This window comes from Furipterus horrens, unplaced genomic scaffold (assembly GCF_987537825.1).
Source record: "Furipterus horrens unplaced genomic scaffold, mFurHor1.1.pri manual_scaffold_4, whole genome shotgun sequence".
In the NCBI taxonomy this organism is placed as follows: domain Eukaryota; kingdom Metazoa; phylum Chordata; class Mammalia; order Chiroptera; family Furipteridae; genus Furipterus; species Furipterus horrens.
Window position 1 is genome coordinate 62,449,103 of NW_028327174.1, and position 144,179 is coordinate 62,593,281.

Sequence of the window (144,179 nt, forward strand, 5' to 3'; positions counted from 1 at the left end):
TCAGTCCCCAATGGAAGCACCTATGCTACTGGCTGAAGCAATTGGAGACTTAGAAGATAAATATGGAAGCAGATCATTTAGCTGTTTGACAAAATAGAAAGACATTTGTGAGAACAAGGCTATAAATTTGACTCTAAAAGAAACTTATGGGCAGGTCCCAAAGACCAACCACTCCTCTCTGATTGCACACAACATCACATATTACAATGTGTACATGACTTAACTCACTGGAATGCTGACAAAATGGTTTTATGGGGGAGAGCAATACTACTGGAAGTCATTTCCATGGATAGCTTCCCAGGCAGAACAAAAATGCCAAATCTTCCCAAAGCAGAATCCTGGAAAGTCTATTTATACCTTTATTGGGCATTTTCCCTTGCCATTAGGACCCTTTAAGGTCTCGCAAATGGAATTTATTCAGTTGCCCCCTTCTCAAGGGTACACATATGTGTTAGTAATGACTTGTACATTTTCTCATTGGGTGGAAGCATTCTCATCCCACAGAGCCACAGCCTCAGCCATAAATTCCTATAAATTATCTTCCCCATTTGAGGAATCCCCTCAGAGCATCACAGTGACCAGGGAACTCATTTTCACAAGACAAATTACACAATCTGTTTGTAAGACCTGGCTGATTTTACATTTCTATTGTGTTTATCATCCCCAGTTCCCTGGTCTTGTAGAACAGACTAACGGAATCAAAATTCAGTTGGCAAAATTTAGTCTTTTAATGTGCTTTGGTCTATGGCTCTTCCCTTGATATCACTCAGCCTTTGGCAAGCATAGATTGTCTCCTTTTTAAATTATTACGTGGAGACCCATGAGATTACATTAAGGAATGTAACATGCACTGTTGAAATGTGACCTCCCATTTACTGTAAAGAACTTATGAGGGCCCTTTCAACTCACGCTCATAGAGCAATCTTTCATGGCTTGCTCCTGAAAGGCAAAGATCTACAAATCACGATCTCCAACCTGGAGATTATGTCTTTTGGAAATGTCAACTCCATAAAAATACCCTTCAGCCCCAGTGAAAAGGGCCATATAGGGTATTATTAATTAACCCTTGTGTTGCTAAACTTAAAAGTATTGACTCACAGATTTATGCTTCTCATTTAAAAAGGACACCCACACTTGAGTGGTCATCTCAGCCTTTTGAAGATCTTCAGCTGAAAATCTCTGAACAACCCAAGATCACCACAAGAATTTTTATTCCCAGATTGAAGCAGATGGCACCTGGTGTAAATGGCTCTCCCAAGACCTTGGGCCAGGCCAGTCAGTCATATACGATTCCACACAGCAACCCTTGCACTGTTCTTCCCTTTGAGCGCCTTTGCTTCATGTACTGATTGTGTTGCTATAATAAACTTTCTTTTTTTGCCTGAACAAAACTCTTGAGAAAACATTATTCCTTTTCCTAGACCTTTATCTTCAAGATGAGCATACTTATATTCTTATGTCTGCTTACTGTAATGACTACCCTAATTGTCCTTCAACACCCTTTTGCTCCTGCTATCCAATGATTATCCAACAGTACTAATTTAACTGACCATTGGATACACAACTGAGCTAAGAATACCCATGATGAACTAAAATTAGTGTCTTAACCCTTAAACCTTGAAAACTTACAAAACCTAATTAGACATAACTCTGGATTTAAAGTTCTTTCTAATCCTCAAACCTCAAAAAATGTTGATAGAATATATGACCTTCCTGTAGCCAGATCCATTCATAAGGTCCCTCAACCCACCAAGGAATACCCATAGATACAGACTGGATTCTTACTGATAACTTGCCTGTCTGTTTTAAAAATATAAATGGTTCAGGCATACTCTTGTGTTTTTGCCCCTTTAAAAGTGTAAAACTATACTCTCTTTTGTGATTCAAACAACTGTGAGTTCACGACTCAATGGGCTTTAGGCAATCACGGTACTACTCCTTATGGTGGCTCTCTAATATTGGAAAATTCAAGGAATAATGCCTGGAAAGCAAATGTCCTGCTCCCATATACCACTATCTGGTATTGCGTAAAACAGATAAAATGTCAGCCTGCAAACTTGCAACAATAGAACTCTTTCAATCCTGACTTAAATATATAGATACCTCAGGTCCTCTCTCTCTTTCTTTTTCCAGGTGCTCATTTAATCATTTTCACAATAACTCTAATATCTTCTGTGCTGACAACTATCCAGTATATATGAAGGATATGAAGTCCCTGCTTCAGAAACAGGACTTACTACTTCCCTTAATGTCTGGGTGGAAGGACTTAATTACATGGTGTCACTTGAAGGTACTTTGTTTCTTGTGTGTGATGCAAATATATATCACCTTGTAAACCCGATGGTGAGGCAGATGTGGTATTTTAATGTTAGTACCTGATCCTGTCACCAGAAAGGCTCTTCCTTCCTCTGCCATTATCCTCAATCCAGGATCTTTTACCTATAAACTTCAACCAAAACAGACCAAATGGAATTGGGATTTGGGGCATGGCCTTTTTGGTCCTTAGTTTTGGGTATGCCTTCACTAGAGCATTTTAATGGAATGGAGTAAGTAGCTGAATTAGAAAAGACTATCAGATATCTTTCTATTCTTGTAGCACAAATATTCAATGCACTACAACCATTCCTGAAGAACAACAAATAATAATTGACAGTCTGGCTGAAATAGTGCTACAAAACCACAGGGCTCTAGAAGTGTTAGCTGCCCAGCAAGGTGGTACTTATGCCCTATTGGAAGAAGAATGTTTTCTATGTTAACAAACTAGGTAAAGTGGTACAATAGCTTGAGGTTAATAAACAAAATATTAAAATTCTTGAACAGACAGAACATTGTTCTATAAGTTAGGATTGGACACTTATTTAGCTGGCTGCCTAAAGGAATAGGGTTTTATTCTACATTACAGGACTTATTTGTATTGGTTTTTGTGATTATACTGTTCACTGCCTCAGTTAGGTGTCTTAACAAGTGCATCAGACAACAACTAAAAGCCACTACCAGAATAATGGTAGCCCAATGCCTAGAGGCATTGCAATGAATAAATTTGATTGAGGCCATCTCTACAAAGGAACTTTTGATCTGAGGAGTGTGTGACTTAGCTCTGCTTCTGAAAACCTCCTTGTTGCTCAAATGTGGCCATAAACTCTCTTAATGTACACTCAGGAGGCTACTTTCTCTTCCACGTGGGATATGACATATGGCCACATTTCCTGGAAATGAGAAATCAATGTTGCTTTCCGATGACAGACCAATAATATTTCTCAATGGTTGATCATCAATGCTTTCTAAGGAAAGATCTCGATCAAAAGAGGGAGATGTGAAAGAAAAACAGCAAAATGGAGTTGATGTTTAGTGCAATCTAAAATAGAGCTGGGAGGTCTCTGGGAAGCTGAGCTAACTCACTTCCTTCCATGTAAAACTGAACTTTTGAACTAGGCTAAAGCAAATGGCTACATCCCAATACAGTTTCTGGAACTGGCTTTGCATCACTAAACTCTCTATTAAAAAATGTATTTTTTCACCTTGAAATGGACATAAACGATAAATCATGGACAGCATAGTGTACATTGGCTTGCCAGCCCCTATCACAGTTCTTTCAAAGCAATTTATGTAATCCTTTTGAAAGCCTCCCCTGTCTTTCCCCCTGCCTCAGAACACATTGGGTTTCTACCCAAATCTGTGACTTCTAGATTTGCAGTTCCTAAGACCCCCCATGTAAAACTTTTGTTTGCCTTGCAGTTCTTAGTCAAAACTGATTGACACTGGCAGAAGACATAATAAAATAAATCAGCAGATGATATAGTATGGTGGGCAGTGTTGAGTATTACAGAAAAAGAGAACAAGGAGGGGGACTAAGGGAGTACTGGGAGGAAATAAGGGAATACATGCGGGTATTTGGGGGAAGATCATTCCAATAAGTGCAAGGACCTTGAATTTGCTTTCCTTATTAGTTTTATTTTGCCAATTTCCTCTCCTTAGGTAATTTGATAATGACGGGGAATGGGACATAATTTTGAAATTCTGATTAATTTATTGTAGAAATGTTGACTGTCTATGACCTGCTGTTTTTCCTGGTCTTTTCACCATCTCCTTTAGCTCACTTTGAGTTTTTTTATCCATAGATCTTGATAGAGATGCCGTAGATGAGAACAGTGCCGAAGACTAGCAGTTACCACATCTCTTACTTGGTTGAGATAGAGAGAAAGGACTGGGAAGAAGTCACTAAGAAAAGAGACCCAATTTCAGTGTTTGCCTTTGTAAAAGTCCTGCTTGTTGCGAAGCTTGGCATATGAAGGAAGGCTCCCAGGACTCTATTCAATGCCAGAGACAATAGGGGAAAAAAAAAACTAAAAAAAAAAAAAAAAAAAACCCGACAGCAAAATAATAAATAATCCCATTCCTTTTATTTCATACACTTTAAAATTAAATGATACAGTTATACAATATTTCTAGTATAATTTTAAATTATGGATACCTAAGGGAAAAGTTCAAAAACTTCTACTTTCCTTACATTAACTCCAATTTCAAAAAGTGTCCTATTGTTCTTACTCTATGTTTGCATGTAGTATTGTGGTGGTGGTGCCATGGGACAATGGGACACCAGGCTTCTACCTGTAGGGTAAAGCTTTATTATAAAAGTGCCTTGAAAAGGAAGAAGTGTGCTGAACAAACATTGAGCACCACCATTGTTCACTAGGTGCATTGTTGCTTTTTTTCAGAAATATGGCAAGTATTTAACAGCATTAGGAGATAGACAAATATATATTCATCCATAATGAAAGCCAGACTTTGGCTTAAAGAATAATTCAGTTTATTCTTTGTAAAAGGGCAGTTATTTAAACTCTCTGTGCCTCAGTTGCCTCATCTGAAAAGTGAGGATAAAATAGTACTTACCTTTGTAACTATGCATAATGACAGATGTTAATTTATTGTGGTGATTATTTCAGAATATATACAAATATCGAATTATTATGTTGTACACCTGAAGCTAATAAAATGTAATATGTCAATTGTACCTCAATTAAAAAAAATAATACCTGCTTTATAGGGTTAAAGTGAGATGGTGCCCAGGGCTCCATTTAAAGAGAACAATGTGCCCGGGCTGGTGTGGCTCAGTGTACTGAGTACTGGCCTGAAAACCAAAGGGTCGCTGGTCTGATTCCCAGTCCCGGCTCATGCTTGGGTTGTGGGCCAGGTTTGGGGGCGCGCCAGAGGCAGCCACACTCATTAATGTTTCTCTCCCTTTTTCTTTTCCTTCTGTCTATAAATAAATAAAATATTTTAAAAAATAAAAAGAACAATGCCTGGCACAAAAACAGTCAAAAACCGACAATTACTAAATTTGCAAAAATATCTACAGTGGAGTTCTTCTTTTGAGGACGTTAGTAAATATACATCTCTAAGAATATCATGTAAACTTTTGAGTTTACTGTCATAATCAGCTACATCAATTTATTAGTTTGGTCATCTCATGGGCATTTATTAAACCCTCATTCACTCTCAGGTCTGGTGCCAGGAAATTCGTTGACCTTAATTCAGTACTTTATTTTCCACTGAAGGAAAAAGTTTACAGCATAATTAAATCTCAGGTAGATGCTAGGGGTTCAGGAAAGTTATTGTCAGAAACTGAACCAAGAACACCTTGAAGGGCGCCCCGATCTGGTGGGAAGGTGAGAAGGGCTGGGAATTGTGCCCCCAGGTAGTGAAGAACGGAACTCCTGGCCTCTGCCTATTGATTGGCGTTCCGCACACTGCCGGGCGTTATTTCTGGCTGGTGGCTGAATGGGATGCAGGAGTTTCTCTTGTTCTGAGTTAAGTCACGTGCTTAAAAGTGGAGGTGCTGGCTGCCAGAGCGCCCTTCCCCCTCCGGCCGAAGTCTGGCCTCACCTACTGTAGGTGACCCCAGGGAGTACGGCGGTGTGGCCACCCCGCACTCCGCCCGGCTCAGAGCCCAGGGGCGGTGACTCTCATGCCCGCCCCGGGGAGGTTAGATGCCTGCGGGGTCCGGAGCCCCCTGGCGTCGCGCCCTGCCGAGGGCACCCCGCACGGGAGAGGCCGCGCCTCCTCCCGGAACTTGCAGGCGCGGCGGGGCGGGAGCTTAGGGAGCGGGGCTGCAGCGCGCTCGGGGCTATGGAGGTCCTTCCCACAGGCGGAGGCCGGATCCGATGCCCCGAGCCCGAGGCGAGGCCGGAGGACGTCGCGGAGGAAGCGGTTCCTGAAGTGCCCTGGGCTCCGTCCCTGCGGGGGGCGCCCCTGGCGGGGCTGCCGCGGGGTTCCCGGGATTCCTGGGAGGGCGAGGAGGACTCGGAGACCGCCGAGCCGCGGGGCGGTCGGACGAGCCGCACGGCGTCCTTGGTGAGCGGGCTGCTCACCGAGCTGTACAGCTGCACCGAGGAAGAGGAGGCGGCCGGCGGGGGCCGAGGGCCGGTGGGCCGCCAGTGGAGCCGCGACAGCCTCGATAGCTCCACCGAGGCCTCCGGCTCCGACGTGGTCCTGGGCGGGCGCGGCGGCGCCGGAGGCTCCCCTGTGCTGCAGGAGCTGCAGGAGCGGCCGAGCCAGCGGCTCCAGAGGCAGTACCTGCGGCAGAAAGGTGAGCGCCCGCGAGGGGAATCCTGGAGGGGAGGGGGCATGCCGGAGCCGGCCCCCGCCCAGGCTGTCCCGGCTCCGGCGGCCACCTGTGCGCACCCGTACAGGTACACAGTTTGCGTGGTCTCCTTTGATCTGCTGCGGGTGTCCACAGGGTCACGGATATATGACTAGGCGTATTTCTTGCCTCCCCACCCCCACCCCCCTCGGACCATCGAGGGGAGCATCAGTTGTTGGAGTGGTAGCTGTGGGCCCGCACCCTACCCCACGTGTTTGTGGAGTTTCAGAGCGGAGGGAGAATCTTAATTTCTAATTTCTCCAGAACAGCTGTGAGGACAGGTTTGGAGTTTCCGATAAGTGCATGTGAAGACCTAGAGGATTCCGGGAGAACAGAGGTGCCTGGGGCTTAAAAAAAAAAAAAAAAAAAAAAATTCCGCCCCAGGGTCACACCACTTAGTGTTTAGTGAGGCAGAATAATTCGATAATGCGGTTTCTAAGCAGAACATGTGAATGCCATTTCTGCCAAATGTCTGGTTTCTAGAAGCTCACTAGCTGGGCTTTTTATTAGTGGACGGATCTAGAGTGTTGGCATTATCACAATTTAACTGCTGGCTGGTACCTTCAAGCGGGAAAGGTCATTTAAAAACGGCATTGATTTTTGGGGTGGGGGAGCTAATTTGGTGTTTTTTTGTTTTCAGACTCTGATGCTGTGTCCTAATTGAGATCCCCCCCCCCCCCAACTGATCATAAGTAGCTTGCCTTTCAGGCACTAACACAATTATTACAGTTGTCTTTTTTAAAATAGATACATCAAGACCTCAATTTACAAAATGAGGTGAGGTGTGGAAAACATGCCAAACCACCACAACATTGCTTGAATGTCCTCGTGCTAAATTGCCAGGGGAGGGGGAAAAGAGAGAATGCATACTGTAGAATGATATCCCATTTCTTCTAATTGAAAAATCAAACTAGCTGTTGGCAGAAAACAAAACAAAAAAACTAACCGGAAAAAGAATAATTCTGTCTGCTTTATCAAATCTATGTAAACAGCGTTCAGCTTCCTCTTCTGGCTTCCTAGTGAAGATTATTTTCTAGGTTGATTGTTACAAATGACTTCCACCTTCCTCCTCCTTCCTGGGACTTTGCTGGAGATGTGCCATTTCATTTCATACAATTATCTGGCTGTTCTCGAAATGTCTGTTTATGCCTCGAGTTCTGTAGGGCAATCGTTCTTCCAAAATCCAACAAAATCAACTCTGAAGAATTATGATTTGGCGTTCTGTTTTTACAAGGATGTTTACATTTAATTACTGAGAAAATTTGGAGGATTAGTAATTTCCTTTTGGAAGAGGAAATTTGACAAGCTAATGTTTAAGGAAGTAACAGTCCAGTTTTGCAAGTGGATTACAGATCGGTGACCACTCCAGTGATAGATCATAAGACCTATAAAAATTTGTTTTACTCAAGTCTCTGTCTTATTGCATGGCTAGTTGCCTGGTAATTTTTTCTTGCAGTCAGCCCTATTGGAACAAGATGCCATATTATAATAGCTGTCTGCTTAATTTTACAGCTTGTTAGGTTACCTGATATTTTTCAGGGTCAAAAAATCTCTCAGCATAATACCTTGTAGGAGTCTCATAATGCAGATAACTTGTTTATTAATTTGTTCTTCTTTCAACAGAAAGAGATTTTGCTGTAGCATCCGTGTAGCAGCTATTTTAACATATTTAGCATGTGTGGGTCCTTTATTTATTTGAGGCACCAAAATGGTTTCTCAGGAAATCTAAGCTTTCGTCTCAGTGTTTTCATTTAGGGATGAACTTCAGCGTCAAAATGCTTGAGTTGATATCCTGCCACTGTTCCCTACTGACTGTGTGAACTCAGGCAAGCTATGTAACCTCTCTGTATCCTTTTCCTCACTTAGAAGTAGGGATAATAATAATAAAAATACCTACCTCAGAGGGTTGTAGTGAGAATTATGTAAGTTAATGTGTGTGAAGTGCTCACATTCCTTAGGGAGGAAATTGTCTGCTGTTATTTGATGATCTCATTTTTCCTATTTATTTAACACTGTGTTAGGAGTTGTAGCTGATACTGTGGGGCATACAAATATAAATAAAGACTTTATGCCTGTCGTCAGGGTGCTTATACACCCGCACATGATACTGTAAATTTCCAAACTCAGTTCTGAAGATTTTTCCCTGTCTTGGACAATATGTGTAATTCAGAGACCCACAGAGCTGTAGGTACCTTAAGAGTCACTGAAAATGATTCTTGTGGAAGAAAGTATAATTTAAATGCAAGATGATGATATTCCTACCCTGAGAAGGACAATTTTTAAACATTCAAAGAAAGGACATTTGCTCTCTTTGAAGGAATCTAAGAATGAAGAGCCTTTGATCTCCTCTGGGAGCTTGTCATATTCAATCATCCTTAGAATCCCAATAGTTTCATCTAACCTACGTGAGCTCTTATTTCCCATTGTATCCCATCGTGTTGGACCTCAAGGTGAGAGAAGTAACTGGTCTTTATTCTCTTCTTCATGGACATTCCTTATTCTTATTTTAGTGCTTATTTATATTGCTGTTTATGACCATTAGCATTTGTTTCTCAGAATAATCTTGTATTCTAAGCATAATTCGAGACTTGGAGCATTAACTTGCCTAAGATCACACAGATGGGTGGTTGGTACTAAGGAAGTTCTTGTTGACTCAAGGTCAAACGGCATTTTCCAGATGATGTGGTCAGCTACGACAACAGCTAAAGCACCCAAATGCACTTACACAAGACCCAAGGAGCTCCCTTTCTTGACCTCTGAAGTATTTTTATTAGTTTTGAACATTTCTTTTGTTCTCTTCTGATCCTCTCTGGGTTCTCCAAATACTTTTCAACATGAGTAGATCTGAACTCCACACAGGATCTCTAATGAGGGCCTAGCCAATGCCAACCAAGGCAATCCTTCCACTTACTATGGTGACAAATGATAATATCAGGAGTGACAAAACTCCCAAATTGTAATGATTATTCATATAAAGTTTGTGGACATTTCTGATTCCCAAGTCTTTTTTTTCACTTGTAGAAAACAGCTGTTGAGAATATTAGCTTTATGAGTGCAGAATTATTTTAAATTTATCTGTTTAAAGGAAATTTGTATATATTTGAAACCATTATTTTCACATTTATTTGCCTTAGACAATGTGGTAGTATTCTTCACTCTTAACTGATTGTTTACAAACAAAGGTGAATACCTTTAAAAACATTTGCTATCCACTATTAGATTTGTCATTGGTGTAACAGACTCAAAAGATTCTTTTCTTGCAACTTAGCCTCCGAACACATTGATACAAAATATACATGCCAGTTTTCAAGCAATGAAAGGCAACTTTGCAACCAGAGCTAAATATGGTAAAAGTAAGAGTCTTGCTTACATGTTACAGGATAAAATTGATTTTACAGTATTTATCTCATGGACAGAGAGGAAATGGATGAGTTATGTATTTTATCAGAATATCTTCGTGGAATAGGTGCATGTAGTTCTGGCTGCAAGCTCAGAATTTCTTGGTTTAAGTAGATGTTCTAGATAATTTGTCTTACACAGTTAGTATCACGTTGGCGTTTGTATTCCTCTCAGGGTATTTATTGCTCTATTTAAAATTTCCTTTTCTAATAGACACTAATGAACTGAAGATGATCCTTCGAGAGCTTAAGTACAGAATTGGCATTCAGTCGGCGAAGTTACTTCGGCAGCTGAAGCAGAAAGATAGGCTTGTGCATAAAGTGCAGAAGAACTGCGATGTTCTGACTGCGTGTCTGCAGGCCGTGTCGCAGAAGAGAAGTAAGTGCGGGAGTGGGGTTAGCCCTCATGCCACATGCGACTGGAATGTTAGTCGTTGTGTTTCTGAATCTGTTGAAAAGTTTTAAATGGAAACTTATCCTCTCAGAACTCAGAACCATGAATAACTGCTACAGCTTCCGACTTTTTCAGTTAAAATGTATGTTCCATGTCTGACATTATAAACTTAATTTTATTATTATAGATTTGCAGTAGTACTTCATTATGACTGGTTATTTTTACATGGTGCTAAATAATAACTAAAATCTTCATTTTAAAAACAGCATCAAATAGATGCAGCATAAAAGGCATGTCTTTGTTTTCTTATTCTCTTTGTGGTAATAAGTGGATTAAAAATTTGAAAGGAGACTCTTGTAACAGGATATTACAACTTGCTCTGAAACCTGAAAAGGACAAAATATTTTAATAAAGTAAACTCATCTAGTAGGTAATCCATTTATAACTAAGAGATGCATGGTTTGATTGAGTTAAAAATAGTTAAATTACTAATGCATGTCAAATACCTGATATAAAACCTTGTGAATTAATTTTACAATTCTCCATGCAATAGTTTTATGTTTTATTCTGCTAACATTTTCCTTTTTTTGTTTTGTATTTATTAACACGCAGCATGGCAGAACAGTATGTTCAGGTATGGTAAATATAGGCACCAATGAAGTATTTTGCTAAAAAACACCTGTGGCAGCTTTCTAGGTGCATGTGAAAGTTGCCTTTTCTTGTTCCTTTACTCTGTCACATTTTATGTGTAAAGTGACACCTCCTAGAGTTACTCTCTTAAATTCTAGATTAAGATGTATTTCTATTCATAAAGCAATTCTCAGGGCTTGGTTAGTTTCAGATAACATTAATGGCTTAAATTCTATTCTTATGTTTATTATTAAAAGACAGTAGTATGTTTTCTTCCTTCTTTTTTATTATAACACTGTTATCCCCAAATTATTATTCTTGATATCTACTAAATAAAGTTTCAATATAATCTGTATTAAATACAATGCTGCTTGATTATTATAATGATATAATGGCCCACAAAGAAACAGGAATTTGATTAAGTAGACTGTTTTTGAATAGAGTTTTTCCCAGAACCAATTGTTTGAAGTAGCTATTGAACGAGGGTATAGATATAGCTATAGATGTGTATATATCTATTCATAAAAAATTGACATGCATTATAAGCATTTCATATTTTTTCATGGATTCTAATTGATTCACAAGTGCCCAGTAAAAATATTATTATTTTCCTCTTTTCAACTGTGTTTTTACCTACCCATTATAGTTGTTTGTACCAGAAGTTAAAAACACAAAGAGGTAAATGCATGGAGTTTGGTTGTGTGGGAAAGTGTAAGTGGGGGATAAAGCCAGTGTCAGGTGACAGAGAGAAATGTCAGGCTAGCACAGGTTCATGGGCTAATAATTACCAGGAATTGATAATCATTTAGAACTTGAACTTACTTGCCTGATGAAAGGACCAGCATTAATGTCTTTTTAGAAAAATATATTCACAAGCACCAATTTAAATTGTAAATTGGTAAATGCACACTTCCCATGTATTTTAGGGTTTGTCTCTTTAATTCTAGACAGGGTTTTGTATTTCAGACAATATGGGGTTAATGGCTCTTTTCCATGGGAGTTCAGTTCTCACCTTGGTAAGAAGACTCTATTAAATAAACAATGTTTTTTGTTAAGAAATGGTGGTACATCAAAATGATCATTTTCATCATATGATACTATTTTAGGATGTAGATAGACAGTGTTAGAAATTTGACTAGGTAGGTTTTTTTTTGTTGTTGTTTTTTTAACCCCTTATTGATCTCCAGAGGTTAGATGGTTAGTGACTATATGCCTGATTCCAGTAGTTGCACTTTTGCCTCTTTCCTCAAGGTCCATTGATAACAAATACATTTAATTAGAGTTCTAAAGAATTGAGATTTTACTGTCACACTGAACTTTCATTTTAGTAGTGATTGGCGGTGATGCTTTCAAATACAACATACACATGCAAAAATCCAGATAACCTTCATTTTTCCCACATGGATTCAATGTTAATAGATCTTTCCATAAGTGACTTCCCTTTTCATAACATACTATGGAATAAAACCATTTTAGCATTTTATTAAAATGGATTATTTCCTGTTGATACACCAAAGGAGATATAATAATTTTGAAATAAGAAATCATAAATTAGTGTGGATTATGAACCAAAATAACTACATCATTTTAATATCTAACACAGATGATGTAACTGTTTAGACTTTATGGTTTCCTAACCAAGCCTTATGGTAGAATCCCTTTATTTTAAAACTGGGGTAGTAATAAGAAGAGCAGGATCAATATTTGCTTATAGAAGAGCAGATTTTCCCCTCATATTTAACCATTTAATATTAATAGTAAAATCAATGATAATAAGAATGGCAGCAGCTTTAACTGTTCATTACGTACATCCTTTCTGCCAAAATGTTGGCTTTATCTCTCATAGCAATTCCTAAAAGGTATGTATCTTTAGGCATGATTTGTTAGGAAACTGAGATTTCAGAAAGTTCAGTTTGCTAAGGTCGCACAGATGATAAGTGGTTCAGATGGAATTTGAACACCATAAATTGTCTCTTCACCATAAATTGTGACGTAAGGGGGTTCTACTTTTCTTAGCAATTAGATTGATACTTCTGTAATATTATTGGAATATAGGTGAAACAATAAGAAATATGTAACATGCATTGGGCATAATACAGTTTCACGTTTATGTATTCTGAATATGAGTCTTTGTGAGATATATGTTCTGCAAATACTGGCTCCACTTTCTTTTTATGGCTTGCATTTTCACTCTCCTAAGAGTGACATTTAATAAATAATAGTTCTTAGTTTTTATGAGGGGGGACCCTACGCCCCCCCAAAAAAACCCTGGAATTATTTTTTGGAGAAAGGGCCCCTTGTAGTACAGGCTTCCTCTGCTATGTGAGTGTTCTAGGAAGCCATCTGTATCAGTGTACCAGCTGGCGTTGTTGTGTGAGGCCATGTTTGGCTTCAGTGAATTGTTTTGAAGACCCTTTCATTTCATGATGGATGATTTATGAGCGCACCTGCCCACACCACGATGAGTGGTCAGCAGTATTTGACCAAAAACAGCATGACCCCTGTCCTCCACCCTCCCTGTTCACCCCATCTTGCCTCAAGCAACTCTTTTTTGTTTTCCCGGACGAAAAAGTTCTCAAAGGGAAATGTATTGCCGATGTGGAAGCAGTGAAACGAAAAATGACAGATGCACTAAAAGGCATCAAAATCGATGAGTTCAAAAACTGTTTTGAGCAGTGGGAAAAAATGTTTCGATAGGTGTATTGCTTTGATCAAATGGAAAATATTTTGAAGGTGACTGAAGTTTAAACATGTAAGAATAAATGCATATTTAAAAAAATAAATATTGAATAAATTCTGTTTGTTTTTTTGGTCTTTCCTCCTACATAGTTCAATTTATTAGTCTTTTAGCTTTTTGCAGGACTGGCTTCATGGATGTATGGCTGCGTAGTCACATAGGGCCCCATGATCAGTAGGGCCCCACACTTGGTTTAATGCTCTGCTCTTGCTTTCTTAAAGTTCTTTGTAATTTTTGAAGAAGGGGTCCCACAAATTGTGCGGCCAGTCCTGCCTTTGTAGTTGGTACTACTTCTATCCTGTTTAAGAAATCTTTTTTAAATATCAGACTCATGAAGAATTTCTTCCACATTATTTTCTAGAAGCTTTATTATTTTGTTTTCATATCTAGATATATGTCTACCTGGGATTGATTCAGTATGTTTGTGTGATATGAGACCATCCTTGTACCACTCTTTGGTGGTGCCATTGTTGTAAAAAGTCAGGTGTCCAATGTGTGTGGGTCTCTTTTTAGGCTCTTACTTTCTTTTATTTGTCTGTCCTTGAGCCAATACAACACTGTCTTACTTATTTCACTTTCTAATAATTCTTAATATTTGATAGTGTAGGTTCTTACACTTTGTTCTTCTTCAAGGTTTTTGGGTTATTATTGACTCATTGGGGGAGAATTGACAACTTTACAATGTTGGATCTTCCAATCTGTACATATGGTCTTTTAAAATTTATTTGAATAATATTTTACAGGTAGGTTTCTATGTAGAGGTCTTGCATATATATTTTACTACATTTATTCTTATGTAGTTAAGGTTTCTTGATGCTGTTTTAAATTGGTATTTTTTTTAAAAAATTAATTTTCTCTTTGTTCCTAGTACATAAAAATATGGTAGTTCTTGCATATTGTTCTTATATCCAGTAATCTTTTTCTCTTTTTGATTCTAATAATTTATCTGTAAATTATTTTGCATGTTTCTAAGTATATAATCTTTAGCATTTGTGAATGCTGTCAGTTTTATGGATTTCTTTACCATTCTTTAATTTCTTTTTCTTGTCTGATGCACTGACTAGGATCTGTAATGGGATGAAAATTTTTGTTTTATGTTCAAAGTAAGAGGGAAAGATTTTTTTCATTGTCTCACCATTAAATACAATGCTTCTGAAATGTTTTCTGTAGAAATCCTTTATCAAATTAAATAATTTCTCTTCAATTTGCTAAGATCATGAATTTTTATCATATACTTATTGGTGTATTGAGATAATATGTTGAATTTTATATATTTTATTGAATGTTAAAACATCTTTGCATTTTGGAAAATTTCTAAACATATATGTCTATTTATATAATCTGCTAATATTTTGTTTAGGATTTTTATGGCTATGTGATGAGTGATATTAACCTGTAATTTTCCCTACTTGTAATGCTCTTGTCAGGATATGAGAGCCTCATAAAGGAAGTTACAGAGTGTGCCCTTCTTTTCCACTCTTTGGGAGAGATTGTGTAAGACTGGAATATTATTTCTTTCATGTTTGGTAGAATTCACTGGCGTAACACTTGGGTCTGATGCTTTCTTTGTAGGAAGGTTTTAAATTGTGGATTCAACTTTAAGCAAAAATAATTATAGGGTTAGTCGTGTTTTCTATTTCTTCTTGTATTAGCTTTGGTAACTTACATAGAATTTGCCTATTTCACATAGGCATAATATTTTGGGGGTTCCTTTAGTGTTTCAGGATAATAAAACAATTTAACTGATTTAAAGAGGAATTTACTTACTACTTAGTATAGAATGTATCACCATAAAGAAGAGTATTCTAATAAATCTATTAAATAATAATAAAGATCTGTGTGTGTGGATATCTGCGTATCAAGATTGAATAATAAATATCACTGTTATGTAAGAAGTCTGCATGCACCTCCCTGGTTGAAATCTCCTCTCTCTGCCACATTTATATTAATATTCCCTTGCTTTTCTCAGTAGTTTTTCCATCTCCTGGGTATATTCCAAAACAACATGTAGTTTTGAAAAACTGAGTAGCAAGCCCAACCCTAATTGTGTAGAGTAAGGGTAATGTTGTCTTGTTAAATAAAAGCTCTCAAAAGGTAAATAGTCTCTGGGTCACAGAGTCTGAGGTTGAGTTGCCCTGAGAATGCACAGGGACCTCCATCTGGGAGAGCCAGGGGCAAGGTTATGAATGAGTACTGTGGCATCTGCCAGTACTAGTAGCTGAAGGATCAGCTAGGTTGGGGGAGTGACCTGCTTTGTATTTTTTATTCAAAGCTCACCATGACCTTGCTTTTGCTCTCGGAAATAGGTCAAAGCAGAACACTTTTGTGGGCATGGAGAGGAAGGGAGAGCAGGCATTTCATTAGCATGCCATGAGATAAGCACAGATGGGTCTGTCCCAGCTCTCCTGGGCATTCAGTCCTCCTGTTAGAAACATGGCCCAATAGCAGGAGGCCTCTTTTGTTGACTACTATGGATACAAGTGTTGCTCCAGCCACAGTGCTCCAGTCTGGACTGTTTGTGCTGCTCAGGGAAGGGTCTTCTGACCTCCTGCCTGGACAGTGAAGGCTTGCGGGGGTAAGACCCAGGGTCTCAGACTGCAGTGTGCACTTGGTCACTGAATCCCTCTGTTTTAGGTAAGCTGGTTTTCCAGCAACTCTCTGTTTTAACCCTCTTAAAAAATGAGATCTTCAAACTTGCAGGGATAGGAGAGGCGTAAGTGATTGTCCAAACTCATGAAGTAGAGGAGAGGATCTAGGGAGCCAACTTTTTCCAGTTATCTCCGATTCTCCTTATTAAGCCTCCTTAAGAGCCACTGCCTGTCTCTGAGTTGCTTATTGACTGTGTGGTATAATAGAGGCGGGATTTTAGCTTTCCCATGACAATTTGGGACTTGGCTTTCTTAGGTCTGCAAAGTCAATTTCTTCTTGTCTATATGCTTCTTCAGCTTCAAAATTCTATTCCTGGTGTCTCTGCTTCTTTTTTCTGCCTGGTCTTTGTGCGTGATAAACAAAAATGGCTTTCCTGTATTTTTAGTGTGGTTTTGGTAGGGACCAAAATTAGATGAAATTTTTTTTTTCAATTTTACTTCTTAACCCAGATGTGCATATTCCTTATACACAAGTTCATTTATTTTGATAGATGAAAAGAAGTTAGCATTTTTTCCAGCCTTATTGCAATATACTTGACATACAAAGACGTTAGCGTTTAGATTAAAACAGAATTGCCTTAAACTTGGACCTTGGTTGCAGAATTGTGAATTTTGTCACAAATTAGTTAATATTGATAACAGATTTAGGTATGTTTTTGATATATAATTAGGAGCTTGGTGTGCCCTGAAGTAACTTACTTAGTAAGAATATGACTAAGTGAAAGAAACTTGATCATAATTGCTTATAATGTATTTTAGCAATAGTTTTCTCTCATTATCTTAAAACTAGTGTCTTGTAACTGAGTTACTTTTCCATTTTTGTCATACTCATTCTTATGTATACTGTACACTTGTGTATTATTTGAAAGTGCAGTAATAGTTTTTGAACCTCTAACTCCTGAGAGATTCTCGTGGCTCTGAGGAAAACATGTTTCTTGTCGCCTCATTACAAAGAAAACTGAGTTTTAGGGGAGAAATATGAATCTCAAAGTCATAATAATTTAAAACTAGAAGAGAACTTAAACCTAATTTCTGCTTACTCCCAACCAATGGGCGATCGGAGTACCAGCGTGGCTGAAACTCACTCAGCTGGTTGGTGACTCAGGCAAGACTTCCCCGCTTGGTGCTCTTGCTGTTATGACAAAAGAAAGTTCAGTCTGCATCCAGCAGGGGGAACTCTCTTTCTCTTTTAAGCTTTCCCAAGAACTGTTAAATTCACAGGGCGTGAATCTTGGTTCGGCCGGTTCTAGATGTGAGATTTCATGCAACTTCCTTAACGCCCCTGTGCTTCAGTTTTCTCATCAGTAAAAAAAGGGGGTGATGATGATAGTACCTACTTCATAGGGTCATTGTGAGAACCGAGTGAAATAAAGTACATATATAAAATGCTTAGAACGGTGTCTGGCTATAGTATTTACTCTTATTGCCACTCTTACTGTTGTGGGGAGGTTCAGAGGCTGCCTTTTCCACCAGCATTTGCTTAGTTCCCTTTTTAAGGCAACTGTGAAGGTTGCTGGGGCTCATCACATTAAAAAGAAATCAGTGGGCCCTGACTGGGTAGTTGAGTCAGTTAGTGTTGTCCCAATACTCCAAGGTTGCAGGTTTGACCCCTGGTCAGGGCACATACATGAAGCAACCAATGAATGCATAAATAAGTGGAACAAGACAGCAATGTTTCTCTTTCTCTGTCTCTTCCTCCCTGTTCTCTAAAAATATAAATAAATAAATTAATTAAAAGAAAAAAAAGTACTGGGATGGAATTATTTGAGGAGGAAATATTGAATAATCGCAATTAGGGATTTTATAATGTATAAACTCTTTGGGAAAGGGTAGCTTACTCTTCTTCAATAACATGCAAGGAGATTGCTGCTCCTCTCTGTTTCACTTGAGAAGATGATATGTAATCATGTTTTTTGGACACACATTATATGTCAAAGCAGGTAACTGTCTGTGTGTACAAAGGGCAGTAGGAGCAGAGAACCAGCAAAATCCTCCTTGAAGCAGGAAGCATTTCAAAGAAGAACTAGGATTAGAAGAATGACTGAAATGCTCGAATGATTGAAAGGAGTGAAGGAGGGCTGGGAAGACATTCCAGGCAGAGATAATGATGCAGACGCGGTGAGAGATCAGGTTTGGAGGACACTTCTAATTATCTAGTATTACCGGATGCAGCATTGGATGCGGGAGGGAAGTGGCAGGAGTTGAGGCTGAAACTTTTACATTGTATCCTTTAGCACCATCGCTGAGCACTAGAGTGGCACAGTTGGATTTGCCATGTTTCAGAGGTCATTTTGGCAGCAGGTTGGTGAGGGTGAGTGGATGTGAGGATTATCACGAGGAGGCTGATGGGGCAAACCTGTAGAATTACTGGGTTAAGGAGCTCTGGGAATGGAGAGAAGGTAATGAATGAGATAGGAGGGAGGTAAGATTGGATTGGATTGGAATGGATTGGATTGGATTGGGAGGGGTGTATGGGAAGAGGAGGAGTCTGAGGAGAGTTGAGGGCTTGGGGAAGGCATGGGAGGGGCTAGGAAGTGCTTACAGCTGAGCTCCTCCCTCAAGAGACCCACACAGGCCTGCTAGCGAGGAAAGAGCACTGGAAGATAGAGCCGCAAAGGAGAGTAGTGTTGAAGAAGCTGTGCAGGACAGAGAAGAGTTTCAAAGAGGTACGGATTTTGCTTCTATAGAACAATTCTCAAGAACTATAGAAAGCACATGCGCATGCATCTGTAATTACTGTAGAGAAGTCAAATAGGAAAAGAAAAGGGCATTGGATTTTTGCCGTTTTAAAATGATATGAGAGGAATTTCTGTTTCCATCAAGTGGTGGAGACAAGCCTCATTACATTTGGTTTATACAGCAAGGGTGTGATATTCTTTCCAAAGGTTTTTGGTGATGAGATGGGATGAGGACTAGGCTTGTTCTGCCTTCACTGTATAGAGGAATTGATGAATCTTTTCTCTCTCTGAGACCCACCATTTCCTATCCTGACTTCTGTAAGAACACCAATAATATTTTATTATATTTGTTTCCTTTTTTATTGTGGTAATTTGCCTCTTATACCATTAGACATAGATCTTCTGGGGAAAGGGCTGAATCGCTTATCTTTTTATTTTCAGTATCTATTACAGTAGATACTTGGCATTATAGTCAAGCTCATTGAATGTTGGCTGGCTGGCTGGACAGCTGGGCATGTAGGTGAATGGAGATCGGATTACAGTCACTGTGTGTGTGCACATGTGAGGCAGGTAGCTTGGAGATGGAAGTAAGAAAGACTGGCTAGAACAGACTCAGAGCTTGTGAACAACAGTACATATTTGGTATCATCACTTTGATAAATAGAAAAGGGATTGATTGGGAAGGAACGGCATCAGGACTTCTGAAATTGGAACTTTTTAGTTAGTACATGTGCAGGAATTTTGAGATATCTTAGAACTTTGGATCTAGAGGAAACCTCAGCATTAATCTAGCATAAACTGCCTGTTGAACACAGGATACCAGTGTATGTGAATTGCCTTCCTAGCTAGATCGAAAGCCATGTGAGAGTTTGGTTATTTGGCAAGTACACATTTATTTATCGATAGTGTTAATACAGTCTTACCTCTACATGAAGGTGTAGTGAGTAGAGAAAATTAGGTTGTATCATTCTTATTAGAAAGAAAATCTGAAAGATTATTGGGAAATGTATGTTTCAGGCAGCAGGAGAATAGCAAAGACAAATAATTCATCTGTGTTGTCTATAGAATACCTCCTTAACAGCATTGTGGAATTTTACTTACTCAATCCCAGATATGCATCTGACCCTATCTCCCTCCCTAAATCGCAGGAGGTTTTTTCCTACCAGCTCCTTGGCATTTTTGTCATAGTTTTTACTGTCAATGGATTATATGCCTTTGAGCAATAATGTAATGTCTTTTTTTTTTTTTTTTTGATGGCATGAACAAGTAGGTGTTTGTAATGAACTCTGTATAGAAATTATTTTGATATCTTTGTTGGAAAATAATAGTTTCTAATAAATGCTCATCATAGCTCATGCCTAGCCTTTTGGAAAAAGCTTTTTTTGGTTCTGTGCAATAGTGCCTTTTTTAAAAAAGGTTTTATTTACTTATTCTTAGGGGGAAGGGAGAGAGAAAGGGAGAGAAACAGTTACTGGGGGACTTGGCCACAACCCAGGCAGGTGCCCTGAGCCAGTATCAAACCAGCAACCTTTAGCATTGCCAGACGACACCCAACCAACTGAGCCACGCTGGTCAGGGCCAGTATTGCCTTTATAATACCATTTGCGGAAAGGTGCGTTCCAGGACATGGTCACTAAGGCAACATGGAAGTTTGTCACCGACCTGAAGTCTCTCCTAGAAGGGTTTTGACATGCATGAAAGTTATTATAGTTGGAGAGCTTGTTTTTTTTGCATATTTAGGTCCCCCAGCCGAAGGGAAGAGACAGAAAGGGTCTCCTTCGCACATTTGGCTGCCATTACTCAGGATGGCCAGCAGAGGGCAGGCTTGCTGCTTTCTCTGATTTGAGCCTTGGAATGACTTCTTCCTGCCTGTCTGCCCCTGATGTCCAGCAGTTTTCTGATTTGTCAGATGACACAGTTTCTAAAATCAGTTATGTAATATATTTAAAAACTAGTGGAAAAGAGCTGCAAGGTAATTTCCTTGTTTTCTCCATACATATTGACTCTTTGGGGGCAAATCTCTTTTAGCTCACATAGATTGCCCTCTTTGAGCTTTTTCTGCCCTAATTCTAAGATCACCCACAAAGAAGGTATAAGGTGACTCAATTCTTAACCCTAGTAAAGTGGGGAGGTTCGTGGTCTTCAGGTGATGGGTGATGATTTTTGAAATATACCGTATTTTTCACACTATAAGATGAACCTGACCATAAGATGCACCTAGGTTTAGAGGAGGAAAACAAGAAAAAAAAATATTCTGAACCAAATGGTGTACTAAAATATTTAATAAAATATAACAATTATATTTCAACCATGTAAAGTGAACCGCAGTCAACAGCGGTATTAAGAACCATCATCACTGTCATTAACAAATGAGGAGAGACTTTAAGGTTCAAGTACTCTTCTAGTTTTCTGGGAACTCCAAGAACTCATAATCGCTAGTGTTAGAATTTATGAAGCTCAGTTGCTCACAATCACTCATATCACTTTCTGTCCTATCTTCATACTGACCAGGTGCCTTGAGATTCAGCAATAAAGTGGAACATTTGAGCATCCCCAGGCGTTTCGCTTGGGCCCACTGCTCCCTCTTCTAACAGCTGTTGCTACAGCTGACAGGTCAGGTAATATACATCATGGTCTGTGACGCAATATTCACTCCATAAGATACATAGACATTTCCCCCCCACTTTTGGGGGGATAAAAAGTGCGTCTTATGGGGCAAAAGATTATGGTAATTAACATACAATATTAGTTTTAGGTGATGTTTGTATGTATTGCAAAATGATCACCGCAGTAAATCTAGTTAATATGCATCACCACACATAATTACAGATGATTCTTAGACGAACATTAAAGAGGCTTCTTATGTTTGATTCCCACATCAAGATCCACAGTGCTGTAGCACTCCTACAGAAGACATGGACTTTGGTGTAGCTGAACTGTCTTTACATATCCACATTAATAGACTTTTGTTGTTGTTCTTGGAAAGATTTGACAATAATAATCCTCCCTTTTAGAGGAGGAGCTGCATTTGCAAACAGTGTTGGGCTGTGAGTTCAGGAGTCCTGGATTCAGTTTTTAATACTATCGGTTTTTCTGCAAATCATCCTGTTTGCCTTTGTTTTCCCGTTTGTGAGCACAGTATTCTTCCCAGGGACTTACTGGTGACACTTCTTCAGGGTGTTTCATTGAGAAAAATGTTTCCTTTTTCAAAGTTTTAGTCACTTTTTGAGTGGGAGGATTCATCTAATCAGAAAACATAACATTTCCTCGGAAATGACCACTGAGCTCTGCCATCCCAGCCTGACCATGTTTTTATTTTGTTGCAATTTTATCCTTTTATGTGAGTGGAAGTTGAACAATGAGCAGGTGTCTCTGTTATAGTCATTGCTAACAACCAGCCCCTCCTGTGGGGGGTGGTTTAAATTGTAAAATTCGTTTCACCCGTGTGGACCAGCCAGCTCCAGTATCCAGTGGTATCCATGTCCTCTACATGGACGGCTGGAATTGGGCTCTCTGAAACTTCCCCGTTAAGTTAATGCTCCTTGCACTTGAATTTCAGTCTGTATTTTCTTTGAAACCATATCTAGAGTATGTGGCAGTGCTGTGAATATAGTTAGGGAATGCGAGCCTCAGAGTGATTAAATGACTTGACTGATTTTTCCAGTAAATCAACCTAATTCTCCTCTCAATTCATAGAACGATGAAATTTGAGATTCTTGGGGATCATCTAGTCCAGGGCACTCATTTTACAGATGAGGAAGTTGAAGGCTCAGAAGGGTTAAATAAAATGTTTACAACCCCCAGACACCCATTAGGGTGGCTCCTATCAAAAACAAAACAAAACAAAATAAAATAAAAAGTGTTGGCCAGAATGTGGAAAAGATCCTTGCACGCTGTTGGTGGGAAACTAAAATAATGCTGCTGCTAAGGAAAATGGTATTGCAGTTTCTCAGAAATAAAAAGTAGAATTACCACACGATCTAGCAATTCTATTTCTAGGTGTATACACCAGGGAATTCAAAGCAGGGTCTTGAAAAGATATTTGTACACTGATGTTAATAGCAACATTATTCACAGTAGCCAAAGGGTATAAGCAACCCAAGTGTCCCTTACGGCTGAATGGATCAATAAAGTGTGGTATATTCCCACAGTGGAATATTATTCAGCCCTAAAAAGGCAGGAAATTCTGACACATCCTACAACATGGATGAACCTAGAGGACGTTATGCTAAGTGAAATAGTCCAGTCACAAAAAGACAAATACTATATGACATACTTAGAGTGGTCAAATTCATAGAGGCAGTAGGAAGAATGGCAGTTGTCAGGGATTGGGGGAGGGAGGAGTAGGGATTTTTTCTTTAATGGGCAGAGAGTTTTTGTTTGGTGAGAGAAAAAGAATTCTGGAGATGATTGCACAACAGTTTGAATGTACTTAAACTGTTAATATTGTAGATTTTGTTATGTGTATTTTAATACACACACACACACATGATGTTTATGGTCACATGGGTACTTTGTGCTGCATTTCCTCTCAACTCCCTATTCTGTGCTTGTGTTCATATGCTATTCATGGCATTCTTTCAAAAAAATTAATCATAGATCAAAAGCTATAGCATCCTTCCCCAATGGGTTTGTCATCATCCAGAAAAATAATTTTCATAGCTGATGCTCTTCTGGAAAGTACTTTTGGCCACTTCGTCTGAATTAGGTGCTCACTTTCTTCAGGGTCATCCTGGCTATGTGGAATTGTTATATTCTGCTTCCTGGTTTGCAGCTTGCCCTGGACTGTGCCTGGCTGGTCTCCATAGTCCCACTGTCTGTCTAGCTCATTGCTTGTACGGAATAGGTGCTCGAAAATGTTTGCCGAAAGATGAACTAGATCTTGGAAGACACTGCTATAAGAGAGACATTCAAAACCGACACCAGTTGCTGATCTGTAAAGCTCTGGCTTTTTTTAAAAAAGAATATCTCTTATTTTTTATTGTAGTAAAATACACATAAACTTTGCCATTGTAATCGTTTTTAAGTGTATAGTTTAGTGGTATTAAGTACATTCATGTTGTGCGACCTTTAGAGCTCTTTTCATCTTGTAAAACTGAAACTCTGCGCCCATTAAACAATGACTCCCCATTCTTCTCTCTCCCCAGCCCCTGGCAACCACCATTCATTCAGTGTTTGTTCTTTTGTGATGGCTTATTTTGCTCAACATAATGTTCAAGGTTCATTCACGTTGTCAGAATGTGTCCGAATGTTTTTCCTTTTTAAGGCTGAATAATATCCCACTGTGTGTGTGTACCATATTTTGTTTATCCATTTACTGGTCAATGGATAGTTGGGTTGCTCCCGCCCATTGGCTGTTGTGAATAATGCTGCTGTGAACGTGGGGTGGCTCTGACTTTTAAACAAGGCAGGGATGTCCTGTGCCTTCCATCCAGCGCCACCAAAAACACCCCCCAAAAACATAACTTTAATACCCTGAATTCTTCATAGTCTTCGTCTTGCATTAGTTTTCTCCATCCATATATTTTTATCTTATTCCAGTCTCTGCAGCTTTGATCTTATGACTTGTTTTCCTCATTCCAACCTGCTTCTAAGGCTTCCCTCTGCTTCTGAGATGCATACCTGCCCCCTTGTGTGTGCTTTTGGATCAATAATGCTACAGGCCCAGTCTGAAGACTTGCTTCTGTACCTCATAGTGTTTGGGATCTTGCGATAGAACATCTTCCCTTCCCTTTTCCTTCTTCATTTTCTTCTCCCTCCCAGTCTTTAACTTGCACTTTTCCAGCTATTCCCATCAGAGAAAGGAAGATTCACTGGCAGCAGTCCTCCCATCATTAAGCCCCTCCCTGTCCTTCGCTCCCTGCCCCATCCATCTCCCATGATCACAAGGCCTTGGAGAAGTGAGAAGTGACCTCCTAGACAACCAACAGCACAATGTATCCCCCACTCCCAACAGCCCTTGTTCGTAGATCTGGGTGGGGGAAGGGGTGAGGGTGGACTGTGCAGTCAGTTGTCACAAGCTCTCTTTTTCTTACTCCTTCCTTCACTTCACAATAAATTCGTTCCTTCTCTGTTGTTCTTCGAAGTATCACTGGCATCAGACTGGTTTCAGCGTAACGTGGAGGAAAGCTGCAGCCTGGAAGGAAACAAGAAATGACTGATGATTGAATTGAGTCTTAGACAATATTGTTTTAAAATGTTATTTGGCTTTTCTTTCCCTTGGAATTTCTCCTTGACAATCTTTTCCTTTAGGCTCTAGTGACCTATTTTAGAACTCAACTATCCTTACTGTTAAGAAGCCAGAGGCTTAGGAGCTAGAAGGTTAACCTGCATCCCTGCCCTACCCCAATTTTTCCCTCACAGAAGACTCAGTTATGGGTAAGTTTGCTGCCTGCAGCACCCCTCCCTGTAGTTCCACCTCACCAGGATGAGGCCAGGCAGGAGGGTGGAAGCATTCACAACATTTCTTTTTGACTAAAGTTTGTTTCCAATCAAACTGTACACCAAATTTTGAAATGCGAGGATTGGCCGTACAGCAAGGGAGCATCTGTAGCGCTGAGTCATTGCACCAACGCTGCCACGTCAGGAAGTCGTTAATGAGATTTTTTCCACTGTGTGTGATATTGTGTAAGAGTTTGCAAACATGTTTTTAAAAGTCTGAGCAATTTTTTTTTTTTTTTTTTTTTTTTTTAGCTGTGAGCATTCTAACATTTATTCTTAATTGAGACACGACCTATCCAAAAGAAATTATGTGGGTATTCTCAAACGAGGTTTCTTCTTTTTCTGTATTTTAATTAATCTTTTCATCATCCTTTTATTCTTCTTAACACATTCAGGGCATAACATATGACCTTCTAGGTCTGAGGATGGGAAAGTGCAGGCCGGTAACAGGAGGAGAGAGATCACCCTGTTGGGAGTGTCAGGCACCCAGGCCTGACTGGCATGGAACTGCAGACGAACCCACCCCTCTTTGTCCGCCAGGAGAGGTCTGCCATAAACCACACACCACCTGACATAAGATATTTGCAGCCGAGAGTTCTCAGCAGAAATAGGAATGGAACATGAATTCACAACCTTAGATTGCGTGGCTCTTGCAGTAATTCTTGACCATGGTGCCAACATGGCCTCCTGAGCTGAAGTTATCACTTCAACTGTATTGGTCCCTTTCTCTCTCGTACTCACCTTACAACTTCTGTCACTCCTTGTTCTCTTGGTCACCATCTTGCGTTTCATCGGACATGGCTGCATTGTGGCCTCCTGTGTGTTTCAGCAATACTCTATGCTGTTTCCATATTGCTCACTCGCTTGTTTTTCTTTAAATGAAGCATGTTCCTCAACCTCATATAAATCTCTTATTTTCTTGCCTTCGGTACTCAAACTAATTTGTTGGCACCAATTCCACAAAGTGTCACGATGCACTTTATTAATTGAAGGCAAAATGGTTGGCAAGGGAAGAATTGGTTTGGGGCAAACTTTGAATTGTTTATTCACTTGAGGAAGATAAACTGTATTGTTTGTCCTAGGCATTTTCAGGTTGGCTCCTGAGATTGAAGAAATGCTTGGTTCCATTTGATGTTCTTCATTACGTTTCTCATTACCTGGAACCAATGGGAGAATCACACTTTCTTCATTTAATTTATCTTCAAAGAAATCCTTTTCGTTGCTATCCAAACTTGAGTTTGGCATTTCTAGGAACCTCAGAGGACGGCAGAGCCAGTGGTGTTGAGGATACTTGCAGTTTACTCCTTTTAGCCTCATCTGGGCAATTGGGTTTTAGTCATCTCAGATGTTATCCTAACCCTGAGACGTTGATTATGACAGCTGCTCTCTGCACAAGAGGGTACACAACAATGGCAGAGAGATTATTCAGAACTGATTATCCCCTGTGTTCGTTTCATTCAACATTTTCTCTCTACGGAGAGGGTCTTTGGTTTGCTGGTTTCTCAGCTAATTAACCAGCTTCCTGTTTCCCATTTTACATTTGGCAAATTATGTTTAGAGGCAAATCATAGCTGTAGTTTCGTGGGGAACTTCAAGGTGGCCAGATTTTTTCCTGGATGCATTGTAGGGTGGGTTGATGCAGAAGGACATGCCCCATGAAGTCTGCAGCAAGCCCATCTCTCTGTGAGCCCTAATGAACTGCATGCCCTGCCACGTATCATAGAAGACAGTAGCTGGTCTTCTGTAGTCCTCGCTTAAGAACGTCACTCATTTGCTCTGGCATCATGGAACTTTTTTGTTAACTGGCTGTGCTGAGCCGACCTGGTTGAAGTCATTTATTATCTCTACCATTATCTTGTTTATTTCAATAGGTATGTAATATAAGGGGAGAAATATATACAATTTGAGGAAATGACGGACATTTTATTTACTTGGTAACATAAATGGGGCTGTGACCAAGTCTCCATTCCAAGTTTCTAAAATGTTTTTGATCCTACTCAGATAAAAAACACCTGGTTATATTTTATTGACTTAGTAGATAGAGTGTGGCTTTAGAGTGAGACACCTGGGTTCAAATCCCAACTCCATTGCTTATTAGTTGTATGATGTTGGGGAAGTTACTTAACCTTTTGGTTTGTTTGCTCATTCATTCATTCATTCCTTGTTTCCTTCCTTCATGAATTAAAAAATCAGAGAAGTACAAGGAAAAATACAATAAATTCCCATATTCCCACGACTCAAGGTTAGCTATTTGTATTTGACTGGATTTTCTCTTAGACATTTTTCCCTACGCCTAGTTAAAAACAACTCCAATAATATATGTGTACACTCTTCCTTTATTCCCCATTGCTTGGAAACAATATTTACCTTGTTGGGTTAAAACGAGATAAGATAATTAAAGCACCTGGCCCAGAGACTAATCCACAGTAGACAGTTGGTTGCATGGTCATTGCTGCTACTAGCTATTCTCCTCTTGTGCTTGCTTCTTTAATTGTACATCTCCATGAGAAAATATAATCCCGGCAAATTGATGAATGCATAAAAATGATTTTTTTTTGACAAGCTGTTTCTCCTTCTCGGAAGTATTTGCACCCCCCAACTTAAGGAATTGGTGTTACTACATGGAGGAGTATAGAATACACCGTAAAACTTATTTATATTGCAAATAATGAAAATGTATTGAAAGACCAGAACTTTCTAATAAAGGATGGGCTACATTTGGAAAACTCTTTAAAGTAAAGTGATTGAACCCAATTTAAGAATATTTTATGCATTATTTAAAAAGCTATAATGTTGGAGAAATAGAAAGATTGAGAATAAAATTGCTTACTTAAACTCTGCTGTGAAAGATTGATTTCATGCTTGTGGTGATCTTGCAGAGCAAGCTTCTGTCAGATAATTAATGCTGGGGTTTTATTAATTTATGAAGAGCAGGGAAGGACTAGTTTGTCTTTATTGAAGCAAGTTCTCTCCATGTATCATGTTAAAAAAAATCAAGATGATGAAAAATGTGAACAACTTGTCAATTTAAATGAATGTTCCTCTTTATAGGCTTCTTAAACTGGTTTTGCACTAAAATCTCTATGCCATAATGAGTGGTAGCATAATTAAAGGGCATCAAAGCTAGCGTGACCAGGTAGCATTGTTTGTAATCTGTGACAATGTTGATATGTCTTCTGCCCTTTAAAACGTAGTCTAAGTGAATTTAATACTATAAATGATATAATAGGTATGACCTATACAAGTATGCCTCAGTGACATTATAGGTTGGGGTCCAGACCACCACAATGGGCAAACTGTACTCTTTTTGCTTGTAAAGGGTCTTGTCTTCAATTTGTAAAAAAAAAAATGCAACATCTGGGAAACACAGTAAAGTGAAGCCCAGTAAAATGAGGTGTGCCTGTAGAGAGGGTACTGGGCCAGATAGTGCAGTAAGTGCATCACCTGTGTCATTCCATCCTTAGAATAATCCCTCTGAAGTAGGTACTTTGAGCACCTCATTTATGAACGAGGAAACTGAGACAATTAACTTACCCGAGTTAAAATAGCTAACCTGGTGGAGCCAGGTTTCAAATCCTGCAGCTGATTCTAGACTCGGTGATTTTTAGCTACTCCACTATGTTGACTGCCATTGTAGCTAGAATTTCAAGAGTATCTCTTACCTGATAAGTAGAGCAAATATGTGATATTTTGATCCTCATATATTTTGGAAACTTGCCAGGAAAACTAAGCTAGTATTGATTTTTTTTTTTTGTACATTGCACAAACGTCTGTCAAAATAACTTCATAAACACATTTGCTCACTTCTCTTGTAGTTGAATAAAAAGCCCCTTTTTGGAGAATGGGAAGTGTGGCTCTCTTCTTGACAGAATGAGGTTATGATATTTATTTTTAATGTCCATGTGCTGAGTGTCTAATGTGTATGGAGCTCCATATTAGCTGCAGGCAGCGGTGGGGAAAGATATAATAAATAAGCCTTAATACCTGTGCTCAGAGGAGTTTATGATCTATTGAGAGGAAAGGTTGGCCTGTAAATAATTCAAGGGCATGGGTGAATCAGGTATGGGAGTGGGAAGAGGGTGGCCCATGCAATACAGGTGTTAAGGCAGGTACCGTTTTTAAATGTTCAGTCAACAGGATCCCAATTTGATATTCTTTGTGTGTCATAGATGCAATTAAAAAACACATTTACTGAGTGCCTACTGTATACCAGACCCTGTGCTAGAACATTATTTTGAATTTTCCTAAAATATGCTGTGGGACTTAATTTTTTTTTTTTAACTTGGAATGCTCAAAGATTTATCGCAGTATTATTTAAAATAGTAAAACTAAACAAAACCCAAACCATTAAACCATTTTTTAATTAAAAAAATTATTTTTAAATGATATTTTATTGATTATGCTATTACATTTTTCCTAATTATTTCCTCTTGCCCACCTCTGCCCAGCACCGCCCACTCCCTCAGGCAATCCCCACACCTTTGTTCATGTCCATGGGTCATGTGTATAAGTGCTGTGGCTACTCCATTTCCTATACAGTAGTCCCTCTCTGTACGTATCGCGGTTCACTTATCGCGGCCTCACTGTATCGAGGGATTTTTAAAAATATTATATTTAATTATTTATCGTGGATTTTTCACTATATCGCGGGATTTTGCGGTACTGTATAGGTATGTTGTTAAAGTTACGTAGGTTTAAGAGTGTAGAGTATGTTTAAGAACATAAGTAGTGTTTATAAAAGTGTGGAAAAGGTTAATAAGGGAGTGGGAAAGGTTAATATGGGACAGGGAATGGTTTATAAGTGTGCGGGAAGGGTTTATAAAGCCTTAAAATATATATAAATACTAAAATAAATGTAAGTTTCTACCTCATGGATTTTCACCTATCATGGGGGGGTTGTCTAGAATGTAATACCCGCGATAAGTGAGGGAATACTTTACTGTACTTTACCTCCCCATGGCTCTTCTGTGACTGTCTGTTTGTGCTTCTTAATCCCCTCACCTCTTCACCCATTCCCCGACACCCCCTCCCATCATAGATACATGCTCTCTGTATCTATGATTCTGTCTCTCTGTTCTTCATTTTGTTTAGTTTGTTTTTTAGATTTAATTGTTGATAAATTTCTATTTATTACCATTTTATTCATAGTTTTGATCTTCTTTTTCTTAAATAAGTCCCTTTAACATTCATACAATAATGGTGTGGTGATAATGAACTCCTTTTAATTTTTTCTTGTCTGGGAAGCTCTTTATCTGCCCTTCAATTCTAAATGATAGTTTTGCTGGGTGGTCACAGCCAGTCCTTACAGCTAACTGGCCTGGGTTAGTCCCTCCCATTGACCTGCTAACAACAATCAAGGTTCAATGACAAGAGGAGGGTGTACTCAGCCCACATGAAGATCCCTGCTTTTCATAACTTTAGATATTTCCTGCTAATCCCTTTTAGCCTGAAAAGTTTTTTTGAGAAATCAGCTGACAGTCTTATGGGTAACTTGCCTGAATGTAACGAACTTCTTTCCTGTTGCTGCTTTTAAGATTCTCTCTTTATCTTTAACCTTTTGCATTTTAATTGTGATGTGTCTTTGTGTGGCCCTCTTTGCTCCATCTTGTTTGGAACTCTTTGTGCTTCTTGGACTTGCATATCTATTTCCTTCACCAAATTAGGGAAGCTTTCTTATTTTTTCAAATAGATTTCCAACTTCTTGCTCTTTCTCTTCTCCTTCTTGCAGCCCTATGATGCAATTTTGTAACACTTGAAGTTGTCCCAGAGGCTGCTTATACTGACCTCATTATTTTGTATTTTTTCTTCTTCTTGTTCTGATCGGTTGTTTTTGCTTTCTTATGTTCCAAATCATTGATTTGAGTCCTCAGCTTCATCCACTCTACTGTTGTTTTTCTGTAAATCGTTCTTTATTTCAGCTATTGTATCCTTCATTTCTGATTGGATCTTTTTTGTGCTGTTGAGGTCCTCACTAAGTTCCTTGAGCATCCTTATTACCAGTATTTTGAACTCTGCACCTGACAGATTGCTTATCTCCATCTGGATTAGCTTGTTTTCTGGACTTTATATCTGTTCTTTCATTTGGACCATATTTCCTTGTCTCCATGGTTTGGCAGCCTCCCTGTGTTTGTTTCTGTGTATTAGGTAGAGCTGCTTTGACTCTGTGTCTTGGTAGTATGGCCAAATGTAGTACGTGTCCTATAGGGTCCAGTGGCACAGCCTCCCCTATCACTCAAGCTGGGTACTTGAGGTGTGCCCTTCATGTGGGCTGAGTACACCCTCCTATTGTTGTCGAACCTTGATTGCTGTTAGCAGGTCAATGGAAGGGATTAACCCAGGCCAGTTAGCTGCAAGGACTGGCTGTGACCACTGACCATCACCCTTTGCACTCTGTGGAGGATCAGCTGTACAGGGGCAGGGTGGTGGTGCTCTGACATGGTCTGTAGCTGCCCCCTGGGTGCTCAGGCTCTGGGGTTTCCTGGGTGGTGCAGTCCAAGGGCCACCCTGCCTGAGCTACAAAGTAATCTGAGATGGCTGCTACTTGTGCTGGGTTTATAGATTCCCAGGGAAAGCCAAGCTGTGAATCTAGGCTGGTTGCTGCTAGTGCTGTGCCTGAGGCTCACTGAGGCCAGCTGTTGCTTGTTTGAAATGATTTAGGGAGTTGTGAAGCATGAGCCAAGACCAACCATTTATATGGAAAAGCAGTTTGGGTGGGCCCATAAATTGGGTGGAGTGGAGTCTCTGGGGATCTCCAAGGTGGAACAGACAGTGTTAGCCAGGTTGATAGAGTCTCAGTTATGGCATTAGCTTGCTGGCTCTGAGGGGGGAGGGTTCAGAAAAGGGACAATGGCCTCTGCCCCCCTTGATGCCAGACACTTCAGTTTCTCCTTCTATGCCACTGGTGCCTTTCAAGCTGCAGCTCAGAGGGAGTGAGTCTGAGTAGGTGAGTCCGTGTGTGGGTTCTTTAAGATGAACTGCTTGGGTTTCCAAAAGTTTCTTCCATTCACTCAATACCCACAGGGTTTTGCAGCCAGAAGTTGTGGCTACTTATCTTCTTGGCACTGGAACCCTGGGCTGAGGAGCCTGGTGTGCGGCTGGGACTCCTTGCTCCTGAGATATCCTTCCTGAATTTTTATCCACTACACATGGATGTGGGGCCAGCTCATTCTGCATCCTTGCGCCTCATAGCAGTCTGAATGGTTGTTGTTCCTTTAATTCTATAGTTGTCAGACTTCCAATCAACTCGATTTCTGACAGTCTGAGCGATGGTTGTTCTAGATTTTAGTTATAATTTCGATGTGCTTGTGCAAAGAGGTGAGCCATGTCTGCCTATGCTGCTATCTTGACTGGAAATTGGGACTTAATTTTTAAGTTAATAAACCGGAGGTAAGTTTTTAAAGACATAATTATTCCCTCCTAAGGAGCTGGCATAGCTGATTGATACTGGAATTAGGCCAGGTTGATGTACTGCCAGTGAAATTCTCGTAAGCTGGGACTAAAGACAGTGGTAATTAAAGGTGCCAGCATTGCTGTACTAAGTATATGAGAATACTAGGCCACACTTATATTGCTTCTAGAGGAGAAGGAACACATAGAAAATGTACTTATTAAGAGCTTTCTGCCTCTTTAGGAGTCTATTACCAAAACTTTAGGTGGACTGTCAGAAACTAGAACACACATATGACCATTCCCAAGGACATATGGTGGACTCTTGTATCTTTACATAGGTAAAGATAAAAGTGAATATAATTCACCAGAGATGCTACTCTTTAAAATGTTGAAACCTGTATTGCCTAACATATTATAAAATTTCTCTTATTCCAAGTATCTTTCACCCATATAATTCAGAAGACATGAGTTCCTTTTAATGTACAGTAGTTTCTAACATGATTCGAAATTCCTTTCTGTTTCCTGTGTTGGAGTCTTACACAGTGAGAATAATGATGTAAAGATAATGCAAGATTCTTTTTAAAAATTTTATTTATTTGAGAGAGGGGAAGGGATGGAGAGAGAGAGGGAGAGTAACATCAGTGAGAGGGAGAAGCATCAGTTGGTTGCCTCTTGTTCATGCCCCAACTGGGGAATGAACCCGCAACCTAGGCATGCGTCCTGACCAGGAGTCAAGCTGGCAACTTTTCATTTTGCGGGACAATGCCCAACTAACTGAGCCACACCATCCCGGGCTAACATTCTTCTTTTTTAAAAAATTTCTATTTATTAATTTTTAGGAACAGAGAAACATTGATTTGTTCTGTTTACTGATGTATTCATTGGTTGCTTCCTGTATGTGACCTGACCAGGGTTTGAACATGCAATTTTGGTGTGTCGGGATGACACTCTTATCAACTGAGCCACCTGGCCAGGGCCCCCATCCCTTTTTAAAAAAATGTTTCTTACTGCTTTGTGGGTGCTGGCCTTTATTATTATATCCTATTTGGTGACCCACTTCACTATGTTTTTATTTTATTTTTTTAAAGACTTTATTCATTTACTTTTTTAGAGAGAGAGGAAGGGAGGGGAGAAAGAGGCGAGAAACATCAATGTGTGAAAAATACATGGTTGCCTCTAACATGCTCCCAACTGAGGACGCGGCCCGCAACCCAGGCACGTGCCCTGACTGGGAACTGAATCGGTGACTCTTCATTTTGTAGGCTGGTGCTCAATCCACTGAGCCACACCAACCAGGGCTAAGATAAAAATTCATTTTGTTCAGAATATTCTTCTAATGTCAACAAATTATACATTAAAAAGTTCTTAAGAATTAAGAATTCTTTTTTGCTTACCTTCAGTTTGCCTGAAAATATAACAACCCAATGTATTCTCCAAGCATTACAGTTAGTCAACATGTTTATTGGAGTAAGGAATTTTTCTAGAGTAATAGAGTCTGAATATCAAATTAAATTGATCTCAGAGAATTAGTGTTGGAAGCATTTTACTGGTGTTGGTAGTTCAACGTCACTTCATCTCATTTCAAATATCCTTTCACAGCACTCCTGACTGTGGGGCTTGCAGCCTTCGCCTGAGAGTCCAAAGAACAGGACATTTAAGATCTAAGGCTATATGTTTTATTGCTGTTAGCACATTCTTAAGTTTTGCTGCTATCTACCTCTCTGTGACTCCTATTCAGCAGTTCTGATTTAGCCCTTCGGAGTAAACATGAAGCTAGTCTCAATATTCCTTCCAGGGTAAGAAAGTAAAAGAGGAGTGTCTGGTGAGGACCTCAGGGGGTTGTTCTGGCCAGTCTGACTCTCCCTGTGCGTCAGGTCCTGGGTCCTCTGCTGGGCAGATTTCCGGGTAGACTGCTACAGGGCCATCTTAACCTTTATCTTTTACAGTAACAACAAACACTAAGAAAAGGAGGACTCTCAAATATAAATGTGTTGAGTCCCTGTTAATTTCTCACAATAACTCAGAAAAATATTGTTCATTCTCAAGAAGAGGAATCTGAAACCCAGAAATTGAGTAACTTGCCCAAGGAGATAGATAGAGTAATAAGTATGGTTGCTACAGTTCTAACCTTGGGGCCTGCCTCTGTAGCCAGCACCTTTTTGTCATACCACATTGCCCGCTGGAGGGCCTTATGAGGTGCAGTGACTGCATATTTTCCCACACTCCCTCATCAGTCCATATGTTCTGTCTCTCTTCTGAAGGAACCCAGCTGGGAAATCTCAGGCTCCCAGTCCACCCAGGCCAATATTAATGTGGATTGTAATTTCTCTCCTCTTCCTGATACCTCTTTTTCTCACCATCAAAATTAGGCAGGATCATCCTTCTTCTCCAGGAACTGAGGTCTGTCCAGAAAGTATCCAGCCATGTAATATGAAAAATGGAAGACATTTACTGAAGAAGACACAAGATACATTGTACACAGGACAATGACACTTCAGTTCCCTGCAAAGTAGGCACCTTGGAACCTCCCACAGTTCTCCCAATTGCCATCAGCTGCCCCGTTGTATTTTCCTGAATCTCATTGATGGTCTGAAATCTCTTCCCTTTCAAAGATGATTTTGGTTTTGGGAAAAGCCAGAAGTCACAGGTGCCAAATCTGGGCTGTAGAGGGGCTGAGTCACCTGAGTGATTTGATATGTCACCAATAAACTGCATGAGATGTGATGCGTGAGCGGGTGTGCTGTGATAAAGTTGCCAGTCACCAGTTGCCCATAGCTGCGGCCCTCTGAATCATCCAAAGAGTTTCTGTGGAGGAATTTTTCAAGCTTAATGCAAAAATTGATGCAAATTTGTTTTTCTACTTGCTCAGTTATCTTGAGTGTGCTGGCCACACAGTACACGTGCTCATTCAAAGGTGTCTACGACCCCCACTGACTAGTACAGTGAAGTTGTCATTGTTCACGCATGCGCATTCTAGTCCACTCTCCTAGGCTGCCACGTTATATGGATGTCATGAAACAGCTTTTGTTATATTAACAATGGCTGGACTTTTCCTGGACAGACCTTTTATATTTCTAAGCCAAACTAATCTGCATCAATAGTTATGAGAAACCTGTCCTTTCATATTCCTCAACAGGGTAAAAAAAAATCTTAGAATGGCTTGGTGTAAAAGGTTGGGAAATCTAAGCTAAATAGTTAATCATGACCAGGTTAAATAATGATTTCATCTTTAAGTGATGGGTCTTCCAGTTACACTCACTCCTGATGTGGAAAGAAAGTGTAATTGTGAATACCATAATTAAAAGGAGCACACAGATTAGATTTGTCCTTGTCCTGCTTTCAGGTGAAATTTAATAGTTCAATGAGATAAAGCTCAGGGCAAGCATTGGGATATACAATACTCAGGTGGAGGTAGAGATAATGGTATCCCTCCAAGTACTCACATAGTATGTAAATGAACCTCTCACACTGTCCTGTCACTACTATTTGCCTCTCCCTCAATAAATTGTAAGCTTCTTGAGGGTTGAGAATGTACTGAATTCATACTTTTATTTGGCCATACATAGCAGAAGGCCTTTTCTGCAGCACTTGATCAATGAATGAATAAATAAAAGAAATAAAAAGATGTCTGTGTGTGGTCAACATGAACCTGCCTCAAGTGATATTGAATCAATTTCACTTTTTTTGAGGCAAGGAAATACTTTGCAGAAAATCACAAGCCTTGCAGACTAATACGATGATTTCTAAAATCTTGAGTTATCTCCGAGTTTCAGGTTACGTGCACTTGGCTGCAGGGCTCTAAGTACGTTTCTGATATAGAACTCTAAAATGGGACTTTCACTCCAGCTGTGAATTAATTTATTACATAAGTTTTTAACCTTAAAGATTTCTGGTTTGTAAATGAAACTGGTTATTCTTAAAATACTTCACCCAAAATATTTGAGTGTGTTTTGGGGGGGATTTTAGGGGTGGTTTTCTTTTTGAAAATATCTGATTAAAGGGGATGGTTCTGAGAGAACATGCACAGTGACTGTCAGAAGGTAGGAGATGGTGCTGAGCAGGATTTGGTGTTTGAATTTCTAAGCCTCTGTGTTCCATGCTTGACAGAACGCTTTCTCTGAAATAAACAAAATACAAAAGGTACACCTGATTGTCTTCAAGGAGGCCTATATTTAAATAGAGAAATAGATTTTTATGACTAAGAAGAAAAAACCATACAATGAGAAAAGAAAATGTCCCATGTACGTAATGTGATGTGTCAGATAATTGTAAGGTTTTTTTTCTTCCCCCTCAATTTCTTTCTGCTGCCCTGACTCTCTGTCTCTTTCATGAGGGGAAAATGGTTATGATGTTTGTCACCATGAGCTCATAATGTGTGGGCTCCATCCTAATGAGTTGGAAGAACTGCTTATTAAGGTCCTACTTTTAGGTCTGAGGAGAATGTTAACTTCTTACGGCGCTGGCCACAGTTTCAGTTGCTTTCAGTAGTTGCTCACAGATCTTCAGGTATTGTGGGGAGAGCAGAGAGAATAGTGGTTTTTATGTCACCAAACCACCCCCCCCTTTCTGTTAGCAGGTGCTCAAAGATGTACCAATCCCCTGACCAGTGAGAGACAGACAGAACTCAACCTGATATCTGGTCAGATCCCTCCGACCCTGAGACTCAGAGATGGTGAACAGCTGACTGTCAGGGAGCTGCAGCAAAAGGATGCGTTCCAGGCCCACTCTCCGGAGCAGGCCTGCTCCCTGCGCTTTCTCTCTGCTCACAGCAGGCTTTCAGGGCCTTTTCTCTGGGTAATTGTCACCACCAGTTCTGCTCTGTCCCTGAAGATAAACACGTAGGCCCTTTTAAAGATTTTACTGTTAAACGAAAATAGCAGCATTAGGAAATCACAAAAGTCCCAGACCTAATTCCCTTCTGGAAGCCCTTGGGACACAGCTATTATTTCTTATGTGGGACTTTCTTTTTCTTCTGGCTTCTCCCCTCTTTTCCCATGCAAGGAATAGTTGGCTCTCAAGGAAGCCTCACTCCCAGCACGTAGGACTGAAGATCCCCGTTTCCTTGTTTCTGCCTGGGAGTTTGCGGATGTTCCATGGGCATTAGACTCTTGAGACATTCAGGGCATTTTCTCTTATCACTCCTTCTTAGCAATCCAAGCAGCAGACTCACATCCAATGTGAAGTTTTCATTGAGCCTCCTTTTCCTCAAATTCAGCTTAAAACATAATTGTTTGGGACCTGCCAAGGTACGATTTGCCCAAACGTGAACTGACTGATATCATCTGTTGAGTAAAAATCACTTGATTAGTAAAAAGTGATGGTAAGTTGGCTTGGTTGGAAACCTCACCAGCAGTGATCCTCAAGCCAAGTCCATGCCGGCATTGTTTCCTCTGCAAGCTGACTTTAGATGACATCTTTTGCTTTTTGAAAAACAATATTCCAGACATGAATAAGAAACCATGAGTCATACAATTAATAAATATAATAGTAGGTTTGTGCCACGACTGCTTTTAGAGCATTGTATTTTAATGCTCATTTAATTATCTGTTTGCTATAAAAGTTGGCAGTCTTAGTTTTCCTCTCTAATGTAAACAAAATAATATTATTTAATTCCCTGGCTAGCTATTGCTATAATAGTAGAAACTTTTTTTTTCTTTCCTTTTTTTTTTTTTTTTTAAATACGTAAGAGATTATATAGAAAGTCACAGAGGTAGGAAAAGTGAGCCAGCTGGGCATGGGCTCAGGAAACAAGTTAGAGAGGCAAAGAAGGGCCCTTGGAGCTTAGGAGGGAGGAAGGTAAAGGTAACACGCCTCAGGGGATGCAGAGGGGGAGGGGAGAGGTACAGGCATGCTCCTGGGATGGAGAGCTGCTGGTGGAAACTTTTTTTGTTTTATTTTAAACACATTTTTAAAAAGACTTTAATTTATTTTTTTAGAGAGAGGGAAAGGGAGGGAGAAAAAGAGGGAGAGAAACATCGATGCGTGAAAGAAACACTGATTAGTTACTTCTTATATGCCCCTAATAAGTGGCAACCAGGCTCACAACCCAGGCATGTGCCCTGACTGGGAATCAAACCAGCAACCTTTCAGTTCGCAGGAAGGTGCTCAGCCCACTGAGCCACACCAGTCAGAGTGCTAGTAGAAAGTTGTAAAAAAAAATTTTTCTTTTTTTGCTGGTTTCAACTTCCACGTAGTTTAGAATGGGAAATTTTTAAGGAAGCTTTTATTTATTTTTTAAAAAAGAAAACCAGTCAATTTTCCCTTATAATAAATCTGAGGTGAAATAGAATATCCATCTGGAAAGTAAATAAGCCTTGTCACTAGTAGTAAAACATGTATGTGAAGAAGAATTTCAGAGACACTATGTTATCAGTCATGTCACGTCTGATTGTCAAGGTCTAAGACTTCAGCTTGGACTGTCCAGGAATTTGATTTTTTCAGCTCACTGAGAGTTGAGTGAACTCGGGGGTATTGACTGCTGTTAACTGGTTAGTATGATCTTTCCTCTGTGGCAAAGTCTCTATGGGAATTGAGATGATCGAAAGTTTGCATGATGAGCATGGAGTCAGAGCCAGAGGGACCAGATGGTCTGAATGGCATATGTTAGCAAGTCCTGGCAGCTGGCCGTCCTTCTCTGCACTCCAGAGGCAGGACTGTAGAGCAGAGGGCATTTCTCCTCCTCTTGGCTGGCAAGGCTGTCTTTCCTGCTGGCCCAGTGCTGGCAACTGAGTGTGAATAGACTCTCTTGTTAAAATAGAACACAAAACCCTCTAAGGTTTGAGCACATGAGAGCTAGGGAAGACAAGACTGTACATGCAGTTACCAGCTTGTTCTTCTGGAGTTCCTCTCTCCTCCTAGTTTCCTCCCTTTGATTCTGGGTGTTCATCACCCTCTTCTCTCCAGGGACCCTCAAAAAAATTGGCCAAAGAAAAACATCAGACGTCTTTCTCTTATTGTTCTCAGCATAGGTGAGATGGGCTAGAAGAGTGAATGGCCATCTTCTTAAAATTAAGAGAAAGCTAAAGGAAAACAAACATGTACCGAAACTATAAAATCATCAGGTTGATGAAGGATAGATTTCTCTTTGTGAGCGTGGTGTGAAACCTAAGCCAAACAGTTAAACATGACCAAGTGAAACAATGACTTCATCTTCTAAAGTGATGAGGCAGAGTCCTGCCTTTTACAAAGCATCTTTACCTCAGGCAGGCATAACAGACTAGTTTACGTATCCTTTTTCTGCCTGGATTATTTTTGCAGATGACTAATCTCACTTTAACAGATTCTTATATATGAAATATATTTCATGCTTAGAGTTGTACCAGTTCTGACATTGTTTTCGAATTCTGGGGACACGTCACAAAGCCCAGAAGGTATTGATTACAAACTAAGTGTGCCAAAGTCATAAGAATGACTTCTTTTTTCAGCTCTCTCAGAATGTCATTAGGAGTACATTTTTTTAAACATTCAACACCTTTCAATCAATAATAGCTATTATTTTTGATGCTCAAATTGTTCTGTCTTTGGCTAAGAGAAGCCAGTTCCTGTGGCTCTTGTGCACTTTTGAGATGACTCCATTAGTTTTGGAGCACTACCTTCTTCTCGAGCTCATCAAGATATATCAGGCTCATCTTGTACTTTTTCTGGCCTAGATCTGGGATCAGTCACACCTCAAAGGAGCCCTGGCTTCCCTTTAGTGGAGAATTGTTTTTAGAGACCACAACCTGGGTGCTAGCAGTGTTCATAGCTGCTGGGTTGTCCTTCTAAATATAGTCCGTGGATATATATGTATTTCTGAAAAAAGAAGAGTTCATGCTTGTATTTCCAACTTAAATATACTATTGCAGGATTTAAGAAAGGTTTTTTTTGGGGGGGGGATGCTTGTATTTTCTGTTACACTGAAAACATCTTGGTTCCTTTTGACATTACCATAATTATTTATTTGCTTTACCTATAGTATATATAAGAATTTAAAAAAATGATACCAATATTACTAATGACAGTAACGCTACTGAATAAAATGTAAGATTTTGATGCAGCTCTATTTGGATTGGAATCCCCATTTGTATTTGGTCATAATACTGTATTCTAAAGTAACTTATTTATTTTTTCTGAGTTCTTATTCCATCAAAGACATATTCCATTAAGTTCAATTGTTACCATTCATTTCCAATTTTTAGGGTTTTATTTAATTTATTAATATTATTAATATAACCTGAATCGAAAGTGTATAATGCACATTTAGAGAAGCCTTAGTTTTCCATTCCTTTCTTTTCCACACTGTTCTCTCCCACATACATATTTTTTTGTTAAATTTTATTTTTCAGTTATAGTTTACATTCAAAATTATTTTGTGTTAGTTTCAGGTGTGCAGTATAATGGTTAATCATATACTTTACAAAGTGGTTCCCTGATATTTCAAGTACCCACGTGGTGCCGTACATAGTTATTATAATATTATTGACTATATTCCTTATGCTGTACTTTACATCCATTTAACTATTTTGTAATTACTAATCTGTATTTCTTAATCCCTTCACCTTTTTTACTCAGTTTCCCAACCTCCCTCCCCTCTGGTCATCATCAGTCCATTCTCTGTATCTGTCTGTTTTATTAATACTTTGTTCATTTATTTTGTTCTTTAATTCCAAATATAAGTGAAATCATATGGTATTTGTTTTGCTCTGTCTGACTTGACTTAGCATTATATCCTCTAGGTCCATTCATAATGTTGCAAATGATAAGATTTCATTATTTTTTATAGCTGAGTAGTATTCCATTGCATACATGTACCACAGCTTTTTTATCCACTCGTCTGTTGATGGTTACTGGGGTTGCCTCCATATCTTGGCTATTGTAAACAATGCTGCAGTGAACACAGGGGTGTATATATTCTTTCAAATTAATGTTTTGGCTTTCTCTGTATATATACTAAGAAGTGGAATCCTTGAGTCATAAGGCAGTTCCATTTTTAACTTTTTAAGGAACCTCCATACTGTTCTTCAGTGTGCTGCACCAATCTGCATTCCCACCAACAGTGCATGAGGGTTCCCTTTTCTCCACATCCTTATCAGCACTTGTTTGCTGATTCGTTAATGATGGTCATTCTGACAGGTATGAGGAGATATCACATTGTGGTTTTAATTTGCATCTGTCTAATGATTAGTGATGTTGAGCATCTTTTCATATGTCTCTTAGCCATTTGTACATTTATATGTCCTCTTTGGGAGTATCTATTAGGTCCTCTGCCCATTTATAAATTGCATTGTTTTTTGTTTTGTTTTGGTGTTGAGTTGTATGAGTTCTCTATAAATTTTGGACATGAACTCTTTTTATCAGATGTATCCCACATAAATAGGCTTTAAATTAGTTTTTGTTTTATCTATCTAGTGTCCTTTTACTAAATGTTAGTAAATACAAATGTCTTTGTATCCCCCACCACAGCCTTTCCTTCCTCATTATTCATTCATTTTTATGATTACTATTCCATTGGTGAAAGAGAGTTTAGGAATGATTTTTTTTTAAAACAGTAATGATAGCTAATAGTTCTGAACTACTGAATCAGACCTCTAGCTGGAGATGAGGAAACACTTTTAAAAAAAATTGCTTTCATTTGGGAATACTTTTTTTCTTGAAGTCCATACTTCCAAGGTAAACAACCATTATTATTATTGTTTTATGTGCCTGCCATGCCTCTCTTAAGCCGCCAGGAAAGAGTTCAACATAATTTGGGGTGGAGCTTGGGCTTCCCCAGGTACTTGTCCCTGGCTGACCGCCCCTTCCGAAGTGCTGCGCAGAGGAAGTGGGCTTTTACGTCTCACTGGTGTTGCGCCCCTGAGACTTGCTGCCTTTGGTGTCCTCTCCATCCCCTCCCAGACCTTGTGAGAAGCGCAGAAATCTCCGCAGCTGCTTCTGGTTCCTGAGCGCAGTTGCTCACCTGCCTGCTCCAGGTTTGCGGAGTCTGCAGCTCTGCCGCTCCGGGGCCCAAGTGCTGGGAGTGGGTTGGCGCTTGGGAGCTAAGGCTGCCCCGCCTTCGCGCGGTGACGCCAGGATTGGGGGCGGGAGCGCTGCTTTCGTCTCGCCGCACTCTCGCTCGCTCCCGCCCTCCTCTCCGCCCCAAGCCCTCTCCAGCCTCAGCTTTGCAGCTCCGCAGTGCAGATACCCGCTGGCCGCCCTGCGCTCGGCGGCTCCAGCTCCTGCGGGGATTCGCAGGTCCCCTCGACCTCCGAGCGCTGGCCGCACTCTCGTTCTTCCCAAGCGACCCTCGACTGAGCCGATTCCCAGAGCCCCCCAGCGAAGCCTCTACGCCGGTGGTACAGGGGGTACCTAGGTGGACGGTGGCTGCACCGGAGCCCGGGCGCTCCCGGATGCGGCAGGAGAAACTGACCGGCTCCCTGAGGCGCGGAGGCAGATGCCTGAAGCGGCAGGGTGGCGGTGCCGGTGGTGGCGGCAGCGGCGGCAGCGGAGGCGGCGTTGGCACCATCCTGAGCAATGTGCTCAAGAAGCGCAGCTGCATTTCTCGGACCGCGCCCCGGCTGCTCTGCACTCTGGAGCCGGGTGAGGACCCAGGGCTGCAGATGGGGCGCTGGAAAGTAGCGCGGCGCTGCTGGAGTGGTGCTGCTCCCGCCTCTGCCTCAGCTGGACTCCACGTAGGCGGGGGAGCGCCAAGCGGGCCGCCGGGGTGCGGGTTATAGAGGCTTGGCGCGGGCGGGGCTGGGTCCGCATGGGGAGGGCAGATCACAGACCATGGCCTGGGCGGAGGCAGGGGCCTCCCCAGAGAACGGAGGAACCGCGGCTCACCCATCCTCCCGCAGGTCTCCACCCTCGCGGCCTGTGCGTGGTCTAGCCCTGCTTGTGCCTGGAGCTGGGAAAGTGCTGGCGCCTGCCCGGGCTATCAGCGGCTGCGAAACCAATGTGCGCCAGGTTCACAAGAAGCCAGACCTTGAAAGAGCTGTGTGAGGTGGAGAAAGGCACAGGTTTAATACTTTGAGTCTGAGGGTAAGGCAGCAGCTGCAAAGGAAAATTCGGGTGCGTTTTGCTGAAGGTCCTCTTTCGTAAGTGGCGGGTCAGCTCGCCTGGAACCTCTAATGTGTGTGTGCGGGTGCGGAGCAGGCAGGAAACAGTTCTGCAGCCTAGAGATCCTTTCTTATAGGTAAAATCTGGGGGCGCACCTGGCCGTGCTAGGCTAGGCCCTTTTTGCTGTCACCCTGTGTTTACACATCCCTGCTTCTCTAGGCTACATAACTCTGCGTCCGCTCCACCATTGGGCTTCCCTCCTTGGGGTTTTATGAGCCCGGCCCTGGCGTGGTAACCTGGGAGCAGAGGCAGCCAGCTATACCTGCACCAGTGCTTAGCGCTCACCTGTCCATGGCGTGGCACCAACTGGGTTCCCCACGGGTTTGACCCCCTCCCGCACTCCCCCTCCTCCCAGCGCCTTCGGGGACCTGCTATCCTGAGGCTGCAGGAGCGAATCTGCCAAGGCACTGATCGCCAAAGGGTAGAACGCGTGGCTGCATTTACGAACCTCGTGGTTCCTTTGTTTTTCTCCCCAAGGAAGTGTCTAGTTAAAGAGACTGTAGTATTTGTTCACCGTCTTACTTTACCCTTAAATCTCCTTTCCACATTAAAAATGTTTTGTGTTTCTGAACTCGGAACAGCCGTGATTTTTTTTTTTTTTATCAGATGAAACAAAACGGCTCCCCTCCCTTATTCAGTTAGAAGAAGGGGTGAAAATGACCTGATTTCAGCGTTTGCATACAGGCGGCGAATGATCAATTCTAGTTCAATCCTGTGACTCATTTCTGATCATGAGAAAATAGTTGTGGTTTTGACTAACCCAGATGGGTTTCAGCGCGGCAAGGCAATGGGCTGGACGCCCGGCAGGTGCTCTGGAAATATCACGGGAGCACATTTGGTAATACATACAGGGATTCGGGGCTTTTAGGTCGGTAGAAATAATTCAGTGCGGGGCCGTATTTCCTGGCCTTTGTTATAATAGAGCAAACGTCACGACTATAAGCTCCTCCGTTCAGCACCCTGGGTCTGGACAGCAACCTCACAGCCTGGTTTGTTTCATTGCACCGTAAATCCTGCGCTCCAGCTGGAGGCACTCTTGTGGCCATTGTATCCCGGCTCAAACACTGAGGCCCGGGCTTCATTTAAACCGACTCAGAGAGATGAGAATCCGTGGGGACACTTAATATATATTCGAGAGGAAAACGTTACCTATCTAGGCAGAGTAGTATATGGTTTTGAACCTGAAGCTTTGAAAATAAATATCTTGGGCTTCTCTACCACAGCTTGTCCTTAGAACGGTAGGACCAACTCATGTATTCACAGTGCTCTTCCACGCCTCTGCATACTCTCATGGGCTTGAGCAAATCAGACACCTCTCTTTCCAGCTTCTTGACTCTGTATATATGTTTTTATAAAGACAAGTTCACTTTATTATTATAATTCTGCAAATTCTGAAGATTGTGCCTATCCATACACCAGCCCTAAGTAGTTATGAAGAGGTTTTCAGTATGCCTAATATGCAGTCAATATCTTAGAAGCAAAAACTTCATCATAAATGACAACCATAAATTGTAAAACTGAGTGCTGTTGCTAATGTTTGGTATATCTTAATCCTTAAACTTTTAAGTAATACATCTTTTAAAAATGACTTAAAATATTATTCATTGATTTTGTAATAGGAAAAGAATATGTAGCATTTTTAGATTTGATTATATTATTTTAAAACTAGAATTTAAATGGGAATAAAATTATCATGTAATAATTTTATAGTAAAAACATTATATACTTCTAATATGGAATTCTGAATAGAAGTCCAATATAAATATTAAGCATATAGTATTTATGTAGTCTTCTGTTTATTTACTTCTAATATATAAATTTGGGATATGAAACAAATTAGTTTATACTGGTAGATAATTTAGCATTATAGTTCAGTTATATTTTTAGCTTGTAGTCTGTATTTAAACATAAACTTTTATCTCCAATAACTAAGTCCATCAAGACAGAATTTAAAAACATATGAAAATCTCCAAATAGGATTATTAAGGATTTCATAAATGTAAAGGCAATGACATTACTTTTATAACTTTTGATATTTCACTGAAATTTCCCTTATAGACTTAATCCACTCAAGTTTCTTAGAAAATAAGTTCTGAAAGTAGAGAATTCTCTTCCTTTCATAAATATTAATTATACCATGCTAGGTGATTTACACTTAAATCACCACAACGATCTACTGAGATAGATTTTATTATGCTAATTTTAGAGATAAAATGACTTCAAGCCTGTGATGAATTTTTTTTGGTTTGGCACCACTCCAGATAGCTGTGGAAACTACCATCTTGTGTGAAAAGCTCCATTCTGTTGCCATAGGATATTCTTCTATTTTAATAACCAGTATTCTTTTTTCTTTAATAAAATTGACTAAAAATTATAAAAGTAAATGTTTTAAGATTTTCATTATGATTCAGTAGAATCAGGTTAACTTTTATTTTTATTTCTGAAATAACTTTTCTCCCAAATAACAGTTATGTGCTTTTATTTTAGGAGTTGACACAAAGTTGAAGTTCACTCTTGAGCCATCTTTAGGTCAAAATGGTTTTCAGCAGGTAACTTTATTTTTGGTTTTGATAATATTCTTATTTTGGACTATCTACAGGATATATACTGAGTATATTCTCAAAGTGGAAAAACTTTGATAAGCATAAGAAGACAAGTCAGTTTTAAAATATTGATAAAATAACTTATAAAGCTACAAGTGGCTTGGGTTTATGTTTGCTATGAAAAATTTTGTACTTTCTATTAATGGTACAAGTATGAAAAAAAATTTCCAGAACCAAACATCCATTTTTCTGAATCCATAATACATGTTTTGGTTTCTGAACCAATGCTTCCCAATTATTGTGTGTATTGCATATGGATCACAGGTGTGTTAAGGGTGGCCAAGGTGGGGCTTGGGGCAATCCTAGACCTCAGACCAGGCATATCTGGCTGAAAGAAGCTTTGACTCTTACCCCAGTGTGCTGTACAAATTTTATACTCTACAGATGTCAGGATGGTAAAAAGGTTGGAAAGTATTTATCCAGGTCAATATTATCACTTTACAATATTTCTTTTTTGTTCTTAGTGGTATGATGCTCTCAAGGCAGTTGCCAGACTATCAACAGGAATACCAAAGGAATGGAGGAGAAAGGTAAGGAGGATTTGTAGGGCTAAAATAAAAGGACCATCACTTTGTCCCTCTTTAAAGTCTCTGTAATGTCAAAACTGATATTCTAGATTTGGTAATTTGAAACATGTCTCTTTTCATTATTCATTCATTCAATAAGTATTTATTGATTATCTATTCTGTGCCAGGTACTGTCTTAGGTACCAGGGATAAAGCAGTGAGGAGAAAAAAAAACGTTTGTCCTTATGGAGCTTACAATGAATAAAATATCGAGTATGTCAGATGGTGATACGTACCATGTATAAAAATAAAGCAGAGAAACAAATGAAAGTGTGGGGAAATGGGGATAAGGAGGTGGAATTTTAAATAGCAAAGTGACATTTCAATAGGGCCTTGCAGGAAGTGAGCTGGGCCATGCAGCTACCCTGGGGGAAAGATACTCCAGGGAATACTCAAGTGGGAGCATCTCAGGAGTATATAAACATAAGCAAGAGGACAGGGTGGCTGAAGCACAGTGAGAAGGGGGAAAGTAATAGGAGAGCGGGTCATAGAGATAATGCGATGGGGGGGAGGATGGCCGGTCATGTAGGCCCTTGTAGGTCATAGTAGGACTTTGCCTGGTGTGAGATAGGAAGCATTGGGTAGTTTCGAGCAAGGGAGTTAAGGATACAACTTATATTTTAAATGGATTACTCTGGCTACTAACTTGAGAATATGAGGGGCAAGGACAGAAGTGGGTGACCAGTTGAAGGCTTGCAATAATTTAGGCAAGAAATGGTCAGGGTTGTGGTAGTGGAGATGGAGAGAAGGGGTCATATTCCAGATATATTTTGAAGGCTGAGTTGACATGAATTCCTATTGGATTGAATATGAGGTAATGGGGATGTCAACAACGACTTCACGATTTTGACCTGAGATGCTGGAAGGGGAGAGTTACTGTTTACTCAGATGGGAGGAGCAGATGTTTATGCTTGTATGTATGTATGTATAGTTGAGGTGGTGGTGGTGGATTAGATGACTGGCTTTGGATCTGTTAAGGTTGAGATGCCTATTATATATCTAAGTTGAAGGTGTCAAGTGGGCATTTGGATGTATGATTCTGATGCTTAGGAGAGAAGTCTGACTGGAGATGTGGATCGGTGATATTCCTGCTAACTTAGGTTCAAATACCAAAACATGAAGTGCTCTCTTATTATATCAATTCATAAACCTAGTCTAATACTCCTAGAATTTGAACATTGGGGGTTCCTCAAAATATACATTAAAAATGGCATTATGAAATACATCTTGAAGAAACAGCTTTTTAGGATAAGATAATGAAAGGAGTAAAAATATCCAGTGACTCTTTAAAATGTTATTCACTATGGGAGCTCATCTGTCATTTGTGTGTGTGTGAGAGAGAGGGATGTTACCACTTCATGGTGAGAAAAGGCCCATTCTCCATGAATGACCAGGTCGCTATTGCCCAGACAGAGAGAGCAATTCAGAGCCAAGTATAACATGCTCATAACATAATACAGCTAATTCAATGAACTGAAATAAAATTTGAAAAAAATTATTTTAACAGTATTCCTAATATCAGGATCATTTCTTGGTGTGCTTAGTGGGAACTCAATAACTATTAATTGAAAGAATACATGAAAAACCCTAAATGGTTGAATTCAGTATAGTACACACTTCAATGTGGCTCTTCAGGATTTCTACATGTAGGCTAGGAACAGTTCCCATTTTCTTATTGGATGCAATAACTAGTTCTAATAAAGGTTAAACTATGTATTTTACTTTACCATTCTTCTTGATCACTATTTTAGGTTTGGTTGACCTTGGCGGATCATTATTTGCACAGTATAGCCATTGATTGGGACAAAACAATGCGCTTCACTTTCAATGAAAGGAGTAATCCTGATGATGACTCAATGGGAATTCAGATAGTCAAGGTAATACCCCTGAGCTTGGCCTATTGTCCTAATTTAGAAGGAAGATTCTAAGAACCAAAGTTTCCTGGAAAGAGGGTCAAGTCTTATGATCTAAATGTCTGTATATTTTTTGCTTCCTCATTTCATTAGTAATAGCTTTTGAATGGGGGAACTTTTACTATACCGTGTCTTTAGAAATTTGTATGTTGCCAGTAAGAATAAAATGTTTCCATTCATATTCAGCTTATTGATCTTGCTCATATGATAGGAGATTGAAATTCCTTTTTCTGTTTTGTTTTTAGTATTGGTCAGTGCTACTAACTGGATTTTTACATAAAAGTCACTGAGAAACTTAAAATTGAGGATATTCCATATTATAACAATTGGGTATTTGATAATATCTTAACCATTAATTTGTGAATATAATTAGATTGACTGGCAAGTTTTTAAACCAGATGCTCAAGGATTCAAGCCAGCTGTGGAGGCAGCTGTGGTTTGCCTACCTGGATTAGTACAGTTGTTTAGAACCTGGTGCCGAAAGCCAAGGCTGCTGATTCCATTTGATCTCACTATTATTCTCTTCCATAAGCCTCTAGCACATGGTTTTTATTTCCTGAGGACATTACAGTGACACTAAGCAGAAGTTTTAAAAGCAGAGTTGTTTCATCCAAATTTTGGCCATCACAAGTTGGCTAATGTTTTGAAGATTTTTTTTTTTTTCCAAAGGAAGAAGCGTCTTTCTGCTCTAACTTGGTCTGTTTCAGCCAAATGATTTTTTTAAAAAAGGAATTTTATAATGTATGTTTGAAAAGCCTTGGCATTTTCATATTTCAGCTGTTTATTTGGAATTTCAGAATGTTTCTCAGAGATGAAATACTATATATTTGAAATACTTTCTGTTTAAATTGTAAATTAAGACAACACACATTTTATAACAACCATGTTACTAAAAGAATCTTTTATTTTATCATTGAAGTAAATACTATGTCAGTAAAATATTTTCAGCACCTGAAAATTGTAGTCTCTGCTAAGTAATAAAATTATAGATATTGCCCTGACTAAATATTAATTTTTTTGTCTGTTTTACACAAATTTATAAAACAGTTTGGAGAGAATAACTTTTCTGTTTTGGACGGAATGACTTTTCTGTCTTTCTACAATACAGGTTGCATTTTTTGCTATTTTGATTTTGTTCCTTAATACTATTGGGAGTTTTGATAGCTAAGTAAACATTATACCAATTTTTGTAGAAGTATTGTTGGCATCTATCATACATGTGTTAAAATGACTTGTGTTATCTGAGACATTATTAAAATAAACTGTCAATTTACATGGAATTATAATGTAGTTTTTGTTAATTCTGAGTCCCTGTTTATTAATTCTGGAAATACTGTAAGTAGAAAATTTGCTTGGCTGTAATTCAACTTGAAAATGTCTTAGCATATTAGAAAACATTAGGAAAACGAAAATGGAAAAATTGTTTTTTTTGACCCATGTGTATAAGTTGCATATACATTAAAAAAAAAAACTATACTCCATATTGATAATCTCAAGGCTAAGACAAAGAAATTAGTGGGTTTTTTTTGTTTGTTTTTTTTAGAGAAAGAGAGACTATAAGGAGTCATATTAAAAAATATTGTTTCCCTCTCATTTTAGGATCTTCACCGCACAGGCTGCAGTTCTTACTGCGGCCAGGAGGCCGAGCAGGACAGGGTTGTGTTGAAGCGTGTTCTGCTGGCCTATGCCCGGTGGAACAAGAATGTTGGATACTGCCAAGGCTTTAACATCCTGGCTGCACTAATTCTGGAAGTGGTGGAGGGCAATGAAGGGGATGCTCTGAAAGTGAGTATCAGGCTCTGAAGAAGGCAACTGAAATTTTTTAGAGAGTGAAGTATTGGAACTACAATTTCTCTTCCCTGATGTCCACTTCCTTCCAAGGTGTTTGTCACACCTTGGTAATTACCCATGGTACTGTTTCCCCCAGATTAAAGCCAGGTCAAGTTACAGACTCAAGTAGCTTCCAAATGTGAAGAAAATAATTGATTATGTTTTTCATTTCACTTATAAGACATTATATATTTTTAAAGCAAGTTAAACATTAATTGTATTAATTATTTATTGTTGCATAACAAATTAGCTGCTTAAAACAGAAAACATGTATTACCTCATAGTTATTTTGAGTCAGGAATCTGGGCATAGCTTAGCTGGCTCAGAGTCACATTATTGTGGCATTGGAACTATTGGCTGGGCTGTGGACTCATCTGAAGGCTTGACTGAGTGAGAGCATTCACTTCTAGGTTCATTCATATGGTTGTTGGCACAATTTAATTCCACAGGTCCTTGGACTGAGGGCCTCAGTTCTTTGCTGGCTGTTGGTCAGAGGCCTTTTTAGTTCCTTGCCATGTGGGGCTCTCCATGATACAACATTGTGGTTGGTATCCCTCAGTGAGCAAGAGAGTAAACGAGAGTGAGCAAGGCAGGAGAGATTAAGTTACAGATTTGTAGCCTAACTTCAGAAGACACATTTCATCATTTTTTACATACTCTATTTATTAGGAGCCGGGAGCCAGAAACTAGGCCCAGTGCACACTCAAGGGGAGGAGCTTATACAAGGGTGTGACTATCAGAAGATGGGGGTCACTGGGGCCATGTTAGAAACTGCCTGCTCCGCCAGTTATGCTTAATTCTGGTTGGATCTCATTAGGCTGCTTTCTTCTCTCATACCTGGGGTGAGATATGGAGAAGGTAGGCTGAGGGTGAATGTCTGATGGAAGCTGTTTGCTTGGAGAAAGGTTATAGAAGTGAATTATATTTATTATCTTTTAATATTTGATGCCTAGGGCCTTTATGAGTAAGAAAAAATTCTGGAAACACTTTGAGATGGGACACTAGCAGTTTAAGCATATAGGTCTAAATGTGACTCAGTGAGTCACCAGAAACAAGTCTGTAGGAGGAACGCAGCATTTCACAGGTGGAGGATGGCCACTGCCTTATTTGCTTGGGGCAATGTGGGGTTGCTCATTCATGTTTGAATCTTCAAACTGCTGTTGATTGCAATGCTTTGTGATGGATGGGATGGATTACTTAGTCTTTGTTTTCAGGAGTGCCTCATCCCTCCCCCAATTCTTTTTTTACTGTGCTGAACATCCTAGTGATATTCTCAATCATTGACTAATGTGATATGGAAAAATAAGCACATTATGGTGGAATTAATTATAAATCCAACCTGACATGATCTACACCTGCATTCAGCCTCTCACTTTTTCCATTCCTGTATTTAAGGAAACAGCTTCAAAGCTACCTGTTCATCAGACAGGCAGGGGTTGAGGGTGAAGGCAATGACAAATCAAATACATGACGTTAAAACATTTTTTAATCAAGAGGCAATTTTGTTTCCTTAGTCTATCTTATTTATAGTCATTTTTTTCAGATATAATTTGTGTGACTATAAAATGGGGACTGTTCTGTTGAAAAGCTGGAATAAGTAATTTCAGGTTAGGGGTTGGGGTGGAAGGGTTTGGGGAAGTGGATATAATGCCAATCAAATCATGAAAGGATTCAGTGATACTTGAAACACTAAAAAGTCCAAAAAGATGGATTAGATAAAACTCAAAAACTGAATATTTATATTTCTGCCTGTAAGCAAGTGAACTTTGTGGAATGAAATGACATCATCATCATTTAGGAATCTGGTTAGGCATTTAATATGCAGAGGATGGTTGGGGTTATGAAGAAACACCTCTGATGAAAAGGAAAATATTGAAATATATGTTTTATTAAATGTGGGTAAACCATTTTCTTGCCTTTTTGCACTTACGTTTTTGCTTAGTAACTCTTTTACTTAGGTAATTATGAATTACTTAGATAATTATGCCACCTGCTTTTTCCCCAGAGTGAATATGGGCCTTGAAAATCTAGAGCATTTGGTACGGATGCATTTAAAGGATAGAGTGCTTTGGCTAACTACATTTTATCCATTTGAATATGTTTTTTCTATTTAGGATATGTTAGCATGCCAAATTTTATGAAGCAGTCTTCTTCATCTTTTTCTTCAGATTATGATTTACCTTATAGATAAGGTTCTTCCTGAAAGCTATTTTGTCAATAATCTCTGGGCATTGTCTGTGGATATGGCTGTCTTCAGAGACCTCTTGAGACTGAAGCTCCCTGAATTATCTCAGCACCTGGATACTCTTCAGAGAACTGCTAACAAGGAGAGTGGAGGTAGTGATGATTCAATGCTATTATACCTTCAAAAATATTTTACTTCTCTGATTTCACTGTACATGTGAGCCTAAACCTTGAATGGAAACACATCTTTTCAGGTATTTCTGTTGCTGAGAGTTTGAGTCAATGATATAGAGTTTCAGAGAACAGAAACAAAACTTAAATAAGCAAAAACAAAAACAACCCACAGCATCGGGCCACGTGTTGAACCTTTGAATGGTCACAGTTAGGAAGTTGATCGAGAACCTAATATTTCACCAGAACCAGATCAACAACTAAAATGATATACTGTTTTAGATGGAGAATGGTGTACATGCTTACTATCTGATTAAACTTCTCTAAGCTGGCACCAAACCAGGCATTCTTTAAAACTGAGCTACAGGTATAATTTAGTCCAAACGGTGGTTTTTCCTGAAGCACTGAGGTTATGAGAGAGTGGAATATGTATTTTCATTAAGTTGTAGGAGATGATTTGGATTGAAATGTTTAATGTTCCTTTTCTTGATTCATGCTAAGGGCATATAGATTTACTTGAGAGGAATGGGCCAGTTCTTGCTGGAGAAGGTTCTTCTGGGCCTCTAGGGAGAATTTAAACCCTGAAGGAAAGCACTGGGTTGAGTAGGGCAGCGACGGAGATAGCTCTGCAACAGCTCTGAGAGTCACTGCTGTCTAGCAGGCCTTACCCACCTTTCCAAACTACCGGAACTGGTGCTGGAATTATCCCACTGCTTGCACTTCCTTGGCTGTGCTCAGGATACCATAAAGAAAAGTCACAAACTTGTTGTGTTTCCTGTAAATGGTTGACAGTTAATGACCACACATTTAAATCCAGGAAAATCTTAAATGATTTTGAGGACCTAATCTGTGATTAAAATACACTAGGAATTTTAGTGGCGCCTGGGTGTCTCTTAGCATTTCCTTTTAAATCATTTGAGTAATCGTCTTTAATTTGGCTGTGCTGTATAATTATGCACCTGTGTGGATTTCATAAGGCTTCCAAATAGACCAACCTTGCCCATCCTGTAGTCAGATACAATTTACTGGGGTCCATGTTTTTCTCCTGTATGCTCTTCATTTGCCTACAAGGGGTGACCGCAGATTCTAGTCTCTGAAAAAAAAAATACTCCCTTTGTTCAGAGGTAAGAAGGAAGGAAATGAATGCAGGAGAACAGATCCCTTCTTGCTTATACTTGGATAAATGCACATTCTGATTATAATTTGGAGGGAGGATAAGTCCAAATATCTAAATTTTGTTTCATTAAAATACATAATTATGCCATTCCAGGAAATGAAAGGGAGCACTGTGTTTCTTAGTGAATTCAGAAACTTCAAAGTGAGCTGGACCCCAGATATTTAAAACTGTGTATAGTTTAGTTCAACATACTTTAAAATTTCATGTTGTTTAATCTCTAGGTATTTGGGGTTTTCCTAGCTATATTTCTGCAATTAATTTCTAGTTTAATTCCATTGTGGCCTGAGAACTATGTATAATTTAACTAGACAAGTAATTCCTAGTGAGCAATTTTATTTTTATGAGTAGCATTTGAATAATTTAGAATATTTTGAAAATCGGCATTTGCTTTTAAGAGGCTTTCTCTTTATCCCATTTTTGGTGAGGAAAACCTTCTTAATTTTGACCATCCCATAATAGGTAGAACCAAATTAAGTTTTAGAGTAAGATTTCTGAAATATTGTAAAGATTTTGTGAAGTTCTCATTTTATTGAGATTTTTATTAAACACACTTACGTTCTTCTAGAAAAAGGAAGTTTGAAAAATAAGGAAAGAACCAAGGAAAGAATTTAGTGATATAAACATATCAGTTAGGAAATGTAGCGTTTGGGTGGACATGGAAGACTTCTTGAAAGAGGGTATTTTTATATCTTGCAAACTGTCAATTCTGAAGAAATAGTGTATTTTGTTTTATTTCAGGTGGATATGAGCCGCCACTTACGAACGTCTTCACGATGCAGTGGTTTCTGACTCTCTTTGCCACGTGCCTCCCTAACCATACCGTTTTAAAGATTTGGGATTCCATCTTTTTTGAAGGCTCGGAAATCATCCTAAGGGTGTCGCTGGCTATCTGGGCAAAATTGGGAGAGTAAGTGATTTCCGCTTCTTCTGTTCTGAGGCATTGGGGGCCTTAGCAATGTTTGTGCTCTCACAGGCGCAGCATCAACATTTAGGTGAGGAAAAGGGAAAGCTGTGAAATTTATGCAGTTGCTTTAGCGTTCTGGGGTCTCAGCTGGCACATTCTTGATGGATAGGGGGGCAGATGGAATCTTTTAGAGAAGAGGGCAGGTTTTTTCAGGCCTGGAATTCTCCTCCTCCTCCTCAGTGCTTGTCCTGTCTGGTTTACACTTTGTCAGCATCTCTGGAAGAGAGAGACTTAGGTGCAAGAGGAACTGTGAGGGAAAGGAGTAAGTGGATTTGTTGGTTAATACCACAATTTGGATTATGTTTGAATCTTTACTATTTATTTTGTTTGGCCTTTCAGGGCTGTGATAAAATTAAAGGAGATAATATATTTAAGGTGTCTAGTATGGTGCTTGGTACATAGTCAATATAACATATGAAACTTCTTTTATGAAGCAATAACTCTATGTGGGAATCTATTACTATTAAATAAATTTTACTTACATTCTTTCCTAGTAGCAGAGCTGAAAAAAACTAGGGTAGTTTCATTCATCTTGAATATATTATGACTGTTACATTAAAATACTACCTTTCAAGTAATGGAAGAAATATTAGGATGAAATTGTTATAGTTGACTCAAAGTACAGAGGTTTTTAATGTTCTTTCTTAGAGCTATAAATGACTTGAGTGAGTACCCATAGTAGATAACATGCCAGAAAACTAATAAATTACTGCCAGCATTTTGTTTCAAAAAACCTTTTAATGAGCCTTCTTGTTTATAAGTTGTTTCCTCAGAAACTTGCAGCATTTTTTTTTGTAAGAAATATCCACCAACTATCAATTCAGGGATTTTAAAAAAACCATGAGTGTGTGTAAGTATTTTTTAAACATCACATAGCCCCCGCGCCTCTGTTTTACTGTATGTTGCTTTTCAGTAGACAGATAAATTCATTGGTGGGGAATTTGGTGTGCTATTTACTTATCTTTTTCATTTTCTCTCAATATCTACCTCTTTCTGCAGTCATGTATTTCCAACCTACTCTACACCTTGTAAGTTCTTTGAGCTTTGATAGTTTTTCTGGGTGTGATTGTCCAGTTACTGAATAATTAGCTCATATGATTAAAATAGTAAAGCATCTTACTGTATGCTGACTCAGTTATAGTCACCTTGTGTTAGTTCTTAATTATGTGGCAGGAGGAAAAAAGGTGATTCTGGTTTTATTCTCATCTATTCATTATCTGTAGGATCAGAATCATTTTTTAGTTCTCAACTGAAGAAAATTTATTTTCATTGCTTTTAGAGAGAGATGAAGGGAGAGAGAAAGGGAGGGAGATTAACATCGATGTGAGAGAGAAGCATCTGTTGGTTGCCTCCTATATGTGCCTGGACCAGGGATAGCATGTGCCCGGAATGGGGATAAAGCCCGCAACCTAGGTATGTGCCCTGACTGGGGAGTTGAACCTGCAACCTTTTGGCTATGGACGATGCTCCAACCAACTGAGCCACACTAGTCAGGGCTGTAGGATCAGAATTTATTCATATGCTCATCCCAGGGATGTCACATGGTTGAAATAATAATAGCTAAACTTTTAAATCCGGTATTCATTGAGTGCTTTCAATGGACAAGCATTGCTCTAAGCACTCTACATGTAAAATTAATTCATTTGGTACTCACCCTCATCCTATGAGTTAGGTCCTGTTATTATCCCCATTTTAAAGATACGGGAGCTGAGGTACAGTGAAGTTAATTGCCCAGAGTAACCCAGTTATAAGTGTAAGGGCCTGATTTTGAACCCAGGTATCTTGGCTCTGGAATCTGTGATTTTAATAATGTGAATATACTGATAATAAATGGATACTGTTTATGCAGTTTAGGGGATATATGAATTAGATTGGTGGAATTTTGAATGTTTCAGAGTCTTTGTTGATTATAATTCTACATATTTTGAGCATGTAGCTTGTTAAGGCAACCAACATACATCATCAAGTGCCTAAGTGCCATCATTATGTTAGGCAGTTTAAACACATTATTTCATTCACTGTGCCCATAACCCTGTAAAGTAGTTGGCACTTAATCCTGAAATTTTTGGACTCCGGTGCCTGTGATTGTCCTCACAAACTTTCCCTTGGGAAAATCATAAACAGCACATAGGCAATCTCTAGTTATGTACACCTGAGTAACATGTGCCTTGTGTATGGTTTTCCATGGGAACTCTCCTTTCCCCTTGCTTCCGCAACGTGGCCGACTTCCTGTCACTCACACCAGGGGTACTTTTGTAAGTTTGGCTTACCTTCACATCTCCTTCGCGTGTCCTTTCTCCTCTGACCCTGCTGCTCTGGTTCGCTACCTTGTTACCTTGTGCCTGGCCTGTCTTGGTGCATCCTTTACCCATCACACCCACTTGCCATGCCACCTCCAGGCTGACCTTGCCACGGGCACATCTGTTCCCACACTCCCAATTAAGAGCCTTTCAGTGATTCTTGCCCTGAAGGGGTTCAGTTGGCAAGTGATGCTCTGCAGTCCTCTCTCTATAGCTCTCTACCCTCATCTCTCACTGGCTGCCTCTATTCCTGCAGGCTGTCCCCCCCCACCCTATGCTTACAGATCTCTGGGTAGGGCCTGCTGCCAGAGTCTCCTGCATCCATGTCTTTGGAATGCTTTTTCTTCCTTGTCAACCTGGAGAATATTTTTCTAAACCCATCTTAAGCATTATTTCTTTCCTCATTCCCCAGGGTAAACTTAACCACTCTGCATTTTTGTAATAACACTTCAGCAGTTTATCTCATTTATTTATTCACATGATTATGGCATTGAGATTTGAACAGCACTCCAGAGCCTGAAGCTTCTCCATCATCATATTTTGGGGGATGGCTCTATGAAAATCAGTCAATATTAGCATATGTCATAGTGTATCTCTTGTAGTTGGTGGGCAAATAGAGGCATCTTACTATATCAAGAACGTCACAGTAGATAAATACAGAGTGCTCTTTGCTTTGGACTACTCCTTTTTTTCTCTCCTCAAGAAGAAGGATTAAAGTTCATTCTGCCTCACAGGTTGCCAGGTAACAGATTCTTAATTTACATGTAGAACCAAATGCAAGAAACAGGGTGTAATCTCCAACTAGCAGCGGTGTCCTAAGAAGAACTGAAAAAATTCTGCCTGTGAAAATATCCTGCAGACTGATGAAATATGCAGATAAAGTTCTAGTATTTCTCATCATTTATTTCTACTAGGTTTGGTTTCAGTCTGTAAATGATACTACAGTTTATAGATTAGTAACAACAGATTTCCTACAGGGGATAATAGTTCTTCATACCTAATTTCATGGTTATGATTTCTCATCAGTGGTGGGTATTCTGATGTGTAAAATGAGTCACATGGAAGCAATAAAGTTGCTTCCGGTACAGCTCTGAGGCTGGGCAGCCATGTCGGAAAGATGGGAACTCATCCCATAATAAGGACCTCTAAGTTGCTTTTGATATTTTATATCTTTTCTCTGTATACAATAGGGTGTATTTTGAGTGTGTCCCAGGAGATTGATTTTTGTTGATTGTTAATGTGATTGATTTGATGGCAAGAGGTAACAACATATGATGAGGTCTGTCTGGAAAAAGTCCATCCATTGTTAATATAATGAGAACAGTTTTTGCAACATTGATGTAACCTGGCAGCTAAGGAGAGTGGATGGGAATGTCATGTGTGAACAATGATGACTTCACTGTACTAATCAGTGGGTGCGGTAGATGCCATTGAGTGAGTATGTGTACTGTGTGGCCATTGCATTCAAAATGACTTAAGTGAGTAGAGCAACAAATCTGCATCAAATTTTGCATTAAGCTTGAAAATTCCTCCATGGAAACTATTTGGATGATTCAGAGGGATGCATTTATGGGCAACTGGTGATGGGCAGCTTCATCACGACAATGCACGTGCTCATGCATCATGTCTTGTGCGAGTTTTTTGGTGAAACATCAAATCACTCAAGTGACTCAGCCCCCCTACAGCTCAGATTTGGCACCCTGTGACTTCTGGCTTTTCCCAAAACTAAAATCACCTTTGAAAGGGAAGAGATTTCAGACTGTTGATGAGATTCAGGAAAATACAACGGGGCAGCTGATGGCAATTGGGAGAACTGTGGGAGGTCCCAAGGTGCCTACTTTGAAAGGGACTGAGATGTCATTGTCCTGTGTACAGTGTTTCTTGTACCTTGTATCTTCTTCAATAAATGTCTCTATTTTTCATATTACATGGCTGGATACCTTTGGCACAGACCTTGTATCCTGTTGTAGCTGAAGCACGCAGCTCTTAGCATGGGTATTCCAAACAATTCCTTGTTATGTACTTTCTGCTTCTAGGCAGATAGAATGTTGTGAAACAGCAGATGAATTCTACAGCACCATGGGGCGCCTTACCCAGGAGATGCTAGAGAATGATCTTCTGGAAAGCCATGAACTCATGCAGGTGAGTGGGCAGCATGGTCCCGCCTTGGCTTGGGGAACCCCAGGTACCGTGGGAACAAGCAGTGTCAGAGCAGCTGTTTTGGGAAATGTATTTGACCAGCCCTCAGATTTAGTTTTTAAATTGACTAAGAGTCTATATGTAAGTTTGATAAGTATCTTTAACTGTGTCACCAGAGGAAGGAAGAAATGAATAATAGATATTTGTTGTAGCTTTCAGTTAAACTTGTTGCTTAAAAATCATGAGGTGAAATATAAAAATAAATTAAAAAACTGAAAACAAACAAAAAAACCCCCAAATCACCGGGTGTTTATTCTCAATCTGATTCTTAATTTTCTTAAGGAGAGTCTTGTAGGGTGAAGTAATTATTTTGGGGAAAGAATTATTGAGAATTAAAAGGAGATTATTATAGGATGTGAAGGCTGGCTGGCTGGGCGGGGTCCCTTTCGTCCCACACCAATCCATGTGCGTCCCTCCCAAAGCTGCGTGCTCGGTTGGTTGGTCGAAGAGGATGACCTTCCCAGTGAGAGGAGAGGATCGGTCTTCGGTCAAGGGTATATGAGTAGCTGCGCTCCCCTGCTAGAACCTCCAAACAAGGTATCAAGGTCCATTTGTAAGGAGAACGTACGATAGTCAAGCTTCCAAAACTCCAGACACATCCAAATGAAGTGCTGCACATGGCAGTCTGCCTTCCTTAAAAAAAAATTAAATTAAAAAATAAATAAATAAGGAGATTTTTATAATCAACTCGTTATATATGAATCATAAATTACAATATGAAAGACTTGAAGGGTTTTGTTATTTTCTGGCATGTTATTCTTTCTCAGTATAATATTTATCAAGTCATTCATATCAACAGTGCCCTGGCTGGTTTAGCTCAGTGGATTGAGCGTCGGCCTGCGAGCTAAGTGTCGCTGGTTCGATCTTCCAGTCAGGGTACATCAGAGAAGGAAAACTCTGACTCCAAAAAACCTCCGCTGCCTTGCGGCATACCTCTTCAGGGGAAAGGCTAAGGGAGTAAACCCTGACAGAAAATCCGGAGCCGGAGTCCCTAAGGCGGTTTGACGTAGTCAACACCGGCAACTCCTGCGGCGCACCTGAAGCCAAGCTGTATTGACTCCGTCTTTCCCTTGGACCCTTCAGCTGCGAAGAGAGGGGGGGTCTGCTGCATGGGCAACAGCAGACCCTCCATATCACCCTGCCCAGGCTCTGTAGCTTCAGCGTCATCGCAAGATGTCGATTCAACACGGGAGGAGACAGATACGATGTCACTCCCGAGTCGGACTGCACAGCCATTCTCGGCGGTGCAGATAGACTCTTAAGAAGCTACACCATCGTCTCTCGAGATGGACGGCTGCCGCCGCCGCGCCATATCAACAGTGAGAATAGAAAAAAGCAGATTTGTTAACACTCTCTCTTCCATTAGGTTTTATAACATGATTTTATCTTGACTCTCCTCTAGTGCTTCTGACCACTTTTCTTCCTGGTTCTTCCTCTTGCCCACTGACCAGCTGTAGGTATTTCCAAGGTTGTCCTTGGGCCTCAGTGTTTTCTCTCTGTGATTTCTCTCTCCTTTTTCTTGCTTTCAATGGTTTCTTTTTATGTTGGGTTCCATGCATGAGGTCATTTTGGGTGCTGGGGCCCAGTCAATAGGTTAGAAAACAAACACTCAATCCCTGATTTAGGACTTAACAAGAGTGGGGCTTTCATTCCTTTGTTCCTATCCTGGCACCTCAGCTCCTCCTTAGACTTCCTGCTGTTTAGCATACAGTTCCCTGATTTCTTGAGAATGTTGACTTATCTGAACATTTGTTATTTTTTAGTTCAACTTTTCTTTGCATTCTCTCTTTTCTTCCTTCCTGTCTATCTCAGAAGGAAGTGTTCTAACCCTGACATCTTTGCTTGATTTCAACTCTTCTCACATTGCCATTGCTTCTTCCCTCGTTCTCTCTCTCAGAGGTAAGTACCTTCTATTGAGCCTCACTCTGTACCCCAAGTCCATGCTTGGCATTTTCTTTTACATCCTACAGATTCATGTGCTCAGAGCAGGATTCTGAGATGTCATTCCTTATCCCTCACTCATAAAACTTAAGTGGCTAGCTACTCACTGCCTACAAAACGAAGCATGGGTTTCTCAGCTTATCATCCTGTGCTTTTGACTATCTGTCATTAAGCTTTCCTTTCAGCTATAGTTCCTATTCCTCCCTTTTGTAGCCTTGACCTATTCTAGTCAAGTCAAACTGTCTTCCATGCTCCCAGAGATTCCTGGGGATATGCCTCCTCTGTATCTTTTCTCTCTCTGCTTAGCCTTTCTCTTCTACCTTTACATGTTTAAAGGCCTGCCTTCTTGTGAAAGTTCCTGTTCAGATGCCATCTACTTAATTAAACATTCTCTGATAGTCTCAACTAAAATCATCTCCCTTTTCTTTGAATCACCGCAACATTTTCTTTATACCTTTCTTGTGAGCATCATCTCTGCCTTGATTTGAGACTATATCTTATTTCCTCAGTGGTAGTTTAAGTTCCTTGAGGACATGGACTGTGTGCTTTGCTAATAATATGTAGCACTTTGCCTTTTCCTAGAGGTGCTCAATTCATCTATACATTCATTAAGCAAACATCTATTGAAAGTCTGTGATCAATTTTCTGCCTTCTCTTTTTCAATAAATGTTTGCTGAATTAAACAACATTCATAGACGATGTTCCTCCTTCCAGATTCCCTCTGCTCTAATACAGTCAGCATTTTGCTACCAGAGTAGTAGCCTACACTTACTACTTTGGCCACTTCATTGTTATTTATAAAATGTTCAGTGCTCCCTTGTTATTAGCTATGGTAAATAAAATTCTTCAACCTTGTGTCCGGGGTTCTATATTAACTTCTGCAAATATTTATTGAACATCTCTCTCTGTCAGAAGTCTTCCTTGAGGAAACTAATGTCTGATTGAACCTTTGTAGACCAATAGCAGTTGGTCAGGTATATTTGTGTATGCATGTGTGCACATGCACAGGTGCATATACACGAGTGCACGTACATGCAAGTGTGTGTGTACATATTGGAAGTAGTGGTGCAGAGCAGAAAGGCAGTTCCTGGGTGAGGGGGCAGGGTGAGCAAAGGCACAGCAGTGGAAACCTTTATGGTGTATGAAGGAAACTACAAGGAATTTGATATCAGGGGTGGGTTATAGAAGACTATAACCCATGGTAAGGAGCTTGGCCTTGATCTTTTAGGTCAGTGGTTATGAAATATGCTTGCTGGAGTTCTAGAGCTTCTGTGGAGCCTTTGGAAAGCGAAAAGAAGAACTGTGGACCTGAAAGGTTTTAAGGAGAGGAGGGAAATGGTCTGAGTTGTTTCTCATGTCGACCACATGGGCAGCTCTGTGAAAGGTGGACTTGACAGGGTCAAGTTTGATAGCAGGAGGCCTGTGAAGAACAGTGAAGGGCAGGAAAAAAAGTGCACTAGAGACAATACTTAGAAAGTGAGCTTAACAGGACTTGGCCTCAGAAAATGGATATGGCATGGGAAGGAGGGTGTAGGTTTATTAGGGGAAGATGAGTTAGCTTTCATGCAGATTGCATTGGCAGTGCACTTCGGCTGCTCCATTACCCACCTGTTCACAGGCACTTCCCACCACTTCACAACCAGAACCAGTTACACTGGTCACAGCTCTGTCTCCCCCCACACCCAGCCCTCGTAGTCCATGCCCATTCCTGTGGGAGGGCTTGTGCTTCCCTCTGACACTGTGAAAATCCTGTCCACCCACCTGGATCCTACTCAGTCTCTTCTCCCCAAGCCCCGCACAGCCCTCATTAATGATGCCTCCTTCCCTTTCCTTCAGTATTTAAGATTTCCAACAATTGGTTTATTGCTGTTGTTTATTTGGTATTGTGTACTATATTTCAAATGTGTTAATCTTATCTCTCTAATGAAGTGGCAAGTTCCTTAATGATAGGGGCCGCATATTACTGTGTATCTCCATAATATCTAGTGTAGTTCTAAGAATACATGTAGTTGCTCAGTGAATATGCAGAATCATAGAACATTTGAACTTGAGGCAGGGGTTTTCAAACTTGACTGTGTGTAAGCAATATCTCAGGAGTGCATTAAAATTCAGGTATTTCCTCCATGGGTGGTTCTGATGCAGGTGGCTTTTAAAAAATACTTAGAGAAACTCTGGCTTAAAATAAGCTTAAAGATTAACCTACTTCTGCCACTTTACAGAGAGGAAACTAAGACTTGGAGAGCGAGTATCTTGCCAGTTTCTTAGGCTGTCTAGTGGCAGACCCAGGACTGGAACCCAAGACCCCAGCTCCTGGCCCAGTGATATATCCCCACCACCCTACATGCTACTTCTACCTTATTTAAAAAAAAATGTCTTTCTAAAAGTTGAAATTCTCTTTAGAAGGATGAGGCAAGATTTTACTTCATTTAAGGTTCAAACATTGCCAGAATGAATGGGGTGCATTGAGATACACCTGTACTCTTTGTCCTCTTGGAATTTCTAACCTGAGGTATTAGGAGAAAAGAGAACCACCTCATTGTCCTGCTTTAAGAGAATCCTAGAGGGAAAAAAGTAGGCTGTGGTGTGATTGATTAGATTCCCTTTTGGTAGCATTTTTCCTGCCAAAGAAAACATCTGGGTGATGATAAACTGAGCCTAATTTTGTAAAACTTATGTTTTTATGTTTATTGTACAAGCATGTCAATAATGCAAAAAGAAATACAACTTCTTTTCAGTGCTGCCTAAATATTGGTAGTTTGGATAGTAAATAGACTTGTTGGTTTTCCTTGGCATCATAGAGTAGTAGAGAAATGTTGAATGTTATTTCAGGTCACTTAAAGAAAAACACATTTATTTATTTTTAGAGAGAGGGGGAGGGGGAGGGAGGGAGAAAGAGAGTGAGAGAAACATCAATGTGTGGTTGCCTCTCGCGCGCCCCAACTGAGGACCTGGCCCACAACCCAGGCATGTGTCCTGACTGGGAATTGAACCAGCGACACTTGGCTCGCAGGCCGACGCTCAATCCACTGAGCCACACCAGCAAGGGCTCAAGCCACTCTTTTTCTGTATTAATTCTTAAAAAAAAAATAAAAAAATTAACAACGGCTGTGATCCGATTATGCGGGACCTTCAATCTGTCAGCAAACCTGAAATGGCTCCAGATGGAAAATGTGGACTGTGTGTAAGGACAGTGAATGAAAGGATGTTCCCTGTCTTCCCCATTTCTTTCAGTTTTAAGTGTCAGACAAAATAATCGGTATTAATCTTTTTTCTCCCGTATATTACATCACTCTTTTTTTTATTAGCAATGACTATTTCTTTTAAATTAAAAATTTATGTGCTTATTGGCTTTACAAATATCTTCTTTTGTGAAATGTATTCAAATCTTTTTACTCTTTTAAAAAATGCGTTGTTTGTCTTATTACTGAGATATATGAGTTCTTTTAATATTCTACATACAACTTAATTGTTAAATACAAATTATAAAAATTGCCCCCTGCCAAAAAAACTGATAGTGTTAGAAAAAGAGATTGGGGGGATGCCAGTGACATAGCTACATGGATTTCAGTGTGACTTTTTTTTCTAAACCTCACACTAAGATATGTTCATTGATTTTGGAAAGGGGGTAAAGGGAGGGAGGGAGAGAGAGAAAGAGAGAGCGAAAGAAAGAAACATTGATGTGAGAGAGAAACATGAATTGGTTGCCTCCTGTACATGCCCTGACCAGGGATCAAACCCACTAACTTTACATGTATGTGACGATGTTCCAACCAATGGAGTCACCCAGCCAGGGTTCAGTACAACTTTTAACAAATTCTCTCATGAATTTTTTGAGGAAAATAAAAAGAAAAGTTTGTTAGGCCCTGGCCAGTATGTCTCTGTTGGTTGGAGCATCATCCCGTAAACCGAAAGGTCTTGGGTTCAATTCCCGGTCAGGGCACATGCCTGTGTTGAGGGTTCAGTCCCCGGTTGGGTTTGTACAAGAGGCAACTGATCAATGTTTCTTTCTCAGATCAATGTTTCTCTCCCTCTCTCTCTCCTTCCCTTCCCCTCTCTCTAAACATTTTCTCGGGTAAGAAAAAGAAGAAGAAAAATTAGATCTAATCATTAGAAGGGTTCGCAGGTGCTTGGAAAAACCGAAGCCAAAGTGCTCATCAATTATTTATTGTTTCCTGGGGCAGCTCTCACGTGCCACAAAGTGAGGTCTGCCTTTGGACTGTTGACTATTTTCCATCAGTGATGGGCTGGAATTACAAGGATGTGGATGCATGTTCAGTAGAAAGATAATGTTTGATTAATTAGTGCTGTCAAAAGTTGAAACCGTCTGCCCTGAAAAACCATGCATACTGGAAGTGTTTAAATAGCGCTTTTATGACCATCTGTTGGAGATGCTTTGGGAACTCCTGCTTGGGAGGGAGATTGAACTAAACTAGGTTTAAATTCTTTCCTAACCCCAAGCTTCTATTAGTGTACCATACAAGTATTTTGGCTCTGTGATTATGAGTAAAGTTTTTTTTTCTTGGAATTGGTTGTAAATCTCTGACTTACAAAGTTGAAAACCTGGTGCTACTCAGGTACCCCAAGCACTGTGGTGTTGTGCCTGGGAAACTTACATTCATGTGATAAACATGTCTTATAGACACATGAGACCTTCAAGGAGGTAAGTGAATATATGCGAAAAAGTGCTATAACCTTTTTTCAGGCATGCTGATTTCATCTTTGAAGGACTCACCAAAAATTGAAAACAAAAGCTTAATGGGGCCAATTTTCTTTCGGTCGGATGGCTTTGGCTGAGTAGTCTTTGAAGAAGCTTGCTAAGAATCCAGGCCGTTTACTCTGAGGCAGGATGGATAAAGTAGGGGCAGACTGTGTTTTCCATTTCTTTCTTATAAATGTCCTTCATGAAACTGTACAAGGGAACTTTTTGATAAATGTTTCATAAAACCAGCCAAAATAAAACACAGTGAATCTTCAGCTAGTTACCCCACTAACTGTCTTCAGTGAGACATCTTAGTTCATTTGGAAGGAATTCTAAAATTTCTAGCATTAATGATTTCATCTTTTAAGCTTGAATCTGAATGGCATGGGTTCCTTAAATGTCTGAACCAAGTTTCCAAATCATTAAGGAAAAGGTCCTATGAGTGAGTGGCAGGCTGACTCTTGACCCAGCGGTGGGATCCCATTTGGTGTGTGGTGGTCAGAGGCTAGTGCTGCTCTACGGAGGCCCGAGTGGAGGTGGCGTGCTCTGGCCCTACACTCGGGCTGCTGAGGAGAGGACTTCACGTCTCTCCATTTCCCTCCAAAGGGTATGTGGAGTTAAGGCAGGTCATAAGAGCAAGAACAGAGTTCTGTATTGGCAGTAAGGCAGCTTCTTGGGTGTTGAGCAACCTTTGTGGGATCAAAGGATGTAAGAGTTCACTCTGACCATGCTATTAATGAAATTATATGAAGTATTTCAGGTATATTGAAATGTATTAAAAATAATACAACAAAACTCACATTTCCACCACCCAACTTAAGAAATAAAACATTAACAATACATTTGAACATCCTCATATGCTTCTCTCTCATCTCACCACCCACCCTCTGCTCCCTCCCTTCTCCTTTTCAAGGAAATCATAATCTCAATGTTCATACCCTTCATCTTTCAGGTGAGAAAAATGAGGCCCAGAGAGGTTGGGAACTGGCCAACCTCAGCCTAGTGAGAACCACAAAATACCTTCTGCTTCTTTCCATGGGGGGAGCAGTTAGTAAATTTGTACTGCTTCTTAGCCTTTTGGGTATAATCAAATATGTAGTGCATAAAATGGCTTAGAGATGACTTTTGCAGTCCCTATAAACTGTGTAGCTTTGCATAATAAGCAATGGAAGATCGAAGGGAAGGAATTTTAGCCAATACTTGTTCAGAATCTTGGGATGGTATAGTAAAATTTATAAGTGATTACCTTATATCTGTTTGGAGACAGTCACATGTACAGGCTATTTGGAATCAAAATTGCAGTGGGCTGTCACAGAGGCAGCTCTGAGCTATAAAGGAAAACAGCAGCACAATGAAGCTCCTTTCAGAACCCTCCTTTTCCTACCCACGCAAATATTAGATGTCTCCTCTAACCCTTCAGGAAAACTCTCCTGCTGAAATGAAAAAAATACTACTTAAAATGTCCCCCATATAGTTACCTGGCAGGGGAGATACCATGATCACAAAGGTGGTTTTCCCAGGGTGAGGCTTATCTATTGCTCTCCAGATGTGCTGACCCCTGAGATTTCCCCAAGTGTGGGAATCTCGACTGCATAATTTGTAGTAGTAGGGGACTGCATTCAGGCTCTCCCCTGCAAAACAAACAGACAAACAATAAACAAATAAATAACATATTCCCCTAGAAAATATCAGGATATCTGAAAAGCTTCCTGGAAGAAATGAAAGTTAGTGTGATAAACATACATTTTCTGGTGGTGAATAAGAACCTTAATGATTGAAGAAATAATATAATTAAAAATTTGGATTAATTAAATTTTAATAAAATTAAGAGAGCAAGTAAGATTAATTTCTTCCTGCCGATAGAATGACATATAGTTTTGAAATTCTGGAGGAAACACAGGTGTTTTTCCTTATTTTTATTTATAGATTTTGAAGTCTGTGCTTTAAACCATCACTTAAAAAAGAAAAAAAGGGCTAATGATTTTCACCTAGAATTCATTCTCAAGTATAGAATTCATTCTCAGATACTTGAAAAGGTGGAGTTTTTGGAGAAAATGTGCAGTTTGATCACAAAGTCATCCACTAGATTTAAAATCATCAAACAAAGCTTTGAAAAGCAAGCACTACATATGAAGAACATTGACGGGTTCTTTATTAAAGAAGTAAGGGAGCTGTGGGTTTCTGAACTCACCCATCCCTGAACTGAGCAGAAGGAAGTCAGACCGCCCCATTTGCTCCCCCATGCTCACCAGTTGAAATGCCCAGTTGCAACCTGGTTGATTTGAGAACTAATTATTGTGTTTATCAGTATTCCTTTGTCTTTTTCTAAAGCAGATATTGAAGTACAATCTTTCCATTCTCTGTGCAGGAAGCAGTATTTCCCATTTCATGCTCAAATCATAATGTCTTTCTAGGGTTGCTAAGAGTTATTTAAGGCCTGTATTTCAGGTTCAGCATTTTTGCTTTTGTTTTTCAGACGGTTTATTCTATGGCTCCGTTCCCTTTCCCGCAATTGGCAGAGCTGAGGGAGAAATACACCTACAACATCACACCATTCCCAGCCACAGTTAAACCCACCTCTGTTTCTGGGTAAGGTCTCTCTCTTTTTTTTCCCCTTCTTGTTTTCCTGATAGGAGACCTAATACCTTAATTGTTATTGTAACTTAGTAGTTGTTATGCCCTAGAAATATATTCAAAGCGGTTTGGTACTTAAAATCTGTATGTTTTTAAGATGTTGATTTAAACTCGAGATAGTGGTTTTTAAAAGTGTACTTTCCAAGGAAGATTAGAATGTACATTGAAGCACATTTAGCAACCCCACAACTTATTTAAAAATATCAAATAGTAAAAATCTCAATAATTAAAATAGTGTAGAACTGGTGCATGAAGAGAGAGATGAGCTAATTCAAAGTACTGTAAAGACCAGATATTGACAAATATACATACAGGAATTTAGTATGTGAAAAGTCGGCATATCAAATCAGTAGTGAAAAGATATATTATTTAGTAAATGGTGCTAATGAGACCTAATTTGTAAAGTTACAGTCTTCCTTCACATTATATATCAGAATATATTTTATATAGATGAAAGAATTAAATGGAAAAAAGTTGAATATATGAGGTTCCATGATGGTAGAGGAGTAAGTGGAAGCTACACTAACCTCTTTCCAGGACCAATCTAGACTTACAACTAAATTGTACAGAAAGCATCCAGAATAACCAACTGAACACTAGCTGGAGAGAAGCCTAATAACTAAGGACAGACAGAAGAAGAAACCACTTCATCATAACGAGACTGAGATGGAGGGTGGAAGGGATGCGAGAGGCCTGCCTGGGCTCCCATGGGTGGCAACTGAAGTTTCAGAGGGATATTTCAGTAACTGGGGTGGGGGTGGGGTTCCCTCTGAGAAGTGTGGGGTCTAAATCCTAAGTTGGGCTCCACAGGCTATAGCACCAGAACTGGAAAGGAAGGAAGATAACATGCAGCTGTGAAAAGCAGTGGGATTTCTGTCCACCAGAGCTCTGAGACAGCTGGAGACTCAGAGAGCCTCTTAAAGGGCCAATGCACAAAATTCCATTTATAGCCACTTAACCTGGGCTCTGGCAAATGGAGGGCAGAATGAACTAGAGACACTGGAGGAGAATTTGGGGTTGGTGGCTCTGGGGAGAGAACTGAAGGAAAAGCCACCAGGATCCCTGTGCTGAGTCACTCCCCATACTGCAGGAACTATCTTTATCAGAGAGAACACTCCCCTCCAAGTGGCGTCAGCCTGAGGGGAAGCAATAGCTCCACCAACAGGAATTACTCTACCCCACTCTATAGTGCTTGAGTTGATTACAGATTGATTAGTTTAACCAACTGATTGGTCTAACAACTAATTAGTTTAACAACTAAGTCAGAAAATGACAAAGAAACAGGCAAAATGGGAAAACAAAGAAACAGACCCCAAATGAAAGAACAGGAGGATTCTCCAGAAGAACTAGATGAAATGAATGCAAGTAATTTATCAGAGAGTTTAGAGTAATGATTATAATGATATTCAACAGCATGAAAAAAGACACAGAAACCATAAAAAAGGACCAATCAGAAATAAAGAATGCAATATCTGAAATAAATAATACACTGGAAAGAATAAGCAGTAGGAGAGGTGAAGCAGAGCATAGAGTCAGATATTTGGAAGACAAGGTAGGAAAAAGACCCTCAGGCGGAGCAACAAAGGAAAAAAGAATTTTAAAAAATGAGGAGAGCTTAAGAAACCTTTTGGACAACATGAAATGTAACACCATCAGCATCATGAAAATACCAGAAGGAGAAGAAAGAGTGAGAAAGGGATCAAGAACCTATTTCAGGAAATAATGACTGGAAGCTTCCCTAATCTGGTGAAGGAAGAAGACACACAAGTCCAGGAGGCTTTGAGAGTCCTAAACAAGTTGGACCCAAAACAAGCCTATAACAAGACACATCATAATTAAAATGACAGGGCTTAAAGACGAGGAGAGAATCCTAAAAGCCCCAAGAGAAAAGCAGGGGGTTGCTACAAGGGAGCACCAGTTTGACTGGCATCTGATTACTCAACAGAAACATTTCAGGTCCGAAGGGAGTGGTGTGAAATATTCAAGGTGGTGAAAAGCAAGGCTACTTTACCCACAAGGCTATCATTTAAAATTGAAAGAGAAATAAGGAGCTTCCCAGACAAGAAAAAGCTATAAAGAGTTTGCTAACAGCAAACCAGTACTGCAACAAATGTTAAAGGGCTTACTTTAAGAAGAAGAAAAAGAGAAAGGAAAAAAAAAACCAGGAAAACAGTCTAACAATAAAATGGCACTACATCCTTACCTATCAATAATCACCTTAAATGTAAAGGGCTTAAATGCTCCAATCAAAAGACACAGAGTAGCTGAATAGATAAGAAAACAAGACTATACAGGTAACCCTGTATTAACACGGTTGTTAGGTTCCTAACAAATGCCATGTTATGCGAATCTGTGTTATACGAAACAAAGAACTAGTACAAAAAGGGGGGTTAGTTTCCAAAAATTAAAAACACGTACTATTATATTTTTATAATTAAGAGAAATATCTTTATTAAAGCAATTTTCATCAAAAATATTACATATTAATATGAATTAAGTAGTGTTTTCTTTGTCATCAATACTAAGCTCCATTAACCAAATGCGTTTTCTTTTTGACAAGATATCCTCATCCTCTGAACTTCCTTCAGCACCATCTTGATTTCTATGCTCTACTTTTTGCAAAAAATCTGTTATTTTAGATCACTTGCTTTTAGCTGAGAGATCTTTATAAATGTCGTTATATGGTGCTAAGCACTTTTGAAGTTTCTCTCTTAAGCTTTGTGCTCCTTTCAGTGCAAAGATCTTCATTTAAGAAATATTACTCTAATTGTTTGGCTAAGTCTAGGCCTTTCTTGATGTTTTGTAGAGTAAATTGTTTAACTTCTTTGTTTTCATCAGTGCTATCGTCCCCTAAGTTATCTTGGCACATTCCAGATGTCATTTCCACCAAAATTACTTCATCGGTTTTTTCTTCTACCAGCAATTCTTGCATATCTTCTACAGTCATATGACATATGCGCTCAAATGAAAAATTTTAAATGACATAGGAAGCAAGCACATACAATGGGCTAAAAAGAGTTTATTCAATAAATGGTGTTGGGAAAATTGGACAGATAGACGAGAAAAATGAAACTAGACCACCTTCTTACACCACACACAAGAATAAACTCTAAGTGGATCAAAGACTTAAATGTTAGACCCAAACCATAAAAACCATAGAAGAAAACATAGCAAAATCTTGGGCATTGCTCATAGCAATTTTTTATCAAATATATCTCCCCAGGCAAGGGAAACAAAAGAAAAAATAAACAAACGAGACTACACCAAATTAAAAAGTTTTTGCACAGCAAAGGAAATCATCAACAACAAAAAAAGACAACCCACAGAATGGGAGAACATATTCGCTGATACATCTGACAAGGGGTTAATATCCAAAATTTGTAAAATATTTACAAAACTCAACACCAAAAACAACCCAATTAAAAAATGGGCAAAGGACTTGAACAGACACTTCTACAATGGCCAATAGACATATGAAAAGATGCTCAGTGTCACCAATCATCAGAAAAATGCAAATTAAAACCACAAGGAGGTATCATCTCACATAATGGCCATCATCAATAAATCAACAAACAAGTGCTGGTGAGGCTGTGGAGAAAGGGGAACCCTTTTGCACTGTTGGTGGGAATGCAAATTGGTGCAGCCACTGTGGAAAGCAGTATGGAGATACCTCAAAAAATTAAAAATGGATCTGCCTTTTGACCCAGCCATCTCACTTCTGGCAATATATATGAAGGAACCCAAAATACTAATTCAAAAGAACATAAGCACCGTTGTGTTCATTGCAGTGTTATTTACAATCACCAAGATAAGGAAGCAGTCCAAATGTCCATCAGTAGATGAGTGGATAAAACAAATATTGGACAGTTATACAATGGAATGCTACTCGGCTGTAAAAAAGAAGAAAATTTTACCCTTTGAGACAATGTGTATGGACCTGGAGAACACTGTGCTAAGTGAAATAAGCGAGTCAGAGAAGGACAAATACCATATGATTTCACTCATCTGTGGAATCTAATGAACAAACTGAACTAACAAGCAAAATAGAGACAGACTCATAGATGGAGAGCAGGCTGACAGCTAGTGGTGGGGGTTGGTTAGGGGGTGGAGGGGTTGACCAAGAAGGATAAAGAACTCATGGACATGGACAGCAATGTGGTGATTGTTGGAAGGGGAGTATAAGGGGACTAAATGGTAATGGAAAAAATGCAATAAAAATTTAAAAAGAAAATAATGAAATAAAATCAGAAGAAAATGTGGAAGATTGTCTTTAGTTCTTTGGAATTGGGAATGCTTTAATAATTGACTCAAAATAAATTAAATTTAAAAAAAAAGAAAAACTTAAATACTTTAAAAATAATTTTCTCTATGACTGAAAACAAAACAGAACAACATAGAATGCCCAAAGGAGATGCAAACATATTTGTAACTTATAGCTCTCAGATATAAAGTTCCACCCAACTGAAAAGTGATGAAAAGATGGGACTAGGTAATTTACATAAGAAGCAGCATCACTTGTACTAAGAGAAATTTAGCATATAACTCAATTGAGATTCTGTTATTCTATCTATCAGTTTAACAAAAATTCAAAAAGCTGATGTGCATTGTCTTGATAAGGTGATAGGGAGACAGACACATTGCTGGTGAGAGGTTAGTTACTTAGTTACTACGGGATATGTGGCAGGCAGTTTGTCAGTATTTGCCAAAATTAGTCATGCATATATTCTTTGACCCAGCAATTCTACCTTTATGAATTATTCCACAAATATATTTGTACACATGCAAAACACAGAATGTGTAGGTTACTTATTGCAGCATTGTTTATAATGGTGTAATATTGAAACCACTCAAGTGTGCATCGTGGATGTGTGGTGCCATGAAATGAGCCACATATGTATAGAACAGTGCAGCTGTAAAAAGAAAGGATGAGGAAGGTGTTTGTATGCATATGGAGAGATTTCTTAGGTGAATAAAAGAAAAGTGCAGAAGAGTATATACAGCATGCTAATAATATTTATACAAAAAGAGGAGAAAAATAAGACTATATAGTCATATTTCTTACCCATGCATAAAGAAAGTAAAGAATAAATAAGCTAGTAGTGTTCACCTGTGGGAATTAGGTGGGGCAGCTGGGAAGAAGTTGTCTAGAGATGAGAGACTTTATATATATATATATATATAAAATATATGTCATTTAAACCATGTGACTATATTACTTATTTTTTTAATGTCGCTTTTTTTTTTGACTATGTCTTTTTCTTTATGTTTTCCAAGGCGACACGGGAAGGTAAGAGACAGTGATGAAGAGAATGACCCAGACGATGAAGATGCGATTGCTAATGCAGTGGGGTGTCTTGGGCCTTTCAGTGGGCTCCTGGCACCTGAACTGCAGAAGTACCAAAAGCAAGTGAAAGGTAAAAAGGTGGCTCTCTATTTAGATGATCACAATGTGGTGATTTACCTTAGCAGGGATATTATTATTGTGTTCTATAAATGCCTGTTGTTTCCTGAACAGGTTACCTCTATGAAAGGTCTTTATTAAAAGCATCTTCTCTGTTACTCTCTCATTTAGTAGGATCTCTCCCTGTTATGTGTCACATGCATAATACATGTATTTTTTTTACAGTGACTTTGTCCCCCACTCGTCTGATTCAACATTGCTCAGTTCCTTAGCATAGAATCTAGAATATAACAAATGTTTACTAAATTCTATTTGAGTTTAATTCAATTCATTCTGGACTGGCTTCTTTTCCACTATAGAAATACCCTCTGAATCTAAAACATTGTGGTGGCCTCCACTTGAATTTAAGTGACAAGAAACTCATTACCTCATAAAATATTGTTACATTTCTCCACTTAGCCCATGGTCTCTAGCTGCAAAGAGATAACCTCCACCTACCAGTTCTATTAATAGTTTGTCTTTTTGAAACAAAACCGGAGTCTACTCCCTCTTCAACTGGATGGCTCTTCAGATCTTTGAGGACAGCCATCATGTCCCCAAAAGCTTTCTCCATGCCCAAGTTTAGAATTTCTTCAAGCATTTCTCATAAGATATGACTTTCAGAACTTTGAATATTCTATAAATTCCTAAATTGCCTTCAGATTGGTAGTGTCCCTTTTAAAGTGTGGTGCTGTGAGTTGAATGCCATGTGCTCTTTGTTTTTCCCTTGCACAGAATGGACTTCCTGTGGTCTAGACATTGTAGTAATGAACTCTTTTGGAGCAGTTTGTGGTTCTCTATTTTTCTTTTCCATCTTGAGTGGCAGCTCTTCCTTGGAATATTTATTCTAGGTCTTCAGTTTGAAGACTCTTCTCCTTGCTAAAAGGGGACAGAAACAAAATAGATATCAGACACCTTTGCATTCTCTGTCATCTGCGAACTTTCTTGCACTTTCTCAAAGTCATGGGGCTGATTTCTCATTTTCATTCTCAGAAGTTTTCTTCTTCATTTCTCTTTTTTCTTTTGTTTTCCTCCTCCTCCTCCTCTTTTGTCGTTGTCACTATTGCTGTCTCTTTCTTTGTCTTTTTCTGTCTTCACCTTCTTTTTCTTTGTTTTCCTCCTCCTTCTCCTCTTTTTCTTCACTCTCATTATTACTATCTTTTTGTTCATCTTTTTCTTTGTCTTCTTTATCTTCTGCCTCTTTTTGGCAGTGCTAGTTTTGAGTATTTTCCCTAAGCCTTAGCTTGTTTTGAGTTTTAACCTGTTTCATGGTTTGGGTTCACGCTCTTGTGTGTATGTCCTCGGTATGTACTTTCCTCTCATCTTTTTAAAAGGCTTTTAAAAATGTGAACTCAACAAGAGCTCGATTGATTTCCGAATGCCTTCAACCCTCTCTCTTGTTGCCTGGATTTCAGCTTTGGTTTCTAGCCATGGGATAAATGTGGATTTTAAATCTAAAATTTTTGAATCTGCATTTCTGAAATCTGGGTCTGTGCTCCATTTCCCTCTGTCTCACTTCCTGTGCAGTTCTGTCCTCCAGGATGACATCATCACTTTCTCCTAAGTGTTATCATTAGTCTTTTTGTGGGTTTTACTTAAGTTCAGATGTAGTGCTGGTTCCCTTTTAATTTTCGTTTTCTTGCACAAGTGTCTTCAGTAAAAAAAGGAAGCAAACTTATCAGATATTTAGCCTTTTGAATAACACTGTCAGCGGACATTAGGATAGTTGAAATCCCTATTCATCTTTTTCTTTCAGCTGGTCCTCAGGCCAGTTTAACAAGCTGTGCCCGGAGAAGCCTTGGCCGGTCCCCCTCGGCCTGTGCAGCCTGTGAGCGTCCATTCACACAGTTCTTGTTTCCCTCTCTTAGATGCAACCTCAATTTTATTTAAGTGACAGATCTGTTAGTTGTAGGTATCAAAGGGACAGAAACCACATCAGACATAACACACGTAGTATATGGTAGGGAAATGATTGTTAAATGAATAAAAACATTCACTTCTAGTGGTAGAATGTTTTGAAGTCTTGATAATTTCATAGACTGTGTTGCTATTTCTAACCTAAAATCACTTTTCATGACTGATTAAACTCTACTATCAATCCCTTATAAATCCTCATGCATTTATATTGAAATATGTACTATGACTTGACATCCGGAGTTATATTTTTTTAAGGGTGTTTAAGAAAAGAGCAATGATTTTTATCTGGAAACAATCTTATGTCTGTATAATGAAGAAAATGGTAATAAAATCAAACAATGAGCGCACACAGCTTATTTCAGACTCATAGTTAGGCTAGTAAGAAAAGGTAAAAATATTTTCAGGACTAAATTAAAACAAGCATTAGACAAATTCTAGTGTACATTTTTTTTGTGGTATAGAACTTTGGGTTGTAGTGTCATCAATTCCCCTTTAGTCCTGTTCTCCTCCACTGATGCTGTCTCCTGTTGCTCTTTCCTTGAGCACAGAACCAAATGAAGGGCAGAGTCTGAGATCTAATAACATTGCGGAGCTGAGTCCAGGAGCAATTAATTCCTGTCGAAGTGAATACCACGCAGCTTTTAACAGTATGATGATGGAACGCATGACCACAGATATCAATGCACTAAAGCGGCAGTATTCTCGGATTAAAAAGAGGCAGCAGCAGCAGGTTCATCAGGTGTATATCAGAGCAGGTAATGTGATTCTTTGAATCAATTTCAACTCGATATGTTCAGGCTGTGAAAGGAAGACCAAATATTCCTAGGATCTTAGAATTACTACTCCCTGTAGCTCAGCATCCACAAACACAGCTGGTGTGAGGTGATAGCAGATTCAGCATCTCACTTTTAATTTTATTTTATCAGGCTCTAAAGAAGAAAAAGACCATGGGTTCTTTTTAGGTCCCAAGGACCAGAAAATGGATGGTATTAAACACATCTTTACTATGTGTGCTTGTGGAAAGGGGTTTATAAATGATTAGAATGTTGTAAAGCCAAACAATCCTTGGACTTGAGATATTTGGGAGCTGTTGCCTTTGAAATTTCAGGCATTGGAAAGTAGAATTTAGTGATCTGTGCACTAGTAAATTAAGCGATCTATTAATCTTTTAGGAGGTAAAGAACAGATGTTGAGATCTGAGAAAAAGGGAAAAGCCATTACTACGCCTCACTGATGCGTGAGCAGTGTCTTGGGACTCTGCTGGGGAGAACACGATTGTAATGCAGTTGGAAATGCTCTTTTCCAAGGATTGTGAAGCTTCTTTTGTTCTTTTTGTTTTTAATTCCAAAAACCCCAGTGAACAATCTGTTCTGTTGTTTAATATGTGCTGATTTTGGAATGGGTTTGTCTTGTTCTAAGTGAAATTTTAATGAAAATGATACCTGTTCAGAATTAACCAAAATATAAATTTGACATGTTTTTAAGAGGCTTGTGAGCATGTGACTGATCTTTTACAAAAACTGAATTTACGTTCCACTTCTCAGGGGTGGTAGGCAACTTCCTGAAGATTCGTACTTTGTTTTGAATTATTAAGAGAGCAACCACAAATAAAAAATGAATAAAAAGGAAAAAAAAGAAATAAAAGAAAGCAACCACAAAAGAAACCGACAACTACAGCACTTCAATTTTCAAAGCATTGGCACATACTTGTTCTCATTTTCTCCTTAAAGCAAATCTCAGAGGAAGGCAAGGACAGATACTCTTAAATCCTTTTAAAAGATGAAGAAATGTTGATTTGGGAAGGCTTCACAATTGTCCAGGATTATATAGCTGTAGTGAGTGGTCAGGCCAGGGCTGGAATCCCTATTTTCTAATTCCTTGTTTAGTCCCTTTTCAACTGCACCGTATAAATCTTTGGGTGAGATAGTGAACAATCACTATTGGGTACTAAATCAGCCCAGTGCCTTGTCCTCTAGTCAGGAGTCAGCAGACTATGGTCTATAGGCCAAACCCTGCTTGCTGCCTGTTTTTGTAAATAAAGTTTTATTGGAATACAGGCATGACCATTGTTTACATATTATTTATGACATTTTACACTTCAGTGGCTAAAATATTTATGATCTGGTACTTTAGAGTAAAAGTTTGCCAACCCCCACTTTAGATCATGGTTTATTTGGTTCTTTTAAGGGACAGATTGTTCTAGAGCATTGCTTCTCAGACTTTCCCGTACGTAAGAATCACTTGGGGACCTGTTAAAATGAAGTCTGTTTCAGTAGGTTTAGAGTGGGCCTGAGGATATCCATCTTCATCAAGCTGCCAGGTGATGCCTCCTTCCTGGGTGGGAACCACACTCTGAGTGGGAAGGTTTCAAAGGAGATGATATAGGACAGGACTAGCAGCACAGGTGGAGACTGAACTTGAGCTAGAAGCGAAAGACCATAGCCTCTGAGACTTATAGAAGGGTGGTAAGGAAGTTGGTTGAGATACCTACCAGCTTCCTAGGTAACGGAGGGCAAGAAGTTGAGGTCTTTCAGACCTGATAGCTTCTGTTTCTGTGGAGAACTTGGAGCAAAAGTTGTTTTCTTGGGAGTAAGCTGGGGGTTGGGTGGGGGCTTAAAGAGAGTAATGAAGACTTGCATAGGCTGTTGAAAGGAAGGGGAGAGCGAAAGAAAAAGATGGTTTAGCAACATCAAGGACCTAACTAAATAGGAAGCTGATTCAAAGGGCTATCAGTCCACATGGCTGCATGATTTTTCTCTACCTATAGCCTTTAGCAGCTCCCTTTTGGAAAAGAGAATGTGGATTGTGGACTGGTTGGAGTTTTGCCAGGCATGTGTGACATGGAGAGGGGTGCCTGGAATGTATGGTTATTGGTGAAGCAGCTTCCAAGTCATCAGCCACACAGCCATCGGGGTAGGGGTGTCCGTGAGCCAAAGATAGATAAGTTATGAGAAGATCGAGGGATCAAGGAACTGAAGTCTCCAGCACAAAGTTGAGTTCAAATAGCCCAAGAGCTGGAAGAGGCAGAGAAAAGAATCTATATATATATATATTTTTAAATATGCTTTATTGTTTATGCTATTACAGTTGTCCCAATTTCTTTTCCCTTTGTTCCCCTCCACCAAGTGACTCCCTTCCCTCAAGTTGTCCCCCTCCTTAGTCCATGTCCATTGGTTGTGCATATAGTTCTCAACATCTTCCTGTCTACTCCACTCCCTCCTACTATGCTTCTTAATTCCTTCCCTTTCCCCTCTTCCCCCTCCACACTGACTTCCCCCCAACATGTTCCCCATACCTACAATTCTTTTCCCACTCTCGTTGCCTACTTAGTCTGCCTTTGTTTCAATTCCCTGGCTTCTGTTGTTGGTTGTTGTGATACAGTTTTCATTTTAATGTTCATAGTTTTGATCCTCCTTCTCCTAAACAAGTCCCTTTAACATTTCATATAACAGTGGTTTGGATCTGATGAACTCCTTCAGTTTTATTTTGTCCTGGAAGCACTTTCTCTGCCCTTCTATTCTGAATGACAGCTTCACTGGATAGAGTATTCGTGGTTGTAGGTTTTTGCTTTTCATTACTTTGAATATTTCTTGCCAGTCCCTTCTTGCCTGCAGAGTTTCTTTTGAGAAATCAGCTGACAGTCTTACTGGGACACGTTTGTATGTAATTCTCTTCTTCTCTCTTGCTGCTTTTAAGATTCTCTCTTTATCCTTAATTTTTGACATTTTGATTATAAGGTGTCTTGGTGTGGTTCTCCCTGGGTCCAGTTTTTTTGGAACTCTCTGTGCTTCCTGGATCTGTAAGTCTATTTCCTTCCCCAAGTTAGGGAAGTTCTGCTTCATTATCTTTTCACATAATTTTTCAATTTCTAGTTCTTCTTCACCTTCTGGCAGCCCTGTGATTCGGATATTGGCCCGCTTAAAGCTGTCTGATAAGTTTCTGAGCCTCTCCTCATTTTCCTCACTTTTCATTTCCTCTTTCTGCACTGGTTGACTGTTTGTTCCTTCCCTGTGTTCCGATTTGTTGATTTGATCCCTGCTTTTCTTGCCCTCACCACTAGTTTCATATGTGTTTTTGTTCATTTCAACAGGACTAGCCTTCATTCCTTCCCTGTCTTGTTTAAGACCTGCTGTTAGGTCTGTAGCATTTTTATAAGCAAAGCTCTAAACTGAGCCTCAGAAAGATTTCCTATCCAGTGCTTCATTAGATTAGATATTTGCTGGTTTGTCAGCTGTGTCACCAGGAGCTCTATCATGATCTGTGCCATCCTGACCGTTTTGTGTTTACCTTTGCTTCCTGGGCAGGGCTGTTACACCTCCTATGCTATAGGGGGCAAAGTTCCGTGCACTCATCACAGCCGGGTGACCCGTCTCACCACACTGTGGCGTTTTCTGCGGGGGTGGGGGTCCAAGATGGTTTCCTGTCGTTCACTCTCCACTGAGAGACTGGGACCCTCCTCCTCCGTCCCCACCCCCTCCGGGCCTCACAGTCTAAGACAATGGAGGTCTGCCTTCCGCGTCTTTGGAGTCGCAAGTTGAGGGGTCTGGTCTGCAGCCAGGGGTGCTCCCCAGGCGCTTCTTGCCTCCCCACTAAATATGGTGTCTGTGTTTACTGCTGTCCTGCCTCTGTCGCTGCTGCTGCCACGGACACCACAGCTTAAACTCTTCTCCCTGGCTTTGCCCCTCCTACCTGTCCGGACGAGGACCACTTCTTTATAACTTCATATGTTGGACTTCCATTTATTTTCTGGAACTTCTGGTTATTTCTGGTTTTGCGGGAGTTGTATTCCTTCTCAGTTGTGGAGGGAAACGGATCGTGTCAGTCTAGGCCTCCATCTTGGCTGGAAGTCTCCTGTGTTCGTTCGCTTCCGTGTCCCAGGGAGAGCTGTCGCTCCTACTACGTTGTGAGGGGCGGAACCTTAGGTATTCGTCTGTAACAGGCGACCTGTTTCACCATGTTGTGGCGCTGTATACGGGGGAGGGGTGTGAGAAGGAACAATGCCGCTTGCCCAGTACTCGCCCCTTTTCCAGGCACCTCTCCCTCTTCTGTATGGGGCTGGTGCCTCTCTAGCTGCCACCCCGGCTGCCGTCCCCAGAGTGGGTGGGTCTGCGGATGTTGTAGGTCTGTGGGGCCCTTTAAACAAGCTGACTCTGCTGAGAGACCGGCAGTTTCTGCCTCTGCCCCAACCTCCACTGGTTTGGACAGTCAGAAGCAACGAGGCTTGATTTTCTCCAGTGCTGGGACAGTGAGCTGCGTGGTCTGGTGAGGGTCTGGGAATGCTCCCCAGGTGTCCCTCCTGACTTTTTAAAACGTGTAACTGCGTTTTTCGCTGGCCTGCTGTTGTTGCCGCTGCTGCCACCACCACACTGAGTCCTCTCTGCCCCGGCTCTGCCCCTCCTACCTGTCTGGATGAGTATTTCTTCTTTATATCTTTGTTTGCTGGACTTCCATGTAGTTTAATTTTCTGGAACTTCTGGTTGTCTCTAGTTTTGAGGTAGTTGTAATCCTTCTTAGTTGTGGAGGGAGACTCAGCATGTCTGTCTATGCCTCCATCTTGGCCGGAAGTCCCAGAGAGAAGAATATTAGAGTTGAATACTTTCCATGTCTCATAGATCTAGGTGATAAGATTTAAGGATAGAACTGGGGAGGCTGTATACTGGGTCACTCAGACAGTAAAGTCAATGAAGGAGGTGGTAGGACATGGGGTGGAAAGGAGATAGTTGTCAGCCTTTTCACTGAGGATTGATGTGTGTCCAGAGGTAGAAGGCGACAGTGGAGAAGCAAAGAAGGAAGCTCAGCTGGGTGACATGATGTCAGAAGGAAGGTTGTTCACACAGAGCAGAACCTTCTCCCTACTCCTTCTGCCTGCTGCTGTTGTCTGGTGTCTCTGTGCCAAGTATGGCTGAGCTCCATGGAGTACTGGCCTGGCTGGTCATAGCCACGGGAGGAGGGCAACAATTCTATCAACAGCGCCCTCTAGAGGAACAAAGCTTTTAATGATTTCCAGTTTTCGAGTTGCCTTCATGTCAATAGAGGACACAGTGGTTTTTCATACCGAGTACCAGACAGATAGCTGTGATTCACTGCATTTTCACCAGCTTCTCACCACTTCTCTCATTCTGCTGTCTCTCACTTCATAATATGCAATGTGTTCTTTTCCTGCCTCTCAGAAGCCAGTTGCTGATAATCCATATGGTCATCGGGTTTGACGTATTATTTTTAAAAAATCTTCAAAATTTTCTGGATAGAAGCCCTCTGCGGTTGCTTCTCAGAGACAAAAGCTCCCCGTAAACATAATTGGGGCTCTAATGAATCATGAAGTATCAGAGTCCAGTTCCATTTTGCATCCTCAGCCCCTTGTCTCCACCTCTTTGAAGAGGAGGGAAGAGGTGCCCCAGGCTCTCAGGTTGAATTCAGTTTCTGCTGCCATCAGTCACATGACTCTGCCAGTATCTGGCGAATGTGCGGGAAGGGATGTGAGGACAATCTCTGTGATTCCTGATATGGGAGGGATATGTTTTGTTTCTCTGTTGTGGTACATTTCACACAACCTTTCAATGCTTCTTTCAGACAAAGGACCGGTGACCAGCATTCTCCCGTCTCAGGTAAACAACTCTCCAGTTATAAACCACCTTCTTTTAGGAAAGAAGATGAAAATGTCAAACAGAGCTGCCAGGAATGCTGTCATTCACATTCCTGGTCACACAGGAGGCAAACTATCTCCTGTGCCCTATGAAGACCTTAAGACGAAGCTCAACTCTCCATGGCGGACTCACATCCGAGTTCACAAAAAGAACATGACAAGGACCAAGAGTCAGCTGGGCTGCGGGGACACCATTGGGCTGATCGAAGAACAGAATGAGGGCTGCAAGGCTAATGGCCTGGGGGCAGCAGAGGCATTTTCTTCCAGTTGTGCAGGGACAACTGGAAAAGAAGGTGGGAGCATTGAAGGCAGCGCTGTGAGGACGGTTGAAGGGCAGTCTCCGGAGCCAATGTTTGGAGATGCCGATCTGTCTGATGTCCAGGTGAAGTTAGGAGCCTTGGAACTGACCCCAGGGGCTGCTGCTGCTGACACCGAGCCCAGGGGGCACCTGCCCTGCCCAAGGCACTTCCCGGAGCCGCCTGATGCCCCTGGAGAAAACAAAGCCACCAGCAAAGCGCCCCCAGGCAGCCACCTGAAAACTCCCATCTTCAGCCCCTTTCCCAGTGTCAAGCCACTGCGGAAGTCGGCCACTGCCAGAAATTTGGGGTTATATGGTCCCACAGAACGAACCCCAACCGTGCACTTCCCTCACATGAGCAGGAGCTTCAGCAAGCCTGGTGGTGGAAACAGTAGCACTAAGAAACGATGATTCCCAGACATTTTTAATTGAGATTCACCTTCTCTTGGTGGTATAAGGGTTCCAGCTAAATGGCTGCAAAAGAATTTCAGTTGTCCAGGGAAAATGAATAGTGAGGTTCAGAGATGAGCCACATCCAGAGAAGTGGAAATTGGGAGTTTTATAATGGGAGCTAGATTAGGGATGTTTTCCTATCCACTGATAACTGATACTGTGGATTCTTGTGGCAAAATAAACCTTGTAGTTTTAAAATGTGAAGTTTTCCAATTTTTCATTGTCAGCTGTTTAGAAAAGACTTTTGTATCTAGACTGTTAACCCTTCTCCCTTCTTTCTGTTCTGAGGGCCTTCAGGGTCCCCCAAATTAATATCCAAGCATGCACCACTAGCTTGCTAGAACAGAAACTGTGAAAAGAAACTAAGTTTCTTTGTGGCAAAAAACTTCCCAATTTTGGTCTTCATGCCCTGTTTGTATGTGTGTTTTCCTTCAGTAGTTTCTTTCAGCCAGTCTCAAATTGTTTTTTATCCTTATGCTAAAGTGCAGGAGAAAAATCTAGAGAGCCTTCCCCTCACTTTCTATTTCTACATGCAAAATGAAGAAAACCGTTTCCTGTTGAAATTTTGGTTGATCACTAACTTGAAGATCTTATGCGGAGAGCACAAATGGGATATGCACTCAGCAACTGCTCTAAACAGCTTGCTGATTCCACTAAGCTTTCCCCAAGGTTCATTTTCTCCTCTGAACAGTGTGTTGTTCCTCGGTGATGGGACGATGTGATGGGCTCTGTGTGCAGCTTGTCCTGCCTCCTCTACTGCGCAGCTCATCTCCCTCCCAGCTCCCCACCGCAGACGCAGCTGGGCCTCTGCTCAAGCTCCAGAACATAGCGCCAGGAACTCTGTTACTTGAATTTTGTGGTTTTTTTTAATTGGAATACCCTGAATACTTTGGTACTTGATCACTGCCTTTCTCTGGAGAAGGCCCCAGTGCTTTCTAGCCTTTTCTCACCCACTCCTCCCTGGGTCCCAGCAGGTCAGAGACAGACCTGTTAAAGCCACTATGCAGGTGGGAAATCAGCCACAGAGAGTTGAAGTAGCACTTCAGATACTCAAGGTAAATACTGCCGGTATTCACAACTTAGCCACATTTCCTCCAGGGCAATAGGCGGGTTTAATGCTCTTTGTACAGGTGCATTGGCTCCGTAGGTTCTACAAAGCAGGACTGGGAAGCCATTCACTGCATGCCCTCCTGACTGCAGGACTGTGCTTCAGATTTTGACAGTCCCGTGATGGCGTTTCACAAAACCAGCTCGACCCTTTTTACCCAAACAGTTCATTTTTAACATGCTACGTGAAGCTGTCATTTGGCTAAACAGAAGGCTCACCCCTCAATCCCCTCCATCCACCGTCACGAGAATAGGCTCAGCATCTTTATCCCATCTCTGGAAGGCCGTGGTCATGCTTGCAGGCACAGTGCTGTGCTGGTGCAGTCAGTGTTAATCTGAGCTCATTGGATGGCTAATTCTGAAACCAAAGCTACAGGTTTAGACAGGGCTTTGACTATGAGAGGTATACATTTTTATAATAGAGAATGTCATTACGTGGGCTTTTTGAAGAAGAGACACAAGATGACACAATGACAAAAAGTCATTTCATCCCTGTTGTGGTATTTTTACCACCAAAGGAACTGAAGCTGGAAAGCATGACTAATAAGATACTGCAGTTTGGGTCTTGCATTCTGTGCCACCTGAAGTTAGCATGCAGCTTCTTAAAGGCAGCCGGGCCCACAGCCTGTGCCTTGGGGAGGTGTAAGTGGAGAGTTGGGCTTATTTTGCATTCCACCCTGACGGAGGCCCACTGCGTTTGTCAGAGTTAAGCAAACCTGCCAAACCTGACAGATAAGAATGATTCCACCTCATATTCTTTTCTCCTCCCCCGTCCCAAATGAATCAGAATAGTCTTGTTCCCCTTGAGGGATGTCTAGCTTGCACAGAGAATTGTTCTTTCTTCTCTTGACTCAGCTCTCAGCTTCCTGGGGGTCTGGGACCAGGCAGGTGGTCATGGTGTGGAGCCATTGTGCCTGGAGGCTCTGGCCGTCGCTTCAGCCACCTGTCCCCATGTTAGCAGCACACGCCTACTCCTACTGCTGGTCTGAGAAAGGGATGGATGAGATGGGATGAGTATTCGTTGAATGAAGGAATAACTGAAAACATAATCATCATCTGAGGTAAAAATGACCTTGTTAGGATTTAAAAACCATACAGATTTCCTATTAAAGCACTCTCTGTACCAGTAATGTGCATGCCTTGTCCCATGTAATCACTTTCAATTATGAATTGGTCAACTTATTAGCCTTGCCTACTTTAGAAAATGAATCTGCAGTAGCCTCCATCACACAGCATGGACGAAGACCAGTATGAACTCATTATCTCCCCTGCGTATTGGACACTATGCAGGCACCAAAAATATTCACCCTGTAGTGCGTCCTGTCAGCACCTGGACCGGGAGCCGACTCCTTCTAATGCCTCTGCACCTCAAATCCTCTTACAGAAGCCTCCAGACGATCTAAACCTAGTTTGTAATGTCGACCTACGGCTGTTACTGTTGGGAATGTATCCTATTCCTTTTCTGTCTCTCTGCTGTTCTGAAGAACTGTGTTGATTACAAAGATATGTGCATAAAGATTCTCATTGTTGTAACTGTTGTGCCATTTTCTATCTGAGTGCGTGCATAGGACACTGTTGTGAGATTCCCCTTCCTCTTTGCTCTTCAGCTTTCCCCCACCTTGGTCATGGGAACCAGGGAAACAGCCCAATAAGCTCCATCTTCCCCAGTCTGATCTCTGGGCTGCATGGCAGCCTATGACCTACCAAGAACTAGGCAGAAGAGTGGGTTCCTGAGTATGAGTAAGCAAAGAGATCACTTAAGACTGTGTGTATGTGTGCGTATAAAATTAACCTTTAGGTTTTTCTTTGTTTTAATAAAACAGAGCAATAAGAATGCAACTTAGCTTTCTGGTCTGTGAATTCTAGATTCATAGCTCTTACCAAGTATACAGCTGCTGCCTTCACCCATCATGGGAGGAAGCATTTTAAATATATGTTTCCCAATCAGAAAAGGACACTTTTTAAGAGAATTAGGAAAACAGAGCACAAGAAATCATCCATATTCTGGTATGGGTCTTTCCAATATGTAATTATGTATGTGCGTGTGCGTGTGTGTACACCATTATCTATGAGCATACTAATTTAAGCTGTCTTTTCAGTAATTGCTCTTACGCAGCATCATTTTCCATGACTAGTATTCCATCATGTGTTCATGCCAGAATATCAGAATTGAGTACCTGTTTTCACACAGCTTGTTTCTGATTGTTTACCTTTTATTCTTTGCTGGCTAAGAGGTTTTGTTGTTTTTTAAATCAAGTATTGAACTTGCTCAGATGATCTCTTGTTGCATCCTTTGAGAAAGAAGTAGTACTTGAGACTTGGTATCTTGAACTTGAGAAAAAGAACTATTACCAGATTTTATCAAAGAATATTAAATATTTTAGAGTTGGAAGTGATGGCAGTGAAAGTTTTATGTGCAACTTTTCATTGCAGGATTAAATTTCCTGCTGGAAATTTGGAAACAATGTAGACCTCGTGAGAACAGGGGGAGTGATTGGGTGAATTAGGGTTCATCCACAGGATGGGAGTGCAGTGGCCCACGTGTGATCCACTGAACTCCCATTATCTGTCATTCATACGAGGCAGTTCAGATTAAAGTCAGTGAAGTCTAGAGTTACAGAGTTGCCAGATACAGCTATGGATGGGAGGCCCTCAGTGGATAGTAGCTGGAAAAAGAACTGTGCAGTGTGGTTCTTCCACCAAGCCAGCCTGTGCTCTATCAAGTGGGGACCAAATGAGGACCTGTAGACTTTCGGGGTTGGGTCAGCTCCCATAAGGTCCCTGCCCGCCATCTCCTGAAGCTGAGTCTACTTGTGTCCGGGTGCTCAGCTCAGGTCAAACCCTTTGACCTCTTGCAAAGTCATGCTCCATCCCATTCTCTTCATTCCACCCAGCACAGGCAAGCCTTTTCTGATCGCTTTACCCTGCGCCCCAATGGCCTCGAGAGTCTTTTCTTCCTAAAGTTAAAAAAACAAATTGGGCTGATTCTTAATATTTGCATTTCTGTTACAAAATTCTTGTTTTCCTCACTCAATGCTGATCCTTAAGAAAGAGGTGGATCAGCTTCCTTAAAGGGCAGCAGATTTCTGGGTGGGAACTAGCTGATACCTCAACCCAAGTGTCTTCCCACCTCTGGAGACTCCAGGAATCTATTAAAACAGAATAAAAGAATAACAAAACAACCTTCCCTTGAAATTTTGATACTGAACTAGATTTGGCAACCACTGGTCAACCGTACTATTTTAATGTTCTCTAAAGTAGCCCCCCTGCCCCCCACTCGCCCCATCTCTGTTGTGGCTACGCATTGTTTCCAGAATGATTCTTCTGAAATGAAAAATAGACCATTCCTCTAGTCAAAATCCTTCAATCATCCTCCATTTTCTGGAGGAGAAAAGCTAAACCCTTGACTTAGCTTGATCTGAGCCATGGTTATTTTTCCAGCTTATTTTCCCATCGTCTTTCCCATTCATGCCTTCTATCATCATTGGCACAGTAACACCAACATTTGTTGAGATCCTATGGGCTAGGCGCTGTGCTAGTAGTGCCTTTGTGTTACCTCGCTTATTCCTCCTAAGAACTCCATGAAGCATATTATCCCTGTATCAGAGATGAGAAAAGTGAGGTGAGCGGTTATGGCCTTGACCATGGTCACCTAGTGGGTAAATAGAGTTCTCATCCATCTGAACCAGAGCTTGCGTTCTTTGCTGCAGTGTCGAACAACTTTGCATATAACTTGAAATGCCCTGAAGGCTCCTTGTTCTCCCAACAGCCTCATGACTGTGCATTCATAAACTTCTGCTGAGAACACCCTCCTTGCCCCAGGCTGCCTGGGAAACACCCACCCATTTTTTCTTGTCTTGTCACCCACATTAATGGGTTCAAATCCAATCCTGCCACTTTCCAATAGTATGATTTTGTACAGTTAACATCCGGGACTTTAAATTTCCACATCTGTGCAATGAGAATAATAATTTCAACTTTCTAAAGTTTGTTGTGACACTGCCTAGAATTAGCCCTCTTCTTTTGGTAACAAATCCCTGATTTTGCTTGGGGAGCTGGCCCTCTTCACCTGTTTGCGGGCATCTGGAGAAGTCAGTGCCCCTGGAGCGCAAGGCTCGAGCTAAGCCCCTCAACCTTCTCCATCCTCCCAGTCATGGTGTCTGATCCATGGACAAGCACGTGGGCCAAGAAACTTAATGCCCGGGCTTTGTTTTGAACTCTTAGGGAAGACGACTTGCTCATTTCTACTGGATTTGAACTTGGAAGGAAAAAGCCCAGGAGTTGCTGCTGGCAGCCGTCTTGTAACCATGAGGGGAGAGCTTTTTGGAGAAGTCAGTCGACATTGAACAAGCAGAGCTGAGAAGCAGAGTCCAGGCCCTTTTTGTACCAGGTGACCCCTGGATCAGGCCATACCTGAAACTAAAGCATTTCTCTTCACCATTTGTTATATCAGCCAACATTCCAATTTTTGGTTTTCTCTAGTTTGGTCAGGGGTTCTATCATTTGTATTAAAAATCTGTTAATTGGAACAGGGATATTATGAGAATTACAGGTTATAAAGGCAAAACAGTGGATGTGTAGCCAGTGAAAAGTAGCTAATGTTTTTATTTTACGGTGATTTAGACCTCCTGAGCGCTCTCTACTATTTTTGACTTTGTCCTGTCCATCGTAATGATAGTGTAGAGAGTCAGGATGCATGGTTCTTGTTCTATTGCAGATGAGCCAGGTTAGCTATAGGAAAAATTCCGAGATATAAAATTACTTGTCAACAATGTACATTTTACATTTTGGCAAATGTTGTCAAATTACTCTGCACAGATGTTTTATAAATTTTTACTTTCATTGATGATGTATGAAAGTGCCCAATTCCTTCTACCCTCACATTACTCAGTATCTTACCAAACTTTTTGATCAGGTATTATACATTTTAAAAAATATGCATGAGGTTAACATTTATTTAGATGTCAGTTATAGGTTCTTTGTTCATAACCTTTATATTTGGTCTTTTTTTCCTTATTGATGCATGGTCTATGCATTAAGAAAAATGTCTGTAATATGAACTGCAATATTTTTCTCCTTTTGCCAATTACCTTTTGACTGTTTATACTAATTTGTTGACATGTATATATGATTTTAAAATGTTCTTATTTAGTCAAATTTATCAACCTTTTCCTTTATAACTTCCGGTTCTTGTGTAATACTTAGAAAGCCTTTTCTTACATCTTTATAATTATTTGAAAATTCTCTCATTTTTTTCTTCTACTTAAAAAAAAATTAGTACAGAGGTCTTTTATTTTTTTCACACTTCTCATGCCGTCAGTTCACAGGGAATGGGTTGCAGCAACTCAGGCTCCTTTCCGTTGGCTCTCACACTGTGCTGCTCTGGGGCAGAGCAGGCTGGCGCTTTGGTTGAACCCAAGTACCTTTCTCTTTGACTTCCTTCTTTTTCTGATCATTTACCTTCACGTGTTTCAGGAAGCTGTCTTGACTCTTAGAGGGCTTAATGTTCTCGATACCTACATTGATGGTCTCGGCAAGACTCTTCCAGTTTTGCCATGGGAACATCTGTGGGGCATTCCTTTTTGAACAGTGCCCACTCCATTTCTTGTAGATTCATGTGTATGTGGCTGAAGGAACAACTTCATGTTTTCTAAATGGTCTAGAGAACAGATAGCAGGTGCCTTTCGTCTTTTTGGCAAATTACTGGAAGATGGGATTCTGGCTGAAAAGCTTTTCCTTCTACTTTTATGGGCTTCATTTTTCATGTTTACATTTTTGATCCTTCTGGGACATACTTTTGTGTAAGATGTGCACTAACATTTCATCTTAACATTTTTTTTTGAATGGTTACCCAGTGGTTCAAACACCATTTATTAAATAATGCATCTTCCCTTACTGATCTGAAATGCCACTTTTATCCTGAGGTAAATCCCTGTATGTTTTAGGATGTATTTGTGGACTTTCAGATCCACAATAGAACCCTGTATTCAAACCAAATCCCCTGAGCAGTATCAAGAGCGTTCCCTATGTCGTTCACTCTCATGGCCTGAGGTCACCCCCGAACTGCTGTGGAGGCCTTGGGGTTCTGGTGACATAAAATGACATTCTGGTAACAACACCATGTGTCCCTTTCCTGCCTGTGTGCATGGAGCATACCATTGACACAGTAGCTGAGAGGGAGTCACAGGAAGCCAGCTAGGGAGCACCGAGCCCCAGTTATGGTACTAGTGTTCCTTCTTATGTTACAGGGGAGGAACCTGGGCTTGGAGGGGTGGGTAGCTTCCTCAGGATCATAGACTTTGACAGTGGCAGAGGGTGGAATTGAACACAGGGAGTGTGACTCCAGCATTTACACCAAAAACTGCTTTGTGGTAGCGCTTCTAGAGACCTGTGCCTCTGCCTGCCTTTGCATGGCCCCCTGCCTCAGTTAAAAATCTGATACGAAGAACAAGGCAGAACTGGGAGGCGACTGGAGATGTACTATGGACATTTACAAGATCTCTCATCGCTAAGTCAGGGTTGGTCTGGACCCAATGGCTGGCCTCTCATGGTGTGGCAGGCACCATATGGGCCACGAGTTCCCAAAATGCTGAAACTCACTCAGCTTCTCTTCCCTTAATTTAGTCTTGGAGTGGAATGGCCATGACTGTTAAAAAGTGAGACAACTATGATGGGAAAAAAAAGAAAAGAAAACATAAAAATAAGTGAAGGGAAGATTGTTTCACAAACGTCTTAAGGTTCTCACCCATTTAAATAAACAAGAACTGGGCAGTGTAGATGAGGTACAATGGCTTGACAATGCAACACCCTAGCCACAACTCCACAGATCCTCATTCTGGAAAGAAACCCTGGCTGTATATCAACAGTTGAATGAAAGCATAGTTAGATATATGGTTCGGTATACTCTGCATGCTTCGTTTTCATGGTTCACTGTTCAACTGACTTTCCTATTTCTTACCAACTTTCCATCAGGTCTAGTTGCATAAGAGGAAGACTGGGAAAGGATTGTGTTTTTACTGGTTTTTCTCACTGAAATTGAGCAGGGGGTGTGATCAACTTATGAAACCGCTAGATGTCACTGTAGCTTCATGCAAACCTCACCAGACACCTTGGTTCTAGCCACATACTGGCACTTTTACTTGAATATGTTCAGGGTGTTTGTGTGAGGAAGGGAGCAGGAAGGCTCCCATTGCTGAGCTCCCCCACCCCCAACCCCCACCCCACCATCCCAATACTCCTATCTTACATGTTTTTTAAAGTATGTCGAATTGACTGTTGGATAAGGAGCATTCAAGGATATAGATTTCCCAGCCAAAGCTCATTATTTCTTGAAGAATGGCTTCCAAAAGTTTCCTTTGAGAAGTAGAGTATAAAGCGTAGTCATGGAAAGCAAATGCTACGGCTGGTTTAGGCAGAGGCGCTACCCAGTCTCCAGTGCCGGTGACTCTGTTGCAGGGATGCAGGGAGATAGCCCACAGGGCGGCTGTTCTTGGCTGTGCACGGGGTCCAGTTGCAGCCTGTACCCCAACAGCTTCCTCACTTGAAGACCAGGGTGCACAGTAGGGCTCACGCTGCGAGGCGAGAGGGACCAGCCAAGCTCAGTCCTTCTCTAGCCTGGTCGTGGAGATGTGTCTGTGAGAGGGGAGCTGTGAGAGCTCTTGGACGCCCACTCAGTGCAGGTGATTCCTTGGCAACATCCCTGCTGGGTGAGCACTCACCTGCGGGAACACTCTCTGTGCCGATTCCTTTGTTGGGCACCCATTTTATTTTGTCGTGGGGCAGCTCTGTTAGAAAGTACATTCCAGGTTAAGCTAAAACACTCCTCCCTTCGACTTCCCTGAATCGTTTCTCCTATGATTTTCAGACTCTTCCATATCCTTCCTGTGTAATTTGGTACTTACTTAACGAACAGCTTTAGGTCCAAGGCCCTGTGCTAGCGGTCTGGGGCATCCTCTGGAGACAACTGAAATTGCAAATGTCTTGCTGTATCTTTCCTGGAATGAAATGTAACATTCCAGGTGAGGTCTAATTCATGCCAGGTATCCTGGCAGTTGCGACACTTGATCTGGAAGCTTCCACACAATAAGATTGTATCAACTTTTTTATATATTATAATAATGCTGGTTCATTTGAGTTTGAGCTGGAATTCAGTTCCTAAGTTTCTTTTGTTGGGATCTGTGTCAAGCCAGTTTTTTCCATACTATACTTTTTTAAATGGAAATTTTCACTGCAAACCCAGATCTTTATCTTTCTTCACATATTCATTCAATTAGTGTCATTGAGTACCTCACAGTCCTACATGTCACTTAGCTAGAAGATATGACAATTATTCTACCTTTTCTTTCAGTTAGTGTAACTGAACCTCTGATGGCTGTGTCATTCACAGATTCGAAACGTATGCCTGCTCTGACTTCATCCTAATTGCTAAAACATGACAGCTTGTGCTTGTTTATTCTATGGGAACATGAGAAGGATCTGACTAATTTTTACGGAATCTGATTCCACAGGATCATGAATGAAACTTAGCTTGGTTTTGGAATTTTATTCCTCATTGTGTTGTAAAAATTAGCATTTTAAAAAATGGTTACTTAATTTTACATTTTTTTAGTAAAATTTGATACATATAAATGCGCGATTATATTCAAGGAGTTGGCAGAACAATAGTGTATATGAGGAAAATCGGAAATTGACACTATGGAAGCATGTATTCTCGTACACAAGGGAAAAGCACTGCTGATATCTAGTTCTGAAACTCAATTATTGTTTGAAGGAAACATGACCCTGTTAGTATAATCACTATGAGCTTCTCAGTTAGAAGGGCAATCAGAGCAAAGACCCAGCTGCCTCAGCTTTATGGGGGAGTAAGTGTTTCTAAGAAGCCATCTGTTGTGAACTAGAAATACAGTAGGCACCTCTTTTTAAACCAAGACATAGACCTGAGTTTCAATTCTGGTCTTGTTTGTGCCTTGATACAGTAACCTGTGAATGCCACATTGGTCAGCCCAATACTCATCGGTATCACTGGAAGAAATAACCGAGTCAAGGGGTTCCAAGTACTCAGTAGGTATTAGGCTAAGCTCCTGAAATGAATTAATTGACATATTGCCTGAATAAATACTAGGTTTCTTATTAAATGTTAGCTATTTTGTTTCAAGTACTTAGTTATGATGAAGTTTAGAATTAGGAGCAGCTTTTTCCCTCCAGTTTTGGAACCTAGCTACTTACTTCAGTAAATGACAAGATTAATAATTAGGTAATGTTGTAATTATTGCAGTAGTCATACATGTTGATTTGGTATTTATGCATTCATGTGCCTTATTCATATAATACCTAAGCTCTCAGTTTATTTAATTAAACTGTGATACCATCATAAATAGGAAAACATATGGAAGTTAGATGGAGACAAGACACAGAACCCCAAGAACTATATGTGAAAAATTAAAGGACAATTAAGCACAGTGATGGAAGAAATACTTACATTGTATGCTGCATTTTAAAGTATATTTTATTGATTATGCTGTTACAGTTGTCCCAATTTTCTCCCCTTTGCCCCCTTCTGCCCAGTACCCCCCTTTCCTTCAGCAATCCCCCACCTTAGTTCATGTCCATGGGTTGTGCATACAAGTTCTTTGGCTTCTCCCTTTTCTATACTATTTTTAACATCCCCCTGTCTATTTTGTACCTATTAATTATGCTTAATCCCTGTACCATTTCCCCTATTCTCCTTCTTTCCTCTCCCCGCTGAGAACCCTCCAAGTGATCTCCATATCTATGATTCTGTTCCTGTTCTAGGCATTTGCTTAGTTTCTTTTCGTTTTTTAGATTCAGTTGTTAATAGTTGTGAATTTGTTGTCATTTTAATGTTCATAGTTTTGATCTTCGTAATGTTCATAGTTTTGATCTTCGTCTTTTTCTTAAATAAGTCCCTTTAACATTTCATGTAATGATGGCTTGGTGATAATGAATTCCTTTAGCTTTACCTTGTCTGGGAAGCACTTTATCTGCCCTTCCATTCTAATAATAGCTTTGCTGGATAGAGTAATCTAGGTCGTGGATCCTTGCTTGTCATCACTTTGAATACTTCTTGCCAGTCCCTTCTTGCCTGCAAAGTTTCTTTTGAGAAATCAGCTGATAGTCTTATGGGAACTCCTTTACAGGTAACTCTCTTTTTTTCTCTTGCTGCTTTTAAAATTCTGTTTTTCTCTTTAGCCTTTGGCATTTTAATTATGATGTATCTTGGTGTGATGCTCTTTGGGTCCAACTTGTTTGGGACTCTCTGTACTTCCTGGACTTGTATGTCTATTTCTTTTGCCAAATTTGGGAAGTTTTCCTTCATTATTTCTTCAAATACGTTTTCAATTTCTTGCTCTTCTTCTTCTCCTTCTGGCACCCCTATGATTCAGATATTGGTACAGTTAAAGTTGTCCCAGAGGTTCCTAAGCCTCTCCTCGTGTTTTTTTTTTTGTTTTTTTTTTTTTTGCATTTTTGTTACTTCTTTCTGTTCTGGTTGAATCTTTATGTCTTCCTTTTGTTTCAGATCATTGATTTGAATCCAGCTTCCTTCCCTTCACTGTTAGTTCCCTGTATATTTTTCTTAAAAAATTTTTTTTATTTATGTATTTTTTGAGAAAGGGGAAGGGAGGGAAGAAAAGGAGATAAACATCAATTTATGGTTGCTTCTCATGTGCCCCCAACTGGGGGCCTGGCTCACAACCCAGGCATGTGCCCTGACTGGGAATCGGACTGGTGACCCTTTGATTCACAGGCTGCTGCTCAATCCGCTGAGCCAAAGCAGCCAGGGCTTTTTCTTTATTTCACCTAGTGTAACCTTCATTTCTTCCTTTACTTTTTTGCTGTATTCTATGACTTCTCTGAGCGTCCTTATCACCAATGTTTTGAACTCTGCATATGACGTTGGCTATCTCTGTTTCATTTAGTTCTTTTTCTGGGGCTTTGTTATGTTCTTTCATTTGAGCCATATTTCTTTGCCTCCTCAATTTGGAAGCCTCCCTGTGTTTGTTTCTGTGTATTAGGTAGTGCTGCTTTTACTCCCTGTCTTAGTAGCATGGCCCGTGTAGCAAAGGCACCTGTAAATTGTGTGGGGTGGAGCCTTAGGTGATTGCCAGGACAGGGCCACCCACTTCACTGCTTTGTGGCTCTGCTTGTGGTGGGGGCTCAGAGAGGGAACAATGCTACTACCTGACTTCTGGCAATTTTCCCAACACTGGCCCCATTTCCAGTCACTTCACCCACTTCCCCTATGTGATTGGCGCCCTTTCAGTTGCTGCCCTGGGGGTTGTGTACATCCTAATACCGTGTGGGCAGTCTAAGTGGCAAAAATCTGGCAGTTTCTTCTGCTGCCCCAACCCCCACTGTTTTTACTGCCAGAGGTAATGGGGGTTTATCTTTCTGGTGCTAGAACCCTGGGCTGTGCAGTCTGGCCTGGGGATGGGATTGCTTGTTCCGAGGGTATCCCTCCCAATTTTTATACACCACATGTGAATGTAGGACCTTCTGTTATGTCGCTATTGCCACTTGTCCAATCCACACTGTCTCTCTGCCCATCTCTGTGACTCTAACCCTCCTATCCCTCTGGCTGAATGTGGTTTCTTTAAATCTTTGGTTGTCAGACTTCCATACAGCTCAGTTTTTCTGATGGTTCTGGTTGTTAGTTGTTTTTGAGATCTGGCTGTAATCCTTTCTATGGTAGCACAAGTAGGCGAAGCATGTCTACCTACACTTCCATCTTGACCAGAAGTCTGTATGCTCCATTTTGTTACTCAAGTAGAACACACACTTCCTAGAGAAGTTCCTAAGGTGAATCAAGGTTTAGAGAGAAACCTTTGATGCACATATTTTAGTTTATTGAAAGATTGTTTTTATTTAGCTTGTGGGTCACTACTGCTCTCGGTTCCCCTTCTGCCTGATGACTGCTTTTCCATGTCATTTGCTGGCTCCTCCTTTTCTTTCCACTCATGTAATTTTGGGGCTCTGTGGGCCTCAGTTCTTGGTCCTCTTTATCTATATCTACTCCCGTGGTGACCTGTTCTAGGCTCTGTATGCCAACAACTCCAAAATTTATACCTCCCAAATTGCTCTGCGTTCTGGCTTACAGACCCAGCTGCTACACAACATGAGGTAAGAACCTCCAAACATGAACTCCTAGTCATCCCTTCCAAACCCGCTCCCCAAGCTTTCTCATCTCCATTAATGATAACTGGGAGCTGCTGTTTCTAATATCAGAGAGGTAACAAGGGGCTAGATCACAGAAGGATTTGTAAGCACTTTGAGTTTCTTCTGAATAAGATGAGAAGTCACCGGAGGGTTTTGAACAAGGAGTGAAGTGATCAGACTTATATTTTAAAAGGCTCATTTTGGCTACTTTTCTTAGAACAGACAGTAGGGGCACAAGGATATAAGTTAGGAGGCTATTATTGCAATAACCCAGTGTGCGGTCATAGTGATTTGGATCAGGATAGTAGGGGAGATGAGAATAAGTGCTTAGATGCTGGATGTATTTTGAAGGTAGTGTTAATAGGATTTCTTGCAAGGTGAGGTGTTTTTTAAAAATAGAGAAATCAAGGGTGACTCTAAGACTTTTACTCCGAGCAACTGGAAGGAAGGAGTTACCTTCAATGAGATGTGGAAGACTACATATTGAGTTTGGGATATCTATTAAATATAGAAGTGAAATATTCGAATGGCAAATTGAATAGTCTAGTCTAGAATTCAGGAGGGAGGGCCAGACAGGACATATCAGTTTGGGAATCACTGGCGTATAGATTGTATTTAAATCCTAATGAGTGGAAATGATCACTGAAGTCCAAAATGTTTAAAGGAGAATTTCCTATAGACTTAGAGCAGTGGTTTTCAACCAGAGGTGATTCCCCACTCTACCCCACTCTACAGGGGATAGTTGGCAATGTCCGGAAACATTTTTTTTTGTCTCAACTTGGAGGAAGGGCTGCTACTGACATTTAATGGATAGAGGCCAAAGATGCTGCTATTTATCCTACAATGCATAGAATTATCTGTCCCTAAGTGTCAGTGACGCCAAAGTTGAGAAAGCATTGTATAGATGGAGAAGAGAAGACTCAGGATTGAGCCTGTGACACCCAATGGCATGTGAGACGTAAGGTAGACGAGGAGGAGGCAGCAAAGAAGATTGATTGAGAAGGAGCCATCAGGCAAGCAGTATGAAACCAAAGTTGTGGGTCCTGGAAGCCAAGTGAAGTAAGTTTATTAAGAAGGAGATATGTCAAATACTTCTGACTTATTAAATAAGACGAGAACTGAAAATTAATCATTGTGGTTAGCACATACAGATTTTTTGTGATCTTGACAAAAACAGTTTAAGTGTATGTGCTGTAAGGAAAGGTTTTGAGGACAGATAGTACTGAAAAGTATTTGGAGAGTTGTTGTAAAGGGAGCAAAGAAATGGGGCAGTAGCTGATCAGAGGTGTCAGCGCACTGGGCATGAGTTTTAGGTGCTGACTATAGGACCACAGCTAGGAAATGAGTCAAGGGCCCCAAACCAAGGACAAGTCAGATCCAGGTTGAAAAGATTCAGGACACAGGTCAAGAATGAGGTGAAGGTATAGCATGAATTATTTTTGGGTGTTGACTTCATGGGTCGGAGGCAGGCCTGATGACTTGGGCCGAGCTGGACAAGCAGTTTTAAGACATTCTATCCTTTAAATACTATCTTTCAAATAAAGGGCTGGAGTGGCTACATGAATTCTGCACAATTACTCAATACAAGACCCCCTGTTATCTCTAACTTCTATTATTTTGTGTGAATATGCAGGTAAATTTCAGGGCAATATATGTCTAGACTATTGCAGTAGCCACTTACCTGACTCTAGCTTGTTCCTCTACACTCCTCCTCTACTTCCAGAATGATCTTTCTTCTTCTTGTTATTATAATTTTTAATCCTCACCTGAGGATATATTTATTATTTGAGAGAGAAAGAGAGAGAGACAGAGAGAGGTGTCAATTTGTTGTTCCACTTATTTATGCATTCATTGGTTGACTCTTGTATGCACCCTGAGTGGGGATTGAGCCCGCAACCTTGGCTTATGGGGATGATGCCCTAACCAGCTGAGCTACCCCGCCAGGACTGCATTGGATATCTTGCTACCTGCTGCTGCACATGTGCTCTACGCAGTTTCACACCTCCACACCTGTGCTCACACTGTTTACCCTTCTGAAGCACCCTGTCTACTTTCTGTGCTTGGCCAACCACAGCTCATTGATCAAGAGACTTGTTTCCTTTAGGAAACTGTATAAATTAGAATTACATTTGGTTGTGATTAAAAATAACAGTGGCTATGTTGCTGTTCTGGAGTGGGCACACGAGGAAGACAGGGCAATTTAGAGGGTCTGTCAGATGTTTCCAAAATCTTTTCTTGGAACAACTATTGCCTAACTGGGACTGGCAAACCTCAGCCTCATTTTTCTTCGATTCTGAGGCTATGATATTGTTGCTGTCTGTTATCTGCTTTTAGCTCTGTAGGATCAGTCACACCTTTTTGTTTTGTTTTATTTCAATAATTGTCCTGAGCCTTGTTTTAGCTGAATTCATTAGTTCATTAATACATTCAGTGACTGTTTGATTCACGTTAGTTCCCCTAACTTGCCATATAAAAAGCCTGTTTCTTCTACATAATCATCTAGGTTGCAGAGGTTAGAATAGCAGACCACTCATCCCTCTGTAACATCTCACATTTTTTAGATGAATTACCCATAGCCTTAATTCTTCTCTGCTAATTCATGCAATTATTTGTTTAAAAAGGAAATCTTAAACACGTGTTGCTTGCCTGAGACAGTGCTTGCTTCTCAGAATACTGAATATTCCTTGTCTTGAAGGAACTGCAGGGTAATGTCAGGGTAGATGAGGAGGATGCCAGAGTGGAGTATGGTAAGTGCTTAGATCGAGGTATACCTGAAGTGTTATGAGAGTCCAGAAGAGGGGCATATGACCTAGACTAGTGTTTCAGGAAAGAATCTTAAGAGAAAGTGATGCTTGATATGAGTCATGAGAGACCTAGGAGTTAGTAGGAAGCTAACGTGGAGGTAAACAAGGGATGGATTGGTGGAAATAGAACTCCTCATAATTTTCATTAGTCCCAAATAAATATACAATCAAAGTAAAATCAATGGGCTTAGTGAGCAAACATTATTTTAATTTCCTAATCTCCAATACTCTCACACCAAGTTATCCCGAATAAAAGTTATAATACAAATTCCTCAATTTCAACTAGATCTCTACTAGGTATTACTGTGCCATATCCCTCACCCCACCCAACCCCTCAAACTCATTCTTATCAATGATACTTACAGGTCAGCATCATCACTGGGCTCAGCCAAAGAGAAGGAAGAGGGATGGGTGGAGTTGAAGGACTAGGCAAGGTGCAGGGATGGGATGAGTAAAGAGCAGGAATGGGGTGGGGATGACTACTGCATGTATTATATGGCATTATGTGGTATGTGTCCTTGGCCTTATACTGTCACAGAACTCTGTTTCTGTCTGGTGCTGTTGTAGAGGAGGAAGTGGAGAGGGTCTTACCCACTAGTCAGGGTGTTATGGAGATAGTCCACGTGCAGTATGATGAAGGGGGTCTCGCTAAGAGCTATAGTGAAGAAGAGACAAATTGAGAAATGTTATTTTTAAATGTATTCCTCTGATTGTAAAAGAAATACCCATACAAAATTTTGAATTATAGGAAATGAGAAAAAATAAAAATTACCAGAAATTTCAACATCTAGTGATAAGACCTATTAATAGTGTAGAATATTTTTCCAGTATATTTTCTATGCATATTCAAATGAATTACATATTTTATCTATCTATTTTATATAATTGGGATACAACTTTACATACAACTTTTCCTGGTACTTTTTTTATTATTGTGGTAAAATATACATTACATAGAACTTATCATTTTAACTACTTTTAAGTGTACAGTTAGTTCTGTGACATGAAGTACATTTACATTATTGCGATTCCTGGTTCTTCTTGAGCACATTCTACCTGTAAACATTGGTCCTTTTCTAATTCAGTAAAATTCTTTTCTAGCATATCTCGATTATTTCTGTGGTCTTTTTTTTTTTTTTTTTGTATGTGTTAACCAACACATCATCCTTTGAATCTACATTTGGAGGAGAGTGCAACAAGGTTTTGAGTGGTTTCTTTACTCTAATTACCCTCTTGGGCTGCTTCAGAATCTAGGTGTTTGCTTCGATAAGGATGAAGACTTTTATCTTGGAAAAAGGCGATCAAAATGCTGTGCAGATAAACCAAGGAGTTGGCATGAAGAGCCAGAGCCCCACGTGGTGTGAGTGAATGCCCGTGTGTAAGAATGTCCTTGCTTTCCCAGGTCACCTGCAGAGACAGAAGTGTCGCCTATCAACAGAGAATTGTTTGACGATGTGTGCATCCTGGCATCTGGAATTCAATGGACTGTTCTCTGTGTTCGAGCCAAGAGTCTGGAGAGTGGGTGGGGATGACAGATGTGATTCAGTCTTTCACAATGGCACTGAAGAGAACTCATCAACACTCAGTTCACAGGCAGCAGCTTAATGGGAATGATGATGAAGGCTGGACATATGTGAGGGCGTGAATGAGGAACAGGGCTGAGGCAGAGGATTTTAGGAGTTGACTTTGATAAACTGCCTAGCTCAGTGCTAGGCACACGTTGCTAACTTGGAGCTGGATGTTTCCTTATTGAGAGTCTGATTGAACCTGATTTTAAATGAACTGTTTGTTTTGGTTTTCTAATTTTCTTAGTTTTAATAGGTTATTAGCAAAATCAACAAAATGCTAGTCGTATGCATTGACTAACTGCTTCATTGATAATGAAAACACAAACATTAAATGCTTGTGTGCTCCAGAGAGCATGAGTTATTGTAACAATATTTACACTAAAGGGATAGTTCAAGACCAATACAATGTTGGGAAGCAAATATTTTTAAAAATTAAAACATAAATTTGATACTCAGGGGGCATCATGTTGTGAAGATATGGCTAAAGCCCCAGATTTGGACATTTTAGAATTATAAATCAGGGTTGAATTTGATACCTTAGAAGAGCCCTTCTTTCTCTCAAATTCTTGAACACCTCCCTTTCTTATTCTTATTTGGGTTGATGGAGTCACCATTCCTCCAGTTTCCATTCCACAGAGTGTGGCATCACCCTTCAGCCATCTCCCTTCCTCACCTCCCCTGGATGTGAGCAAGTATGGAGGACAGACAGGCCGGGGGAGAGAGAGCTGGCCTTCCCATAGACGTGAGCTCTGTGGTCTTCGTCACATAGCATATGTTTCCACATCTACTCATCTGTCAGAGAAAACAGAGTTAAAACCACTTGCCATGAAGGGTAGAGATGATGCATGGAAAACACAGAGCTCGGTACCAGGCACAGAATAGGTCCTCAGTGCACGTTAGCTATTATCAAATAAGAGCCCAAGCTTAATAATAGCTACACCCTAGCTCTTCCTAGTGCTAAGCACTTTGCTACCAGCACTTCACATATGTTTACTAATTTAATTTTTACAACACTCTTTTTAAGGTAGCTACTATTATTGCTCATGTATCTATTTCAGATGAGGAAACTAAGGCAGAGAGAGGTTTAGTAAGTTTCCCAAGGTCACACTGCCAGTAAGTGGTAGAACCAGGATTTGAACTTTGGACAGTCAGACTTCAAAGTCTGTGTTCAACTACCAAAGTATTTTGATTTTTGCTCTGAAACATGTCTTTTATTTTGGTCTTGTTACTGTCCATCCAATTCTCTAACTCAGGCTATTGTCATATTCTTCAGACTGGCCTTGTTTCCAGCCTATACCTTACTCCAGTCATTTCTCCTCTCTGCCTCAGATGCGTCCTTTCACCCCAACTTAAAAACTGATGGCTTCTATTTGCTTACGGGAAAAAGTGGCCAATCCTGGGTGTAGCGTGTAACGTTCTGTGGATGTGGCCCCTGCCTACATTTTTAGCCTTATTTTCTTCTGGCCATTTTTCCTGTACTGGCGACTCCAGCCAAATGAGAGCATGTGCTGCCTTCTGTGTGTTTGAGGGTGCTTTGGCTCATTCTATTCCCTGCGCTTGGAATTCTCCTCCCTGCTTTCACAGTCTCATTGAAATGTCAGCTCCTCCTGAAAGCCTCTCCCAGGCCTCCCAGGCCCCACTGTGGTTCATTCCTCAGTGTGGCCAGACTTTCGCAGGCCTGAATAGTATTGCACAGAGCTGCCCCTTTACCTGAGGCAGGGAAAGCCGCCCTCATTTATTTTAGAGCTCTCGTGTGTAGTAGAAACTCAGTAAACCCTGAGTAGGTTATAATCTCAACTGAAAAAGATAAAGGAAAAAGCTTTATTGTTTTGTTAATCTTACAAGTAGCCAGGCTCCTTGGATGGAATCAGACAATACAATCAAGAGTCAAATCACCTCTCAGCCCACTACAAAGAGGCAACCAGTATGAATATTTTAGGATATTTATCTGTAAACCTTTTGCTAGGTATATATGAACATATAGGTAGAGGTTTTTTCTAGATAAAAATGGGATCACACTATGACTCCTTTGTAAGATGTTCTTTCATCTCATTGTGCCATAGGCATCTTTCTGTGTGAACAAATATGGAGCTGGACACCATCACTTGTTTAAACAATCACCCTATTGGGATTTTAGGTTATTTCCAATTCTTCCCACTACTATAAATAATACTGGGCTAAATAGCCTTGTACATACATCTTTGTGCCTCCTTTCAGTTATATTTATCCAATTGCTTAAAAATATTTTTAGGTTATTTTCAATATTTCCCCACTACTATAAATAATACTTGGGTAAATATCCTTGTATACACATCTTTGTCTTTTTTTGAATTATTTTCTTAGGGTAACTTCTTAGAAGTAACCTCATCGGTTACCCATTGGTCAGAGGGCATGTACTCCTTAAAGATTTTGCATACACATTGCCAAATTACCCTACAGAAATATTGTGTCAGTTTGCACAAACATTACCAGTGTGTGAGGGTTCTCCTTTGACCCCTAATTTGCCCACATTAGGGTTAATGAATATTTTAAAACTTGGTTAACTATACTTTGTGGACTGGTGTCAGACTTTAGCCACAAAGAGCACGACTTCTTAGGAAAGTTTATCCTACCCAACTCACCCACTTAGAAACAGCCTTTTCCCACATGTAGGGGATTACCTGGGAAAAATAGCCTGACATCTGTCTTTAACACCCTTCATTAGAAAATGTACCAAGGCGTGAGGTAGGTCCCTCAAGTTGGCTTAAACATTGTGTACCAAAGGACCTCAAAGAAAAATAAATTTTCCTTTAAAGAAGTCTTGCAACATACAGCCTCATGACAACATTCTCATGCTGTTCTAGGGGATGATGATTATGCAATAATGGGGTAAACGGGTTACTATATTTTGAACTATACCAAGACCCTTTGAAATGATTCAGGACAGGAGATTAATTGGTGAGGTCCCTCCAAATATGGCTCTTAGTCCCACAAATTATATTTAGACACCCGGCAGTAGAAATATGTAGACAAATTGGAGAGAGTTCAGAGAAAAGCAATAAAAATGATTAAGGGAAAGGAGGGACTGATTTATGAGGAGAGATTAAAGAAACCAAAAACACAGAGCCAGGACCCAGAAATGACTTCAGGGAACATGATAACAGACAGCAAATATTTGAAAGGTGTAACCCACCAACGTGAGGACTTACTTAATCTTGATACCAAGAACACAAGCAATGGCCCAGAGCTGAAATGAAAGGGAAGAGTCGTACTCAGTGATTTTTTCAGGAGTTTCTCTGGAGAGAGGTTAGAAGTTCTCTGACTGAAAGCAGCAGACAGCGCTCAGCCTCCCCAAGCAGAAAATTCTAGACAGGAAAACAAGAAAATACAACCTCAGGTTAGATCATGCCAAAGTTTGGAGCCCTTCCACACTGTTACCTCATGGTGACCATATAAGTATGCTATCTGGGGTCCCAAAGGTAAAGTAATTTGGCTCATCTCTTTTTCATTTCCTGCCTTTAATGCCTGTTTAAGTTAGCAAGTTTAATCATGTCTGAACATATGCTTATTTAATCAAGGCTCTCCACATGGTGTCTTAGTTATAGAGGTGTGGTGCTGAAGCTATTGTTCTTGAAGACAATGGAGATATCCTGGGTGTCCTTCAGTGCCTGTTGCAAATTGGGAGGGGAAAGAGCCTGAATAGTCAGGCTCAGAGCACACACCCCCAAACCACAGAGGATGCCTCTCACCAGTTGGGCTTCATCACTTTTGTTCCGAAATTTACCCTGATCACAGAAATGTTGGGACTTTGTCTCTCTGAGAATTCACATGGACTGGCAGGTCCCAGGGGAGGTGGAAAAAGCATGTGAGGGCCTATTTGGGGCATATGGTCCTGATTTGGGTCTCCTTGTTCTGCTGTCAATAATAGAAAGTTAATTTGTTTGGATTTTTTCCAGCCAGTACTCAATTATCATAAAATGGGGAACAGAACAATAAGGATCATTGAAACTAACAATTACACACACACACGCACACAGGCACACACGCACACACCCCTTATTTAAAGTGGTTTTTGCCCTCCGTGACAAGGCTACAAGTATCTAATCAATAGTTTTCATATGCTCGATGCAGCACTGGGGCCATGAGCGATGCGGAAGCAGACTTCTTGTGTCATATCCAGAATCAGTACAGAGGTCACTGGGGGTGGCAACAGAAAGTGAGAAGGACAAAGGCAGAGGGTGCTGCCATCTCTTGTTAGGTGGGAGAGAGAAGGGAGAGGGGAGGAGAGGGAGCACGTGTGCAAGTCTTTGTAGCTTTGGCTGTAGACTGGGGCTTCTCTGTTTACTATGTGACCCTGGTAAAATGATTTAACCTCTCTAAGTCTCAATGGCTTTATTTGTAAAAGCAGAGATAAGAACAGTACTTAGTTCATAGGATTTTGAGAGTTTGAATAAATAAAGCATACGGCATGCTTAACCAGTCTTGTACAGAGTAAGTGTTACGGGAGAAACTCAGTTCTTGTCGATGAAGTCAAGAATTACAGATCAGCAAGCCTATTAGCACGCAAGCAAAGTTTATTAGTGCTGAGTGCTCATGGAAGAGAATGGGTCTAGCTAAGGTGGGGGTGAAAAGCAAGAGCTTGGATGGCAAGAGCAAGGATGGCAAGAGGTATTAGGTCCTTTGTCCTGGGGACATACAGTTAGTGGAATAAGGGTGAGGGAGTTACATATTGATTGGTGGGTAAAGGTGGTGACAGCTTCCCCGGGGGGCAGAGGCAGATTAAGGTCGGTTGAGGCCCCGTAAGCAGAAGAAAATATTGGGCCCCTGAAAAAAAAGAGACAGGGAAAATAAAAATACATGGTTTTGAGGGGCCCTTCAGAAGTTGGGGCCCAGGGCGCGTGCCCAGTGCGCTCGCCATTAAATCCACCTCTGCTAGAGGGACGTGACTACCCAAATGTAGATATGTGTAGGGGGTTCTTTCCCAGATAGTGGAAACAGGACAGAATTTTGAGGACTCCCCTCCTGCCTTCTAGGCCTTGGGATGTTCAGGACACCCAATAATCTTAGTAAGATTGATACAGAAGCCTACAGAAGCCTGGTCTCAAGGACTCTCCCCTCTTCCTGTACAATCATAGTTTTGCTTGTGTTGTCAGAATGCCTGGCAATCTTATCGGACCAGGCTTAGGACTGCTGGGTCAATGGGCGAGACATGTCTTCTTTTGCTTCTAACCTCCTGTATTAAGTTCTTTGTTAGAATATAATGGCGGGGGCTCTGCCTTTATTTCCCTTCTGGCTGCTCATTCCTAGCTTCTAGGTAACAGAAGTACTCAATAAAATTTAGCTATAATATCCCCTCCCTCTTGCTGTGTACACACACAGCAACTCCTGTCTTAAGAGCCCACAGGGTCTACCTGTGCCCATCTGTAAGACCGGCAAAGGGATCTGCACTCTAAAGTTATTTTTTAAGCTGCTGCCCATGAAGTCCTAGGAGATCCATGAGTTCAGTGAAAAGTTTTAAATGTTTTATTTTTTATGTCAATATTTTATTTATTAATTTCGTTCTGGAATATAAAGCTCTTTTTCATTAAAGTATAGTTGCTATACACTAGTATATTAGTTTCAGGTATACAAGCTAGTGAGCTAGACACCCCACCTACTGCGGCAGAGCTCGGCAAAGCCATCGACCGCCTCGCTTGCGGGAAAGCACCAGGAAGCGACGGAATTCCTCCAGAAATCCTAAAGAGCGGGAAACCAGTCCTGTTACAGCCGCTCCACCATCTACTCTGTCTCTGCTGGAAGGAGGGTTACATCCCCCAGGATATGAGAGACGCCAACATTATCACCATGTACAAGAACAAAGGAGACCGCAGCGACTGCAACAACTACCGGGGCATCTCTCTCCTCAGCGTCGTCGGCAAAGTATTCGCCCGGGTCGCTCTTGCCCGCCTGCAGACCCTTGCTTCCCGCGTCTACCCAGAGTCCCAGTGTGGCTTCAGAGCTGGCCGATCAACAGTGGACATGATCTTCTCCCTACGCCAGCTGCAGGAGAAGTGTCACGAGCAGCATAAACCACTCTACCTCACCTTTATTGACCTCACGAAGGCGTTTGATCTGGTCAGTCGAAGCGGACTCTTCAGCTTGCTACGGAAGATTGGCTGTCCACCACATCTGCTTGCTGTGGTCATGTCCTTTCACGACAACATGCACAGCACGGTGTCCTACAACGGCGCAACCTCTGAGGACTTCCCAGTCAGCAGCGGAGTAAAGCAGGGCTGCGTCCTCGCGCCTACGCTGTTCGGAATCTTCTTCTCCATGCTCCTCCAATACGCCTTTAAGGACTGCAGCGAGGGTGTCTTCATTCACACCAGATCCGATGGCAAGCTCTACAACCTGGCCCGTCTACGAGCCAAGACCAAAGTCAAAGAGGTGCTCATCCGTGAGATGCTCTTCGCCGACGACGCAGCTTTGACATCACACTCTGAAGAGGGACTCCAGCAGCTAGTCACTTGCCTTTCCCACGCATGCAAGGAGTTCGGACTAGCCATCAGCCTGACGAAGACAAATGTTATGGCTCAAGGCACGGGGACTCCCCCATGCATCACCATCGACGGATACACCCTGGAGGTTGTCAACGACTTCACTTACCTCGGGTCCAACATCTCGAGCTCTCTGTCAGTCAACTTGGAGGTCAACCGGAGAATCGCCAGGGCAGCCACAGTTATGGCCAGACTGAACCGGCGAGCGTGGAACAATTCCAGCCTCACTGAGAAAACCAGACTGCGCATCTACCAAGCCTGCGTACTCAGCACTCTCCTCTATGGCAGCGAGACGTGGACCACCTACGCAAGGCACGAAAGGAAACTCAACAGCTTCCACATGAGGTGCCTGCGACGCGTCCTGCATGTCGCCTGGCAGGATAAGGTCCCCAACACCGAGGTGCTGAAGCGAGCCAATATGAGCAGTTTGCATGCAGTTCTTAGCGAGAGACGCCTCAGGTGGCTCGGCCATGTCAAAAGAATGGATGCAGGCCGTATCCCCAAAGACCTCCTCTACGGCGAGCTAGCAGAAGGCAAGAGGATGACAGGGCGCCCAAAACTGCGGTTCAAAGACATCTGCAAAAAGGACATGACACAATGCTCCATCAATCTCAACACATGGGAAGTTCAAGCAGACGACCGCCTAGCCTGGATGCTCGTGGTCAGGCAAGGTACGTCACGCGCGGAGGCTGCGCGCAATGAGGAGGCGGTCCAGAAAAGATCGAGGCGGAAGCAGCGTCAGCAGCAGCAACAACGGCCATCTGCCTTCACCTGTACCAAGTGCGGCAGGGATTGTCACTCCCGAATCGGACTGCACAGCCATTCTCGGCGGTGCAGATAGACTCTCAAGAAGCTACGCCATCGTCTCTCGAGACGGACGGCTGCCGACGATACAAGCTAGTGATTTGATATTTACATACTTTATGAAGTGATCTCCATAAGATGTCTAGTAACTAACCACCTGTCACTGTACAAACTTATAGAGTTATTAGTATATGCTAGTATTTTAATATCTAATACATTTAGTGTTTCGATATTTAAACAACCTAATCTAACGTGATTTTGGATAGTATCTGTGATCACCTTATAACCAAGCACTGCCTTTTAAATTTATTGCCCACATTTTCATTTAAGTTTGTAACTGTTGATCACAGAAAGCGACAGCTTTAAACTTTCTCATACAGTGCAATATAAGTTCATCCCTCCCCCCATTTTTTCTGTATGTTTCTCAAGTTTGAGAAAGACTGAGCTATCATGAACACTATGGCAGGTAGGGGTGGGGAAGGTGGGAAGGCATATGGGGGAGAGTCACAGCAATACCTGAAAAAAGGAGGAAGTACTGGAAATAGGCAGCAACAGGGGGCATTTAGGTGGGAAGTGTGAGCCAGGCTGATCTGGGTTCAAAAGTCCACTGGCTGTGACCTGGATCCTAGAGGCCATCATAAACATGTGAGAATTAGAGAGTCGTCGTCGGCGGCGGCGGCAGCCGTCCGTCTCGAGAGACGATGGTGTAGCTTCTTAAGAGTCTATCTGCACCGCCGAGAATGGCTGTGCAGTCCGACCTGGGAGTGACACGGTATCTGTCTCCTCCCGTGTTGAATCGACATCTTGCGATGACGCTGGAGTGTCCTCTCCAGTGAAGCTGAAGCTGAAGCTACAGAGCCTGGGCAGGGTGATATGGAGGGTCTGCTGTTGCCCATGCAGCAGACCCCCCCTCTCTTCGCAGCTGAAGGGTCCAAGGGAAAGACGGAGTCAATACAGCTTGGTTTCAGGTGCGCCGTAGGAGTTGCCGGTGTTGACTACAACGTCAAACCGCCTTAGGGACTCCGGCTCCGGATTTTCTGTCGGGGTTTACTCCCTTAGCCTTTCCCCTGAAGAGGTATGCCGCAAGGCAGCGGAGGTTTTTTGGAGTCAGAGTTTTCCTTCTCTGATGTGCCCTGACTGGAAGATCGAACCAGCGACACTTAGCTCGCAGGCCGACGCTCAATCCACTGAGCCAAACCAGCCAGGGTAGAATTAGAGAGTAATTTATGTAAAATCCCTTGTTCTGTCCACCTGTAGACCTGGACTCGTCTCAAATACCAATATCCCTTCACTCCTATAGCATAACACATGGATAAAAGGAGTGAATTTGCAGTCCTTTGTGGAACAATCTGGCAATGCACTAATTGGGGCACCATGGGTTATATGAACCACCATGAAGTAAAAAGTTTGGGAGGAGGACAACCTCTGTATAATGAACACAGAATCAACAGGGGCCAGTTACTCACCTGGAATGGCAGCGGCAGAGAGGTGCTTCAGTGAAGGAAATAGGAAAATAGCCCATCTGAGACTGTCATAAGGGGGGAGTAAAATCAATTGTATAAAATATCTAATATTGGGACTTAGAGCTGGAGTTTTGTGGACCTGGGGGGTCCTATCTGTAATGCTCTTGCTGCGACTGGTTATCCTGGTGTACCATAGCATGAGTCTTGATTTCACAGGTCTAGTTACGGCCCCTCCAACCTCTGGGGCAGAAGACACACCAGATGCACTGGTCTCATCTTCTGGACCTGCTGTCCCACCGGGTCCTAAAAGCTCCTCCTCCTCTCTGGAGAGGACATACAGAAGTGTACACTCCTGGTTTGCCAAAATGTGGCCAGGAGGGCAGCAGCAGGCTTTGGAGGGGATCCAGTGGATTAAACCGAGTTTCAGTTTTCTCATTAGAAAGACAGGTATAATTGTGTGGACACAAGAAAAACACTTAGTCCAGACCTGGCACCTAACAAATTGTAGCTATCATCATAATTTAAACTCAGGAGTGAATGGTACAGGGCAGGGAAGCCTGGCTTTTGGCCTAGAGAACATAGACCGAAGAAAACTTCAACTGCTCTGCCACTGAGGCCTTGTGACCTCAACAGGATGCCTGGAGGATCTCTGGAAAATACACAACTGTCCTTGGCTGGTGAGATTCAGTGAACTGAGCGCTGGCCTGCGAACTGAAAGGTTACCGATTTGAGTCCCGGTCAGGGCACATGCCTGGGTTGGGGGCCAGGTCTCCACTGGGAGCCTGCAAGGAGCAGTCAATCAATGATTCTCTCTCTCTCTTTCTTCCTCTCTTCCCCCCTCTCTAAAATAAATAAATAAAATGCTTTAAAAAAAGAAAATACACAACTGCCTTTTACATCAACCACATGCACACAGCTGAGAGTTGTGCTTGCAGGGCCACTCTTGCTTTCCCAGGACTGGCCATGCCCACTACTCTCCAGCTTAGTTCTGGGGTTTTGGACACAAATCTGTCTGGCTGAACCAAAGGATCTTTTTTCACTTTAAGTCTATAGTTGATTCAGGTGAACTTAAATCCTATAGATGATAGATTTTAAATATATGTGTAGGGACCAATATCTATGTATAATGAACATAGCTCATAACCTTGGGAAGCCTCTGGTCATTCAGGTTCTGTCTCATCCTGACTGTATAATATAGTCCTGGCTCCTTCATTCTTTGGGCCTCGATATCTTCATTGACAAATTGCTCAGGAGACTGGATTAAATGCCATCTAAGGAAAGACACTTCAGAATTTTCAGTTGATCTGTGGATGCATTACAGGGGTACCTGGGTGGTTTCTGATTTTCTCCAAGGTCTTGGAGCTGACTCCCATATTCTTAGCAAGGCGGGAGAATCTGTTCTGTGAATACTCACATATAGGAAGCAAGTATTTAATTTGAGAATTATCTCAGGCTTTAAATTCACCTTTTCCTTCTACTGTCTACTTTCGGGTTCACTCTAAGTTGGCATTTCCACAATACTGTGGAAATAAAAGGAGGTGAACATCCTATGTACAGTGGTGAGGAAAATCTTTGCTGCTTTTGGCTAAATTATAGTTCTAGTGTGTGATGAGTTTGGTGGAATTTAAGCCCACTGAGATATGTTTAGAGAGGGGCCTACAATAACCTGTAGAAGCAACAAGAAGATAGAAAACACATGACAGAAGATTCCTCTTCACAAAGCTGCCTCCTCAAAGGAAGGCTCAGGGCATTGGGTGGCTGTAGATAAATGAAAACACTTTCACAGTGGGGTTCATCAGCACTGCAGACCTCTAGGTGTTGCTGGGACAGTTGCCAGGCGGGCCGACTCTGGGGCCAGTATTCCCTGCTTCCGCAATTTCACTAAGTCCAACTCAGGATAGGGAGGAAGAGGTTTATGATGAAATCAAGAATCCCAAGAGGGATGCTGAAGTGTGCTCCTATCATAAGGCCACCGTACATCCAGAAAGCATGACTGGAATTTTATTTGAATGTAGCTGGCTCTAATATCTGAGGCAGAAAAGCAGGAGCTAGATTTTCTGTAACTGAACTAGTGTTTCTGTGCAGTTTGAGGGATCAGAAAAGCATGAGGTTAATGCACCCAGTAGCCCTACAGTTCCTTTAGGGAAGTAGCGCATTTCCAGGAGTAACCAAAAGCAGAATGTCCGGGGAAGGGAGCCGCTATGTGGGAACTCTGTACTTTCTGACCTTTTCTCTTTTTTGCAAACCTAAAACTGGTCTGAAAACAAAAGTTTATTAGTTAAAGAAAACGAATCAACTAGAATCGTGCTGTGTATCAGTTACCCTTTATCCATGTTTCGCTTTGTATGGTATCAATTACCTGTGGTCAACCAGTCTGAAAATATTAAGTGGAAAATCCCAGAAAGAAACAATTCATAACTTTTAAATTGCACACCCGTTTTGAGTGGCCTGATGAAATCTCGCGAGGTCCTGCTCCGTCTTGCCCCGGATGTGAATCATTCCTTTGTGTGGCGTCTCCAGGCTGTAGATGCTTTTTGCCTGGTAGTTACTTAGTAGCCACGGCTTCCCAGTCAGATTGACTTGTATGGCACTGATACCTGGAGGTCTGCAGTGCCAGTGGACTCCCCTGTGAAAGTGTTTTCATTTTTTTTCACGTTCAAGTAACTCTCATTTTACTTAAAAATGGCTCCAAAGCGCAAGAGTAGTGATGCTGGCAATTTGGACAGACCAAAGAGAAGCCGTGAAGTGCTTCCTTTAAATGGAAAGGCAGGCGTTCGCAACTTAATAAGGCATCTCACATCATCACGAGAATGGTGAGTACAGTACAAGTTATTTTGAGAGAGAAACCACATTCACATAACTTTTATTACAGTACAGTGTTATAAGTGTTCTATTTTATTATTGTTGTTAATGTCTTACTGCACCTAATTTATAAATTAAACTTTATTATAGGCATGTACGTACAGGAAAAATATCGTATACACAGGGTTCAGTACTACCCGAGGTTTCAGGCATCCCCTGGTGATCTTGCAATGTATTCCTGGCAGATAAGGGAGACGACTGTAAATAACTGTAAAAGCTACCGATCATTTATCTGTATTTTTCCCTCTTTTTGTGGTTACTGAGTAAAAAAAAATCACTTCATAATAATATAAAATACGTTGTATATCAAAAGAAAAAAAGAGGGGTGGGTCATTGCTGGCCTGGCTCCTGCTGGGGTCGCCAAGGGCAGAGATAGCCTGAAACAAGATATATACTAGATATTCAATAAGTATAAACCGGATGAATGGATAAGTGCATATGTGAGGTGAGTAGCTTTTGTTGGGACACATGCATGGGTCTTTTTAAAGTTATGCTGTGGGGCAACGCTCAAGTGCAGGCTGCTTCCTGGGCAGAGAAGCTGCAACCACCCACTGGATTCCTGGAGTTTTAAAAGTACGATACCATGAGTTTGCCTCTTTCTCACTGTCCCTGAGGGCGAATGATTGGACTTCTTTTTGACTTAAGGGTTTTGCTGTCAATGGGAGGGGAATAGAAGCAAATGAGAATTTTTCTCTAAGTTGCTAGAATATTACAAAATCCTTAGTGCCCTGGGCACTTGCACCTGGGTTCTCATTTTGCACCTGCAGTGGCAAAAGGATGGCCCTTTGGTCTCCCGTGGTTGGCTTTTATTTACTGTCACATCACCTTCTCTTTTTTAAAGTATATTTTATTGATCATGTTATTACAGTAGTCAAGAATTTTTTTCCCTTTGCTCCCTTCTGCCCAGTATCCCCCTTCCCACCAGCAATCCCACCCCCCTTAGTTCATGTACATGAGTCACGCATATAAGTTCTTTGGCTTCACCCTTTTCTATATTATTCTTAACTTCCCCCTGTCTATTTTGTACCCACTGATTATGCTTCTTAATCTCTGCACCATTTCCCCATTTCTCCCCCTTCCCCTCCCAGCTGATAACCCTCCAAATGATCCCCATACCTATGGTTCTGTTCCTATTCTGGTTTGCTTACTGGATTTTGTTTTTATTTTTTAGATTCAGTTGTTAGTAGTTGTGAGTTTGTTGTCATTTTAATGTTCATCATTTTGATCTTCTTTTTCTTAAGTAAGTCCCTTTGACATTTCACATAATAATAGCTTGGTGATGATGAACTCCTTTAGCGTTACCTTGTCTGGGAAGCACTTTATCTGCCCTTCCATTCTAAATGATAGCTTTACTGGTAGAGTAATCTGGGTTGTAAGTCCTTGCTTTTCATCACTTTGAATACTTCTTGCCAGCCCCTTCCAGCCTGCAAATGTTCTTTTGAGAAATCAACTGATAGTCTTATTGGCACCCCTTTGTAGGAAACGCTCATCTTTTCTCTTGCTGCTTTTAAGATTCTCTCTTTATCTTGAACCTTTGGCATTTTAATTATGATGTGTCTTGGTGTGGTCCTTTTTGGGTCTAACTTGTTTGGGACTCTCTGTGCTTCCTGGACTTGAATGTCTATTTCCTTGACCAAATTTGGGGAGTTTTCCTTGATTATTTTTTCACATAAGCTTTCAATTTCTTGCCATTCTTCTTCTGGCACCCTGTGATTCAGATGTTGGCACGTTTTAAGTTGTCCCAGAGGTTCCTAAGCCTCTCCACATTTTTTTCAATTTTTGTTTCCTCATTCTGTACTGGTAGACTGTTTTTTTTCTTCCATATGTTTCAAATCATTGACTTGAACCAAGGTCTTCTTCCCTTCACCATTGGTTTTGTGTGGATTTTCATTCATTTCATTTAGCATAGCTCTCACTTCTTCCTTTATGCACTTGCCATACTTTGGCATATCTGTCAAGCCAGTGAGCATCTTTATCACCAGTGTTTTGAACTCTACGTCTGTTAGATTGGCTATCTCCTCATCTGTTAGTTCTCCCACTAGAACCTTGATCCATTCCCCCTTTTGGAGCATACTTCTCTGTGTCCTCATCTTGACAGGCTTCTATGTTTGTTTGCCTCTGTGTCTTAGGTAGAGCTGTCGCTCCTGTTATGTTGTAAGGGGTGGAGCCTTAGGTATTCATCAGTACAGAGTGACCCATTTCACCACGTTGTGGTGTTGTATGTGGGGGAGGGGTCTGAGAGGGGAGCGTGCCACTTGCTCAGCACTCACCCCTTTTCCAGGCACTTCCCCCACTTCTGTATGGGACTGGCACCTCTCTAGCTGTTGCCCTGGCAGTTGTTCCCAGAGTGGGTGGGTCTGCAACATGTTCTAGGACCATGGGGACCCTTTAAACAAGCGGATTCTGCTGAGAGACTGGCAGTTTCTTCCTCCGCCCCAACCCCCACTGGTTTGCACAGTCATAAGCAATGAGGCTTTATTTTCCCTGGCGCTGAGACCATGAGCTACGCAGTCTGGTCTGGTGCTGGGAACACTCCCCAGGTGTCCCTCCTGACTTTTTAAAACGTGTGACTGTGCTTTCCACCGGCCTGCCGCTGCTGCCACTGCCGCTGCCACCACACCACATCCTCTCCACCCTGGCTCCACCCCTTCTACCTGTTTGGAAGAGTAGTTCTTCTTTATATCTTTGTTTGTTGGACTTTCATGCAGCTCGGTTTTCTGGAACATCTGATTGTCTCTAGTATAGAGGTGATTGTATTCCTTCTTAGTTGTGGAGGGAGATCCAGCGTGTCTGTCTAGGCCTCCATCTTGGCTGGAGGTCCCCACATCACCTTCTTACATTTAAATATTATTTGTCTTCTTGATCATTATGACCTGCTTCATTTTCTCTGGATGTAAATTCCTTGAGAAAAGGATGCTGCCTGTCTTATACACCATTCTATCTCCAGGCCTTAGAAAAAGGCCTCTACTGTAGTGGGTTCCCTGGTTGGAGAATGACTGAAGGCAAATCCAGGAGTTGAAGCCAGCTGGAGAAGAAATTTGAACCTGAGTTTGAGATATTAGCAGAACTCAGATATATTTGGCAGGCAATTGAAAATATGAATATCCAGCTTCTTCCTTTGTTCAGTAATTGTTACCTAAACACCTGTTATATGCTAGCTACCATGTGTGGCTTTATTTATTTATTTTTTTATGGGCAGTACCCCAACATTTCTTATATTTTTATTTTAACTATGGAATTGGCATACCATGTGTGGCTTTAAATACAAGTTTGGTTTTCAGCCTCAGACATCCAAGCCCAGGAATAGAACCTCCAGATTAAGATTTCAACTTACTTCTGCTGCCAATTTGCTGTGTGGGTTGTACCAAGTTACTTAACCTCTCTGTGTACCATTTAGGTTAGCTGATAATTCCTTCACCTTATGGGGCAATTTTAGAGGTTACTTGGCACTTATAGGATGCTTTGTAATCCAGAGATGAAAGGCTTATTGATTCTGCCAAATTGCATGATTACAGTAATGTGGTGAGGATGAATGATTTAGAGCTTATTAATGACTTTGAAGAGGAAAAGAGACTAAGTCCTATTGTGGGGTTTTTTGTTTTGGGTCCCAGGCAGTACTGACCCAGAGGGTCACATGCCCCTGAGCTTTTCAGCACCGCAAGGATTCTGTCTCTTTTTCTTGTCCTTCTCAAGAAGTTACACTGGTCCTGAAAATTTTTATTTTGCATAGTTTTCAAAAGAAAAATCCCAGGCAGCATCCTGGGTTATAGAAACAACTTCAGTGAGCCTAGAGCTAAGGGAGAAGGGAGAAGGCCCAGAGTAAATTTTTCTCTGACATTATCATCCCGACATTTCTATCCAGTTGCTCACTGAGTGTTGGCACCAATGAATTCTACTGAAGAACTTGATCCTGGAGGCAGCACACCCAAATGTGACCTGAATCTTAGTTAAATTCAAAACTCTATACAAAAGAAAGCTACAAAAACAGAAAGAATGTTCAATTTCTTAATTTTAGAAGGGAGGTAAAGCTTATCTTTATCAGTTCTGATAAAGGGGGAGAGAGAAAGTCGGCTGGTCTTGGTCCTTCCCTGCTGCTCCAGACCTCTTACCACTTAATTTGCTTAAGTCTGGAGGTCTTTTTATTGGATTCTTTTAGAGTGTATACTAGTTGGTATTAGCCAGGAAGTGGAGTGTGATTTCACTGATACATTGTCTTACTTTCTAGTATAGGTACAGGTGAATGCGGGTTTGGCCTTTGAAAAACACAAAGCATGTACAATTTAAGTCAACAGCAGCAAAGTATGAATTCTCCCTGAGACCCATTTCTGGGCATTCTCATCACTGTACAAAAATCACTACTGTGCTAAAATTAAAGGAAATGCTGTAATTCTATGCCATGCCCCAATGCACAGGCATTTCTGGACAGAACATTTGCATCTGAAGGACATGCATCTGAGTGCCAAGAAGAGAAAGCACCATATCTGAGTGAGAGTGGATCTGAGAGCCTTCATCTATTCTTTCAAAGCCTTTGAGTCATTCACGGTCAGGCCATTCAGTGGTATAATTGAGTTTTCCATTTCTAAATAGTGGCATAGTAACAACGTAGTTTGATCCAAAGTTCTGTCCCAGAAGGTCCCATTTCTTGGCAGTTGTCTTCGATGCCACAACTGAGCTTTATTGGATTTGGGGAATATTTCCTATTCACTAGCCAGCACTTTCTGGAGTCGTAAGATTGCTTGATGAAAGGTGCTTTGTGAAAACACTGCCTTGTTTTAAGAAAATATTATTCCACTTTTATGCTATAACTTTTGCAGTATTTGCATTAATATATTGCCCTAGAGTTGCATTGTTTTTTAAGCACAGTTTCTATATACATTTATTATCATGTTATTTTTTATTATCCCTGAAGATTGTCCCCAGTAGTCTTCTATATATCTTGTTTTTGTTATGTCTGATGCTAAATTTATCCAGAGCCGGCTGTGGTTTGATGAGTTTAAATCACAGGAAGGACATGTGCCAAATTAAAGACTTGTTGGTAATTCTTTTTTTTTTTTTTTGATGCTGGGTATTTTTAACTCTGCCCCCTTGGCAAGAACAAATAGGTTTTTATAAGAATGTATACTTTAAAATATTTTTTGATGCATGACTTCTAAAGAAGTTTGAGAATGCTGTGGGCTGTGATGCAGGAAGGAGTTGGGGGATCATTTGCAAAAGAGACATAAAATGATATATTAATATGATCTGGCACTCCTTTCAAGGTATATGTTCTCCAGAAAATAAATACTGCTATATTTCATTTCATTAAGCTCACTGTCTAACATAGTTGATATCTCTGTCTTAGTTACTTAATTATAGGCCTGAGGAATCACGGGAGAGGGAGGGCATCTGGTCTTAGAGTTGATTTTATTTATTAGTTGTGCTCAGGTTGAACCTCTGGGAAGCAGATGGTTTCAGAGAAGAGCATATTTTAGATGTTACTAAGTTGTTCTAATCAAAGAACTGTTTGTTTAACCAGAGCTCAGTAGCTGCCTGACCATCCCAGGTGTGGCATATTGAATGTCATTATTTCTTATGGGGAGTTCATAAAAAATTACCTGGGTACTCATGGTAAAATCTGCTAAGTCAGAATTGGGGTGGGAAGGTTCCTATATCTCTTGACATGATAAGCACCATTTTGTGTGGCTCTGCATTTTTTCTGGGGAGAGAGTGAAAAGGTTTTATGAGATTCCCCCAAAGAGCCACAACCCTGAAAAGCAGATGGCTCACGCAGTCTTCCCTGCACCGCGGACCAGCACCTACAGTCTCCAGCATATGGTCCCAGCCAGGAAGGAAAGCCAGCTCCTGATGAGCGCAATACTGACTTATTGAGAGATGGCATGGGAGAGCTGGAACACACTCAAACCTCTAAAGGCCCTGGGGTGTCCTAGTGAGTGAAATAGGACTTGGGGCATGCTGATGACCAGAGAGGGGGTTGTTTTACCCTCTCTAGGGTGAATTTTTGTTAAGTGGCTGTGCAACCCAGTGCTGCTATTTATGTATCTCCTGGTGTTCAATTTTTTAAAAAAGATTTCATTTGTTTACTTTTAGAGGGGAGGGGGGAAGAAAGAGAGGGAGAGAAACATCAATGTGTGAGAGATCCATCGATTGGTTCCCTCTCACAAACCCCCAGCTGGGGAACCTGGCCCACAATCCAGGCATGTGCCCTGGCTGGGAATCAAACTGGCGACCTTTTGGTTCACAGGTAGGCGCTCAGTCCATGAGCCACACCAGTGTTCAAATTTAGGGAATACTGAAGGAACCTCACAAAAATGGCCACATTCTTGAGTTTGGCACCTTTCAGTCAGAGTAGTGGTTCACACTGAGAGCAAACTCAATGTCCCATTTTCATAACATATTTTGTGACAACTTCTTTTCTATTCTAAAATGAAACCCAAAGGTAATATAATTAACACACTATATTTAAAAAAATGAATATGTTGCCTTAACTGAAATACATAAGAGAAGTAACAGGAAAGAGATCTAAAATAAATATGTGTATTTTAACTTGAAAACACTCAGGTGTGACTATAGTAGGGTTCTAAGCAAAAAAAGACAGAAAAAGTTAAGAACCATACAATTTCACTCATCTGTGGGACATAAAACTGAAGGCAACAAATGAACAAACAAGAAAAACAAACAAAAACTCATAGACACAGACAACAGTGTGGTTACCATCAGGGGATGGTAAAGGAAAAAGAGGGCCAAATATGTGGCAGCTGAAGATTTGACTTTGGGTGGTGGGCACACAGTGTAATGTACAGCTGATGCATCATAGAATTGTACACTTGAAACCTATATAATTTTATTACCCAATGTCACCCCAATAAATTTAATTTTTTTAAAAAAATGCAAAAATAAATAAATAAATAAATACCCTATAAATTTTCAAAATCTTCCCTAGGGGGCGGGATTGTCACCATTGAAAGCTGCAGTGCTAGAGGCTTCTACTCATATGATTCCTGTCTTGCTTTCTTAAACTTCTTGCTCATAAATCCTAGCTCTGCCCTCTAGTGTCACATAGATTACAATCAATTTTGCCTTTATGGGACATGTTTTTAAAAATATAAAACAAGTGTATATGTCTTTCCTCACATTTACACCCTTCTCATGCCCAGTTCTTTCAACTATTCCTGACATAGCTCACCTCCCAGTGAATGCCTTCTAGAGCCCTGCATCTGTCATTCTTGTTTTCATAGGTGTGGGATCCCACCCCAGTCCTGAATTGATCCTGCAATGTAGGACATGTCTGAGTTGCCCTCCCCTTCCAGTGGGCATTTGCAGAATGGCTTAAACTGTTGTGTTCTATGCGGGTCCAAGGTCATTCTTGATACCACAGAGACTCAGTAAGTGAAGACCTGCCTAGTTCTGAGTGCTAGGCTGCCCCCTGGACATTAAAGTACCTTGAAGCATCTGAATGCCAAATTTGATTGTATCTGACCTATAAAAAAAGCTATAACCAAATATTTTTTACTGCAGTTACATCTCATTTCTTGGTTCATTTCAGCAGGCCCCTTTTTTGCTTATATCATCTTCCAAGTAATGATGTTGTCAGTGCAACAAGTCTGCTTTACAGATGAGACCTTTAGAGGAGTTGTGGGGAGCGGATGAAATCTCCATTTTTGGCCCTTTGTCTTCATGCACTATCTCCATCTCACTCTCCATCCATTCTAACGTGAAACTTGACCTTGTCTTTAAATCTACAAAACATTAAAACCACTTACAATAAGAACTCATGATTTTGTTTTTAAAACTTTATAGTGTCAACAGAAATTCCAAATAGCATAGTATGTAGACTTTCATCATCTCCCTAACTTATTTCTCTCTTCTCTCCTCCTCACTCCTTCCTCCTGAATTGCTTGTGAAACTTCAAAAATGCACTCATCTTTGCCCTGGCTGGTGTGGCTCAGTTGGTTGGAGTGTTGTCCCATAACCTGAAAGGTTGTGGGTTTGATTCCTAGTCAGGGCACATGCCTGTGTTATGGGTTCGGTCCCTGGTCAGAGTGTGAACTGAGAGGCAACCAATCAAAGTTTTTTTCTCACATCGATGTTTTCTCCCTCTCTCCCTCCTCTTCTCTCTAAAATCAATAAGCATGTTGTCTGGTGAGGGTTTAAAAAATGCATTTCTCTTTGGTATAGAATAATTTAATTCTCATATCTGAAACTTTGGTCCTAGCCACATATAGAACCTAAAATCCATTCTAGTTGTTATTACAAAATACAGTAGACTGGATGGCTTATAAACAACAGAAATTTATTTCTCAGTTCTGGAGGCTGGGCTCTGGCAGACTTGGTGTCTGCTAAGGATCAGCTTCCTGGTTCATAGACAACTATCTTCTTACTGTGTCCTTATATGGAGGGAGCCCTCTGGGGTCTCTTATAAAGGCACTAATTCTGATAATGGGCCTCCATCCTCATCTGAATCACCTTCCAAAGGCCCCATCTCCAAATGCCATCACACTGGGAATTAGGTTTCAACATATGAATTTAGGATGGATATAAACTTTCAGTTTATTGCATCAAGGGATGGGGATGAAGTAGGAAGAGAGGAGAGTGTCTCACTGTGCAGTCCAGTTTTTATTAAAATTATTTTTTAGACCAAGAAATTCCACTTTCTAAGATAGATTCTCATCCAGCTGTGAAAATTATAGCATGATTTCTCTGTTCTAATACATTATTATGCTTTGTTTTACTCACCTATGTGGAAGGAGTACACATTTGTCACTTATTTGTATATTCCTTCCACATCTGTTATTTAGTGCATGCCCTGTTCTAGGGAAAGGGCTAAGCTTTGGGATACACAAGCCTTACTAAGGAACTGGCATTTTGGTGACAGGCAAGAAAGTAAACAGACAAGTCAACTTAGTGTGCTTTTTATTTAAAAATATGTTTTATTGATTATGCTATTACAATTCTTCCAAATTATCCCCCTTTGCCCTCCTCCACCTGGTACTCTCCATTCCCTCCAGTAATTGCCCCCCTAGTTCATGTCCATGGATCATGCATATATGTTCTTTGACTACTCCATTTCCTATACTATTTTTAACACCCCCCTGTCTATTCTGTAACTATTGTTAATCCCTGCACCTTTTCCCCCATTTCCCCCCTTCCCCTCCCAGCTGAGAGCCCTCCAAATGATCTCCATATCTATGATTCTGTTTCTGTTCTGCTTGCTTGCTTAGTTTGTTTTTCAGATTCAGTTGTTGATAGTTGTGAATTTATTGCCACATTAATGTTCATAGTTTTGATCTTATTCTTTTTCTTAAACGAGTTCCTTTAACATTTCATTTAATAATGGTTTGGTGATGATGAATTCCTTTACTTTTACCTTTGCTTGGAAGCACTTTATCTGACCTTCCATTCTAAATGATAACTTTGCTGGATAGAGTAATCTAGGTTGTAGGTCCTTGCATTTTGTCACTTTGAAGTATCTTGCTAGTCCCTTCTAGCCTGCAAAGTTTCTTTTGAGAAATCAGCTGATAGTCTTAGGGGGACTCCTCTCTGCTTTTCTCTTGCTGCTTCTAAGATTCTCTCTTTATCTTTAACCTTTGACATTTTAATTATGATGTATCTTGGTGTGGTCCTCTTTGGGTTCAATTTATTTGGGACTCTCTGTGCTCCTGGACTTGTATGTCTATTTCTTTCACCAAATTAAGGACGTTATCTTTCATTATTTTTTCAAATAATTTTTCAATTTCTTCCTCTTTCTCTTCTCTTTCCAGCTTCCCTATGATTTGAATGTTGATACATTGGAAGTTGTCCCAGAAGCTTCTTAGCCTATCTTTGCTTTTTTAAATTAATTTATTTATTTTTCCTTCTTGCTGTTCTAATTGAATTTCTTTTTCTTCTTTGTGTTCCAAATCATTGATTTGCTTCTCAGCTTTATCCACTCCACTTTTGATTCCCTGTAAAATTTTCTTTATTTCACTTAGTGTAACATTCATTTCTACCTGGGTCTTTTTTATGCTGTTGAAGTACCCAATGAGTTCCTTGAGCATCCTGATAATCAGTGTTTTGAACTCTGCATCTGAAAGATTTCTTATCTTCATTTTTTAAGTTCTTTTTCTGGAGTTTTGTTCTGTTCTTTCATTTGGGTCATATTTCTTTGTCCCCTCATTTTGGCAGCCTCCCTGTGTTTGTTTCTATGTATTAGGTAGAGCTTCTTTGACTCTCTGTCTTAGTAGCATGGCCTATTGTAGAGGAGTGCACCCATAAGTTGGATGGGACAGAGTCTTAGGTAATCACCAGGGCAGAGCGACCCGTGTGAACCAGGTTGGTGGAGTCTCCCATTTGGTGTTTCCGCTCTCTGGCTCTATGTTGGGGAAGGCTCAGGAAGGGGGAAATGCTGCTGCCTGGTTTCTGGAGTTTTGTCTAGGTAGAAGGTGTCCTTCGGCACTTACTGTGATGCCAGATACTTCAATTTCTAGCCATGCTTGAGTGGCCTGCTGGGATCATGGCAAGGCCTCTTCCTGGGAATACTGAGTGCCCCTTACTGTACTTCTGTCCTACAAACAAAGGTCCATGTAATTTGCCTGTGGCATTTGTTCAACAAAGCCTTTACTTCTGGTATCAAGAGCTTTATTTTTCTCATTTTCCCATTGAATTGCTTTCTTCCCCCTCCTGCTGTCTTGGCAGCACAAAAGGAAATGGAGATATTAGACTCGGCTCTTCTGACATCTCATCTCTAAGTTAATAAAAATCAGGATCTCGGATTGTGGGTTTATTCAAGGTAGAGCTCCTCTATCATTCTTTTGCTTGATGATTTGGAGCTGAGGCAATCCAGGTTCATATCCCAGTTCCATCATTTCCAGCTGCCTGAACTCAGGCAAGTTCTTTAACTCCTTTGGGTCTCAGTTTCCTTATTTATAAAATGGGAATAGAACAATATCTACATTTTGGAGTTGTGGTGATGTGAGGTAATGCCTGAAGTAGCAAAAGCATTCAACAAATGGTTGCCTCTGTCTTAATCCTCATTTAAAACTTAAAATCCCACTGTCTGAATAGGGAGATGGTGGCTGTAGAACTTTGTGCTTGTGTAGAAAAAATGGTTGAGAACTGAGTAGGGAATGAAGGAAATCCCCTAAGGAAGGCTAGTTTCACTGTCTGTCTTTGTCACCAAAATAAGAAAATAATGAAGCTAATACAAGGAGGTTGCTGAGCCCCAATGTCCCCCTCTGCAAAATTAGATGGTATTTTAAGTCCCTTTCAAGCTGCAACATTTCATTAATTTCCGTTTTCAGAACAATTGCTAAGTGAGGAATATCGGTGATAAGGTTCAGGTCTTATAAATGATGGTTACATATTAGAGTCCCTGGGAAGCTTTTTAAAAATCCTGATGTCCAGGCTCCACCCAGACATATTAAATCAGAATCACTAGTGGGGTAGCCAGGATTGAGGGTTACATTAGTGGCTACAGTAAAAAGTCTTGTCTTTGATTTCTAGTTTATAGCATCATTTATATTAAGACACCTAAGTGGGAGAATTAGATGTCAAAAGTTAATATCACAAATTGATTCAGTTGTTTGTTTCAAGGTTTTTGTTTTTCTCCTTAAAATGAAGAATAAGGCTTCTTTGAGATGTATGTAATTGCTAGTCTTTGAGTTTCCTTTACCAAAATAGTCATAGAATAAAGCCGTATGTTACCAATTAAGTTTTTAATTAGAATGGAAATATGTGTAAAGCTCTTTCATAGAAATGCATACTAAATCTGTTTTAGAGAAACTTACTTGTAAGACTTTTTTTTTCCTTTTTACTCAATTCCAATTCAGGCTTTGGCCTCCAATCAAGAGAAGCCACTGCAATGAAATGTTTTTTGACACGATGTGGAAATAGCTGTCCTTGATGTGCGTCTTTATTTATGTCAGGGTTCCTGACAACTCCCTCAAATAAAACCTGTTTTCACAATGAAAAACATATCAGAATAGAAGACGGATGCATGTCATATGGACCCAAAATAGCACGAGCATAATGAGCCCAACAGGAAGGAGGCTTTAAAGGCCCAAATCTTCATGGGAACTACTTGTTGATTTTATTCCACTATAATTGGAGGAGAAAACATAATGATATTTTAGCATGGCAGTTTCTTAATGTGTACTGATTGAACTTCGATATGTGTGGTCTGCTAAAAAGAATTTCATAGGAGAAATTTCATAAATCATATATATGTATACAGGGGTGAGCAAAATTAGATTTACAGTTGTGAGTACGTCGTGAAACAGAGTTTATTCTTGTATTATGATTATTTATTAATTATTGTATTATTTATTTTTATTAAAACTATAAACCTACTTTTGCCCACTCCTGTATACACATCATTTTAGAGATATAACTATGTTTTGGGTTGGCCAATAAGTTTGTGTAGTTGTTTCTGTAAAATGGTTCTAGTAGTGCTTATTTGTCTTTAACTTCATTCAAAACAATTTCGTTTATTGTGACAGCTGTCATATCAGCATGCATTTTTAAAAACTTTTCAAAACTGGTGAATTTTTGTGCAGCCATTATAATATTGAAGATGGAAAAAAAATGCAACATTTTTTGTGTATTATGCTTTATTATTTCAAGAAAAGTAAAAACTCAACTCAAATGCAATTAAAAGATTTGTGCAGTGGCTTCGGCCAAGATGAAGATGTATACAGACATGCTGCATTCTCCCTCCACAACTAAGAAGGAACACAACTACCTCAAAACTAGAAACAACCAGAAGTTCCAGAAAATCAAACTACATGGAATTCCAGCCAACAAAGATATAAAGAAGAAATACTCATCCAGACAGGTAGGAGGGGCGAGGCCGGGGCGGAGAGGATGTGGTGTGGTGGCGGCAGCAGCGGTGGCAGTGGCAGGCTGGCGGAAAGCACAGTCACATGTTTTAAAAAGTCAGGAGGGACACCTGGGGAACGTTCCCAGCTCCTCACAGGATGTCGAAGCCCATGGTCCCAGCACCGGGGAAAATCAAGCCTCATTACTTCTGACTGTGAAGACAGTTGGGGTGGAGGCAGAAACTGCCGGTCTCAGCAGAGTCCACTTGTTTAAAGGGCCCTCACAATCCTAGAACGTCCGCAGATCCACCCACTCTGGGAACAACTGCCAGGGCAGCATCTAGAGGGGCTCCAGTTCATTGCGGAAGTGGGAGAGGTGCCTGCAAAAGGGACGAGTGCTGAGCAGGCGGCATTGTTACCTCTTGGACCGCTCCCTCACATACAGCACCACAACGTGGTGAAACAGGTCGTTCTGTACTGATGAATCCCTAAGGCTCCGCCCTTTACAACACAACGGGAGTGACAGCTCTACCTGGGATGCGGAGGCAAACAAACACAGGAGCCTGTGAGAATGAGGAGACAGAGAAGTATGGCCCAAAAGGGGAACAGATCAAGGTTCCTGTGGGAAAACTAAGCGATGAGGAGACAGTCACCCTAACAGATGAGGAGATAGACAACCTAACAGATGCAGAATTCAAAATACTGGTGATAAAGATGCTCACAGGCTTGACAGATATGCTTGAGTACAGCAAACACATAAGAGAAGTGAAGGCTGTGCTAAGTGAAACAAAGGAAAATCCACACAAAAACAATGGTGAAGGGAAGGAAACCAGGGTTCAAATCAATGATTTGTAACATAAGGAAGAAAAAGACAGTCAACCAGTGCACAATGAGGAAGCAAGAATTGAAAAAAATGAGGAAAACTTCCCAAATTTTGCGAAGGAGATGGACATACAGGTTCAGGAAGCACGGAGGGTCCCAAGTGAGCTGGACCCAGAGGGGACCACACCAGGACTCATCATGACTGAGATGCCAAAGGTGAAAGATAAAGAGAGAGTCCTGGGGGCAGCAAGAGAGAGGCAGAGAATTGCCTACAGGGGGTGCCTATAGGACTATCAGCTGATTTCTCAGAGCACACTTTGCAGGCAGAAAGGGACTGACAAGTAGTATTCAATGTGATGAAAAGCAACCTACAACCAAGATTACTCTATACAGCAAAGCTATCATTTGGAATGGAAGGACAGATGAAGTGCTTCCCAGACAAAGTGAAGGTAAAGGAGTTCATCATCACCAAGCCATTATTATATGAAATGTCAAAGAGACTTACTTAAAAAAAGATCAAAACTATGAACACTAAAATGACAACAAACTCACAACTATCAAAAACTAAATCTAAGAAATAAAAATAAAAAAACAAACTAAGCAAACAACCAGAATAGGAACCGAATCATAGGTATGGAGATCATATGGAGGATTATCACCTGGGAGGGGGGAGGGGGATAAATGGGGAAATGGTTGGTACAAAATAGACAGGGGGATGTTAAGAATAATATAGGAAAAGGTGAAGCCAAAGAACGTATATGCACAACCCATGGACATGCACTAAGGCGTGTGGGATTGCTGGAGGGAAGGGGGGTACTGGGCAGAGGGGAGCAAAGGGGAAAAAAATTGAAACTACTGTAACAATATAATCAATAAAATATACTTAAAAAAACAAAGATTTGTGCCATGTATGGAGAAGGTGCTGTGACTGATTGAACATGTCAAAAGTGGTTTGAGAAGTTTCTTGGTGCTATTGACTTCTTGGCTTAAATAATTCTTTGCTGTGGGGCTGTCTTATGCATTAGAAGATGTTTAGCAGCACCTCGGCTTCTACCCACTAGAAGACAATAGCAGGAGATAGCTGACATACTCAAAATATCAAAATAAATAAAGTTATTGATGAAAATAAAAAGTGTCTTTTATTTTACGGAAAAAAAAACCTAAAAGGACTTTTTGGCCAACCTAGTACATTGTTCTGTAATGTGCTTTCTTCATTGAATATAGTTAGACATTCTTCCTTGTTCAAACGTTTGATCTTCATCATCATTTTAATAACTATATCATATTCCTAATTATCAATACATCAGAATTTATTTAACCAACCTCATTGTTGGACATTTAGATTGTGTCCAACTTTTTCTATACTGCAGTGAACATCCTTCTTCATATATCTTCTTGTCTTTGTATAATTATTTCTTTATGATGAATTCATAGAATTCTTGGGTCAAATAGTATTCATAATTTTAAGGATTTTGATACATATTGCCAGTTTGTGCTGAAGGCTGTACCAATTTATATTCCTACCAGCATAATTGTTTCTCATTCAGTAAATTCTTTTCAGCAATAGAGTGTTGTCATCTGCAGAATAATTTGAAATCCAAAGTAAAACTCCCCTACTAACTCAGCAAATAACTTCCAAACTCCTCAAACTCATTCTTCAAGATAAAATGCTAGAGAAAACTACACACATATTGAAGCAACAAGAGTGGAGGCCCGGGATATGAAGAGGAGAAAGAGGTTGTCAGCAATGAGTTTAGAAGAAGTTAATATTTTTTTCACTTGCCAGTGTCTTGACCCAACATCTGGGACAATGAATGAGCTTCTTCCCAAAGAAAAGTTGAGGTTGTAAAGAAGGGAAAGCTAGAAATTCCACTTAAAATTCCACTGGGTCTTGTATTTGAGATTGGCAGCACTGAGGCATTCCAGATGGCTTTGTCTATTCTTTTGAACCTGCCTTTTGATCTTATTTAAATTTCTTCCTCATTTCACCTGTTCTGGGTTTATGGCCTGAAAAACAAGCAGGTGAACATATTAGCTGCTCCTAAGGCACCGCTAGACTACAGGAAATTTATGTTCAGGTCAGGAATTGTATAATATGACTACATGCTTCACATTTATGGGCAAGTTAAGCAACAGGGAACTTTAGGCTGGGATTTATGACACGAACTTGTAGCAGGCACATTGTGAGGTGGGAGAGAAATTTAAACAAGGGAAAACTCTGCCAATAACATTGATTCAAGTTCTCCCATTGATGGAAAAAACATGTAAGGATTTTATTCTGGAAATTGCCTGTGAGTTAGACAAGGGGAAGGAAAACATAAATATTATAAACACATCACTTCTCCTTCCCCTATATTTTGGTTCTCTTCTTTCAGACGAAGTCATTTCAGTTTTCTAGTCAGTCTGTGCACAGACCAGAATTATCCAAAAGCATTTAATTAGATGCTTTAGCAACCTCTGTCCCCATAATTCCAAGCAGGAGGTGGGAAGAAAAGAGAAGCATGTGTCGAGTTGAGAGGGCAAGACTTCTACATTCCCTAAAAAACTGACCCACACCTTATTTATCCGTCCTTACAGCCCATAAAAGCCAGCACAAAGGAGAGCACCAGCTGGAATCATTCAGCGAAGGCAATGGCTTTCAGAGACCTGGCTAGCAGCAGGTGGAATATACATTAGGGGTCCTTTTATTCTTTAGGACTTATGTTCACTGGGAAGCAATGTGGTTCTTATATAGTCAATAAAGAGCAAATTCAGGGTGTTTGCCCTTTAGCCAGTGTGGCTGATGATTTGTGATGACTCCAGCCTCACATCATCACCCAGAGAGCTCAGAAAATGTTGGACTTAAATACTGAAAGGCCTGGGTCCTGGCTTGGCATACCTGATTCTTCATACCCATGAGAAGGTCCACAGGTGCATAGCCTAATGGCCAGGATGGTTCTGAGATCCTAGGCTGCTGGTCCAATGGATCCTTGGGAAACTGTTTATCCATGCTTGGCTGACTTCTCGCTTGCTCATTTGGTCGCTACACTCCTGTGGGTGGGATGGTTGTGTATGGCCCAGGGAGATTTTTAGTAAATTGTCATCTTTCTCCTAATATCATTTTTGCTTAGGAGTTATGGTTATTCTCACTTTAAATGTAGGTGGGTGGTGGTGTGGGCAGGTGGAAGAGGAGGGAATCTTTAACTTGTCCACTTGTCTTGGGCGTTCAGGAATTCTAGGCAAGGTCAATGGTGTCCAGTGCTGGGAGAAATCAGATCACGTGCTCCTTGAGGAAGGCTTTGTGGTTCTGTTCTCCATTGTTCTTTCAGTGTCTGGCACATAGTAAGAGCTTGATAAATATATCATGTTGGCCAAGACCCAGTGGCCTGGCGGGAAGTAAACACCACTGTTTGTGACAACAGCAAGAAAGAAAGCTTGTGTTCTCCAAGGACAGATGCTCAAGAGGCTTAAGGATATGAATTAATTAATTTCCACTTGTCTTCCCCATGTGCAGTGTGGGCTGGAATGAGACAAAAGGTGGCTTGTTTATTACCTGGTCCATCATTGCTGAGGAGTCAGTATAAACTCAAATTCAAAGCCCAGGGCTTTTGTTAAATACAGAATAAGGAGCTGGACCCCATTTGAAGATGGAATGCATAGTGCACAGTGTGGTGGTTCTCAAACTTGAGCCTGTGTCAGAATCACCTGGAACACAGATGGCTGGGCACTAGTTCCATAGTTTCTGACTCAGTGAGTTTGGGGACAGGCTGAGAATGTGCATTTCTAACAAGTTTCCAGATGATGCTGTTACTGCTCTTTGAGATCCAACTTTGAGAACCAGTGGCTCAAAGGGAAAAACACTCACACTGAAGTCACATAAAGCTGGATACCTGTCTTGTTTGCTGTGTGATCTTCATCAGGTCAATGTTACTTAGCCTCAGTTTCCTCATTTGCAAAACAGTGACAACATCCACCTCACAGGACTGTTGTGAGGACTAAATAAAATAAAGTGAGTAAGATGGTTGGTCCATGGTAATCCCTCCAATGACCATCTCTAACTCCTTTTGTGGGCTACCTATACAGTGCAGGGCCTGTTTGAAGGTTTATGTCTATGTGACCTGAGCTTCTACGGTATTAATTTCTCATCACTTAAATATATATCCTGAGGCTGTCACTATTACTGCACATTTACTGTGTGAATGGAACAGTGTGAGATGATTTTTGCACTATATAGTATATAACATTAGGTATTATTTCTCTCAAACAGAAAAGGATAAGTAACTTGTACACAAACCCATAGCTTGTAAGTAGTAGAGCTAAATGTTCAACCAAGGCCTCCTCAACAGCCTGCTGACTCCTTTCTTAGAGTGGTTTACATAACCCCTTCGGAGCAGGAGATGCCAGGACTATTAGGTCCCCTTCTCTAATTATTCACTCATAGGCTGTTCCTAATAACATAGATAACACATCTGGGAAGATTAAGCAGTTTTCCGGAGAATGTAAGTGAAAGGGATAGAATTGCTTGAGACTCTTTTAAGCCAGGCACTCTGTTTTATTCATCCCACCAAGCTGCTCTCTGTGCCAGAGGTGCTCAACAGATGCGTGTGGAATTAACAAATGAATTAAAGGTTCAGATCAAATGATAGTCTCACCTACCTTCATGATTCTTAAATGATTAATACGACTTGCCTCATTATCACTTATATGTACCCATTGGTATTGCTTGAATAATCTCTCAAGTCTAGGATCTAGAGCCTTTGATGAAATGATAAGCAGTTGTTATTAACTTCCCTTGCCTGGATAACTCACACTCATTGTTTGATTCATCAAAATAATTTGGAAAAACAAATCAGGAACCGCTGCTATGACAGGACCTATCTTGAATACTTGCAGGGAAGGTTTCAGTTCCACTTGGCAAGGATAACCTTGAACCCTTCCATACTCAGATCTTGTGTCACTAGAGAGGTAGTTCTTAGACATTTAAAAAATCAGTTACTTACACCATCATCCTTGCTTCTTCTATAAAAACCTCTAGCAAATAAGAACAGAAAATTGCTCTGAGCAAGGAAGGCCTTCAGGGTGGTAAGGCAGCTAACAGAAGGCTTAGGGCAGGGCTGTGGATCAGCAATCATCCAAAGATGCAGGCAAGTTTCCTGCTTCTGCCAGCTGGCATTCCTGAGGGCAGGGGTGACTTCTCGTGGGGATGGCTGCAAATAGCAGTCAGGGATGCAGAGGGAGCAAGTTGGTGGAGGTCTGAAAAGGTGGCGGCCCTTATGCTATTTTTGTCATGGCTTCCCACCTTGCAGCAGACTCAATATTACTATTTTGTCAGCACAAGTGTTCCAAGGATAAGTTTTAGTTGCACCACAAGTATTTGGGAAAATAATGAAACAATTTTTTCTAAAAAAATAACCATTTCCAATAAGCAACATTTAGTCAGTATGTACCAGTTAATTACTGTAGGTGTCTGTTATGAATTGTCACTACCTGTAAGGTACCTTTTGTTAAATGTTTTAAATATCATCCTAAATAACTGCAATAGAAACCACTAAAGCAATTTTGTTTCTACATTTTGCAAGATGAGTGGGCTGACGACATGGCATGATTCCCTAAAATTATGCCAAACCTATATTATTTGATATTGGATGGGTGAGAATGGATTAGATGGTGATTATATTTGATTTACTGGACTTGGAAACTGTCTAATGCTGTGAGATAGGCCATGAAATGTACAAGAGGAAAAACATGTTTTGGCTCAGACTCCCAGTCAGAAGACTGCTCTTCTGCCACGCACTCTTCCCCTGTTTGCTCCCACTACCAGGTCACAGGAGCATGAAGAGGGCACACCCAGAATACTCAGATTAGAGAAAGAATCCATTCCTTGGCTAACTAGGAAAGCAGGTAGCATGTCATGGGGTATATTAGAGAAAAATCATTGGATATAGAAAACAGTTGGCAAGGATGATTCTTAAACTGAACTTCAATCTGTTGCATTGCATTTGAAAAGACTAAGAGTATTTGAAAATAATTGAAAGAGCCTGACTCAAAGTCACACTCATCTTAGCACAGACTGGCACAGGATAAACACAGTATGTGGCACAGTGTCAGATCAGCAGAACCTGGGAAAAAAGGAATGCAGTCCAGGCCTACTCAAGCACTTGCCTCTCCTCTCTGTGGCAACAAAGCTAGTTATATACCCAGCACACTATGCTGGCCCAGCAGCAATGACAACAGAGAGAGTTTATTGGACAAGGTACTTACGCTAACTGGAGCAAGCAGAGTGAGATACCTTTTCTGTTTTTAATAGAAATGAATGAAAAGTGGAAGTTAGAACTATTGACACATAAATAAAAAGGAAATACAGTCACTTCTTTAAACATACAAGAAAATGTCATCGTCAAATGTATACCATTGTTCCTAAGGTTTGGACTCATATACATAAGGCAATTAATTGTTCATGAATTATTTACTTGGAGGTTCTGTAAAATTGCACTATGGCTTTGATTCTTAATAGATATTTGGAAGCAAAACACAAAATCACAGTATGTGGAATTTTTTTATTAAGAAAAGTAAACAGGTTAAAAGTTCTCTGTTCTGTTACTCTTTTTACTAGCTTACACAGATGGAATTTTTTTAGTAATTCATCAGGCATTTATTGGACTGTTGCTATATACTTGGAATCATGTAAACTGCTAGAGTATAAAGATGATTGATTAAAAACCACATATCAGGACTTCTGGCCAAGATGGAGGACCAGACAGACATGCTGCATTTCCCTCCACAACTAACAAGGAATACAACTACCTCAAAACTAAAGATAATCAGAAGTTCTAGAATATTGAGCTGTATGGAAGTCCCACAAACAAAGCTATAAAGAGGAAATATTCACCCAGAGAGGTAAGAGGGGTGGAGCGGGGGCAAAGAGGAAGCAGTGTGGTGGAGGCAACAGTGGTGGCAGCAACAGGCCAGTGGAAAGTGCAGTCACATGTTTTAAAAAGTAGGGAGGGACACCTGGGGAGTGCTCCCAGCACCAGACCAGACCACAGGGTTTGCAGTTCCAGCACCAGGGAAAATAAACCCTCATTGTTTCTGAGTGTAAATACCAGTGGGGATTAGGGTGGAGGAAGAAAATGCCATTCTCTCAGCAGAGTCTGCTTGTTTAAAGGGCCCCAACAGTCCCAGAATGTCCATAGACCCACCCACACTGGGAACAATGGCCAGGGCAACAGCTAGAGGGGCGCCAGTCCCATATGGAAAGCAGGAGAAGTGCCTAAAAAAGGGGTGAGCACTGAGCAACCAGCATTGTTCCCTCTCAGATCCTTCCCCCACATACAGTGCCACAACGTGGTGAAATGAGTCTCCCTGTACTGACGAATACCTAAGGCTCCACCCCTTACAACATAATAGGTGTGACAGCTCTACCTAAGACACAGAGGCAAACTAACACAGGAGCCCATCAAGATGAGGAGACAGAGAAGTATGGCCCAAAAGAGGGAATGGATCAAGGTTCCAGTGGGAGAACTAAGCGACAAGGAGATAGCCAACCTAACAGACGTAGAATTCAAAACACTGGTGATAAAGATGCTACAGGCTTGACAGATATGCTTAAGTACAGCAAACGCAGAAATGAAGAAGTGAAGTCTATGCTAAATGAAATGAAGGAAAATCCACACAAGACCAGTGGTGAAGGGAAGGAAATTCAGCTTTCAAGTCAATGATTTGGAACATAAGGAAGAAATAAACAGTCAACCAGTACAGAACGAGGACACAAGAATGGAAAAAAATGAGGAGAAGTTTAGGAACCTCTGGGACAACTTTAAACATGCCTACATCTGAATCATAGGGGTGCCAGAAGGAAAAGAGGAACAGCAAGAAATTGAAAGCTTATGTGAAAAAATAATCAAGGAAAACTACTGAAATTTGGTGAAGGAAATGGACATACAAGTCCAGGAAGCACAGAGAATCCCAAACAAGATAGACCCAAAAAGGACCACACCAAGACACATCATAATTAAAATGCCAAAGGTTCAAGATAAAGAGGGAATCTTAAAAGCAGCAAGAGAAAAGCAGAGAGTTACTTACAGAGGGGTGCCTATAAGACTATCAGCTGATTTCTCAAAAGAAACTTTGCAGGCAAGAAGGGACTGGCAAGAAGTACTCAATGTGATGAAAAGCAAGGACCTACAACCATGGTTACTCAATCCAGCAAAGCTATCGTTTAGAATGGAAGGGCAGATGAAGTGGTTCCCAGACAAGGGAAAGCTAAGGAGTTCATCATCACCAAGCCATTTTGTGAAAGGGACTTATTTAAGAAAAAGAAGATCAAAACTATGAACAGTAGAATGACAACAAACTCACAACTATCAACAACAGAATCTAAAAAATAAAGACAAAATCCAACTAAAGCAAACCAGAATATGAACGGAACATAGATATGGGGATCATGTGGAGGGTTATCAGCTGGGAGGGGGAAGAGGGAGAAATGGGGAAATGGTGCAGGTATTAAGAAGCATAACTGGTTAGTACAAAAATAGACAGGGGAAGTTAAGAATAATATAGAAAAGGGTGAAGCCAAATAACCTGTATGCATGACCCATGGACATGAACTAAGAGGGGTGGGATTGCTGGAGGGGAGAAGGGTACTGGGCAGAGGGGAGTAAAAGGAAAAGTAATTGGGACAACTGTAACAACATAATAAAATATATTTAAAGAACCCCACATACCAGAACTCTTTGCATCACTACCATATCTTATTAAGATGTGTGCATATGTGTATGCCTCAATTTTTGCATTCAGTTTGTGTGTGTGGATGGACACAAGGGTAGAGAAAAAGTTGTTTCTTTGGTTATTTTCTCTAAAGAAAGTATCATTGAAGTTCTCTAATTTCAAAAAGGTTAAGAAAAAAAAACTTCTGAGTGACACTTGTGGAATTTTCTTAAAGGATAAGTGGAAGTCATAAAGGACTTCCCAAACTAATGTCACTCCTGTACCATCCATTCTCCTGTGCACCAGTACACAGCAGTCTCCTTGTGACCACATAGCCCCTCTGGCCTAACACAGGTGCATTTGGGACTTGGAGACAATCCAGAAACCCACACCCCACTCAGCCAGTCCCAGCAGGATCCACTTTGCCTTGAATTAGACTGGGCCAAGTGTTCTCAGAGATGTTTTCTCTCTTCTTTTCTCTTACCTACCAACCAAAATGAACCCCAAAGCAATTTTAAAGGAGAAGAGAATGAATTTTAAAAGGGAGAGAAAAGAATTACCATTGGAAACCATATCTGTGTGATAAGTAAAACTAAGCAGTATGTACAGAGGAAAACTGGGACAGTTCCTGATTTGGTGAAGGATAGCCATAATTGGCAAGATGGGGCCTACATGTAAAGTTGTTTCCTCAGTGTCAATTCAACACTGTAGTTATAGAAAAAAATCTGAGTTGCTTCAGGGTGAACTTAGTTCATAGTAGACATTCTTCCAGTCTGACGGTTGCTTTACATCCAACTCTTGTCTACTATCTGGGGGCAGCACAGGAATCCTAGGCTTTAAAATGCAAGTTTCACCTGCTTTCTTTGTCTCCACAAGTTTGAGAGATCAACCAGTCCTGAGGAGTGTGTGTGTATATAAGATCTTGCTTTTCTGTCACCACAATGACTGCAACACAATGACTGCAAGTTCTACAAAATTTCTCTGTGAGCATTTAAGTGTTACTCTCATGTCCATTTACCAAGAACTCTGGTCTTGTCACTCCTGGTGGATATTGGGCATCATGACATGATCTTGTTTACATCCTGTGGTGGTCAGATTATGAATCATAAATCCTCAAAGAAAGCCTTTGAGGGTAGAGTACTGAGCCTGTTGAGAATTACTAAGAACTATTAGGAGATCTGACCTCTGTTCCTATTTTATCCAAAGCCCCACCCTATGAATAGACCAAGAGATTTCAGTGTTGCCAGGCAAACAATTTGTTGGCTTGGAGACTTAAAAATTCCTATGGAGTGAAAAGGAGTGGTGACACACACATCGTTACCACCGCCAGAAGATTCCAAGGCCCTGGGCCCCATGATATCCTCATCCTAATATAAGCCCTGTCAGAGGACATCTGGAAATCCAGGCATCCTAATGGTTCTTAATTTTTCAGCATATATTACTGAATGCCTATTGCATGCTGGTTTCTGTGTGGGCTTTAAGGGTGGATAGGAGGTAGGAATTAAAAAGTAAAAATGGACTTCCGGCCAAGACGGAGGACTAGACAGACATGCTTCATCTCTGTCCACAACTAAGAAGGCATAGAACTACCTCAAAGCTAAAGATAATCAGAAGTTCCAGAATATTGAGCTGTATGGAAGTCCAATAAACAAAGATATAAAGAAGAAACACTCATTCAGACAGGTAGGAGGGGCAGAGCTGGGGCAATGAGGACACGGTGTGGTGGTGGCAGCAGTGTTAGCAGTTGTGGGCTGGCAGAAAGCGCAGTCACACATTTAAAAAGTCGGGAGGGACACCTGGGGAGCACTCCCAGCACCAGACCAGACTGTGCAGCTCATGGTTCCAATGCCAGGGAAAATAAAGCCTCATTGCTTCTGACTGTGCAGACCAGTGGGGGTTACAGTGGAGGAAGAAATTGCCGGTCTCTCAGCAGAGTCTGCTTGTTTAAAGTGCCCCCATGGTCCTAGAATGTCCACAGACCCACCCACTTTGGGAGCAACAGCCAGGGCATCAGCTAGAGAGGCGCCAGTTCCATACAGAAGTGGGAGAAGTGCCTGGAAAAGGGGCAAGTGCTGAGCAATCAGCATTGTTCCCTCTCAGATTCTTCCCCCACATACAGTGCCACAACGTGGTGAAACAGGTCACCAGTACTGATGAATACCTAAGATTACGCCCCTTACAATGTAACAAGTGTGACAGCTCTACCTAAGACACAGAGGCAAACTAACACAGCAGCCTGTCAAGATGAGGAGACAGAGAAGTATGGCCCAAAAGGGGGAACGGATCAAGGTTCCAGTGGGAGAACTAACAAATAAGGATATAGTCAACCTAACAAATGAGGTGCTAGCCGACCTAACAGATGAAGAGTTCAAAATACTGGTGATAAAGATGCTCACAGGCTTGACAGATATACTTAAGTACAGCAAATGCAGAAAGGAAGAAGTGAAGGCTATGCTAAATGAAATGAAGGAAAATCCACACAAAACCAATGGTGAAGGCAAGGAAACTGGGGTTCAAATCATGATTTGGAACATAAGGAAGAAATAAACAGTCAACCAGTGCAGAATGAGGAAACAGGAATGGAAAAAAATGAGGAGACACTTAGGAACTCTGGGACAGCTTAAAATGTACCAACATCCGAATCATAAGGGTGCCAGAAGGAGAAGAGGAACAGCAAGAAGTTGAAAGCTTATGTGAAAAAATAATCAAGGAAAACTACTGAAACTTGGTGAAGGAAATGGACATACAAGTCCAGGAAGCACAGAGAATCCCAAACAAGTTAGACCCAAAGAGGACCACACCAAGACACATCATAATTAAAATGCCAAAGGTTCAAGATAAAGAGGGAATCTTAAAAGCAGCAAGAGAAAAGCAGAGAGTTACTTACAAAGAGGTGCCTATAAGACTATCAGCTGATTTCTCAAAAGAAACTTTGCAGGCAAGAAGGGACTGGCAAGAAGTGCTCAATGTAATGAAAAGCAAGGACCTACAACCATGATTACTGTATCCAGCAAAGCTATCGTTTAGAATGGAAGGGCAGATGAAGTGGTTCCCAGACAAGGGAAAGCTAAGGAGTTCATCATCACCAAGCCATTTTGTGAAAGGGACTTATTTAAGAAAAAGAAGGTCAAAACAACGAACATTAAAATGACAACAAACTCACAACTATCAACAACAGAATCTAAAAAATAAAAACAAAATCCAACTAAAGCAAACCAGAATAGGAACATAATCATAGGTATGGGGATCATGTGGAGGGTTATCAGCTGGGAGGGGGAAGAGGGAGAAATGGGGAAATGGTGCAGGGATTAAGAAGCATAACTGGTTGGTACAAAATAGGGGGAAGTTAAGAATAATATAGAAAAGGGTAAAGCCAGAGAATTTATATGCATGACCCATGAATATGAACAAAGGGGGGTGGGATTGCGGAAGGGAAGGGGGGTATTGGGTGGAGGGGAGCAAAGGGAAAAAAAATTGGGACAACTGTAATAGCATAATCAATAAAATATACTTAAAAAAGAACATGTAAAAATGTACTCACTGCTGTCTCATAGGAAGGAAAAGCATAAATCCTGAAAAGCTTTAGATCTACAAATGTTCTCTGCACATAGATCAAGGCTTGGTCCTCTGTGATCAAGGAATATTAAATGAACAAGGATATGACTATCAGGGTGCACCAACTTTCTTTAAATGTCACTGATAATCCCTATTGTGCATAGGTTTTCTTTTTGGTTTTTTTTTAAATCTTTGAATTCTTAGAATTCCTGAAATTCTATGAAATAAAAAGAATATTGTCAGGCTGGGGAGAGTCTGTTCCATGGGTCTCTATAGACAGTTTACCAAGCGGTTGGCTCTGTGGTTAACCAAACCATAGATGAGTTCCTTAGGGATCAACATGGAATGCATACCTAAGGCTTGCTGGTGATTAGGCCTGTGTCAAAGTAATTCACAGTGTTTCTCTGCCAAAACATAGTATTCCAGAAGTCTATCTTGGAACCCAGAGCTACTTCAACAAAAACCTCTCTTTATATAATAGACTCTAAAGTGTTTTGCAGTGGAGAAGGGAACATTCTTGATGAAGAATCCATGAAAGTAAGGATGCCCTTGGACAAGGCTATTAGGTGCCTTGTTGCATCTCTCAGAGTCCACGTTCCTTTCCTCTGGAGCACAGGCTTTGGCATGTTAGTTACCCATGTGATCATTTGCTTACTGTCTACCATCTTCTCTTGGGCTCTATCAGTGCAGAGTTTAGGTGTGCTTTCAGTCAGTCCTGAGTACTCAGCACCTTGGTATAGTATCTGGCACAAAGTTACCACTCAGCAAATAAACCAGAACCTTTGTGAATGAACTGACAATCTATTTAAGTGTCATACTGTCACTGGGTCAGTAAGCATGGATGCTGCTGTTAGCTCTGTCAACTTGTAATTTTGCTCACATCCTGACACTTTTAAGAAAAAATGTATATGATGTATATACATGCACATATATGAATGTATATATTATATATATATATACATATACATGCATACCTATGTGTGTGTGTTTGTGTGTGTGTATGTATTTGGCAGAATCAGAAGGACAAATAACAAATTGAAACAAATATATGCAATACATCTGATAATCTGTTAATATCCTTATTGTATAGTGGTGGACATCAGTTAAATAAAATTAGAAAAGAGATCCTGGCTGTTTCAAAGTTGCCAGTAGCTTCTTTGTGTACAATGTGGTTGCACACTGAGATAATTTTGGGAGCGAGAACAAATCCTGATGTCTGGATCTCACCCCAGGAGGTTCTGATTACTTGGTGTGGGTGTGCCCTGGGCATTAGGAGGTTCCAAGAATAACTCCAGTGATGCCGGTGTGGAGCTCAGATTGTGAAGCACCGGCTGAGGAACAGACAGCAAATCAATTGAGGGCAGATTTGGTCACTTGAGGAATCACTAAATCTACAGCAGGATGTTACTTCTGGCTCTAGAGGAAGTGTTTCAGGGAAGGGTACTTCCCTTGTGGCTTGACAAAGAGGACAGGTGCAGAAAGGGACCCAGGATTCTTTCAGGAAAGAGGAGATCACAATGTTGACCCCTATATTTTTGTGATTGAAACTTCCAGTGGATCAAGTTGATTCCAATGAATCCACCATTAGGAAAAGATCCCTTAGGATCCCAAGAAGAGTCTTTCATGAGCAAAGGGGGAGTCTAATAAGCTGGGCCCAATATGAGGCAACATTTACAGCAGTAATGATAAAAACAGTGGCAGATTGTTCTCAGAAACTTTTGCCTGAAGAGATTTTGTTGGCCTGTTGCAGTGCATTTGGCCGAAAGCAGGTGACATGCAGTGATGGACGGGCCCATCAGGTGGTATAGGATGGGAGAACATCAGTTCTCCACTGGAAAATTGCATAGTAGGTTGGCAAAATCCAGCAGATGTGCATCTTTATTCCAGCTAGTTTGAAAACCCCTTGAGGGCAGTGACTCTGCTGGGCTCCGCAGCTTCAACCTTTGAAAATATCAAGAATGTGGTTCATTATCAGCTTGCTCCACTTATTTTTCAGCTGAGGGCTAGCTTCAAATGCTATTTCCTGGCCTCTAAATAATTTTCTTGGATTTGTGAATGATACCTCATTGGAATGAGGGGAAAAAATCTTTATACAAGAGTACCTTCTATGTGCTGAATGAGAAAATTTAAGAGGTGCCTCAATCATAGTGTTCAGCCTCCAGAGCCCAACGGGGGCACCACAGGAAGATGGAATTCAATCCACATCTCAATCCTTAAAGTCCTGTGCAATGCTCTTAGTGAGTCTGAATGAGCATCACTTCAGATGTGGTGAGAAGCTGAAATGGAAACTATTACATCCAAACATTTCATGTGGTGATGGGGGGGACTATTTGGAAAAATACTAATTTTTTTAAGGAACAAAGAGAAGTTGATGAAAGCATTTGAGGTTATAATGACCAAAGTCTCCACTGGCTCTTTTCCCTCCCCTCCCCTTCTTCCAAAATGGAGAAAAGAAATGAAGCCAGAGAAATGTCTTAAATATTGTAAATCTGGCAGGCCAAGCTTTTTATCCAGGATAACATCTAGTAGTACAGTAATACCTTTTAATTACAGTTGTATAATTATAAATAAGAAAGAAATTAAAAGATGAAGATGAGGTTTGTAATGAAATTACCATAAATACCATGGCAAGCTTTAAAGTCGTCATGAAAATTCATAATACAAAAACATGAGTGTGGAGATTAACTTCTACCAAGAGTAGAAATTAAAATTTTGTGGATTTGTGGTCTTCCTTGTTAGCTTGGTATTTCCTCTTCAGTACACATAAGCACTATTAGTCATGCAGGCACAAACAGACCTTTAAAAAGAGTCAGAGTCCTGGTTGGCAGTTCTTATGTTCTCCAAGCCACTTGGGCAAGCTGACATGGCAATGACTTGGCTTCCAAAGACAAATGGTGGAAACATCAAAAGAAATCTAGTCCAACTGTCTGGATGTTTTTGATTACCTCTCCTTTTGGAAGTAGACATGTATTTTGTTTGTAATGCATGAGTTTATTGCAGTTTTATTTATATACCAATCTTCCCACTGTACTGACAGATTTTCATGATTGAGGATAGGGAATCGTAATTGCAAACTGCTGCATTGGTCCTGGGGCCAGTAACGTAAACTATTAGACTGGATCACTTAGACAGGTTGCACCATCACAGGTTAGTTTCTGTTAAAATACTGCTAATGAGATCAACATCAGGGCTCACTTCCCATGAGTCTCTTCCATAGCTGCAAAATACTAAGATATCTTGAAAATATGACACCTTGATCAGAAGAGAGATCAAATAAGTGAGTTTGGCTCACTCTATTGCAAACAGTCTTCCAACATTAGTGGTGGTAGATTGTGTCCTCTTTTTGCATTTTTTTAATTTTTAATTTTTAAATTTTTAATTTTTCTAAACCAAGGACAATTATCTTGCCACTTCATTACTACCATTAGCTTATGGGCTAGCACAATCAATTACATGGTATATTTTTGTGCCTCTGCTCTGAATAAGAAATTATGCTCTGATGGCTATCTAGGATTAAAGATAAGACAGAGAAGTAAATTTGAAGATGCCAAATAGAAGAAAGTATTGAGAAAAAAGTGCAGATTAGAGAAGGCCTTGTATTCTGGCTTTAAAAAAAAAATCCAGTAGATAATGGAGAGCCATTGAAGATGTCTGATTATAGAAGTCACACAATGAAAGTGGTATTGGGGATATATTAAAAGGAGAACAAATTGAAAGCTGGTCACTGCATGCCTTAAAGACACTGTGGGACAGGAACAAAGTGATGATTACTTTTTCTTACTTTGAGGCCATGGAAAAGCTAAAGCCCAGCTCCTAATAACAAAAGTTGTGGGAGGTCTGGCTCCTGGGAACTATCTCTTCCTTCCTCTCATCCCCACTCCCTCCAATGGCCTAGGTGACTTCAAGTGAGGGATACAGCTCTCCAGATGTTGCAGTACTCCAGACAGAAGGAGAGGAAGGTTTCTGGAGAGCAGGGCCACCTGGTTGGGGATGTGTGTATGTAGCTTTGTGTACTGGTGGTAGAGTTTGAAAAGATCAAGAAGTGGTCTAATTCTTCTATTCCCCTTTCTAAACTCTCAGGAAAGAATCAATCTAAGCCCTGGATGACTTTAATTAGCCCCATCCACCTGATGCCACATTACTAACCAAGATAGCTGATGTGTTGAATTCATTGGGAGAACATAAGAGAGATTAGAGATGTTCACCTGCTCTAAAAGAAAGATAGCAAGCTGAACAACATATAAGAAAGGAGTTAGAATTAGTGGATTAGAAAGCACAAGAATATAAAAGAAACATAATATCCTAAAAAATATTGGAAACAGAAAAAGTAATAAGCAGCTATAGAGCAGATCCAACCCAAGATATTTGGTAAGAAAGCAATAGATGAAATGAGAACTCAGTAGAGGGATTAAATAGCAGAATGGAAACCTTGGATGAACTGATCAGTGACCTGGAAGACCAAGCCCTTAGGCATCAGAAAGGGATAATAAAGAAAAGGACTTGATAAAAAAAAAAGTTCAGAGCTTTGGAATATTAAAAGAGAAGTACCATATAACAGGGATCCCATAATAAGAGAGAAAGAGAAAGTAATGAAGAAATATTTCAAGAATTAATGACTACATATAAAAGGCTTTAGATTGAAAGCATTTTCACAATGTCATACAGTAGAGATAAAAAAAACAAACAACCAATACCAGCAATAATATAAAGAAATTTAAGAACTTAGAAGACAAAGAAAAAATTCTAGAAGTTTCTTGAGAGAAAGATCAGATGACCTCAAAAGGAAAGGGAATAAACTCTCATCATATTTTTCAGCAGCAACACTGGATCCAAGGAGACAGTAGAGTAATACTTGCAAAGTACAAGAATGTTGCTCCTGGAGTTTTATACCCAGAAAAATTATCATTGAAATGCAAGTGGTGAAATGAAGGTATTAGATATGCAAGGTCTGATAACATTTATCTTGCTAAGACATGCTTCAGAATGCTCTTGAGGAATGAACAGTCATTCTAGGAGGATGCTAAGAATATCAGTCAGTGCCCAGTCAGGAAAACAAATCATTCTAGATT

General features: G+C 40.7%; 1 protein-coding gene, 1 non-coding gene and 1 pseudogene across 6 annotated transcripts; 2 read left to right on the forward strand and 1 right to left on the reverse strand.

Annotated features, from left to right (window-relative positions):
• The first annotated feature begins 5,911 nt into the window (after window positions 1-5,911).
• Window positions 5,912-84,164, forward strand: TBC1D30 (TBC1 domain family member 30). 5 transcript variants are annotated; one of them, XM_090273558.1, is made up of 14 exons: window positions 5,912-6,586; window positions 10,253-10,417; window positions 46,516-46,577; window positions 47,096-47,161; window positions 48,949-49,074; window positions 50,710-50,895; window positions 53,109-53,277; window positions 55,211-55,379; window positions 59,773-59,878; window positions 69,052-69,164; window positions 74,484-74,623; window positions 77,115-77,321; window positions 77,493-77,552; window positions 83,137-84,164. In XM_090273558.1, exons 1-14 carry the CDS (start codon window positions 6,127-6,129, stop codon window positions 83,916-83,918), a joined length of 2,811 nt encoding a protein of 936 aa, XP_090129684.1. In that variant the 5' UTR covers window positions 5,912-6,126; the 3' UTR covers window positions 83,919-84,164. The 5 variants fall into 5 exon arrangements, with proteins under 5 accessions (XP_090129684.1, XP_090129686.1, XP_090129685.1 ...); XM_090273559.1 differs by lacking the exon at window positions 77,493-77,552 and having other exon boundaries at window positions 5,913-6,586; XM_090273561.1 differs by lacking the exons at window positions 5,912-6,586; window positions 10,253-10,417 and adding an exon at window positions 43,103-43,509.
• Window positions 25,873-26,811, reverse strand: LOC150012086 (developmental pluripotency-associated protein 2 pseudogene; annotated as a pseudogene).
• Window positions 68,046-68,209, forward strand: LOC150012087 (U1 spliceosomal RNA). The gene has a single exon (XR_016510950.1). It is a non-coding gene; the product is annotated as a U1 spliceosomal RNA (small nuclear RNA).
• Window positions 84,165-144,179: the final 60,015 nt, after the last annotated feature.

Bases quoted from the DNA above. Each gene is read 5' to 3' on its own strand.
- TBC1D30 (XM_090273558.1), top strand. From the start codon at position 6,127: ATGGAGGTCCTTCCCACAGGCGGAGGCCGGATCCGATGCCCCGAGCCC. The intron at 10,418-46,515 runs GTAAGTGCGGGA...CTTTTATTTTAG, and splicing joins GGCCGTGTCGCAGAAGAGAA to GAGTTGACACAAAGTTGAAG. The intron at 46,578-47,095 runs GTAACTTTATTT...TTTTGTTCTTAG, and splicing joins GTCAAAATGGTTTTCAGCAG to TGGTATGATGCTCTCAAGGC.